This window comes from Porites lutea, chromosome 9 (assembly GCF_958299795.1).
Source record: "Porites lutea chromosome 9, jaPorLute2.1, whole genome shotgun sequence".
Classification (NCBI taxonomy): domain Eukaryota; kingdom Metazoa; phylum Cnidaria; class Anthozoa; order Scleractinia; family Poritidae; genus Porites; species Porites lutea.
Genome location: NC_133209.1, coordinates 5,272,281 through 5,395,845, shown reverse-complemented (window position 1 = coordinate 5,395,845; position 123,565 = coordinate 5,272,281). Strand labels below are relative to the sequence as shown.

The window sequence follows — 123,565 nt, the reverse complement described above, 5'->3', positions numbered from 1 at the left end:
TATTTACAGAGGTAAAGATGATTATGTTGCTTGGTTTTATCCGTCATCATTGTTCGATATTGCACCTGTCTAAAAACCTCTTTTTTGCAATACTTCAATTTTCCTGTCAAGTTGAAACTTCACAAAGTTTAATGTGATTCATTCATCCCTCGCGTTGGTTTCTAATTTCAAAGGACGGAGAGAAATTCGTGATCAAATGTGGCTAAACATTCTTTTTTTAATGTTCAGCTGATGGCATTTCTTTTTCTATTAATTGTTGTTAGAATCCAGCCCAAATTTGATGTTGAAATTTTTTCATCGGCATGATTCAGCAATACATTACTACCTAGAGATAAGTCTCTCAGTCCCGTAATCCCGATTGACGGTTTATCGGCTTTTCGTGATTCCGAACATGAATTTAATTCAAAATCCTTCGGAAGCCATGTGAAAGATGAAGGGAAAGTGGCGCATCTCATGAAATCGAAATAAAAGGAGTTTACTTTTCTCACCGGATATGGGTTCATTGTGGAAACATTTCCCGAACTTCCGTATCCCATTCATAATGACAATCCCGAATGCCACTCCCAGGTTCCTCTATAATCCAGGAACTCTGTCTTGAAATATTCTATAAATCCGAAATCCCCATTCTATCTTGATCCTAAGAAGAGAGAACGATTGTAGTGCCGCCCTCTTCGATGAAACAATCATCACGCCACCAAACTATCTCGCCACCAACGAAATCGCCGTCAACCAACTCGCCACCTAGAAGTCCAATCGCCACCAAGAAAGAACTTCGCATTAATCGAACCTGGGATTGCTTACCTTAAATTTGGGATGTTTACTTCTTCGCCAAACGTTTTTGAGTTGGTTGGAGGCGAGTCGACTTCTTGGTGGCAACTACTTTGGTGGCGGGATTGTTTGGTGGAGATGACCGGTTACCGTGTGAAACAACTGTCGAAGGGTACAAGTTTCAATAAGTTTAATTGTTCCGCAAAAAGATAAGAATAACAGTAAAAACAATAAAATTGTATTGGCCATGTAAGAAATCTTTTATTGACGATTTTTTTTAGTCAAGATCGCTAAATATTGGTAGTTTCGCTTTTATGAAACGAGAGACGAACACAAGCCAAAGGAATCCTAAGGGTCAGTCATAATTTAAGTTGGGGAGGGGGGGGTGGAGGAGAAATTGTTTTTTATCCCGAATTATTTCCAGACCCCTACTCAATAGCACCCATGTTTTTTAGGTGCCCCGCCTTCAATCATGTTAAAAGATTTAAGGGCCCCCCTTTCTTACATAATACCCAAATGGTAATAACAAATAACATTTTCTTTACTTTACCGTTCTTACTCACTGTCACTTCCGAATGTGCCAACTACATAACCGTCATCTGAGAGTGATTCGTCATCTTGCTGGTCAGCATAGGACATGGAGTCTGCCGTTTCCAACTGTTTCTCTTTTATAGAATTAAGCTCATTATTTCGCAGTACATGGCAGCTGATGGTTTTTATTTTGTCACTTTTTTTACCATACTTGCCAAGTCCATGGGCAGTTAGGGCTTGGCGCACGCTACTGGTGTACACGAGCGTAACACCGTGCCTTATGCACGATTCGCGCACAAGAAAAGGCACGGTTTTTGTGCCAAAGCACGGGAAAAAAACATGCAAAGGCACAGATTAGGCACACTTTAGGCACAGTTAAGGCACGTTTTAAATATTGCTAAGGCACATTTTAGGCACAGTTTGGGCACAGTTTTGGCACGGTTTAGGCACTGTTTAGGCACAAATATTCAACGCTGGGCACTTTTTTGAAAATCTTTGTAACCCGACTTGCAAAAAAGAACAAACTTGGTACGAATTACAAAAATAATTCAGATCAAACACGATACAGTTAGAAGTATAGGAAGTGTAAGTTTTGAGCCGCGCCGAAAGTCTGAAAAAGTATTCTTCGACAGTCCATGTTTACACACGCGATGTATGCGGTCTGAACCTTTTCAATTGCCATGCAATTTTTATAGACTCGCTTTCTTTCGTTTCTAAAAGAAATCGTGAAAGAAAGTCGAAGCCATAATAACAAAAACAAAGCTAAAGAAGTAAGGCACAAAAAGAGCCAATAAAAGTCGTAGAAAAATAATACTTTTTGCGATCGCGGTAAAATTGGCCTGAATTTGCATAACAACATGAAAAGTACAAAGTGGTAATTTGAAACCTTCATGCCAACGCGTGTTGTTTTTTTAATACAAAATGCGGCTGCTTTTTAAAAAGATTTTTCTAGCTAAAAAAAGTAGGATTTACATTTAGTAGTAAAATAATTCAAGCCGCTTGTTTGTTTTTGTTTTCTGGCTCTGTTAGCAAATTAAGCTTTGATCGTATAACAATCGATGAGACGTGCCATTTATTTTGCTTCAAAACTCATCGGCGTGCAATCAATTTTTTCGTTTTCATTTTATAAGTCATATCACAAGTAAATTCTTTTTTTGAATGCAAATCTGCCCTCCCGAAAAAAACAAATGTTTCGTTCCACCTAAACGCTTCATTAAGAAGGGGAGAAGAAACCTACTTGGAAATTTTTTAACATCGATGAAATTAGCATATCAACAATGTAATTGACCTGAGCACATACTTTAAATACGCTAACCTGTTTAAGATTCCATTTTCCTGTTTGTCGGGGCTTCCCCTGCTGTCTCTAACCGTATTCTGAGTCATGTTATTTCTTATTAGGGGATAAAAAGGTCGTCAGACCGTGTTTCTAGACTTTGTAAACCTCAAAACTGACATAATTGCCGTGCGCCCTTCGTTCGCTGTGGAGCTCGATAGGCTGGACACGATTTTCCGAGTGACTCAATATTTTGGCACAACTTGTGCACAGATTAGGCACAGTTTGGGCACAACTTAGGCACGGCTTAGGCACGTTTTTCAAAACTAAAATGCACACTTTATGCACATCTTAGGCACATTTTAGGCACAAAATCTTTATGCCAAAGCACACTCTAGAATCCGATTTTCGGTCCAACGCACGGTTTACGAATTTTCACGTTAAAAAAATGCTGTCTAACCTTACATATTTGATCTTAGCGTAAAAATGGGTTTCCCGAAGTCTTAACAGTTAGTCTATAAGGAAGGTTTAACTTATGAGCATTCCAAAAATTATTATTTCTTCTCTTAACAACAACAGAAAGTCAATGAAAACCAATCTTTTAAATTGACGTTCGCGCTGCACAGAGATCGCATGTAGACAGAACATCTTTGTGAAAACGCCCTAAACTTTGTTGTTTTGGCATTATGTTCAGTAATTTTTAATACAGTTAGTACTCATAAGTCACTGACCTCTTCGGAGAAATTTTTCCAAAGTACCATTAACAGAAACAGAGAAATCCCACAATATGCGTGGTTAGACTGTAAATGTTACGCGAGCTGTTAAAAAATGGTCCCATTTTGAGCAATACTTTTAATTTTATTTTGGTCTTACAGCCAGAAAAAAAATATTCAATGAAAAGCTGTTTATAAACTTTAACTTCTTGCCAAATATCGATGCGATCTGAGTTTTAATAAGTTCATAAGAGCCAAACGATGTGAGATTCTTAGCCGTGTACACCAGTAGCGTGCGCCAAGCCTTAGATACATATTTCTCAAGTTCTTTGACAGTTAGTAGCCTGAATTTCATCCGATTACTTCGAGTCGTTGTTACTCCCTCATTAAACGTCTGAATCGACCGGCCGTTAATGCCGTCCAGTGACGTCACTACTCCTTGACGTTTGCTTTTAATTCATGCAAAAAGTAAAACACGATTTTCAAGTGGACAACCGAGAAATATCGTTTGGAAATGTCTGCATCATACAGAACTGCTTTATTTTTTTCGATTGTAATTTATGTTTAACGTTCAAACTATCAACTGCATGCAGTACAACTCTAAACCGGTTATACTAAATTCACTGTAAATTCTATAATCAAATTCGGTCACAATCACGCAAATGAAATAGACACACACACGGAACACTTAGTTCAAAAACACAATGATTTGCTTTAATTAACGAAGAAAAAAAAAACAAGAAGACAAGAAAGAAAAGCTAACAGAATCATTACACTTGACGGTAAAAATAGCAAGAAGGTTGAATTATAACATTGATCCCAGAAAACTTCGCGTAAAATCACCGGCCGCCGAAACCACAAAGCGGCTAAATGAAAAGCTACCGACCCTCCGCAATGACTCTTCATTCGCAGTTCAATTTAGCATTTCAGTTTCGAAGACAAGGGCAATTTTGCTGTTTAATATAAAGATTAAGCTTATCTAAATGTTTGAACTATCTAAACAAAAGAATGCCGGGGATGCGATCCGCTGAATATCAAGCGACAATCCCGCAAAAATGTTTCATAATTATACATAATTATGCGAATGTTTAGACAATAACTACCCGGTTTTCGGGTAGCGAGTGACGTCACTGGACGGCATTAACGGCCGGTCGATTCAGACGTTGTTGAGAGGAGAAAACGACTCGAAGCAATCGGATGAATTTCAGGCTAGACAGTTAGTTGTTGCAATGTTCCTTTTATAGACATGTCTAGCCAGTCATACTCATTGTATGTTTTTAGGTCTCGTTTGCTTTTGTCGGTTTGCCTCTGTGTAGACCTGATGGATTGTTTGAGTCTCAGTGTTGTCAGGTGCTCCAGATATGAACGCACGTATTTTTCATCAACAACGAACTTTGTTGCATATTCTTTAAAGGCATCTGTATCATTGAGGGTTATTTCTGATGAATTAAATAAGCGTTTCAACTGAGCCCTTGGCTGCCAGTCATCAGGATCTCTGCGGCTACCATCATCATTTCTCACTGGCGTACAAAACACGCTCTTATAGTGTGGAGGGTTCTTGGGGTGGGATAGTGAGATTACATAACATGACTTTATGCATGTAATCATTTGTTAAAATGAAATTGTGTCAGTGTTACACAATAATGGATGTTGTGTTGATGCACCTACTATTTGAGCATTAAATCCCGCTTTTTGTCAAAATGCTGATTAAATTGTTTTAGTACTACACAATATAGGACTTTGTGTAAAACTGAATCAAAATCAGGTCCTTTAATACTCAAGCATCATGCTGCTCAGTGAGGATGCTACTTAAAAGAAACTTGAAGACCCCCCCAAGGTCATCTTTTGGCATTTTAAGCCCCCCCCCCCCCCCCATATTCCATCCAAAACAAATTGAAGGCCCCCCAATTTCTCCTCCACCCGCACCCCTCTCCTCCAACTTAAATTATGACTGGTCCCTAAGCAGCCGGGGTTAACGATTCACACGATTTCTAACACGTGTCTTGTGCGCGGCAAAATATAATTTTAGTAGATTCACAGTACTTGTTGATCCGTAAGCAATGTAATCATAACTATAACAAAATTCTCAAATCTGATTGGCCATCAACTGCCCTGATTTCAACCTTAATAGGACAGTTAAATAGGACAGTACGCGCCATCACGCGCAGGCTTAAATGATTTTTTCTCTGCTTGCAAAAAAAATCTCGGAATTTCTTGTGTTTTGATTTAAAAAGAGCCTAATATATCCCAAATTTTGTTAAAGTTATGATTAATTGATAACAGGACTGAGTGGAGTCCAATTCGGTCTGTAATCATACTCGGGATTAAACAAATCGGACTCCAGCTACGCGGTCGTCCGATTTTGTTACTCACTCGTATAATTACAGACTGAATTGGACTCCACTCAGTCCTGTTACCATTACAAATTAGCCAATCCCCCTAAAGTGTCTTCTAATGTGCGCGACATACTATTAAAGTTGGGTGCCAATCCTGGTTGGTTAGAAATCAGGCGAGCGCGAAAACAGATCGGTGGGCGCGCGCGAAAACAGATTGGTGGGCGCGCGAGAAAACAGATTGGTGGGTGCGCGCGGTAGGTGCGCAGGATAGGCGACCAAGATCTGTGCGAGTGAGGAAGATTTCCAGGATTATAATTTTTCTCCTCGACAACAAAGAGACTTAAGGATAACTTTATTAGTATAACCGTGCTAAGTAAGTGAAAACAAAATAACACAAAACAAAAATTAAACAGTTAGCATCTTAGATAATCGTGTTGGAAAATGGGTCCTGAGTATTTAACCCAAACTGGCCACTCCTCCCTGCTAGTCCGGCCACTTATCATATACTGATAATAATTTATTTTTTAGTGCAGAAACAGTTTGAGAAACGCGCCATTAACTCCTGTCACATTTGATAGCCTCACTATGAACTTTGTTAGTAAATGAACCTTAACCTGAAATGCACTTTACATATCTGCTGAGCTCTATGGTCAATTCAGAAAAAGGCGTCAAAATGTTTTCCATTTACAAAGTAAACAACAGCTTTCTGCCGAGGAATAAACAAGAGTTGAGGGAAGCCGAAATTTATCAAAACTTGTATTTCTGTAATTTGCGGGTCTATAACACTTTCATTCTCGTTGATGTTTAGTGTTTCGAACCCCACACCATAAAATTTAAGCAATATCACACCATCTACAGCCACTTTGAACAAAAGAAAAAGTTTAAACAGAAAATTATAAAACTGTCAAGAAAATGTTTATTAGTACAGGTGGGAAACGATTTCTAAGCGGCCTCCAGACTGGCTCAAAAAGGAAAGACGTGGACCACAGTGTTGTTATTTTGGTTACTTCGTTTTAAAAATCTTAATATCAGACTGTTGTTTTGACTGGTTGACATTGAGCCTTTTTTACTCTGAAAGCGATGAGTTTTCTTTACGGAGTCAAGATTGTAATTGTTAATCTATTTATCGCCGTCCTGATAAGAAGTATTGTTGCGTCGCCGGCTTCGAGGATGCTAATGAGAAGCACAGAAGACGAAGGAGCATTAAGCAGGAAAAAGGGTGGAAAAGGAGAAAAACTTCCACCTTGGGCCGAGGCACACGGACATGGTAATCAATTTCATTATATTTTTCTTAATGATAGTCTTCAATTTTTTAGATACACATTAACTTAAAGGCTGACTTGGCTATAAAAACTACCCGGCTAAAAAGATAAACCTTTTTGGGTAAACGTCACTAAAGCTGGAACGGACAAGGGGCAGGGTGGTTTTTGCTTGAAATCGAGATTGTGAAGGTGCATGGCACTCATGTTCTAAATTATGCGTTTCATCTTGTCAAGGCCGAAAACGATTCCACCAAGTTTCTGCGAGGTACTGACTTCGTGTACTTTTAATATTGAAATTTGACTAATTGCTAATAATAGCTCAAGCAGGATTACCCACTACATTGAAGACATAACTGGCTTTTGTCCGAGTCGTTTCTGCTGGCGAATCGGATTAACAACCTTGGGCTCAGTTGTCACGATGCCGGGCATCTGAGGGACGGGGAGCATTTTGGCCTGTGCAGTACTCCCTGGAACAAAAATTTAGTTCATTTGGTTATACTAAAGCCAAGTTGTTTTCGATGGGTTTGTCACTTGGTTGGCGGACAAGCCTGTCCTTTAGGGTCCAAAAAAAGCCAGAGCCACGCCCAGATTTTTTTTTTTTCTGGGGTTAATGCTAATTTTTTCCTAATTCCGCCCTTACATGGGAGTCCCAGGAGATAGACTGTGTACTACCTACTAGAGAAACAGCAAGAGACAACGGGGTAGAGTGCAATACCTTTCAAATCTGGGCAAACTTGAACCCCTGTCATATCAAGAACACATAAACTTGACTGTAGGCAGAAATCGTATCTCTTTTAAGAGAAACACGAAGGAAATGGAACGGGAAAAGCTAGAGTTGTTCATTGCTTTTTTAACCCTGGTGAGTTGCTGTCAGGTACGGCAGACATAATCGAATCCTTGGTTTATGGGTTTATGGGCAGTACTTATTTTTCTCCAAACATAAGCTGACGAGTTACAAAAATGTCGATTCTCAATATTGAAAAAACAAAAAATAACACACATCCCAAGGGGTCTGATATCAAAATTATTTTTTTCTCATCCTATCTTCATGTTTACATAATCCATTTCCAAAATGAAGATTTTTGACTCAATATCACTTTGAAAGTGAGGGTTTTTGCAACTGAAAAAAACAAAACAAAACAAAACAAAAAGAAGGTCAGCTGCCCCTATTAAGTCGTAGTTACCAGGAGAACTCGATTAAAGCTTAAGGGGCTATAAGTCACATTGCCCAGGTGACTAAAGACGAATGCATGGGTTAACTACTAAAAATTAAATTTGTCCACCCATTCAAGCTGTCCTCCAGCCCCTCCCACATTTAAATTTTACTTATCAGATTATGAGCATGGCCTAGTTTGTGTAACCTGGGTAAGGCAAACAACAGTTGTTCACACACACTGTTGTAATATTCTAAACGTTATTAAACTACTGGAACAGTTAAAACTATCTTTTGAATAGCTTTTTATTGGGTTCAAAGATGGCAATATTCAGTGACTTCCAAGCTCTGGATTAATCAGTCTGTAAGAATTGTCCTTTGAACAAGTCAGTCCAAGTTTATTATACAATTTCACGGGCTTCAGTAATATGTCAAAAAACGACATGGCGTTTTTCCTAGGGTATCCAAACACCAAAAAGTGAGCTGGCGCACCCGAGTGTTTTTACTGGCTTTTATCTATGAGCAAAAGTGCCATGTGGGCTCTTGCTTTAAGGTGAATGGAAATCAGATTTTTTTGAGCGTGCTATCTAACGTTTTTTTATTGATCAATATATCTTTGGGAAATTCCAAGTTGGAATTCATAAAACTCTAAGGCAATTAGTATCCTATATTCAACTTCCCTTTCACTTCGTCTTCCTCTTCTTCTTCGTTTTTTGTTCACAAATAGACAAGCTTGAGGGAGACATAAAATTGTCCCCGAACGTAGCAGCGCTTGTCGCCGAGGGCGTAAGAAGAACAAAAAGGCCACACACGACAAGGGGTGCTGTAAATAACAAGATCTACTTGTGGAGCAATGGTCAAGTGCCTTACGAGATTGATTCGGTGTTTGGTAAGTGTTGTATATAAGGCTCTTAAACTTAGCCCAAGGAGCCACCTTTACTCGAACTTTCGTACTTTTTGTAAGGTAATAACAATGTATTAGTACTATCTGGCGAAAGTAACGCCACGAAGCGCGGCGTCAAGGAGGCCTTTGCCGTCAAACAAAGACACCCATCTCTGAAGAGGAAAGAGGGACTGGGTCTCCCGGCCAATTACAATCCTCTCCTGGGAATACGTAACAACCTTTCATTTTGTAACCTGACATTTAACATCGCTGAAGAAGTTCCAGCGATTCAAACGAAATATTCGATTTTGTCTTAAATTTTGCTCTGAGTCTGAAATTTGTAATCTAAATGTCGTCGAGATGGCAAATAAGAAAAAACCTTTTTGGTAATCGTGTTAATAGATTGAGCCTAGAAATTATGTCATATTGAACGGTTCCAAGTGAAAGAAGTGTACGGTCAAAATTTTCAGCCTAAAATGGATTTAGATATTTTATTTACTTAAGATCAGATGCTTTCAAGATGAAAAATACCTGCAAAAACTTTTCCTAGATTCTTACCCCAGCGACAGAAAAGCAATATTGGACGCCATTCATGAGATGGAGTTGATATCCTGCGTTCGTTTTACGCCAAGGACAAACCAACAGTATTACCTGCGATTCATCAGGACCTCGGGGTAAGTGGAAATTTATGGCTTGCTTTTAAGATGTTTGATGTTTCGTTAAGATTGAAGAGTGACGCCGGAAGCTCGGATTCCCCATTACTATAAAATATCGAATATGCAAATAACCAAATACCGACATACTGTGTTAGAGTATGGTCTCCTTTAGCTTGAGAAAACGGAAGAAATTCACGACACTACCACTGGTTTCTGTGAAATAACGTCTGAAGAACGACTGCGGAAATTCCATAATGATGACGCGTCACTACCCAGATCTTGGCAATGCTTCTGATCAGGATAATCACACAACACATGTGGGAGCTGTTGGTTTGAATTATTCCAGTCTCTTTGATATGGAAGTCCTCTCCCCGAGCGTAAACAAAGTTGATTGCACATGCCCGTGATGGATAATCTTTGCTGGTAATGATATAAAGACGCTAATAAGGCTGTAGTGGGTTACCTTCAGCGGATCAAGACGAGACGAAGTTAATGCACAAAGAGGTAGTAAACAGTGCACCATATACTATTACCACCATAGATCTGTAATAATAGATTAACCTTATTCAGACCGAGGGAGGAGTTGAGCCTTCACTTCACTAAAAAGTTGAATAACTTTTGAAGCCTTCAAACTATGAACGGCCACATTAAGCAATGTTTCCAAATGATTTCTGAGAAACGAGCGCACAAATTCCATACTGATGACGCGTCACTACCCAGATCTGGGTAGTGCTTCTGATTGGTCGTGCTGCGTGGGAACTTTGATTCAACCAATCAGAAGCACTACCCAGACCTAGGTAGTGACGTGTCATCAGTATGGAATCTCTGCGCTCGTTTCTCAGACGTCATTTGGCGGGGAAAACAGTGTTAGCGTCACCAAATGTCGGCTGTTTTCTCAGGTTACCAAAAATTTATCTGGGAACATTTGAAAATCGTCGTGACGTTTCGTCGACATTGACGCTACCATAGAGTTTTTCAAAATTTGCATTTTTCCTATTTAAAAACGTTTTGTTCCTATTTTTACTTATTGAATTATACATCAATAATTGAGTATTATTTACAGAAGCCCCCCCCCCCCCCGGTCACAGGAGCAAAAAAACAGTCTGTAAGGTTAATATATAACTCTCTGTGTTGTACTCTGGCTAGATGTTGGTCTTATGTTGGTCAAGCACAAATCTCAGGAGGTCAGTCAGTCAGTATAGGACATGGATGTGGTTCAATTCCAACTGTCTCACATGAATTAATGCACGCTTTGGGGTTCTTTCACACGAGCTCCCGTTATGATAGAGATTCCTATGTTATTGTCAGGCAAGATAATATCATTCAAGGTAAGGGTTTTGATGGAAGAAGATAGACCATTAAAGGCAAGCATTTAGCGCGCTTTTCAGCTGATTACGGAAAGAAGTGTGTGTTTGTTTATATTTGTATTAATGCACTCTCTTATCTTCTGTTGCTCTTAAGGATATGAAGCCAACTTTCAGAAATACACTCACGCTCAGATAGACCGACTGGAAGCCCCGTATGATATGAGGTCACTAATGCACCTACCTCAGAATGCCTTTAGTAAGAATGGCTTTTCCACATTGGAAGCACGTGCAGGAAGTCATGTGGTGTTAGGATCGAAGTCAGGCCTGTCGGAGGTTGATAAAGCACAGCTCAATCTGCTTTACGGTTGCACAGGATATCCAAGTGGGTAACGGTGGGACGTTTTATAGGTTTGCCTAACATAGTGATATTATGAGATGGGAGAACTGTTTAAAACACCCCAAATCATGTTTTGTTTGTTTGGTTGTTTTTTTTTTAGATACTAGATAGTAGGATACTCTCAAACCTCAAAAACACCACAGCTAACTTCGAGGGGGGTGGGGGGGAGCAGTTTGATGAGAGAGTTGCCGTCGTAGACAAGTTAAAACAGAGGGTGTCCACTAGGAAAATATGTGACCTAGCGTTTTGAAGAGGTGGCCATTTGGTCCGACTGTGCATTTAAGGCCATTTAGTTACTGTAATAAGAATATGTGGGTTGAGATTGCTGTTGGTTGACTTTTCTGCCCAAAGAGCTTTTTTAATTATTATTTCGAGTACTCCACAATTCCCCTCTCTTCAAAAACGAACATTTGTCTTCAAAATCCGATCTCGAAAAATCCCCAGTTAGTTTGGGAAATAATTAAATAGTTTCTCGCACTTTTAGTTGCCCGAGATTTTTTTGAACGATGTTTGTATTGGACGTCAACTTCCGCTGTGCTTTAGAAAGAAACTGCTTGAAAAACTAAGCCTCAACTTTTACCGCACTAAATCGTTTCTATTTCTGACCAGGTTGCTTCAAAGCCTTTGGTATGGAATCTTTTCACATCCCGGATTCCCAAATTACCGCCAGCTCGTTTCAACAGTACTTTGAGCCATCTCGGGGCAGGTTACATATGACAGTAAGCGCCTCGGGGAATGGTGCGTGGTGTGCCAAGCAAAACTACCAGCTCGGAGAATGGCTACAGGTTAGATGACATACAAAAAAATCGAACTCTTCAGTGATCCAGAAGGGGCGAGAAAAATAGATAAAGTTTTACCCTTTTACGGACAGGGTTACGTTGACCCTAGCTAGCCATCGCCAACTTGGTTTAGATTATTATGCCTTGTTACATGTGACTGTAAGTATTAGCAATGCGAGTAAACATATCGATGTAAACGAGCTGCAGATGAAACGAATGATAAATCCACAGGCTGGCATGATAACAATAAATTGACCCGAGCGTTGTGTTGCGCGGAGCAGCTCAACAGAACAGAAAGAGTACTTGATCCTGAAGACCACCAAATGGAAATTAATGGCTTTAATACAATTTTCCTTTCTGCTCAATCCGGCTTGTGTTTTTTTTTTCTTTCAATATTTTCAAAGGTGGATCTGGGAGGTCTGAAAAAGGTAACAGGATTTGGCACGCAAGGCAACATGGACTGGCTTAGAGATTCTTGGGTAACGAACCTTGAGGTTATGAGTAGTCGTGATTCTGTAAACTGGTATAAAGAATTTAACGGAAAGGTAAATAATACAGCTACTTATTACCTGGCGTGTTTTCCCGTTACCATGTGCGAGAATTTTAATGTGTAGATATGTGGCGGGAAAACTAGTCACGTGATCTAAGAGCTGATTTTTGTTTGAGAACTAAGGTGCCTTGTAGTCGGGGAGCCGATCGAGTGTAGAGGATCGAATTTTTATGAAGAATCGATGGCGATGAAACCTTTCAAGTGTGTAAAGAGTATGGAATTTTAAAATGTGAACATGTGGAGAGATTTGCTTCTAGAAGAGTGAAGAATTAATCAATTCCCAAAATCGAACTTGCAAGACTAAATCACATATAGTCATCAACTGTGACACAATTCATTTTTTGACACATCTTTATATTTTAGATCGATGTTTCATGCACGAAAATGTCAAAAAAGCTGCCAATCATGAACCTGTTGGTCTCTAATGCTTAATTAAGGAGCCTCGGTTAGAGAATATATGCAGTTTTAGGTTAATTATGTGGCACACACGAAATGCTTCAGTAGAGTGACAAAGAAGACCGGAAATCAATTTCATCAGGGAGGACTATTAATCATAAATTTTTTTGGTGATTAGTGCGGGCATAGCATCAAAACTTGAAAAAAATGGCGCAATTCTTTCACTTTTTCACCCATGTCCATCCTTGCTATCCCATATCCGTTTCAACAGAGAACAGGAAACAGTTTCAGTGCGTAAAATATAGTCTTAATTAAAGAAACTGACCATTGTATTTAGAATTTAATTGACGCGAAGACACGTTTTATCTTTTTTAAAAGATAGCAAACAGCTTAACATGGCCCCTTTATAAAAACAACCCCTGAGCCGACATGCATACGTATATGCTTGAGAAGTCCGTGACAATTTGGACCCACTAGAAAGCCTCACAATATTTTTCTCCGTACTTTTTCTTGTATTACAATGACCAATGTTTGTTTGCTGTATGTTTATCGCTTTTAGATGGTCAGTGCAAACTTTGATGCCAACTCAGCTCAGTATAACGAGGCACCGGCCCCTTTCATCGCTCGATACGTTCGGTTTATACCGAAACACTGGTACAATGACATTTGTATGAGAGTTGAGATCTACGGCTGCGACTGTAAGTTACATTTTAACTGATTACAAAGCAAATTTGTAACTTCGTAGATTTAACACATACTTTATCTGTAAGAGAATCCGGATTCTGGAAAAAGGGGAATTTTTGTTTGTGGAATCCAGAATCTAAGGATATCTTGAATTACCTTACATGGAGCGATTTCTTTGAAAGCACATTACTAATGAACAAGGGAGGTGTTACACATCCAATTTTAGTCGCAATAAGTCTCTGCTTTAAAACCTTGGGAGGGCTGTCAGTCTAGTTATAATTACTATCTGTAAGAACCCCTAAAACTCTCTCAAGCTTTTAGCACAGGGCGTTTTCCATTTGTCAGAACTGAACGGCCAGGCCATTCCCGTCGTAATGCGAATTTCACTATTAATAAAAGCTATCCAACCAGATCAGTCAAATCCTAAATAGCATGCACAAAGGAAATCGTTTTTCTTCAAAAACTCTTGGAAAAAGCCTATTTCATTTTCAAAATGACCGGTCCGGCGCCAGATCTGACTTCTTGAAAGCTCCCTCAATTATGAATAATAATATGAACAAACGTTGCCACGCGGCATTTACACATGAAACGATGATTGCCATATTTTCAGAACGCCTTTAGAAATAATCCCTTGGTGATAGGTTATTGCTCTTTTCTTGTAGCTTAATCCGCGCTCGCCGGATGTTCACCATCTCCAGGACATCAATAAAATACTGTTCTGATGAATTAACTGTAGCATAGAAGGGGTGTTTATATGTCACCAATGACTAATTTGGACGAGAAGAGAATTACAATTGACCCTCTTCACAACAGCCGCCTTGGAGACAGACGGAAGTGACCGTTGTGGTGAGGTTTAAACAAGAGTCAATGTATGGACTTTCTGCCAAAAAAAAGGTGGCCGTTGTAGAGAGGTGACCGGTAGTAGAAGTGCGACTGTAGCCCTTTTCTAATCGACGAATCTATTTTTATCAATATTATTTTTTTCGAGCCTTTTAATCTTTGGACTTGTTCTCACTGAAGAGTGGGAGCTGTTAATTAAAGGGTTGATACCATTACCAAAGTAATATAGTGGGTAAGGAGTCAACCCATTTTACGGTGGAAACATGTTAACGCAAGGTGCAGTGTGGGATCCAGGGGCACCGTCCCCCCCTAATTTTTTTGTGACCAGGCCCCCTTATCTCAGGGTCTGGAAGACCGCCCTCCCCCCCCCCCCACCTTATCTGAAGGCCTGGATCCGCCACTGAGGTGCACTACAAGGGGATCTATTCTATGCCCAGGACTGGCCTAATGTAGCTGAGATTTTGTGATGTCTCTGGGGCTACGTTCGCACGGCAACGGGGTGAATTTTCGACCGGCTGAAAAATTTGACCGGACGCTTTATTAACAAGGGACAGTTCAATACTTTCGCTCTGTTCACGCGGAAGTTTGAACGGCTAGGCGTCTAAATTTTCACACAGTTAAGGTGGTCGTCCGTGTGAACTGGACGCCTAAACGCGCCTAAAGTCTAGTACCGTGTGAACGTGGCCTCATACGCGACTAAAACCAACTGTGGGATAGCGTGACAACCGCCCTGGAAATTACCAAGGTCAGCAGTCTTAATACCAGGCCTTAACGCTAACCTAACGTAATTTTGAAAAATCACAGATGGCTGTGAAGAAGGGTTGTTTCTCCTGCGTTTTAATTCAAAATAAAGGGCAACACGAGGTGTGGTAGAAAAAGTACAATAAAAAGCTGAAACATGAAGCCAAATATCCTTTACAAGGCACTCTTTATTTTTCACAGTTATTACTTTTTAGATCTCCGCAGAAAAATACATGTGTACCTCGACTGAGGAAACCTATTTCTTTGACATACACACTGAGATGCTTTAGCACACTACAATATGAAGAGAACTTCACGTTCAAAGAACAATTTACTCATTCCAGGAATGACTTTTGGAACATTTGCACCAAGAAAAGACAGTTTAGATCTGTTTTAAAAAGCCGGAAACGCTTTTGTAAGGACAATCCGTAGCCTGCGTAGCAAGCGTTTCCAATCGAGTTATTGCGCGAAAGTTAGAGCTCTCGTTTCAACTATCCCGACGAACTCGCGCAGAAACGCTTGCTACGCATGCAAGACAATTCGAGACCTGAGTGTGTGAGGAATTCTAGGTAAACTAGATTTCATTTCTGGATATTGTCCTCAAACAAATGAAGAGCTATCGAATAGTAAGGAAAACAACCAAAGATAACGTTGACCAAAGTACGGAAAATACAGCCCTTCCTAACCCACGAAGAAATGAAGAAGATAAAACTATAACCGGCGTTACAACCAAAAATATAAAAGTAAGTTTCTGCCAGTTTCTGTTAGTTGGCAGGTCTCCGGCTTTTTTCCTGGATAAGGGTTTCTTTTCCGAAGAAAATGTTGCAATCGAGTTTAAAGCTTCCAATAAATAGAGCAGAAATACTCATACAGTCGCTAGAATGTGTAACAATTCTAGAAAAGTGACATTTTCGTTTTGTTGACTTACTAAAATAGATATACAAAATTGGAAAAAACGACTCTAAAACAGAGGATTCATTCTTTGGTGTCAGACACAAACTGTTCACATTCGACCTAATTGATTATGCACGCCTTTGACCAGACATTCGTTAACTGCCATAATGCTCCCTGACTTTGTTAAGAAGTGCATCACACATGGTCTTGGCGTCTCCTAGCAACATTGAAGTGTTTTCGTTGTAGAACACAGGGTTATCCACGTCCGCGTAACCTGTGCCCAGCGTACGCTTCATCACGATCACCTGTCAATCAAACAGAATCTCACTTAGATTTACAGAGGGCCCCAGCACACGACTACCGTTTACACATACACCCCGTTGTTACGGCCTTGTTTCTATGGTTTGACATTCCCTGACCAATGACAACCTTCGGAGTCTCGCAAATTTAACAGTGGAAAGCAAGCGGGGAAAACAACAATCTAGCAAACGGTAAGATTTCTATTAAAATTCGTTAGTAGTGAAAAGGTGCGATAAGTCTCTCCAGTTAGACTAGCCTAATTTTACCATGGTGTCCCCATACCACAATAACCAGGATTCATGTCGGTTCTACTTTGTTATTCAAATTTAGTAATCCCATTGAAGTCTGAGGAAACTTGAAAATAGCCCTAATTTGCACAAGGAAACAACATCGTGTTGTATTCTGTTAGTTGTAGTAAAACAATGCCAGATTGCAATCCACTTGTCATCAAACAGTTCATTAAGGCTTTGGCAACGTACCACTATACCGCAACCAACCCAAAAAATTTTCATGGGCTGACTAAAGTTCCACTGCACTTTCCACCCCAAGGAGTCTGGGTACCATCTTCCCCACGAAGACTCTTGGGATCGTTTTAGTAATCATCATGACTCATGAAAGGCCGAAGATTTCCATTGACTATTTTCCAATTCCCCATAATACACTCTGTTTGCCCCCCAAATTTTGCATAAACCATTGTTTTTAAATGCTCCTGGGAAAATGCAATACTCCCAGGAGCATTTAAAAACAATGGTTTATGCAAAATTTGGGGGGCAAACAGAGTGTATTATGGGGAATTGGAAAATAGAGAATAGCCACCATTATCCAATCAACACGCGTTAATAACAGCGTGTGAGGCCAAAGTGGCTGAATATCGGCAAAATTCTTTTACTCTGTCGTTTAAGACGCAAAAATGTTAAATAACAAAAATACATAGTAGCCTTGCCTGTTTTGCCTTCCAAACTTCGAGGACAGGCATGCCCGCGATCACAGAAGTAGGATCGTCTTGGGCTGCGGAGTTCACTGTGTCGTTAGCACCAATCACCAACGCGAGATCAGTTTCCGGGAAGTCATCGTTGATTTCATCCATTTCAAGCACAATATCATAAGGTACTCCTGCTTCGGCTGCAACAATGTACAAAATTCAACAAAACAGTCAGTATTTACCTCTGGAATAAAATAAACTGATTGCTAGTAAGAAATTCAGGGCCATAATGCCCGTAAATTCGCGAACACATATAAGAAGTGCATTATCTTTGAAACTTAGCCAAACTATAGTTTCCATGCAGTCATTGTTTTCAAAACCACAAAGGACAAACGTTTATAGCTTAAAGGGCCAATTAAGTATATAAGCAACCCGAGAGAAAAGAAGCTTTGAGCAATACACATTTTCAGTGTGCCATAAACTCACCAAGCAAGACGTTTAGCTGTCCCGGCATACGTCCTGCAACGGGATGGATCCCGAATCGCACGTTAAGTCCCTTATCCTTCAGGGTCTGGACCATATCAGCAATTGCATACTGTGCTTTAGCAACAGCCAGTCCATAACCAGGTGTGATGATGACATTCTTGGAACCGGTGATCATATCCACGGCGCCATCTGCGGTGACTTCCGTGTGAGTTCTTACGACCTTCTCTTTAGTGCCCTTGGCATCTTTGGGTGCTATAACAAACAAACCAAAGTACAGCGTCTCGAAAAAAAAATATGTCGCTCCCGAAACTTCTAGTTCAAGCAAAAGAGATGAAATTTAAAAAGGCAACAACGCAGAGTGCAAAGAAAGTCAGTTTACAGGTTGCCATTCGGGCAAGCTTTAATTGCTTTAATAAAAGCTGTCCAAAATAATTCTTATGGATAAAACTGGCGCGAAACTACTTATTTTTGTGTAGAAGTAATAAACAGTAAACGACAATTAAGGGGAAAACTTGTTCACGTGGTACAAATTCACGTTTTCCGTTTGGCGTAAACGTGAATCTTAATCTCTCTATTAGAGTGACGTTAAAGGCGAACGGCAAACGTCAGATTCAAGTTGAGAATTTCTCAAATAGAAAAAGTGCAGCTTCTAAGTTAGGGCTAAAATAATGAACTGTAGAGCGCAAATTAAGGGAAAACTCGGTCACGTGGTGCAAATATACGTTTGCCGTAAAAGTGACTCTAAATCTCTCTAATACTTCTAAGCTACCGTTTGTACATTAATACACAGTATCAGAGTCACGCGCAGATTACAGGAACGAGTTTGTGACGTAATATTGGAAGGCGACAAAAGATAAACGACATTTTTTATTGCATTCACAGGACAACCACGATGTCACAGGAACTTACCAGAATAACGAGATTTCTTGTTCTTCGAACTCAATTAGCATCACTGAACCTCGCGCGTCACAAACACAAACAATTAGTGACATCACGATCGCAGAAATATCGCAGTTCATGACCTCGCAACCCATGTAATTATTTTAGCAAGAATGTTTTCTTCACTCTCAAATTTAGTGTGGGGCGCAGGAGAGGAACTGCCAGATGAAACCAACAACGAACACGTGCCTTTTGATGACTCAAAGATCATAGAAGATGACTGGGTTTTGGTTGAAGAAATCTTAAATGATCGTCGCCAAGAGGAAGGAAGCAGTTTACAAGACGAACGCGCTTCCTCGTTGCAAGCCTTGTTTGAGGAAAACAAACCAGAACCAGACGTTAGCGGAAGTAGAAACGAGAAAGATTCTAGCCAAGACCGATCTTCGCAAAATGAGAATTTGGACTCGAATGTGCCTTCACTTGGCAATTTGTTCGCGGATAAGCCATCAGACGATAGCGAGAAGTCATCGCTTGAAATTCTCTTCGCGCAAGGTCAACCCAACGAAGGCGAAAAAAAAGACGACTCCGACTGTTCAATGAAAACGGACGAAAGCGAATTCGGCCAAAAATCGTCGCTGCAATTCCTCTTCGATGAGTCGTTGCACGAGCAAGGCTCTAGTGTTGGACACAACTCCACGTCGGTATTTACACTCAAGCCGCTGCCCGATCCGCCGGTAGTTTTGGCGCCAAACGCTGGTCAATCAAGTAGCTTGTATAAGTCCTACAGCGCCGACTCTTACCGGCTACAACCGGAAACTTTTGAGCCCACAGTGCTGAGACAACGTCACGTGTCCAGAGCTTCCAAGCGATCGGGAGAAGGCGCAAGCGCAATGGTGGGTCACGTGGTGCTTCAGAAAAAGACCAAGCAACCATCCGAGGGAACATCAGGGGTGGGGAGGGGAGAGGAAACGAGGAGACGTACAAGGAAAGCGAACAGCGTAGCCTGTGGACAAAACGAGAACACTCACGGAAAGAGACGTAAAAGAACGGCGGATAAATCCAGTGGAAAAGGAGGACGGAGAAATTGCTGAGTGGATACAAAGATGAAAAAGATCGGCCTTTAAAAGTGATGCAGTTAAAGAGAGTGTATTTATTTTACAAAAAAACTATGTCAAAAAGGTTTTTCCAGTCTTCAGTTTTCATTGAAATTTAAATTCTACTTCAACAAGAAGTATTCTTGTATAATTTCCCTTCTAAATAAACAATTCAAAATAAAAAAAGCTACTGCTAATTTCAGATTGGTTGCGTTAAGGTATGTTGGTGCAATATTCCGCGCCATTTGTCTCAGGTCGGCATTTTGAGGCGAACTTGTATCAGACACAATGGTTACCTATTACAGGTCGAAATATACTCTAATCGGAAAACGTTACTTAGGTTCGCCAATTCGTGGCAGAGTAACCGCAACAGTGCGTGGCGCCAATTAAGCGGGCCCGTAACGGTCCCTCTCCGATGAGAGATTGACCACAACCCCGGGGAATACGTCCCCTACTCTTTAGGAACAGTTTATGGGTTCTTTAACGTCCCACAGAATTGATATGTGCTAAGGTCGTGAGACGGGGCCAACGGTTTTTCGTCCTTGTCAAAGAAGACTAGAAAGTCTAACCGTTTGCAGATGTCTTTGTTGTTGGTCCGGCCGGGGTTTGAACCAACGGCCTCCCGATCGGCAGACCGGCGCTTATCCAATTAAACCAACCGGGCGGTGGTTCACAAGCTCTAAGAGACGATAGACGCCCTTGCAACACACTCTCCTCAGTTTTTTCCTCAGTAACAAAACTAATTTTAATAATAAGGATAACGCAATTACCGGTGATTCAGTAGTTTTCATTGTGGCCCTTAACCCTTTTTAAACCCTCAGATCAAAATTTGAATTCTCTTTTGTTGCCCCTATTTATTTTTTTTCTACAGAAGAAGAGGGGAGAAGTTGATAAAATATCAAGCAAATTTATCTTGTGTGATCATGTCCGTAATTCTCATGACCACTGTTTTACAAGGCATTGATATTACAAAGAGAAATTTGATGCTGATCACTCTTAGGGCTTAAAGGGTTAAGGGAAGAATCCTATCATACCAGAGGCAAACGAGTTGTCTTTTTACAACCTTGACCGAGGAACTGAACTCGGGGCTACCACGAACAACAAAAAAAGTTGGGGGTCTGAATGGGATGAGAACCCTGGGTGGAGTAAGTTGAAATCCAGCGTTATTTTTATTTTATTTATTTCTTTTGCAGCTTTGGTCTGCGCTATCCAGAGGCCGAAAGCCGGCTTCTGCCCCTAAATTCATGTACGCTGAGATAACGAAGACACAATGATCAACCTATCTCCCAGGTTCCCAGGTTAATTACGTCATCGTCAGGAAAGTAGTTGACGATGACGTGGTGGAAAGAGAAGAAGCCTGGGAAGAAGGCTGCCGTAACGAACCGTAAAGACAACAAATATCACTGAATAAAAGGACCTGCGATACCTTTAAGTTCTATGGAATTGTTCCAGTTCGTTCAATTTTATCATGCATTGACTTTTTACGATTTAAAATTGCACTTCAAATTAATCACTTGAGATCCATTCCTTTTACTGCAGACAGAAGAGGAATGACACAAAATTAAAGTGCGTTTGCGGCTGTCGCACATAACAAATACAGTTATTGACTTACCAGTAGATAACGTGCCGTATCCACCAAACAGGACATTGGCCAGGGACCGATTCATAGCCTTGCACATGATGTAAGACAGAATGCCTCCAGAGAAGCCAACAAGAGCTCCCACAATAGTGAGCAAATCGTTATTCAACATGAATCCCTCTGCACAGAGAGCCCAACCACTGTAACTGTTAAGAACAGTGATAACCACAGGCATGTCAGCTCCACCGATCGACGCTGTCATGTGAACACCCATGATGGAAGACAAAGCGGCCGTGGTACCTGCAAACCACAACAGCAGTTTTTATTCGTGGCTGTAGAATCCTCATTGCACACACGCATAAACGTAAAACTTTCTATTATTCCTGTGGAAAACTTTCGCTTCCCGAGAATCTTAATGTTTCTCTCATCGGGGCCCACTTCATTGCATTTCGTTAACTCGTTAAATAGCACTATTTTTCAGGCAATCACTACCCGTCGCGCGTGTCTGGTGACTCTCATGCTCCACGTCCGCTTCGACCTCGCCTGAGGCATGCGAAAAAATAGCGCCTATTCTGTGGGCTGTTATAGCACTATAAAAACATAGACAGTATAATCACAGAGTTGTAGCCAACAATCGCGGGTAATAGCACACTCTTACCCTCTGATGTCATAGCTTTTGTCCTGCGGCTTGCTCAAAGATTTTGGCGGGGTACCATTGCTAAATGTCACGTGTTCAAGGAGTAGCCAATGAGACCACGCGCCATTGGGGACTAATTTCAAAAGCACATAGCACGTGCATAACACGTGAATATTATTCAGCAAGACTAAGAACAGCACTGGGAAAGCCTCCTACACAAAGGGTTCCGGCGGAAGCTAGGCTAAAAAAAGTGTCTATGCGATGGAATACAGCGTCCTTTCTTATTGATATGAACGCGCCAGTGCTTACCCAACATTGGTATCCCTACTGCGGCACTGTCAGACGCCATGAACCAGCCCATCGCTCCAACATTGGCCAATGCCATGCCAATATTCAGCTGGTTCTTCATCGGTAGATTCAGCGCCTTGGAGTCCAGCAAGCCATGGAGCTTTCCAAACGCCACCAGAGACCCTGTAAAGGTCACTCCACCGATAAAGGTGCCGAGGAAGATTGCAGCTTTATGGACGTTTCCAGCGGGATCCTCAGGAAAAAGGTCCACATCGGCGAGGTACTTAGCGATGGCAGTGAGTACAGCAGCTAGACCGACAAAGCTATGGAAGGCTGCTACCAGCTGAGGCAGGTCACTGACAGCGATGCGACTGGAGATGATGGCCCCAATGGTGCCTCCCACCCCCATCATGGCTGCCATCTGCGTCAGGACATCGTGAGATGGTGCCAGCGCCCCGATAGTGGCCGTCATGCCGGTACCGATGCCGATGATTCCTACAACATAAAAATTGCATTGTAAACTGACTGAGACACGAAGATAATGTGAAATGCGGAAATGCAAATTTCAATGAAGATGTGGTCACGGCGATTGTATAAATCGTAGTCTAAGAAATTTCAAATTAGCCCAGGGCTTAAAAGGGGATTTGCACCCATGGGCTTCCGAGTTAGCGCTGCAGCGCTCTACCAATTGAGCTATGAAGACCATATATTGGGAGCAGGCCAATTTGTTGTGAATAACTCGTGAAAAGAATGACGCATGGAATGGAAATGATGTGAACTGCAGAGATACAAATTTAAATGAAGATATAACCACGGCAGAACTTTATAATCGCTTAAAGAGGATAAATTCATTACTTCTTTTCTTTAAACTTTGAGGCAATGATTGACTCATGGTTCATACAGAATTTTTTGGGAAAAAATCAAGGACTTTTCAAGGACTAAAATAATTTTTTCAAGAACTTCTTTTGCCTGTAATTTGACATAGAATGACAAAGTAAAGACGTTTCAAATTCGTAGGCGGAGGGGGGTTTGCTAATTGCAATACCTTCCCGATTGCAAGACCTTCCTCCAGGAAGGCACGGTTCCTAAGGTACTTTACAAAGCTTTTACTTCCTGAACTGTAGAACAAGGAGCATGCATCATTAGGTTTTATGCTATGTTTTTGTGGTGGCTTGCCTTAAAGCCCAAAAGCTGTCCGCGCATTCTCTATTCTGAGAGTCAAACTAAAGCCCAGATTTCATTTCGCGTTTTTCGGATTGAAAAAAAAAAACAATATATATATTCGCTTACCGAGAGCATTCCCTTGCCTGCTGGATGTTTGGGTTGAGAGTCCAGCTAGTGCTCCAACACAGCAAAGCGAGGAGGCAAGATAAGCCATCTGATCAATATCTGGATATCCAGCCATCTTAGCGGCGGCATAACCACCAAGAACAGCTGCCCCAGGGATGGCATACAGGTACGTGTACTCAGGGGGGTCCCCTGGAACAAAAACATTGTCATCACTACATCTCGTTGTTATTCACTACAATTTAGAATTTACACTATTTGCATGGTGTTTTCTTCCCTTTGGCAGGTCTAACTAACGTTCGAACAACGTTTATAACCGTTTGAAGAAAAGCTCTTTCCTCAAAAAACAGCGAGGGCGCACATTTAAAGTTTCAGCCAAAAGTGTGGGCGCAATATTAAGTTTTAAACATCTTAGCTTTTTGCTACTAGGCTGAGTAGCAGGTGGGACCGTGTGGCGTTTTGGATTTTCTGTATTACATTTTGTGTTCTTTAAATGCTATTATTTGATATTTCGTTTAATTCTCTGAATACCAGTTAGCACATTGCGGGTGCTGAAATTGCCTAAACCTGCGTAACTCACAAATCAAAGCTTCAACATCCACCTGCCGGCAGCCCCTCGGACATTTGAGTTTTTGGAAAATTACATTTAGTGTTCAAATTCCCCCCTCTCCAGGCCAAAAGACCGCTCAATCATCTTGGAAAAGCAAAGGTGTCAAGTACCCAGGGGTAAACTAGGGGGATGATGAAACTTCGATTTGACCTATAAAATTAACACCAGTGCGACAGAGTGACTACCGTCACAGGGCTTTCCATAACCACCGACGACCGACAAAATACGTCGGCTGCCGGGTTATTCTTTTCCCCCTAAATTGGAAGCTGGAAATAAAGTATTAAATTAATGAATGATTCCGTCTTAAAAATTAAGATTGAATTTGCTGGACCTACACAGACTTTTTGCTTCAGATTTAAAATATTTTAAAAAGTTTGGGACTTACAGAGCATTTCTTGTCCAAACTGATCGAAAATACATTATCTTTTGTACTCAATTTAGCGCCCTGGGCCGGGTTGTTCGAAGCTGGCTTAAGATAACCCAGGGTTAGTGCGAAATTTGAACTCAGATATGAGGGCTTAAAAATCAAATTCAGTTTAATTCTCTTCGCCTACAATTTGATGATTGGATACTCTAAAAAGAACAGAGAAAATTATTCGAGAGTGCTTTTGATGAAAAGAAAAAGAAACCCGGGTTAAAATTTAACCCCGGGTTAGCACTAACCGGCGTTCAAACAACTGGGCCCTGAACGCTGGAAATTGCACTTTAGGGCATTGAAATTTTCTACATTTTCTAGGGGTGCACGCCCCAAGACCCCTCTCGAAGAAGGGGACCAAAAGCCTGTTTTGGTGCATTCGGTAACTTTTTTCAAACCTGCTGGCTACTAGCCGAGTTTCATCTAATTATTTCGAGTCGTTATTACTCCCTCAGTAATGGTTGCTGAGAGGAGAAAACAACTCGAAGCAATCAGAGGAAATTCAGGCTAGCTGGCCACTTCAATTTCTATTGAAACTCCTGACTGTAAAAAAAAAAGAACTTAGGATACCAAGGTACTGTAAATTACCTGGTCTTCTAAACATATCCAACATTCTTTTCGTTATGATAAATCCACCGGTGATGTTGATAGACGAAACAAGAGTCGCTAGGGCAGCTAAAGAGGTGGCAGTGTCATTAGGGAGCATCCCTCCTCCCATCAACACCAACCCCCCTGCGGCAGTGATGCCAGATATGGCATTTGTTACAGACATGAGTGGTGAATGAAGGGCAGGGGTCACACCCCACACAACCTTGTATCCAATCACACCAGCTAAAGAGAAGGTGGTTACCATGGTAGCAAAGGCAGGATTTGGTGACACAATTCCCAGGCCAAGCAGAGAGCCTAAACCACCTGGAATGGAAACACAAGACTTAATAAATATCAAGCAAATTCCTCGTGTGATCATGTCTGTAATTCTCATGACCACTCTGTTTTACAAAGCATTGATATTACAAGGAGAAATTTGATGCTGATCACTCTCAGAGCTTAAAGGGTTAACAGTTGTGATGACCATGAGTCAGTATTGTGTTGGACTGCACTTTGAAACCCTTTTGGGAGGTGAATTTAGACTCTGTTACTGGAGCAACCCAGTAATAACCTATAAGGAGCCATAGCATCTCCAAAAGAGCCTCATGGTGCAACTTGACACTACACTGGCAACGTCTCATCTGCAATTTTGGACAATCCTGAAATCAGTAGTTTGCAGTCAAAGGAGTGAAACACTCCTACGCCACTTGATCCTACTGACCAGGGTCCCATGGGGCCACACTCCTGGTACCTGTATTTAGAAGTCAAGGACCCTCTTCAGAATCCTGACAGTTCCCAACAGCCTAGTTTTGTGTAGGAGTCCAATTACGCTGTTAGGAATAGCCAGGATTCTGAGGAAGGTGCTTGACTTCTATTATTGTTATTACTATTAGGTTAAAAAACAAGATTCGAACCATTATAATTTTCTGGGAAACTGCCCACCAACCCCTCCCCTACGCCAACATTTTGCCCTAAGCGAGAAGTAAGTGTTAATGTTAGCTTAGGGGAGGGGTAGGCGGGCCGATTGCCAGAAATATATAATGATCCCAAGATTGCTACCTGTTGTAAGCCCAGTTTCCCAGGCTGCAGCACTGAATGGTGACTGTTCCGGTGGTTTGACAACAGGTCCTGATGGTTTTGAAGGGGGAGGAGGGGGCATTTCAATAGCTGGAGGTGGCCACATCATCTCGCCATCTTGAAGCACAATAGAGCCACGGACAACATCATCCTTTAGGTCAATTACAAACTCTTTCTTGCCCCGCTCACCAAATGACAGCAGGTATTTGGTCAAGTTGTTGGCGTAGAGTGTACTAGACTGAGTTGGGAGACGACTGGGAAGATCGGTGTATCCAATAATCTATCATTTAAAAAAGAAAATGTCTCACTGTCAGAAAGTTAGGTCCCATCTACAGCTGTAGTAAATGGTTAAGGGTTCACATGCCACACCCAAGCTTGTGTGCTCAAGGTTCTCAGTTACATACTATACACCTGTACTGCGGACCAGCATAGAGAAAAGGGAGAGCGAAAAAGAGGGAGAGAGAGTCCTTGCCCATTTTTTATTACATTGCCTTTTTTTGCTTGTTCCCACTGACTCAAAATCTAGAACATGCTGCACCCAGGCCTAAAAATGGCTCATCGGGCACATAATAATAATCTTTATGCATGTTTACATCAGACTTTCTTTTTAAACCCTTACCGCTTCTATGTGAACAGGCATCTTTGCAAGCACTGATGGCTGATTGTGCTACAGTGTTTGTTTTGATTTCATTAAACTGCAGTTGGAATTCATTATTGTGAAACTTTATAAGTTTACAACAATAATTATTCCAAAATGAAGCTTGGTCATTATAATGCAACTCTGAAGTTAACATGCATACAGTACAATAAATGCCTTGGGGAATAAAAGTACCAATCAACTTGAATAACATATCTTACACCAAAGCAAGTTACCAGGAAAATGCAATCAGAAGGTGGGAAAATAAACGGCTAGGAATTTCTTTTGGTTCTATTTTCATTTTTTTCCTCATGAAAGTACATGCAGCCAAGGGTGAAGCTCATAGTGGCCAGGAGGAATTCCTGTCCCCCAGCCCTTCGTAACTGCTCTGAAATTGACTCACATTAACTCCATTGTGATTATACAGTTCTCCAGGCTTGGTGACCTCACAGTTTCCACCAGCCTCGGCCGCCAAGTCCACAATAACTGAACCGGGCTTCATTGATTCCACCATCTCTTTTGTTATCAGCTTTGGAGCCGGTTTTCCTGGAATCAGTGCAGTCGTGATTATGATGTCAACCTCCTTGCACTGCTTGGCAAATAATGCAGCTTCAGCATTTTTGTATTCGTCAGACATTTCCTTAGCATAACCACCAGTGCCTGGTAGACAAAAGCAAACAAAGATTGAAACATTTACAACACTTACTCTACTTCTACAGACCTCTTGTGGTTTCAATTCTCGTCAGCAACCACTAAAGACTTCACATCTTGGGTGATTGCACAAAAACCACTAACCTTCTCCAGACTCTTTTATACCAGTAACTTCCAGAAACTCTCCACCTAATGACTGCACTTGTTCTTTTACAGCTGGCCTTACATCATAGCCACGAACAATAGCTCCCATGTTCCTTGCTGTACCAATGGCTGATAAGCCAGCTACTCCACCACCTGGATTTCAACAAGAAGAAACAACCAGGATTATGACAATGTTAACAGAATGCAGGGGATACTCAGCGCAGATGTGAGGCCCTTTCGCAGTTTGACATTTGCATTCCAAGGACTTTTTAGGTTAGCAATTTTGCAGTGACTTGTCGTGAGTGAAAGACTTGAGGCTAGATTTTTTTTAAGGCTGATAAAAAGTGTAACCAGGGTCACCACATTTACACGTATTTTACAAGTCCAAATTTAATTTAGGTTAAAATTTTTTAACCTCGGTTGATTCTCAATTTCCTTTTTCTCCTAGCCCTTAGTCATGAACAATCAGGGCTAGAAATGATATATACTGGAAAGAATTGAGGATGGCTAAGTATGGAGAAAATTAACATGGATTAAATCTCACAGATCCTTAGCCTGCAGTGCATGCGTATCTTTGTGGGGAGTGGTGGGGGGGGGGGGTGCAGGCAAAAGCTGCTTGTTTGTGTTTGTATTGCTGTAGCCATCATCTTTGATGACAGAGGAAGATTGGGGAAAGTAGAATAGTAACCCTTAGGGTAGGATCTAGGGCGAAAGAAGGAGACTAGGTGGGGGAGACAAAAATATATATTTTCTCTTCTCTTTCCCTGCCCTACCTATAACAAGGATCTTTGCAGGCGGCACTTTTCCTGCACCAGTAATTTGTCCAGTGAAGAATCTTCCAAACAAATTAGCAGCTTCAATGACAGCCTTGTAGCCTGCAATATTGGCCATGGAGCTCAGAGCATCAAACGATTGAGCACGGCTTATCCTTGGAATGCAATCCACCCCAAATGCTGTGATTCTTCTCTTTGCTAACACATCTAACAAGTCTTTATTCTGGGCGGGGTACAGGAAACTGACCAGCTTGCCTCCTTCCTTCATGAGATCAGCCTCGTGAACACCGGAGGCTTGGTTTTTCTGAGGAGGTCGTACCTGCATAGAATGATTAAAAACCATGGTACATGTTCAGTCATATATAATTATCTGCCAAACTTGTACACGTACAACAACTTCATCTTTGTGGCCACTTTTTCTGGCTTACATGTAAGCTTGGCCTATACTGTAAGTCAAACAGCCCCATCATTAACAAAAACAACACCCAAGGTATTACTGAATCTTCTTCACAGTTTAATCTTAGTCTGTTAATACAACCAGTCAAAGGGTGTCTTGAAAACAAAGGCCGCTAAGACTCAGGGGGTCATCCACAAGATTAGCCTTTGCTATTTGGATGATCCCAACTCGCTTTCCATTTTGTTGTCACCATTTTCCTTGTATTTCTTAGTTGTACTGTGTTTAGATGCCTATGTAAATTTAACCTTTATGTCATGTAAAACTGAGCTGAGTTTAATAAAATTTATCAAACTCAGCTTAGACCCCCAAATACCCCTCACTGTATGACTCTCAATTTTATTGATTGGGGTTGGGAAACTGAGTTAATCAACTTTCAGGTCAGTTTGTCCGGTATAATGACTTAAGTGGAACCTGATTAACTCCGTTTCCTAACCCTAATCAATAAAGGTCAGAGTCATTCAGTGGGGGGTCTTTAGGGCGTCTTAGCAGTCTTTGTTTTCAAGACACCCCCAGTGAAATGCCTGAATGTGATACCAGCTGCGAGGAGGGTAAAAGCAGACTCTATAAGCCTATACTACTCCGAATATCCCTACAAATTAACACTAGAGCAGGGTTCAAAGAAAATTGTACAACACTGTTAATGAAACTCATGTTATAATGAAAAATTATGATTCCAACAACAAAATCTTAGTCAGGCTTTTTCATGTTACAAAGTGGGTCTGTTTACTGTTGACCTTAATGGCTGACATTCCTACATCTGCACAAAACATCCCAAAATCACACTTAAAATTAAGGCAAGAGAAGGGTTTTCAGGAAGTCATTAACTAAGTAGGAAGATTTTTTGTTGATGTTGGTGGCTGAATTTCCCACTCTTTACAGTTTGTCTTCTTGCCAGCTGCCAGCTTTTTGCGACAACCGTGCTAAAGAGATGAGTATGGGCTACAACTTAATGAGCATGAATCAATGACACTGTTTGTTTCCACACTCACCTTGAAGACAATATCTGATCCTAAAGCATCTTTTACTGTCTTCACTTCAGCTCCAGCTGCAATGTAGTCAGAATCAAGAAACTTGGCTCCTGCTCCAGCCCCTGCTTCGACAACGACTTTAAATCCTTCTTTCGTCAGCTGCTTAGCAGCTTCAGGGGAAAGGGCAACTCGTCGCTCTCCTTCATGAATTTCTTTTGGAACACCAATTGTAAGCTTATCATATGGCACACCGGTCAATGTCTCTGGTTCAGATTTATCTGTGTTAATTACATCAAAGTACAAGACAAAAAAATATCAGTCATAATGAGTGGATCCAGAAAATATTAACCCGCACCACAGATGAAACTTAACCTCTAGCTAATTCCATCTGTGAGCCAGCCCCAACATCCTTGTTCTAGGTCCACAACTGTGTACCACACATGTTTGACTGGCCAAACAGATTGGGGGGAAATTCAAAATACACCTCTGGTATTTTTTGAGTCTATTGGGAATCCAGAACAAGGATCTTGGTGAAGCTTCACAGAGGTAACAAGCCAGGGTTAAAACCTGTAGATTGCTTTTGCGACATAGGCTAGAAAATACATGTATATACCCACTACTTCAATTCTTCGGACTCATATGGAGTTCTATAACTTATGGAATCCATTAGGAAATCGAGTAATTTTAATTTTCAGTAGACAAAAACCTTGTACCAGAATAATTAAAAACAACATCACATCAAGGGCTATAGATGTAATTAGTTATCTGTATTTTATAACACCAAAGAAAATTTCTTATGAAAGCCCAAGAAAATAAGTGTCAAATTTCACAAAATGACATCTTACACATGAAATTTTCAGAATTTTACCTGTGTTTTCACAATTCTTTTGAAATTTGATGTTTACTTTCTTAGGCTCTGATGACAAATAGTCTTTGGTGTTATTACAGATAACATTATATCTATAGCGCTTGAAGAAAGTAAAAAAAAGAATGCGATATAATTTGTTTAAATTATTCTGGTACACGGATTTTGTCACTGAAAATTAAGATTACTCAATTTCCTGATGGATTCTGTCTTAATATGGCAGACTAAACTGCAAGCCAACACACAAATGCAAATGTAATTGAAAATCAAACATAACTATTTAGCCAGGACAGGGTTGGTTACCTTTAGCCTCATTGGCACAAAATCTTACTGTTCCAGCCAGAAGTTTAGGGTAGAAATGAGGATCCTTAAGACAAAAATTGACAAAAATTAACACACTGCAGTTCTCTAACTGAGAGTTATTCAACACATCATGCAGTATCCTCTATATCAAGGCAACAGAGCAATTCCTGACCATTCTGCTTATGATTAATTGTGTATAGTGTAATATTACTAACAATGAAATAAGGCTGTAACAATCCATCGAAGTATCAATTAATCGCGATATTAACGCTGTGATGGAGATAGGTCAATAGCAAAAATGAAACATTAATAACAATCGCGATAGTGTAGCGAACTATCAATAATTTCGATAGTTTCTGTACTTCTAACATTTTGACTTTTGTGGAAAATAAAGGCACCTGTTTTACCCATCTTTAATTCTTAAGGTCACAATAACAGTAAAAAAGAAACTGAAAACAATCTACCGTCCTACTGCACCTAGAATGTTTTAACGTCTTGAATCTCGAATCGCATAGTACGTGTATTGTATGACTACCACTCTTAGTTATTTCTTAAAGTATAAGGCATTAAGTGAAAACAGATATTCCCGAAAACTATCGCAATACTATTGCAATAGAACCTCCACTATCACCATACTATCGCAATATCCCTATTGCCTATTGCAATGCAATAGTTAACATTTCCCCAATAGTCACCCCTACAATTAAATAAAAAATATCTTTAGAATAACTCACTTAAACTCTTAGTAAATAAGTTGACAGTACCTTGAAAGTGGAACACTTTGGTGAACAAGTGATTCTTCCATAGCTACCTAATACACTCTTGGTTCCTGGAAAACAGTCAAATAATTTTTAGGCATTATTTAGGGGATTCTACAAAAGGCTTCTTGTGTAACTTACCCGTAACAGCCAACCTAATAGGTCATTTGCATGATGACATTATTTAACTACTGCATGTTTGACCATAAACCAATGCTTTCTTGAGCAAATTACAGTTGTTGTATTTACTTAAACCTTGCTGGACTTATCAAAAATGAAAGGAAAAATGAAAACGATTCTTATCAAAGTAGACTAGTAAATTGACACTATCATGGAAACAATTTATGTATGGTAACAGGATCATTGCAGAAATAAGGTGGTGTTTACTGTTCAAATGAACCTCCTCTGCAGTTTTTGCCTTTCACTGTTACACAAAATAACATTTAATCTGGGATGTCAGAGACAAATTTTGTGTAAAAAAATATACCTGGCATGTTTCTGGATAGACTTGAAGAGGTTGTGGTTCTGGTTAGTGCACAACTACAGTGTACCATAACCAGGAAATTTTAAGGCACAAGCTTAAGTATTTGAGGCACTGCCAAAACAAAAAATAATTATGAGGGCACAAGCTGTAGGAGTGGAAACGGCAACCCTGTTTCTTTGAGTGAGCTCTCTTGTTTTACTTAATAAAACCTTCACAGAGACACTTTGCCCAGATTACTTTCACTACCATATATGCATGAATATGCTCTTCCATAAAATTTACGTACCAGCTAACGACTGTCCATGGAATCTTCTGGCCACACTAAGGCCAGCTCTCAGGAACATTTCAGTGCAGGATCTGAGTAGAAGACAAATACAGGTAACACAAGTATTGTGGTAACTTAATGACCGGCACCAAAGCTACAACTGTATATTATTTTCTTTCCGCTCGAGAATGTGTCTTTCCAATCTTAATGCCAAAATCAACGGTCTTCTAATCTATTATTGAAATATAAATGCCTGAACAAACAAAAAGGTCTTGGAAGTAACATTAATGATCACCAAAGATCAGCACTTGCAAAGACATTGTCCTTACTCACTATAACTATTGTCTGAGCCATAATCTGGTACCCTTGTCAGGGATGCAGGTAAGAGCAGGCTACTGGTAGGGAGTAATTTTGAAGGTGCGGTAGAGTAGAAAAGCTGGGTTGATTTATAAAAAGGCTTGCTAAGCTTTTCCTTAGCTACGTCTCTGTATTGTACATGACTGTACAAAAGAAAACAAAATTTGGAGGTGTGTCAGGGGTGGGGAAATAAATCAGATTTCCAACAGGCCAAATAATTAAAAGAAAATGAAAAAAGGTTGACACACAAAAAATCTTCTAGCTTTTTAAATTCATTTTTAAGAAAGGAAGTTGTACATGTTTTCTCCAAATAAGAAAGAAATGTTTACAATATCTATTGTTTTCCAAAATAAAATCTGCAAATGAAATTTACACTGACAATACATGTGCATTCATCTTCTCCAATGTGCAGTTTTAACACAACTCAACATGCACTAAAACATACCTTTGGTCACTATGAAACTGTTAAACAAAGCAACGTGTGTTTTTTTGCAGTTGAGTAATTAAATATATAACAACGCAAAGTATTATCTGCTTTGCCAATAGTTCAATATAAATAGAATAAGTTTTGGAACAATGCTTCAGCCGGAGAAAATGAGTTACAATTAACCCAAAGTGAACCAATTTCTGTTCCACAGACGATTAAACTTACGTGCATCGAGATGATTTCGTGTTTTCTAAAGCGTCTTGGCAATTGCACGTGTTTACAATCCACAACTTAGTACAACATATTTTACACCTCTCCTTGGCTAGCTCAATCATCAGAGCCATACTGGCACGCAATCGGAATATACCACGAAAAGTTGAAAAATAGGTTCCTGCCTATTAACGGTCATACATTAATAAAAATACATGTACAGCAAAAGCTTAACACCAATTTGGCATCTTAAGACGAGGTAGGAGCTGATTTATTGGCATCGCACTTCGCGGAAGTTCTGCATTCATATTCATTCGCGGTCTTTTCCATTCGATTGGGACGTCGCCCGGTTTAAACACATGCACAATTGTCCTATATAGGAAATGATACTTGCTTAGTTATATAATCCAGGAGAAAAAGGACCTTAGCTGTTCTCGATAACCTAACGCTCTTCTAGCGTTAATCGTGCATCGCTTCCTGTTAATTCGACCGAACTAAATTTGCACAAGCCTGCAGGTACAAAAAGGGCGCCATTTTAGAAGAGATATCTTCACTGTCAGAAAAGTTAAACGACAATCGATAAAAGTATTAACACTAAAGAACGATTCCCTACCTTTCTAGCCGTCTTTGAAGACCGCTTGATCCTCCCTAACTCTTGTATTCTCAAGCTCAAACCTTCTGAAAGAACCGACACGGCTGGCTTCGGCCGGGCAGAGAAGCTCGATCCCTCAAAAGGCCAGGTCGAAAAGCCAAGCAACAACAAACGAGCAATGTACAATTTAGCCAATCATAAAGTTACAGATAATTCCCTTGGGTGTAAACCCGCCAAACTTGAATACAGTCGAACCACCCAATAATGTATTGTCTTTTTTTTGTTTTGTTTTTTTGCGGAAAAAAAAAAACAGATGCAAACGAACTGACAAACAATTGGATCAGGCGTATTTTTTTTCCCCGCCAAAAAGCAAAAAAAATCGCCTGATCGCAGGTTAGTGAGGTTCTGACACAAGTTATCAAGTAGTCCAAGGCAAGTTATTTGTAAACCCTGGGTGGTGCAGTAAATTCAGTGAGCAAAGAGAAATGGGAAATTATAGCCTGCTAGCAAGCTCTCCGAAAATTATAAAACCGTCAGCCCAAAAAGTGGTCGCTTACAAAAGGTTGCGGTCGCTTACAGGACAGTCTCTAATAAATAGAGCTATGACTTAAAATATTTTGGTCTTTTGGATTTGTGGTCGCGTATCGGAGGAGGTCGCTTCTCAAGGGGTGGGTGCACGTGGAGGTTGTATGGCTAAATATTCGAAACTGGTTCAACACTTGTCTTAAGGCGGATCTGAACCTTGCCGTCAATCAGAGAATCAAGACAGCTGTCAAGCGGGGATTCACCTTTGATGTAAAAAAGGGAAGTGCTCTGATGCACAAATATGATAATATGCCAATCAAAGAATGTGTCCATATGTCAATCAAAGAATGAAGCCCTGATTTTTTTTTCAGGCTTCTTCTTTCCAATTGCTTAAATTGGAAAATTTACTGCGATGATCATTCTTCACTTTCAGAATGTGTCCATATCTCGGACCAGTAACCTGCGATCATGCCCTCCCTATAGAAGTCTTATCTCGAGAACGTCTGCGTGGGAGGCTATATGTCTTTCCTTCTCTTCTAAAAAAAATAAAACCTGCAATTGCTGATCGCAGGGTTATAGGGCTGTACATTATAAGCTTGAGAAAACAACCATCATTTCCCGACATGTCATTTCCAGGGTGACGTCGCAAAGTGTTTCCCCTGGCTACAACTTCAGCTGCCTGCCAGCAAGCGGTTCCATCTCGAGTGGCAAGCGAAGCCAGCCGCGTAAGAACACGCGAGTGTCGGAAAGTGGCAAGGCCTCTCTATCCCCCTTCCTCGCTCTCGCTTCCTTTCGTGTGCTGCTCGCGCGTGACTTTTCACGTTACAGCGACGATATCTATCCACCAACTGAAGACCTTGTTGCAGGAAACAATATCAGCTGTTACACCCTCTTCCTGTAAGTTTACCTGCTGAGTTCAGTAACAAAAATAGGCGATCACGTTGTTGAGTGTAAAAAATCATCTGAGACTGCAATGAACATCATGATATCAAATCACAGGCAAGAGAGATTCTCCAAAATTAAAAAGTTTTGAGTAAACATTGTGTTCCTGTCGAGGATTGTTGTAAGAAAAGAAACTTCACTCTACTTTCCTTTTTACCAATTGGTTTCTAGTTGTGATCTTGCACTTTCCTAGTCGCCTAGTCCCCTGTAAGGTGTTTTCCCAGTCCCCCTCGGTCAATTCACGTCGGTGACGTACCCGAGGCGAACGGGCAGGAAACGCCTCACATTTTCGCTTGGACCACGTGACCCGAAACGCTTTGGCCGAACGGCAAAATGAGGCTTAGGGACTAGGCAAATCTTCCACTACAGTTGTGGATCGAGTGAAGGGGCCTGGACCTCACTCTCAGTGAAATTGTCGTCTCATTTAGGCTGTTCGGGACGGAAACCCAATATTTTTATCTGTCAAGGCCTAGCTTAGGGTTGTGGGTAAAAAGAAAAACAGACTCTATAAACAAAAACCAAACGCCGTCATACTGTGTTGGAGTATTCAGTATCTCCGTTAGGGGTCAAATATAGCCTCAGCCACGCCGGATCGGTCTCCTATTTTAGGGGTTTAGTTATACATTGTAATAGCCTGCGAACAACTTCTCCGGGGCGCTCTTGCGGAGGGGCGGGATAAAGAAGGAGAGTTTTCAACCACGTCCCTGGAGTTTGAATATCTGCATCGAAGAACTCGATGCGAAATGCTGATTGGCAAAGATGACATTAGTAATGACATCATCACCCCTGGCACATGTTTTTCAATGTTTGCTTACATTCGCGCTGATTGGCGGAAATCTGACAGCTCAGTCGAGGGGGAGCCACAGGGGAATTGGAGGTGGAATTCAAATTCCAGAGACGTAGTAGTTGTATGCTCTCCTTCCTTTTCCTGCCCCGCCGCCACAGAGCCCCGGAGAGCTTGCTCCCAGGCTTAGTTACAATTTTGCAGCAGGCATTCCCGTCCCTTTGATATGGGAGTTCCACCGAGAGGTTCAGAACAGTTTATGGAAGGGTAAAGTGAGAGTGGCACAAAAGACAAATTCATAAAAAAAAATGCTTTATTTATTCCAAACTCATTAGTACAAACTTACTGGCCTTTTTTAAAGGCATTGGCAACGGTAAACACGCCACACTAAATATAGCAAAATGAACAATCTTTAGACTGTAACAAATTTGCGAAAAAAATAGAGGAAATAAGTAATGCTTTCTGGAAAAGCATTAAGGGTTCTTTGTTTAGAGTGATTTTACTTGAACCATGAGACAGATAATAACTACTAGTGCAAAATAGCTACAAGTAAACAAAAAAGACAATGGAATTAGTGCATAAGAGAGCGTAGTATTCTACTACTGTGGGTACCTATTTCACGGGTGAAGTAAAATCACGCTAACACCAATATATGGCCGAGAAATTTCGGTTAGATTTGAAAATTGTGACGGAGAGAGAGATATCGGAAAATATTCCGTTTTCGTAAACTTCTGAATCACATTTACGATTTTTTGGAAAATCATAAAAGTGATAAAAGTATGAAAGCCAAAGGAAACTATAACAGGCTTAACCTGTCATTTTGGATTGAGACAGAGAGCCTTCGTCATGGTCCAAGCGCTGTTCTCAAAAAAGGAAACTTTTGTTTGATTTCCGTCAACAAGAACCCATAAGAGGAAAAATTTACCGACGAAAGCTGATTGCCAATAATTACTCTGAACGAAGACCGATTTGTAATGCAAACCATTCAAGCACGAACTTACTCCCCCTAAAAAAAACGCGTCTATACGGGAAAAAAAATTTTGATTTGTCATGCAAAAATACACTAAAATTAAAAAAATTGACAACAGAGTAACAAGGGAACCAGGGAAGAGGGTAACAGGGTAACAAAGGGACAGGGCAATAAGGTAACAGAGTAACAAGGTAACAGAGTAACAAGCCAAAAGGGTAACGGGGTAACAGATAGCCTGAATTTCATCCGATTACTTCGAGTCGTTATTACTCCCCCGGTAACGTCTGAATCGACCGGCCGTTAATGCCGTCCAGTGACGTCACTCACTACCCGAAAACCGGGTAGTAATTTCGATTGGTTGATTGTCTAAACATTCGCATAATTATCTATAATTATGAAAAATTTTAGGGGGAATGTCACTTGATATTCAGCGGATCGCATCCCTGACATTCTTTCTTGTAGTTCTTAATCTTTATCTTAAACAGGAAAATTGCCCTTGTCTTCGAAACTGAAATGCTAAATTGAACTGCCAATGAAGAATCATTGTGGAGAGTCGGTAGGTTTTTCATTTAGAGCCGCTTTGTGGTTTCGGCGGCCGGTGATTTGTTTTCGCGAAGTTTTCTGAGATCAATTAATGTTATAATTCGACCTTCTTGCTATTTTCACCGTCAAGTGTAATGATTCTGTTAGCTTTTCTTTCTTGTTTCCTTTTTTTTTTCTTCGTTAAGGACCAAATAGCTTCTTTTCAATTAAAGCAAATCATTGTATTTTTGAACTAAGTGTTCCGTGTGTGTTTATTCCATTGCGTGATTGGGACCGAGTTTTATTAAAAAGTACCACGTACCGGTTCAGAGTTGTACCGCATGCAGTTGATAGTTTGAAACGTTAAACATGAATTACGATCGAAAAACAATAAAGCAATTCTGTATTCGGTTTGCCACTTGAAAATCGTGTTTTACTTTTTGCCTGAATTAAAGCAAAGGTCAAGGAGAAGTGACGTCACTGGACGGCATTAACGGCCGGTCGATTCAGACGTTCCTGAGGGAGTAATAACGACTCGAAGTAATCGGATGAAATTCAGGCTAGGTAACAGAGTAACAAGGTACCAAGAAAAAAAAGGGAGGTTTAACTTATGCAAGTAAAGTCAGTACATACATCAGGTGCCTACCCAAGTATGTAGCGCAGTCGACGAAAGGAAGACCCGACGACACGAAAACATAAAAATGACGCAACGACGACATAAGCCTGCTCGCATGAGCAGACAAGCCGAAGTAAGAAAACAGAATCGAACCGTAGTCCGTGGGGTAGCGACTCAAAACGAAGTTGATTACGTTAGTCAGGAAACACTCAACTGCCTGTGAAAGGTCTGTTCTATGCGACACTAAAGTATAGACAATGAAAGTTAACCGAGCCTATATATGTGGTGCATAATCAGAAATGTTCATTACTCAGCAGGAGAGCCTGTGTTGAACTAGGGCTCATAAGACGTGCTGACAAAGATGTTGAAGAGGTGAACACGGGACCAACAGATTTCAAAGCCGAATTCCCAGCGCTCTTCAGCGGAATGGGAAAGCTGAAGACATGAATGCCATGCACACCTCGCCCTGATGCTATTCCTTTCTGTCTCTACAATCCAAGAAAGATCCCCCATCCACTGATTCCAAAGGTAAAAAGTCATTAGAAACAATGCTTCAGCAAGTAGTGATCTCGCCTGTAACAGAGCCAACTGAATGGTGTGCAGGTATCGTCCCTGTCCTTAAACCAAATGGCAGTGTGCGTATCTGTGTTGACCTGACTCACCTTAACAAAGCAGTCCAGCGTGAGATACACCCAATGCCTTCAGTAGATGAGGACCTCGCTAAACTGGGAGACAGTAAGATCTTCTCCAAACTCGACGCCAATAGTGGGTTTTGGCAGATTCCCCTGGAAGACGAATCTAAATTACTCACAACCTTTGTCTCACCATTTGGACGTTTTTGTTTTAACAGACTACCATTTGGTATCAGCTCTGCACCAGAGATCTTCCAACGCACTATGTCCAAGATACTTGAGGGCTTGGAAGGGACACTCTGTCAGATGGATGATGTCCTCATTCACGGGGTTGACGAGTCAGAAAATGATGGACGCGTACGAGCTGTTCTTCACCGCCTGTAAGAAGCTGGGTTGACCCTTAATGACAAATGTGAGTTTTCACGATCTTCAATTCGATTCCTCGCTCACATCATTGATAGCTCTGGACTCCAAGCATACTCACAGAAGACCACTGCTGTGACCCAATTCCCAGTCCCTTCAGATGTCGCCAGGATACAGCGATTCATGGGGATGGTAAACCATCTTGGGAAATTTATTCCCCACGTGGCTGACCTCAGTACGACCCCCTTCGTCAATTATTACGCAAAGACAGTGTTTGGGTTTGGGGTGAACCCCAGCAAAAAGTCTTTGAGCAGATCAAGCAAGCGTTAGTGTCACCGACAGTCCTGGCGCATTACAATACAAACCGCCCAACGATCATTTCAGCAGATGCTTCCAACACAGGACTTGGTGCGGTATTATTTCAAGTTCAGGATGATGGACAGCGCCGTCCAGTGTGTTACGCGTCAAGATCTCTCAGTGACAGAGAGTCGTTATGCCGTAATTGAAAAAGAAGCCCTCGCGACAACGTGGGCTAGTGAGACGTTCTCTGATAACGTGCTCGGCATCCCTTTCACCCTAGAAACAGATCACAAACCGCTTACTTTACTCCTGAATTCATCGGAGCTCTCAAAGATGCCTCCCGCCCCGTACCTTCGTTTCCGCCTATCAAGTTCAATATGTACCAGGAAAACATCAAGTCACCGCAGATACACTCTCACGTGCTCCTGTCGCCCTGCCAGGGCTAGAAGATAAGCTACTTGTTGAAGAAGTAGAGGCCCTCTCAACTCGGACAACTTCCTGTCTCCCTGCCACGCCAAACCGACTACCGCAGATAAGAGATGCACAGAAGACAGACGAAGAATGCTCCCTTTTAAGATCGTATTGCCTTCAAGGATGGCCCCCTTATATGCCTCACCAGCCGTTACTACGCACATATTGGGAAAACAGAAGCCACCTCACGATTGTTGATGACCTTCTCCTATATGATGATCGTATACTAATTCCAAGGACTATGCGACTACAAATCCTCGACTGCATTTATACTGGTCACCTAGGTCTGACTAATTGTAGATCCAGGGCACGCACTTCCGTATGGTGGCCAGGACTCTCCACACAAATCGGTGAGTTGATCACCCGATGCCACACATGTGCCAAGGAACAACCAACGCCCAGAGAACCACTTATGCCCTCGTCCTTCCCAGTGTGGGAGAGGGTTGCAACAGACCTGTATGATTTTCAAGGAAGAAAATACATCATCGTGGTTGACTATTACTCAAGGTGGTTTGACATCAAGGAACTCTCTGATGAGACTTCACATTCAGTCACAAAAGCACTCAAGGAGGTTTTCGCCACACATGGCATTCCAGATGTCATAATGTCAGACAACGGGCCACAGTATGGTACAGAGGCCTTTTAACAGTTTGCAGCAGCATACCATTTCACACATGTTACTAGTTCACCCAAATTCCCCCAGGCGAACGGCGAAGTCGAAAGAGCCGTTCGCACAGCAAAGTCCATGCTGAGAAAAAACGAAGACATCTTCAGTGCCCTCTTGACTTACAGGTCAACTCCTCTACAGAATGGCTACTCAGCCAGTGAACTACTGATGGAACGCCGTCTGCAAACGCAGCTACCAACTCATCCAGCCAACTTGTACCCTAATGTGCAGATAAAAGACCGCCAGTTGGTAGAAGAAAAGGAAAGCTCGTATCGGTTGAACCAACAGCGCAACTTTGACAAGCGTCATAAAGCAAAGGAACTGCCAACACTTGAACCAGGTGACCGAGTTTGGATAAGAGATCAAGTTCGGTATGGCCTGGTGACAGAAAAAACTGAGAAACCCCGATCTTACCTTGTCACTACAGAAAGGGGCACACTCCGAAGAAACCGCTCTGCCTTAGTAGCTGCAGCCAAACCCGCTGAGACCGAACAACACTCAGCTATGCCAGCTGGTGATGTCAACCCTGCCTCGCCAGTACTTGTCACCCCTGTATTGCCAGTGCCCAGCACTCCGCAAAGGCCTCAGACTCTGCAGGTGCCCCCATCACCACAGACAGCTGTGCCAGTAGCTACCCTCGGAACAACACTGGAAGAGTGCGTACCTCCACGAAGTCCAAGCCCTGCAGTCCTGACAACTCGATCAGGAAGAACTGTGAGGCCTCCAGAATGCCTGAATCTTTAGTTGAACATTGAACTGTGTGTGCCTCAGTGATTCACATGAACATTTTGATTTGTTCGTTTGTTGTTCGTTTGTTGTATTTACATAGCTTTCCCTTTAGGGGGGAGAGGGGGGAATGTAGGATTATGCTTGCATTGCATGCTGGGTTTGAGATCGGCCATCTTGAATAAACCTCCTGCTAGCTTGTGTTTACTCGAAGTCTCCTTTCTTCTTCACCTGATACTACAACGAAGACAACAGACAATGACTCGAAGAACAATTTTCGAAGGGAAGAAGTGTTTCCAAGGCCACGAAATTTTGTCCCCGATCTGACGCCATAAGTTATACGTCACCGAAATGCATTGACCGAGAAGGCCAGGGAAGAAGCCGTGCGGGCTAGGCTTGGGGCTAGGAAAACTCAGATCGACCCGAGAGAATTAATGTAGGATACTGAAAGTTCTGGATCCACGGTACAAACGGCTGTGAAGATAAGTTTCTCTTTCAACCAACCACAAGGAGTATCAAAAAGAGATTAAGTCTTTCTGGAACTTTGGAAAATCCGCGAAATTTGTGACAACTAGATCCCGCGAAAACGTCGTAAAACGTTAACTTCGTCAACTTTCTCGGCAGTTTTCTTGTGTTGAATATGTTTCGATCACCAAATAACGTAATATACCGGAGGTATAACATCCAGACCACAACGCAACAGCTAACTAAGCCTTAGTTAGCTGTTGTGTTGTGGTATGGATCATTAAAAAAAAACTTCTTTTCAAGTAAATAATCTAGTTATTCTTCTTTCGTTCTACGTTTCTTCTTTAGTGCGTTGTTTTATAAACTCTATCATTTTTAAGTGTACAGATCAAAAAGAGACATAATATAAAGATTCTTTTCTAATTCACCCTCTGTCGTATCTTGCATTGCCAGCTGTGTCGTTGTTGTATCAGCCGCGGATGGGCTGGTTTTGTTTCAAGAAAAATATTCAAGAAAATATCGTTGTATTTCCGAAATGCATGTTAGATATTTCTACCACTAATAGCCTGTCTACAACTTTGATACACTTGAACTACTGTGAACTACACCATCAGTGATTAGGGAGGTTCAGCTTGGCCGCCGCGCCTGTAGGCTTGAATACATGTTCATGATCAAATCGCACATCACGGAAGAACTGTAATACACTGTATAGAGACCAACGGAAGCGCTAAAGCGTTTCTTAACCAATACTCAATCCATCGACAGTCACTTAAGGTATCTTTAAATAGGAAAGGTAAGTCTACTTCTTTACTCTTCAACTTGGCTAGCTCTATCACATCAATTCAAACCTTAGGAAAAGGCTCGCTGTGATACAGCGAACCATGAAGGACTCAAAGCTGCCAAAGCTGGCTGAAAATGTAGATCGCTGCACGAACCGAACGATTACACAGGGTTTGTCTGCCGAGAAATAAGTTAAAAGGACGTAGACATATTAAATTCTGCAAGCAGAATACTGCAATGCTGATCGTATTACGTGAAAATTAACAGCTGTTTCGCCCTCTTTGGGGCTCGTCAGTATGGCGTAACAACCAGAGATCAGGCTCTGATGAAAAATATCCGCGCACTCTGATTTTAGCCCTGACCTAGAACTCTTAACACTCACAGAATCACGCCATACCACGTTTTTTTGGGGGAGCAAGAACAGAAAATAAAGATCAGGTCTTTATAGTTCCTACGTTCTTCGGCATATTCGTTTGCGGTCCTTTGAAGTCCCTTGTGGTTAATGTTTTTACTTTAAAAGGACGGTCATGTCACGGGTATTTTTGACGATAAGGAAGGTGTGGTATATCTTCCTTCGAGATATTCACACAAATGTTCTCAAAATATAGTTGAAAATCAAGCCAGGTCAACATTCCATTATTCGAAAGTAGATTTCAGATTCATCTCCGCCTTCCTGCATGCGTATTTAAATGAGAAGGAAATTCACACGCCTTAATACGATGTAAATGTCTCCGAATCGATTTTGTCCATGCAAAATACAGAAAAGTTATCGTAAAAAATGTACTGTTCATTACGGAGGGGGGTGAATAGGGGTATGCAAATCCGCCGATACATTATGATTTATTGATTTATTGACCAAATCCGCCGCTAAAATTTTGCCTGAATCCGAAATCCGGGCAAAAATACTTTTATTACCCGCAAAGTCCAAAATCCGGGCCCAAAAAATGGATGAATCTGCAATCCGCTGAAATTGCAGGATCCGGGAATCCGTTAAAATCTCGCTTTGAATCCGAAATCCGGGCAAAAATATTTTCAAAATCAGCCGATCCGTTCACCTATTCACCCCCCTCATTACGAATGCAGATTTGAATTTGTAACAGGCTACGGCATGCCCGGCAACGACTGACGGATTCCAGGGATTTATTCATGGTTTTCACATGACGTTACCAAAATTCAAACTAAGAAACTATCGCTTCTTCTGAGTTTCTACTTTCATGTGATACTAGAGCACCTTAAAACCTTTAAACAAACAAATTTTCGGTTCAAAAGGTTTCTTTGTTTTGCGATACAGGGCGCTTGAATTTCCAGACTTTTGCCTGACGCAGCATTTAGCTGGCGGCCGGGAAAGCTCTTATGTGGGTTAAAAACATTACGGATTTTTAGAGATTTTGCTATCTAAACATTCCTTGTCTTGGAATAAATATTACTTTAATCTTTATGAGTTCCTCATATATTTATCTTCTTTCATTTCCCAGATTCTACACTTTCTGTATTTTTATTTCTGCTTTCTCTCGTGAGTGAAAACCAAGAATTCAACTTTCGAATAATAAGTTCATTAATGGAATATTGGGGGGTACACTTGACTTGGCTAGGCTGTAAAATTAAAAAATGTAAACATTCTATGTCGCAAAAATGATATGCTCATATTTCATATAAATTTATGAACACTAACAATGAAATGTTAACAGGTAACATGTCACGACATTTGGTTTAGTATTTGCAGGGTTGCAGGAATGTCAGGGAAGCTTGCAAAAAAGCCAGGAAGAATTTGTTTCCAGTCAAATACTGTGACGGAAAGGAAATTTCATTTTCAAATAAAGTCAGTTGTCACAGAGTCACGAGGATCACATATAAACGCCTTTCTTCTCCCGAAAACAACTCTATTGACTATAGTCGATCGAATTTTACAATCCAAATAACGTGAAAAACGTAAGGTGATAGAAAAGAAAACAGTAGATTATATGTTCCTAATTTACCTAAAGAAAAATATTCTTCGACTGCAAAAAGGGGAGAAAAAATATATGACTTAACTTATAAAAGCCAAGAATTTTTTTTTTCGTGCAATGTGTCAACGCTGTACAGAATTTTTCTTAGTGGATTGGTCTTGTGTTGTTCCTAGGATGATTTCAAAGAGAAAACAAAAAGCGTAACCTACTGATTTTAATTTGTTTTTAGGTTCAAAAGACTGACCATGACAGCTCTAGCTCCAGTTCGTCTCTCGTGGATCCAATCATCTTTGTCCAGATTTCCTACGTTCCGTTTCTCCCTGCCAAGAGCACATTTAGTTCGTAATAAGACCACAAACTTGTTTTCAACAGATACTTTCAAACCGCTACCAAGAGAAGAAATGCTTACAAAATTTAAGTCAAGAATAAAAGGCCGACCATCCATGGCAGGTTCAACCGGGGAAGGATTCCCAGAATTCCTTGCAGAGCCAAGAGAATCATTCCCCCATGGCGTGCTCATTACCAATCCCCAGCAATCCTCACTTGCTCAGCTGACGGCAAAATGTATGGAATATGTGGAAGAAAATCTCATACAGCATCCCGCTATTTTATTTCGCAATCTCCCAGCCCAAACTGAGGAGGACTTCTCTATCATTGCGCGGGAAATTCCAGGGAAAGCCTTGACTTATTGGGGAGGGGCCTTTTTTCGCCAAAGAATGGACACGAATATAGGAACATACATCTCTAGCAACGATCCAGATGAGATATCGATAGATCCACACAATGAATTGTCATACAGTAGTGTATACCCATCCAAGGTAAGCTATACTAACATTCAAGGCAGTTGAAGTTACCTAAATAATCATCTATCATCTAAATGTACAATACTCGGAAATAATAATTATTAAATAACAAAATAAAAATAATAATAATAATTGTTAACTAGTACTCAGTAATAACCAAAGGTTACGGAGTACGGGCGAAAACGATCGAAGGTCAAAACGCCTTTGCTCAAACGTTGTGATTTGCATAAGTTGCGCTTGATAGATTGTCAAAACGTGCGTGATCAGATTGCGAGTGATGGATAGTTCAAATGCGAGTGATCAAATTGCGTTCTGTGTATTCCATTCATTCTTAGTGGAAGTCCAAACGAAGGTATACATGCGACGCATGCGTAATAACAACCTAGAGATTAGGATTGCGGGCTCCTCTTGTCGCCCGCAATTATGTCTCCACGTAAAAATAGAGAGAAAATAAAACTAAATAATAAAATCTACATCTACATTTGTTTCTTCGGTAAAATGTTTTGCTCTCCATCTCCACCCCAGGTTTTCTTCTTTTGTGTCAAAGAACCCGCTGATGGCTGCGGAGGTGAAACACCGCTGGTCAAAAATAGTGACCTTCTCTCTTCACTGGATCCTGACATAGTGAAGAGATTTGAAGAGAAACAGCTGCGATACGTGTGCTATTTGCCTGATAAATCCAACGCAGAATACATGAACTGGCAGCACTCTTTTTACACTGACAACAGAGAGGTAGACGATATATTTGTATAGGTAATAACATGATTTGTAGTGATATTTGGCATAAATACCACTAGTGATATTTCAAAATTGTTATACGTAATTTCACGAGCCGTCAGGCGAGTGAAATTTGAGACAATCTTGAAATATCACGAGTGGTATTTATGCCAAATATTACGTACAAATCATGCTATTATTTTTTTATACTACTACCTGCAAAAGGTTTGTAATTTTCACATGTAGGTATTTCAAATTAAGTTGAAATACCACTACTCTAAGCCAATCAAATTGCAGAAATTTCCAATGTAGTAGTATAATGTTTTAAATTCCATTTCACGGCCGGACGTACAAGAAATGTATTTTTCTACTCTTATCAGTCTTCTCACGAACAAGGGGGACAATTTGTTAAAGATGTCAACTTTGCTGTTTAGAGCATTAACATGAAGGAAATACTTTAATTCCTATTATGACTAAATGACTGAGGGCTAAACTAAACAGAAGGTAGAATCTTGATTAATAATGCCAAGAATAATTTCGTCTTTTGAGAGAGAGATTCTTGAGTTCACCACCCATCAGGCCCAGTCTAAAAACTCTTTTCAGAACGAAGTGGCTTGCGTGCATTCAGTGAAAAGATGTTCAAAGGTGTGATCCACTGGACAATAGGGGCAGAATGGAGAGTCTTCTTTTTTCATTTGAAACAATAAACTTTTAGTGCGCAGGATATTATGGATAATTTCGCACTGAAACATTGATAGCTTTACCTCTATAGTTACAGGAGTTACCTAAAATGGCCTTGGAAGCGACATGCTGGTTATTGTAACCTGTTTGTTTAACGTTTCTTAGTTTGTAAGCTGTCTTTCACTGTTTGCATTATGTATGAAACTATAATTTGTTTTTTATAAGAATATTATTTATTGTACTGAAGTGTGATGCGAGGAATACTTGAATAAAGTTGAAAAAAATAAGAAGACAACAGAAAGCAGAGTTTGCGATAGCCTCTCTCACGCACCTAAAAGTTCGCGAATGCCCTCAAGGCGCTGCTAATCACTGAAGCGTACTTACATACAGTCCTGAAACTGACTAGATTAGCTATAAGAACCAAATAGAATCCAGAATTCAATCAAATAAATGCAGAATCCACAGTGGTAAAAGAGCCATGTCACGAAATTTATCAAAATTCAAACATTTGTAAATGCTGCCAAATTGAGTGAAACATAAAAATAACTGCTCAAAACATTAGAAGAAGGTTTAAATAACAAAGAAAATACATAAGAAGGCACAGATAGACAAACTTTGAAGAAGATTAAATCGGATTGGAATTGTGGTTTTTGAAAACTCGTTAGCCTAACAGTTTTTCAAACTTTACGTTTGTTATTTGTAGTGCTGGAAACAATGCTTGGAAGATAAAATCATTTGTTTTACATTTAGCTGTGATTTTGTTAGTTACAAGAAGTTTCTTCAATAACGTTGAGTTCCATAGCGAACAAGGGTCACTCGTTATTGAAAATATTGAAAAAATGAATAGCCGTCACGCGGCCTCTTTAATTTTCATTTCCTTTTTATAAATGTCTCATAGGTTGTGGAAACCCTAGCGAAAGAGCAAGGCAGGAATTTCACCTGGGACCCAAGCGGTGATTTGTACATATGGCAAAACAGGCCTGCCTTTATATATCACCCAGTCACTAGAAAGAAAACTTGGTTCAATCAAGCTACGACACACCATTGTTCCTATTACCGGCTAGGCCAAGGGGGAGACAAGATCCCAGATAATAAATGTCGAGGCCACTCGTTTTATGGTGATGGAAGCGATATCGAGCCCGCAGTAATACAGCACTTACTCGCCACTGCCTGGTCATGCGCAGTAGGGTTCAAGTGGAGAAAGGGAGACCTCTTGGTGCTCGACAACTTGTCTGTACTGCATGGAAGGCTTGGATTTGAAGGGGACAGAAAGATTTTGCTCTATATGACCAAGTGATAGAATATATATTTGGAAGCCCAATGCGAGATTAATATGCCACTTCCGAGTTCCAAAAACCCTCACTTTGAAAATGAGGCTAGGTGCACAACCTTTCTTGTGGAAATGAGTTTTATTTGCATGAGAGTGAAAAATGATTTCCATATCAAAGGCTGAGCACCTACCCTCATTTTGAAACAGAGGCCCATGGGAACTCGGAAATGACCTATTATATTCTTCACCTTACATCGACGAAACGTGCTTTATAGCGTGCAAGCAAGCTCTGCACTTAAGAAAAGATTGACGTGAAGATTCAGTTATCTACCCTAAAAGAAATTGCTCTGTCTGCTCAGAGAACGGCTGAATAAGAAAGTCAGACTACCAAAAAAGAGTCTTTTTTGTTATTTGGCTCCTTTCAACAATCAAACGATTAAAACATTGAAATTTTGTTCAAAGTTCAACAATTTAAAAAGGAGTCTGAACGCTTTGGTTTTTTCTTTCGTTTCTTTGTTTGTCATCGACCAATCATCATGTAAGGAGAGATTTTCCATGAATTCTCTATTTGCCTCGAATTTCGTATATAGCTTTCAAATATTCGCGTTGACGTTGTTCTTAGTAATTCATACAGAATTTGCATAAAGAAGTTTTAGCTCCGGAAAAGGGCTCGTGCCATTTTTATTATCCTTTGTTTCATTTGCTATGTGTTCGCTAGGTAATAATCATAGAAAAGCCAACAGAGTGTTCCTCAACAAACAAAGCTAATTGCTCGTTCTCTTTTATACACATTTTACGTCAATGTTGACTCTTGAAAGAATACTTAATTTCTTAATAATGGTTTATTTGACTTAAGTCTATTTTTCGTGATTTTACTACCGGACGACATTTATTCATAGTAACGCCTATCGTGCATGCACATCTCCTTTTAATTGCGATTTAGTTCTATTTATTTGCGAAAATATATTTCATTAAGTTGTTAGTTAAAGAGAGGTGATAACCGAATTTTGAATATGAAAGGTTTTGCGGTCTTGCAATTTTAAAAATAGATCGGTTTTTGTTTAAGGTGAAAACTTCCAATTAGTCTGCACTTTTCCTGTTTAAACAGCCGATAGCTGAACTTGCAATTTAATTCATTTGCATATCATTAATTAATCCCCAGGGATGATACTGTTACAATTCAGATGGAACGTGAATAGTAGTGATATTTGGCATAAATACCACCAGTGATATTTCAAAATTGTTATTCGTAATTTCACGAGCCGTTAGGCGAGTGAAATTTGGGACAATTTTGAAATATCACGAATGGTATTTATGCCAAATATCACGAACAAATCATGCTATTATTTGTTTATACTACTACCCACAAAAGGTTTGTAATTTTCAGTTGTAGGTATTTCAAATTAAGCTGAAATACCACTGCTCTAAGCCAATCAAATTGCAGAAATTTCTCATGTAGTAGTATAAAATATATAACAACGCAACGTATTAACTGTTTTCCCAATAATTAAATATAAATAGAAAAAGTCTTAGCCGGAGAAAAGAAGTTACAATTAACCCAATGTGAACCAATTTCTGTTCCGCGGACGATTAAACTTGCGTGCAACGAGATGATCAATCATCAGAGCCATACTGGCACGCAATCGGAATATACCACAAAAAGTTTAAAAACAGGTTACTGCCTATTAACGGCCATAGATTAATAAAAATACATGTACAGCAAAAGCTTAACACCAATTTGGCTTGTTAAGACGAGATAGAAGCTGATTTATTGGCATCGCAATGCGCGGAAGTTCCGCATTCAAATTCGCGGTCCGGTCCATTCGATTGGGACGTCGCCCGGTTTAAACACATTCACGATTTTGCTATATAAGAAATGATACTTGCTTAGTTATATAATCTAGGAGAAAAAGGACCGCAGCTGTTATCGATAACATAACCCTCTTCTAGCGTTAATCATATGTCGCTTCCTGTTAATTCGATCGAACTAAATTTGCAAAAGCCGGCAGGTACAAAAGGTCACAAAAGGACGCCATTTTAGAAGAGTTATCTTCACTGTCTGAAAGGTCAAACGACAATCGATATAAGTATTAACACTGGAGAAATAATTCCCTATCTTTCTAGCCGTCTTTGCAGACCGCTTGATCCTCCCTAACTCTTGTACTCGAGCCAAAACCTTGGAAAGAACGAACGTGGCCAGCTGCGGCCGGGCAAAGAATCTCGATCCCTCAAAAGGCCAGGTCGCAAAGGAAAGCAACAACAAATTTTTTACATTATGCTTTTGCTTCCCTAGTAAAATGCTCCACCTTAATGCTCCATTTTTCCCACTAAAATGCTCGGTCTCCCCAAAAAAGTCACTAAAATGCTCAGATAATGCTCATTATACGAACGGTTTTTTAAATTAATTTCAAAGTTTACACTAACAAAAACGTGCAAGTGTTGCAAGTAACAACGACAACGTCACAAGTTCATAAATACAGCCAAAAAAACAGCTATATTAGGTTTTTTTGTGAATTTTAGTCTTCATTTTGTTTAAAAAAGCAGGAGCTCATGGGGCATGGGTTCCTGAAAAAAGTTAATTTCTATTTTATTTTCTCGGAAAAATTAATTTTCCGAGGAAAATGCCACTAAAATGCTCGAATAATGCTGAATGCTTTTGCCTCACTAAAATGCTCGAAAAAATGCTAGCATAATGCACAAAAGCCTAACAACAAACGTGCAGTGATCCGAGATCAGGTGGATCATGGTAGATCAAATGAACCGGTTCCTTTGATCTGCAGATTATAACCACTTTTATTTTGCTTAATATAAATGGCTTACCATGATCCGTGTGATCTCGAATCACTGATCCTGATCACCCGGGTGTAAACCCGCCAAACTTGAATACAGTCAAAGTGGTTGGTACTAACCTGCGATCAGGCGACTTTTTTTTGATTGGGAAAAAAAAAAGATACAGACGAATTGACAAGCAATTGTATCAGGCGTATTTTTTTACCCGCCAAAGGAAAAAAAAATCTCCTGATCGCAGGTTAGTGAGGTTCTGAGACATATACTTCTTTTAAGTTATCAATTGCAAGTTGTCCAAGGAAAGTTGTTTGTATACCCTGGGTGGTGTAGTAAATTCAGTGAACAAAGAGAACAAAGTGAGGTCGCTTACAATGAAGGTCGCGGTGGCTTACAGGCGAGTCTTTAATAAATAGAGCTATGACTTAAAATATTTGGTCTTTTGGATCTGTGGTCGCGTATCGGAGGAGGTCGCTTTCAGGAGGTGGGCGCACCTGTGAGCGCACATGGAGGTTGTCAACCTCGTTCCCAGGTTCTCCGTAGGGACGGGTAGGAGAGAACCCTGGGAACGAGGTTGGGAGGTTGTATGGCTAAATATTCAAAATCGGCTCCTGTCAAAACTGGTTCAACACTCGTCTCAAGTCAATTAAGGCGGATGTAAACTTTGCTGTAAATCAGAGAATCAAGACAGCTATCAAGGGGGGATTCACCACTGATGTAAAGCGCTCCATTTCGAGTGGCAAGCGAAGCCAGCAGCGACAGAACACGCGGCGTCGGAAAGTGGCAAGGCCTTTCTATCTTCTTTCTTTCTTTCTTTCTTTCTTTCTTCCTCACTCTCTCTTCCTTTCGGGTGCCGCTCGCGTGTGACTTATATATATCCACCAACTGAAGACCTTGTTTGCAGGATACAATATGAGCTGTAACACCCTTTTGCTGTAAGTTTACTTGCTGAGTTCAGTAAAAAATAGGCGGTCACGTTGTTGAATGTAAAAAAATCATCTGAGACTGCAATGAGCATTATATTAAATCACAGGCAAGAGAGCCTGTCTAGTAAACATTGCGTTCCTGTCGAGGATTGTTGTAAGAATGAAACTTCACTTTACTTTGCTGTTTAGCAATTGGTTTCCATTTGTGATCTTGCACTTGTCTAGTCGCCTGGTCTGAGCCTGGTCCCTGTACGGCGTTTTCCCAGGCCCTCTCGGTCAATTCACGTCGGTGACGTATCCGAGGCGAACGGACAGGAAACGCGTCCTATTTTCGCTTGGACCACGTGACCCAAAACGCTTTGGCCACGCGGCAAAATGAGGCTTAGGGACTAGGCAAATCTTCCAAATCTTCTTTTTCAACGTTTGTTTACATTCGCGCGCTGATTGGCGAAAATCTGACAGCTCGGTCGACGGGGAGCCACAGGGGAATTGGAGGTGGAATTAAAATTCCAGAGACGTAATTTCATGCTCTCATTCCTTTTCCTGCCCCGCCGCCACAGAGCCCCGGAGAGCTTGCTCCCAGGCTTACAGTTATAATTTTGCAACAGGCATCCCCGTCCTTTTCGGATATGGGAGTTTCACCGAGAGGTTCAGAACAGTTTATTGATGGGTGAAGTGAGACTGGCACAAAAGACAAATTCATAAAAAAAATGCTTTCTTTATTCCAAACTCATTATTGTATCATCTAGGTACAAACTTATTGGCCTTTTGTAAAGGCATTTGCCACGGTAAACACGCCACACTAAATATAGCAAAATGAACGATCTGTAGACTGTAACAAATTTCGCGAAAAATTATAGGGAATGAAGGATGCTTTCTGGAAAAGCATTAAGCGTTCTTTGTTTAGTTTAGAGTGATTTTACTTGACCCATGAAACAGACAATACTACAAGTGCAAAATAGCTACAAGTCAACAAAAGAAGACAATGGAATTAGTGCATAATGGAGCGTAGTATTCTACTACTGTACCTATTTCACGGGTTAAGTAAAATAACTCTAACACACTCGTTCACTCACGGTTTAACTTACCATGCCCTAGCAAATTTTAAGAATCTTTCTGTCGGTTTGTTTCATTGTGTGTTCGCCCGTTACTTTGATTGACTTTTAGTCTGATTCGAAGCCCGGTTAATGATTTAACTGCCATTTACTTATCAATCTGAGTTCGGTAAATTCAACACCAAAATGGTTATTCCAACGAATTACAGTACTCAGATCTTGGCTAGTCCCTAGGCCTCATTATTCCGCGCGGCCAATGCGTTCCGGGTCACGTGGTCCGAGCGAGTTATACGCCCCCGAAATGCATTGACCGAAAAGGCCAGGGAAGACGTCGTACGCGGGCTAGGCAAACTCAGATCGACCAATTAATATAGAATACTGAAAGTTCTGGAACCACGGTACAACGGCCGTAAAGATTAGTTTCTCTTTCACCCAGCCATAAGGAGTATCAAAAATAGATTTAGTATTTCTGGATGTTTCGAAAATCCAGGAAATTTGTGAGAACTAGATCCCGCTAAAACGTCACTTCAGATCTTAATACATAACTTTGTCAACTTTCTTGACAGTTTTCTAGTGTTGAATATGTTTCGATCACCAAATAGCGTAATATACAAGGTTAAGAACAAAAACTGAATAACATCCATACCACAACATAACAGCTAACTAAGGATAATTTCCGCAGCATAAAAAAACCTTTTCAGGTAAATAATCTAGTTGTACTTCTGTCGTTTTACGTTACTCCTTTGGTGCGTTGTTTTATAAACTGTATTATTTTTAAGTGTACAGATCATAAAGAGACATAATATAAAGATTCTTTTCTAATTCACCCTCTGCCGTATCTTGCCAGCTGTAGAAGATCACCTAAAAACGAAACAACGTTTAAAATCGAATATAAGTGGCTGTACACGGCTATCTGTTTTATTTTACTTTTTGTAATATTGCCAATTTCATTTCCTTATGCATTATGTAGAACTACGCGAGCGAGAAATTACTTGTAATCAACAAAATTACAGCTTCTTGTCAAAGAAATATGTCTCGCAAGCATTATATCAAACGTTACAAACAACAAAAATGACCTTTGAAAAACTGTTAGGCTAAGATGCTTTCAAAAACCTATAACTGCGTCCCGTTTTAATCTTCTTGAAGTTTGTCCATCCATGCCTCCTTTTTGTAATTGCTGTGTTATTTATACTTTCTTCTTATGTTTTGAGCAGTTATTTTTATTTGTCACTCAATTCACAACACAGCTCCTTTAGAAGACATGGTAAATGTCTCAGTGAAGGAAAAAAATAAATAGGACTGAAGAGTTAATACCGTTTTGGAAGGCTCTGTTAGCAGGAACCCATTCTCCGAGAATCGACCGCGGACGTCTTTGGCCACCAACCATACAAAACAAGCTGGAGACTGGGCTTGAACGGACACTCTAAATTCTGTTTTGGATAACTGGGCAACTTTGGAAATCTAGAAAAACAGATCTCACGGTCATGCATGTGAAAGTCTTCACGTAACTAACAAAGACTTGTATAAAAATAAAGGTAGAATTAGCTTTCAGAGAATTTTAACCTTTAACTGAGGATCTTGTAAGCCGATAGCGTCTGATAGACTGGAAGGGAAGAATACGTTGGCTGGCCCGAGGTCTTCCTCGGTGCTGAAGTCTACTGGAGTCATGGTGAACACACAGTGTCTTGGGCTTTCACACCCGCTTGATTTTACAAAAATCTTCAAGTCATCAGCAAAAACAAGTTTCTGAAATAGAAACAGCAGCACACATAAAAAGGCATTGAAACGTAGTGAACAAATTTGCCACTAACTGAATTGGAATTAAGCCAATGACATGGTTGCGTAAATAAACAACAATATCAACTAACGCCTGGCGAATCGCGTGGCATAGATAACATTCGGTCAGGTTGTCATGGGGCGTACCCGTACTAACCTGTGCCTGGCTCTCGGTCAATGCAGGCGGGCGAAAAAGCTAGCGAGCGTAAAACGGCGGGAAGAGAGAAGGTGAGTTCCTGTAAGCATCTTTTCAAATACCTCAGTCCACCCACTACCTTGCCAACTTCCAGAAAAACTGTTTCTCGTGTCAAAATGTCAAATGTCAAAGTGCCAAACTCTGGGGTGTAGAAGGGATTCACACGCTCACCATGTTTGTATGACTCTGCACGCTCGAAGCCAAGCGATTAATTTAAGTGTTGACATAAACTGTCAAAATTGACCAATCACAGGACATACCAACAGCTGGTATACCGCAATGAAGTATTGACAACAATGCTTACATGCTCCACATCACCGTCTCTCCCCAGCCCCGACGCGGTTTTAGCGCAACTTTTCTAGATTCGCCTTCCCTGCGATCTTAGAGCCTGGAACAAGCTATGCTTATACGGACTTTGTTGTTTGCTAACGAGGATACGTGAGAATACGTGAACAGTCCGTAGAGAGCTTTAGATTTAAGGACGAGAACGAGTACGAGTACGAGATTTAACTTAAAGTTTTTGTGGGTGTGCTAAAAAACAGACAGCCCGGAAAGCTTCAATTTACATTTTTTCACCAAAAAAGTTAGTACGGTTATTTATACTGAAGGAGGTCAAGCCCTCTCCCGATAGCAAAATGATAAAACTTCTTACGTTTGACAACTTGTTCCCGCCACTACGACATACTCGCTAAAACTCGTAGTAAAATGACGACGGCTGTCACGTTTCCCGACAAAATGACGCTGGTTCACGCATGAACAATACTTAGTATTGAGAAAAATCTCGTAGTCGTAGTCCTTCTCCTCTCAGAATCTAAAGCTCTCTACTAGTGAGTTAGAGACATATAACACAGGCTAAATAACAACTCGTTGTTCTGTTCACTTAGTTAATTAGGGACCTTAAGCAAGGACGACGTCGACGGCAGTGAAAACGTCGGTAAAAAATGAATTTGCGTTCAGCTCAAACTTAATCACGTCTATTTGGACCCGCTCAATATGTCAAACGCAGGCGACTTTTCCTGGGGTTGGATTCTTAAGAATTTTATTCAGGTTCAAAAAGAGGAAGGAAAATTCGTCGTCGTATATATCTCCACGTCCTCCATAAAACGTCAAATTCGGAGGTTTCACGTCGTAGTCGTGCAGTGGACGTCAAAGAAATGTATTAAAAAGCGTGATGCACGTGCAGAGCTGTTGTTTTGATCATTGTTTTTTTGAAGTCGTCGTTGTGGTCGTCGTCGTGGTTTCTTAAGCTCCCTATTGGCTACTCACAGAGGACTGTCGATCAATGTTAAAAGTGACGTTCTTTGTAGACAACGGTTTGAACGAAGACCAGGCCCAAGCCTTAAGAGACACCACACCCTGGGTGATTGGCTGAAAAAAATAAATAATAATAAAGACCATAGTGAAGTTTCTTGGCTCTCTTTCATAAGTAGGTGCACATAATTTACTTTAGTCCATTGCATACAAGTCATTATAATGAGACACGAAGAGAAGGAAAGGGGAGGACTGTAGTGGGGTATGGCATACGAGCTAGTCCACCCTATTTATTTCAGTCAAGATCATTTGAGGAGGGGGGTGGGGGGGGGGGGGCGCTTAGTAGAGACGGGTGGCTTATTTAATTCAGAAAAGAGGATGGTTTCAGTTCTCCATAAAGACCTAGAACACAAAGTGGACAAGCTCAAGTGCAAGAAGGTTGGAGGTCTTGGAGCCGAGGATCAGAATCAAATCCGAACTACAAGTTGGTAAAAAACCGTCCCAGATCAGTCCACACAAAATTTAACAGTCGTGATTGATTAATACAGTCTATCATTTATTAGTGAAAAATAGTTAGGGGAGGGGAGGGAGGGGCTTATTAACTTTCTTCCCCTGAAAAGGGGGGGAAGGATATTTGAGAGGGGGAGCTTAACAGAGGATTTCCGGTAGCTTATAATGTAGAAAAAAAAAACCAGAAAGAAACAGAAATTGTCAGAAAACGTAACATATAAACTGCTAATTATGATAAAAGACTGCACTTTAATTTATACCCAAGTAACAAGTGGGCGATCAGGATCAAATTCCCTGATCTTATTCTTAATAAATTTCCTACAACGTTTTTTTCAAGTAAGTCAGGCTTAGGTCTTTAGTTCTTAGATCGTAGGGTAAGTTATTCCGTAAATAAGGAATTTTATTAAAAAAATTCCCCTTAAACAATTAGGTTTTTACTGAATTTAATCTAAGTTTATAACTTGAAAAGGACCTTACGAGCCGACCATTTGACTTTTGAGGCGGGATAAGGGTGATTTCAGAAAAAAAAAATTCCTACACTGAAAAAAAAAATCTTTCAAGGCGTAAATGCTGGAAAGAAATCTTACACCATTGTATGTCAGGGAAAAATTATTTCACCAGAGGTTTGGGAAAAATAAAATTACCCAAAGCAAATACCCAAACCCACCTCGAAAGTCAAATGGTCGACCCCTTAGTCTTTTAGTCTCATCGTGCGGGATGGAAGAACCCGTTACCTTCATTAGGTCGGACACAACGTAAAGTTTAAATTTCCCGCTTTCCACGTAAGATGAAGCTATCACGGGAGCATAGAAATCCTTCGCGAAATAATGCAGCATCTGCAAAGTAAGTAAGTAAGTAAGTAAGTAAGTAAGTAAGTAAACACTTTATTCAGTGAGGCTAACACTAAATAGCTAAAAGCTAATAAACCTGTGGCCCTCGAATTAATTAATTCATTAATCAATCAATTAAAAAATACCAGTCTCTAAAAACTAAAACCATATTGATATGTAAAACTCTAAAAAAAATTTACATAAATGGAGCTAAATATGAAAATGGTTTAAGCTAATCTGTTCTTTAAAAACTGAATTCCGTAAACTCTTCTTAAAAGCAGGAAGAGAATCCTTATGTCTAATTTCTACGGGCAAATTATCCCAAAGTTTAGTAGTCTCACGTATATAGAAATAAATGACAACATAAAGAAACGGGTGTTCATTTTTTATTACAGTCCGTAAATAACGGCGGAGTTTTTATGTTTATTAAACTTCATGGTGAAAAGGTTGTTCTCAATTTCACAAGGGGTTTGGCCTAATCTCCGGGTCTTCTAATACTCGAAAGTCCTCAATCTTGTCTGCATGCGTCAAGTTAATATACAAACAGATATTACCCCTGTTTTCCCCTCTTTCATACCATGAAGAGACGTGAACAAGACTGAAATAAGTTATTTGTTTACCTTCCAACGGCCTCCATACTCCAATGAAGACCAAGTGGGAGCTTGCCAAATGCTATTCAACCTGATAAAAACAATTAACACATGAATTTAAAAGAGGTTCCTTTAAAGTCAATCGAAACTCGTAGCACACGGCGGTTTTTTACAATATTGACCCCTTCGGAGTAAAGGTGAGACTTTTTCGTAAGTTTTTTCTCTTATTCTCCTACCGATGGTCGGCTCAAATGAGGTTATTGGGAGCATAAAAATCGAGCCATAAATCATGGCCATGGCCAAATTGCCGACGATAATAAAGGGAAATATCGGCAATAGTTAAAGGCACGCTAGAACACACATCATCATCATCATCATCACCATCATCATCATCATCATCGTCACTCCTTTCTGTCTTGCTCCGTACAACGGACACCTTCTGGCAACGGTTGGGTAGACCGTGCTGATCACATTGCAGTGAAACTGGAAATATTGACTGAACATCAGGTTTAAGCGACCGAATTTGCGTTTACCATGGTTGTTCACTATTTACCAAAAGGTCTGGAAAATTCGGTTGGAAAGTAAATGAGTCGTTCCAGCGGAACATTTCTGGGTGCAACGGAACATCTGAAAAGGTACTCCTGTTGTTCCAAGCGGAAATTCGTGTACCACTCGTGTATCATAAGTTAAAAACTATCTTTGATACCTGTTTCAGACTTTCGCGGTTGTTTTTCGGTAATGGAACTGATCTGTACATATGGTAAAAGCGATTCCGGCACGAAATATATCGGTCCTGAATTTTGCGTACCATTTGCCCAAACCGTGAACCGACCGGTTTGCCCTTGTCAATATATGGTAAACAACTCATGTCTACTTGGAGTGGAAAGCGCGTGCTTATTCACCATTCCATTCTCTGGTTTCTCACAGGGTTGTGCACCAACGTGTCGTTGTTGTATCAGCCGCATGGGCTGGTTTTGTTTCGAGAAAAATATTCAAGAAAATATCGTTGTATTTCGAAATGCTTGCTAGATATTTCTTCCACTAATAGCCTGTCTACAACTTTGTTACACTTGAACTAGCCAGGATGTAGAAGGCACTAGTGTAATAACTGGACCCAAGTGTAATAAAGGTCCCATCTGTAATAACATTTGGACCCAAGCGTAATAAAAGTCCCATCCGTAATAACATTTTGAACCCAAGCGTAATAAAGGTCCTATCTGTAATAACATTTGGACCTAAGTGTAATAAAGGCCGAATTTGTAAAAGTTATCTTTACACTCAAACCAGTGATATATCAAAAAGTTAAAAATCACGTGACCTGCGGAAACCAACTCCTACCATTTCATTTTATTTTCATGGCTTTCATGCCACTTTCAAACTGAATTTTACACCTAATAGTTTGGCGAGTAGTATTAGCTAAACGGCACTGGCCATTACCACTTAACCAAAGAAATTCTTATGTTATCTTTATTCGTTCAATCATCGATTTAAGGAAATTCTCAATTTTTTAAATCCATATAAGTTTTATTAAGCAACAGCATATGCTTGATTTCACTAATGTATAAGAAAAAATTTTAAATTTAAGGTGCTCCTTTTCAGTACAAGTACTGACAGTCATGAAATCCTATCAATAAAATTCAGCCGCGAGGGTGAAATACTGAAAATGACAAGAAGACAGAGGGCAAAAAATAATAACAAATTCCACTGGGTTTAAAACTGTTTAGCCTGAAATTTTATATAAGTGAACGTGAATGACATATTTATTTGTTCTGGAGCGATGAATTTGTTGAAGAGCAAGTTTCATAGCCAGTTATAAATTTGTCAACACGTGAGCCGAGAGCCATTGCTAGATTCGGTGGTATTTTTTCCCGTTCATGTTTTTCTCGTTCTGTTTGGTCACATGAGCCCTGATGTCAGCCTTGTAAGTTAAACGCTGTTGTCAGCATGTCTCATATTATCTCAGCTGGGACCAAAGGTCAACATATTAGACCTTCATGACCTTACACTTGGGTCCAAATGTTATTACAGATAGGACCTTTATTACAATTGGGTTCAAAATGTCATTACGGATGGGACTTTTATTACGCTTGGGTCCAAATGTTATCACAGATGGGACCTTTATTACACTTGGGTCCAGTTATTACACTTGTGCCTTCAACAACAGGTTCCGCTTGGCCGCCGCGCCTGTAGGCTTGAATACATGTACCGGATTAAATCGCACACACGCCGCCAGAACTGTAATTTACACTGTATAGAGACAGACGGCCGCGCTAAAGCGTGTCTTAACCAATACTCGATCCATCGACAGTCACTTTTGGTATCTTTAAATAGGAAAGGTAGGTCTACTTCTTTACTTTTCAACTTGGTTAGCTCTACCACATTACTTCAAACGTTAGAAATACAACGATACAACGAACCATACCGTAGGACTCAAAGCTGGCTAAAATGTAGATCGCGCTGCACGAACCGAACGCCTTTACACAGGGTTTGTCTGCCGAGAAATGAGTCAAAAGGACGGTCACATCATGAGTATTTTTGACGGTAAGGAAGGTGTGGTATATCTTCCTTCGAGAAATTCTCACAAATGTTCTCAAATACAGTGGAAATCCGCATTTTGTGTTACGTTGTTGTTCAATTTTATCCTTCGTTTAAATTTTATTTTCTTTTGTTTTTGGGTATGGTAATGTATGGTAATGATTTTGAAACAAAAGAAAATAAAATTTAAACCAAATTAAGGATAAATTGAACAACAACAATAACATTCTATGTCGCACAAATGATATGCTCATATTTCATATAAATTCATGCACACTAACAAAGAAATGCAAAACGTCACAACATGTCACGACATTTGGTTAAGAATGACAAATAACTGTTTGCAGGGTTGAAGGAATGCAAGGGAAAATTTGCAAAAAGTCAGGGAGAATTTATTTCCAGTCATATACTGTGACAGATAGAAAATTTCATTTTCCAGTAAAGTCAGTTGTCATAGAGTCACGAGGATCACACATAAACACCTTTCTTCTCCCGAAAAGAACTCTATAGTCGATCGAATTTTACAATCCAAATACCGTGAAAAACATAAAGGGATAGAAAGTGATAGAAATGAAAAGAATACAGTAGGTAATATGCTCTTGAAGAGGAATATTCTAGGCGAGGTGCACAAAAACTTGGTGATCACAGCTGTAACAAAATAGATCAAATTCTAGCCCCCCCGCAGACGTATGAATTGGTGACGAACGAACCCCAAAGGACGTCCGCGGGGAGGCTATCGTGCATCGTGCCTGCACGATAATCCTGCATAAGAAGCCTGAAATCCATTGATGGTGCATAGATAGTGCCTTCAAGATGCCTTTACCGAGCTTTAACTGTTTTTTCATCGAGCCTTTTTCAAACAATCCGTCGATATATCATCTGAGAAAAAAAATTATGGTGTTGAATACAGAAAGAATCTGAAGAATGAATGACGATAAACTGGGATACTTAGGCTTGTATTAAAGAGAGTTGAATTTACGAGTACGTTTTGTTCTAAATGTGTTATCATGGCTCTCTCTTCTTGCTTAACCCTTTAAACCCTAAGATCAAAATTTGAATTCTCATTTGTTGTCCCTATTTACTACCTACACAAGTAGTGGTGAGAAGTTGATAATATATCAAGCAAATTCATCATGTGTGATCAGGTCTGTAATTCTCATGACCACTCTGTTTTACAAAGCATTGATATTACAAGGAGAAATTTGATGCTGATCACTCTTAGGGCTTAAAGGGTTGAATGGGTAAATGGTACCTCAAGGACAAAGGCACGATGCACGAAATGACAAAGAACGATAATCGAGCTTCTATGCACGGTTATGTATTGTGCATTGGCAATCTGACTAGTGCATTAAAAATTATGTTCTAACGCTTAAAAGGTGTTACTTATTTGATAACCATGATAATTCATAGATAAATTTTAAGCTTGGAGAAACTCTGGTCAATACAGTTTCATTGTAGATTTAAGTGAGCTCGAAACTTTATAATTGTTCCTGAAAAGTAGGGCACAATAGCGTCTTTTAACTGCAGTACATTTCGTTGACAACGAATTTATTTCTTTAAATCAAAGCTTTATGCAGAAAATACGTATTCGCTATAATGAACATTGATTGCACAGCAACTGTGCAGAAAATTAAGTTTCTATACGCGCAGTTTAGAGGAACTGTAACAGTAAAGGTAGCATTAGACCATTTTTTACAAATACGAAAAGAGGTGAAAATATATGTATATGAAAAGCTAAGAATTTTTTTTGTTCTCGTGCCATGTGTCAATCCTGTACAGGATTTCTCTCGGAGGACTGATCTTGTGTTGCTCCTGGGATGAATTTAAAGATAAAACAAAAACGTAACCTATTTAATGATTTTAGTTTGTTTTTAGGTTCAAAAGACTGACCATGACGGCTCCAGCTCCAGTTCGTCTCTTATGGAACCGCGTATCTTTCTACAGATTTCCTACGTTCCCTTTCTCCCTGCCACGATCACATTTACTTCATAATAAGACCAGAAACTTGTTTTCAACAAGAGCAAGTCCAACAACAACAGATACTTTCACACCGCTACCAAGAGAAGAAATGCTTACAAAATTTAAGTCAAGAATAAAAGACCGACCATCCATGGCAGGTTCAACCGGGGAAGGATTCCCAGAATTCCTTGCAGAGCCAAGAGAATCATTCCCGCATGGCGTGCTCGTTACCAATTCCCAGCAATCCTCACTCGCTCAGCTGACTGCAAAATGTATGGAATATGTGGAAGAAAATCTTACACACCATCCTGCTATTTTATTTCGCAATCTCCCGGCCCACACCGAGGAGGACTTCTCTATCATTGCTCGGGAAATTCCAGGAAAAGTCTTAACGTATGAGGGAGGGGCTTCTCTTCGCCAAAGAATTGACGAGAATATAGGAACATACACCTCTAACAACGATCCAGATGAGATATCGATAGATCCGCACAATGAAATGTCATACAACAATGTATACCCATCCAAGGTAAGCTATGTTAAAATTCAGAGCAGTTTTAAATTAATACCGTTAACGAACGTTTCAGCTTTTCATATGTCGATTGCCGGAAACTATGAGAGCAATAGTAAGGCCTAATCACTCTAGATTGTTAGAAGGGAAGGCGTTATTCCGGCCAATTAAGGTGTGTGCCGGGAATGCTCTTAATTCATGACTCTGTTTAAGGGATCGGTGGAATAAAACTGATATTTGAAAGAACTGGAAAATAAATGGCCTGGGGAAATAGCCGACATTTCCCTTACTTTTTTTGGTTGAAGCAAATTTCCCTCGCGGAACGCCCAATTAATCACTCAATCAATTTATTTAGGTCAATACGTGGGATGAGGTTGCCCTGATCATCCAAGCCGGGAGCTCATCAGTGGCGAGTCTGGACCTTCAGATAGGGGGAATAAGGGGGGGGGGGGGAGGCTCCCCTGGATTCGCCACTGCTCATGTATGAAACGTATGACAATTAAAATACTAAGTTTATAATAATACAATCTCTATCCCAAGGTTTTCTTTTTTTGTGTCAAAGAACCCGCTGATGGCTGCGGAGGTGAAACACCGCTGGTTAAAAATAGCGACCTTCTTTCGTCACTGGACCCTGACAAAGTGAGAAGATTTGAAGAGAAACAGCTGCGGTACGTAAGATATTTGCCTGATAAATCCAACGCAGAATACATGAACTGGCAGCACGTCTATGACACAGACAACAGAGAGGTAGGTGGATTTTAATAAATTCGGATAGAAGAAACGTAAGATTCGCGAGTGGAAGCTAGTGGATGTATTTTCCCAAATGCCAATCGCTGAAGCTTAGTTACATACAGTCCTAGCCCCAGTTGTTTATATGGTGGACTGGGTAAAATCTCTATCCACTGGATAGCCCCATTGTTTTCTCCAACACTTATCCGCTGGATAGTGACTTATCTTGTGGATAGCGCTATCCAGCAACGTTTGAAAAACTGGAACTGAATTAGCTATAAGAACCAAACGGAGAAAAGAAGTCGTTTACGTCACGTTGCCATGGTAGCAAGATTTTTGGATGACAACAAACCGAAAATTCACTTAAAAAGTAAATTCGCACTGTTTCAAACTTCATCGATCTTACTCAGTTTCATTTAATTTGTCAAACGTTGGCGAAATGTTCTGGTTTTAATTCAAAAGGACCGTATCTGAGTTTAGGAAAAGAAAAAGAAACATTTTGTGTTGCGTTCACCTACTCCGTTAAGCGGGCGTGAGAAATTAGTAGGTTTCATGTCCCAGTCGTGTAACGACGGCTAAGAAACGTACAAAAAAAGCGTGATGTACGTGCAAAGTTGTTGTTTTGCTAATCTAAACCTATCGGGGTTTTTTTTGCCGTTCTCGTTACTGTCGCCGTCCTCGTTGCTTAATCTCGGCCCTTTTGTTGTCATCCAGAAATTTGGCTATCATGGTAACTTGACGTCAAACTTCTCCTCTCTATAGAATTCTTTCACAAGAATCCAGAATTCAATCAGAGAGATGTGGAATCCACAGTATTAATGTTCAGTTCCTTCTTATCGCTGTCAAATAGGTTGTGGAAACCCTAGCAAAAGAGCAAGGCAGGAATTTCACCTGGGACCCTAGCGGTGATTTGTACCTATGGCAAAACAGGCCTGCCTTTATACATCACCCAGTCACTAGAAAGAAAACTTGGTTCAATCAAGCTACGACACACCATGGTTCCTATTACCGTCTACTGCCGGGAGGAGACAAGATCCAAGAAAATCAATATCCATCCCACACATTTTACGGCGATGGAAGCGATATCGAGCCCGCAGTAATACAGCACTTACTCGCCACTGCCTGGTCATGCGCAGTAGGGTTCAAGTGGAGAAAGGGAGACCTCTTGGTGCTCGACAACTTGGCCGTACAACACGGGAGGCTTGGATTTGAAGGGGACAGAAAGCTTTTGGTCTATATGACAAACTGACAGAATATACATTTGGAAGTCCAATACGAGATTAATTATATCCTTACATCGACAAAACATGCTTTGTAGCGTGCAAGCAAGCTCTGCACTTAGGAAACGATTGGCGCGAAGATTCAGTATTCTACCGTTAAGAAATCGCTTTGTCTGCTCAGAGAACGGTTGAATAAGAAACTCAGACCGCAATATTTTTACTAGTACATTAATTAACAATAATTCAGTAGAATCCAGATTTCTCGAAATCTAAGCAGGTCTTCAACAATTTTTCGATTTGGTGAGGACATAAACCCGACCAGTACAAGGGGCGAGGCAGAACAGCTGTCGGAAATACTTTATGTTGACTTTTAAATAAGTTTAAACATTGCACTGTAATCGTTGATTACAAAATGATAGCCTTTGGTATTCTCCACTCTAGAAACTACGAGGAGAATAGGTACACGCTTTCGGCGCAACGAATTCTGGGATTGTTTCGGTGATAAGCGTTACTTATGATTGGTTAATAACTGCCTTGAGTATCATCGAGCGATCATAACTAGAAATACGTGAATCGCACAGCTCCGCGAGGCAAAGGCTAACGGCCAGAAGTAGGAAGAAAGGGAAGGAAGTCAATAGGGAAAAGAAAATATATGAAAAAACAAACAAACAAACAAATAAGTAAGCAAAACAACAACAACAACAACAACAAAAAGAAGAAAAGAAGAGCTAATTAATTTAGTATAGAACCCGCACGTCCAGTCGGGGGCGACTTTTCTTTACCACTATACTAATGAGGATGATTATATAAGGGGGAAGAAAAGTGTTTAATTTAACGCCTTTTCCATGGATTTTCCGCCGGTAAACGCCGTTTAAGCTGATCGAACCGTATTAAAAACGAATTCAAAGATATATTTTAGGAAAATAACCGGGCTTTCGATAATTCCAACTAACTTCCCTCTCCCAAGGGGGTTTAAAAAATCGACATTCCACTGTAAACGCTAGGAAGAATAGGCAAAAGCTCTGGGCGTAGTGATTTCAGTTTTGGTGGACAAGCGTTAGTTATGATTAGTCGCTGGTATTCAAGCAACAATCATTAACCAATTATAAGCAAGGCTTGTCCACCAAAACTATCCCAGAAATCGTTGCGCCAAAAGCTGCTACCCATTCCCATTATTCTTGGTTTGCAACCACGTGACAAGGGCGCCATGTTGATGGTCAATAGAATAAAATTATTTTTCGAGGAAGTTACATAAACATGGGTTTTAGTTCCCAGAGGAGAGAAATGCTTCTGTTATTGAAAAGCAACATGTCCGCCGTGAGGTCTCCTGCAAACCAGCAATAGTTTCTGGAATAGACAAATGATATTTACGATAAAACTTTAACTCTTACTGCCAATAAATTGTTCCCATTGTTCTTCCTTCGCCCTGTGAAGAGCAAAGAGTAATAAAACTATCAGAATAACCTGATGTGGTACCAAGAGTGATGGGCGAGTGATATGAAAAGAGAAAAGATTTTAAAATTTACCATCACTAGTTCGCTCTGTAAACGTCGATAATGTTCAGTTTCCACCTTCATACATTGGGCTTGAGTTACCTAACAGACGAAATACACAATACTTTCATAAAATATTTCCATCAATGAAAAGAAACAAAAATTCTTTGCTGCTTTTATAACGGGCTTAAAGTGACGTTTACACTTTAAACTTTAATGGCAGATAGAGATGAATGACACTTAAAGGAACATTTAAAGTTTACCGTTTTTCCGCCGTTCGCATGTCTCACGATTTAAACAAGCCCTTGCACACTTCACGATCTTCAGCTCACAAAAGGAATAATAGCTACAAGCTCAGAGCCTCCTTCGAAGGCAACTATTTTTTTAACAGTTACACCGAGAACTCCCCGTTCTCTCCCCATTCTCCCACTCGTTGTCTCGGAGGAGCCTAGGTACAAGCTTTCAGCACAACGATTCCTGGGATTCGTTGCGATTTGTTGATGGTATACAAAAGACAGCCATCAATAATTTATAACTAACCCTTGTCCACAACAACAATCCCAGAAATGCTTGCGCCGAAACCATTTATGTACATTTTTCCTGTAATGTATGGAGTGATCAATTCAGGCTACTAAATGTTCATTGTATAAACTGTATTCACCGAGTGGCCGAGTAAGCAATGTCTTCAGTTTCTCTTGGGAGTTAAAATGGCCCCAAGAGAAACTGAAAACAATACTTACGCAAAAGTTTGGGGTGACAAATAAAGAGCATTATGGTATGTTATGGTATTTTCTGGAGTGGTCAATTGCAACGCGGTGGTCTCGGGCTCGTTTTGGTATCCTTCTCGGTACCCATGTAATTAGCCAATAGACCTTATTCACGATACCCGCCATTATTGCACGCGCTTTAGGATTGATGGGATAAAAGCAATGTCTTGTGGTATTTCAGGGGGCAAACGAGGGATGAAATTTGCCAACAAGAGTAACCGCAGTCAAGTTTGTTTAATAGAGAGCTCTAGATTTGAGGACGAGTACGAGTACGAGATTTAACTTCAAGTTTTTGCGCGCGTTCTTACAAAAGACACCCCGGCAAGCTTCAATTTACTTTTTTTCACCAAAAAAGTTAGTAAGATTATTTATACTGAAGGAGGTCAAGCCCTCTCCCGATAGCAAACTGATAAAAATTCTTACATTTGTTAACTTGTTCCCGCCACTACGACATTCGCTAAAACTCGTAGTAGAATGACGACGGCTATCACGTTTTCCCGCCAAAACGACGCTGGTTCACGCATGAGCAATACTCAGTATTGACAAAATCTCGTACTCGTAGTCGTTCTCGTCTCAGAATCTAAAGCTCTCTATTGTCTCAAAACGAGACGACGATTTTAGTCAAATAAAATGACAAGTTTTAACCGCATTATTGCTTGCTAGGAGAACATCGACAGTAGCTACCGCTTAAAGAAGGGAACATGATCTCTTCCACCCACAATTTGGTATTATAGTGTACGAGATAGAAAGTTCTTCATTTTCTGTTGTCGGGTGATTTTATCACCTGTTTGCTCTCCTGAGAAAACACGTAACATTGCTTATATCCAATCAGTTCTTAGGCGAGTGCAAAGACGGCGGGTATCATGAATCAGGTCCAGGGCGTCCATTGGTTTGCCTCCTCAGGCGTTCTTAGGGCTTCGTCAAGTGCTCCTTCTGCGTAGTAGGCTAAACTCAACCGGCTGGTCCTTGAGCTGTACCCGCAGTAACGGTAATCAGTCAGTAGTTCGTTACGGTTAAGTACAGATTATTAGTTATTACAATAGACATTTATTCATAATTTGCAAAAACCTGAGTGAGATAAAGAGTGTCCTTGAATTTCTTCAGAGGATCAGAAGAGTTAGGAAGTTTAAAGTGCTTTCTTGCTTGGTACAACATCTCTTCATTACCTTCGTTACGAAAGAACAAAAAATTATTTAAAACCGTGAACTCTCAAAATCTTTCATTCAAGACCAACATTTTCCCCTCTTTTTTCCATGCATCTCCATTGTCCTTTCTTTTTCACGATGCTGTTCCCCTTTAAATTTAGCTTCTCAGAAAATCCTTTATCAAAGATATAAGTTTTACCGACCAGAGCAATCAAAAGAAAAATGTCTATTCCCAGGTTGAAATTCCAAGAAACAAACGACCAAATTAGGTTTCTGGGAAACTACCCACCTACCCTCCCTTAAGCTAACATTAACACTTACTTCTCACTTAAGGCAAAATGTTAGCTTAGGGGAGGGGTAGGTGGGCAGTTTCCCAGAGACCTAAATTGATCCGAAACAATCAGTGCCTGTGAATGATCGTCCTCTGGGATTTCTAAGTTTGAAACCGCCCTGTACGGCATTATACACAGTACCACAGGAAAGTACTACTCAGTAGCTTTCATTTGAATCAGTGGGGTTGTAACCTTACAGCCTACTTTGTTTACCAAATACAATGTTGTAGCAACCAAGCAAGCTTAAAGGTCTTGCACTAGCTGCTAGCACACAGTTGCCATGTTGGTTTCCATAACTTTAAGTCGTAGTTACTAAAACATGAAACGACCTAAAACCACCTAAAACCACCTAAAACCATCTACAACCACCTAATTAATTAAAAACATAATCGCGGCAAGGTACCTTGTAAAAGTTACCATTAAATTTTACGAACCGTTTAAGTGATGTTGCCGATGGTCCATAAAGGCACTGTTATAGGTCCAGTCCCCTGGCACAGACACGGCGGCAAGGGTTTCAAAAGATGGATACGACTGGAAACCATACTCGGATGCAAAGCGTGGCTTGGGGTAACCACTCACATCCCAACAATCCATATTATAGTTGTAGAAGTGTACTGAAAATAATAATAATAATAATAATAAAACGTGAGCAAACGTTTATGATTTTAGGGTGGTCTACATCCTCAAGCGAGTCAAGAAGCAGATACAAACAAGCATTCAGAATTCACCCAATAAACCCACTCCGACGAATTTACCCAAGTTCAGAGCAAAAAAAATCTGCGTTTTGCGTCTACGTCCTCCATGAAACGTGAAACTAGGAAATTTCACATTGAAATTGAAATTGTGCAGTGACAGTAATGTTATGTACTGCAAAGTGTGCTGCACGTGCAAAGTTGTTTTGCTTATGAAACCTACTGTTTTTTTAACGTTCTCGTTACCATCATGGGCGTTAATGCCTAAGTTCCCTATTTACCAATTTTTACCGGTAGAGGAGATCAGGCCATTTGTCAAGTGGTCGAGAAGTTGAAACGGAAAATGTCACACTATCGCCCCAAAAAGTGGCTTCGTTCCACAACGTCAGGTGGCCGTTTAGCAGAGGTTCCAACCATGGTGCATTGAATGTAATGGCTTACCATTCACAGTGGAACCCCGCCTTACGGCCACCTCGGTAATACGAGTCCCCTCGTTACTGTGTATTTCACTTACCATCTCCCCAGTATGGGCTCCCCGGGTCTTTTGCCACCCACCCCTCCCTTTCCGTGTCAACTCCGTTGGAAGGAGATGATGATAGAAAAGGCCGACTTGTATCTTCTTCCTCCAGCGTCTCTCGGATAATGTCTATATAGAGCTAAACAATAAATGGCACAAAACGTATTAGAATTTTATGAAGGGAAAACAAAAGAAATTACTACATAAAAGAAGGATACTAATTCCCATAAATTTTTCCGAACTTTTCTACTGAATCTCTTCAAGAAACGATAACCATTGGAGAATTTGAATCAAACAAAACACTAAATTCACCATCACACTTCTATCACTGCGCATAAGCTCATATCGACATTCCCGCAGCCATACCAGTATACATGATGTTTGTCACATGAACCTAGTTTAGTGGTCTTAGCTTCCAGGAGTATGCTGTACTTCTGTGGTAGAGTATCTCTCTGGACCAGAAACCGGAAGTTCATAGGCTCGACTTCTGTTGATAGTACTGGGATCTGTTCTTCCGCGCCGCCTGTGTCACTGACCGAAAAAAAATCTTTCTCATGTATTCACCGGGCTTAAAATTCACCATCACATTTCTATCAACAGAAAAGGGGCTTTTCTGATATTCACATACTTCGAGGTCAGGTAGAAAAACTAGTGTGTGCGCATATATCAGATAAAACGCTTCTTCTCTTGTTAGCTAAAGCCGATTCGGCGATGTCACAGGAAAGACAATGCCAAAACGTGGGCTGGAATATCATGAATGAATCTACATTAATTCTTATACGCACGATTTCATAACGGAATAGGAATTAATTCTTTTAGTGAAATCCAACTAGCGGTCTATTATCAAAGCTGCGTTCTGATTGGCTGAGCCACTACTAGGCTATATATTATAGCCCACTAGTAGCGCAAAGCTTCGGCTTTTTGGCGGCAAAAAAAGGATTTAAGTCTAGCTTTAACCAGCTAAAGTTGTTTTGTTTCGATATTTTTGACCAACGAGTTGGATTTTACCAAAACAATTGTTCCTCTCGCCCTCATGGGCTATTGACTCAGAGCCCATTCGGGCTCGAGGAATAATTGTTAAATATCCGCGACGCTTTGACGGTCATTGAAGCTTTTCGACCAACATAACAGTTTTTGTTCTCTACGGAGCGTTTACACACGACATCACGGCGACAAAATTTGTGTCCCAAAACAATGAAACGGCGACCGTGTTCTTATACTTAATGAATGGCACTGAGGTTTCTATCAAAACACTGCCAGCCTCGTTTGCAATCAAAGGCTAGGTTCCTTAGCGTACAACTATAAATCAGCCCACGTTACGATAAGAACTTACTTTCACGTAATCATTGACATATCTAGAAAAATTTGAAGTCGTGCCGAACCTGCAAAAATATATTTAAAACGAGAGCAATGATTAGTTTCTACATAGTTAGTAGAGGAAACTGGTTATGAAAGGTGGCAAACATCACAAAAAAAAGAAAGAAAAAACCAATGGTACTACAGTTTATGTTGGAAGCTTCCAGACGGTGTACATTCCTTTGTTTTTTTTTTTCACAAATTGTGACGGAATAAAGTAAGGCGACGTTTTTATTCCTGAGCAAGATCAAAATGTTAGGAATGCTACTGAACGTTGTGCACCGTCAAATCTACAAAAACATATTAAAAAGACGTTTGACGGGCTTTATGACCATTCCACTCTTTTGGTTTCTAAGACCACTCTTGAATGACTTTACTAACTTTACCAATAATCTACCAAGAGAAAGCGACCGAGTGCTACTACATGTAAACCTCACCAGTCGTCAGCCAGTGCAGCCTCGTTTTCATTGTTTCCACTCCACACTATGAGTGATGGGTGATAATGTAAGCGCCTAACCTGCGAAAAGACATAACTTTAAAGTTGACGCCCGTATATACTGTATTTGTAAAATCCAACTAGTGGTCTATTATCAATGCTGCGTTCTGATTGGTTGAGCTACTACTAGGCTATATGTTATAGCCTACTAGTAGCGAAAAATGCGCGCTTTTTGGCGGCAAAAAAGGATTAAAGTCTAGCTTTAACTAGCTTAAATTTTTTTATTCTCGATATTTTTGACCAACTAGTTGGATTTTACTAAATTGACTCAGAGGCCATTCGTGCTCAAGGAATAATTATTGAGTATTTTTCCTGCAAAGTTGGGAAAACCTCACCACAACATTTTGAGGAGAATTTGCCTGTTTGCTACAATACTCCAGTAGTTTTGCTCAAAATGGATCAGAATGATCAGACAATCAGAATGGATCGAAAGCAGTGAATTCCTCACCTGGTATCGCACTTCTTCTTTTACTGAGTTTAAGAATTCCGTGTCTGTGGGATACAGGGCACAAGCAAACATAAACTCTTCCCACACAAGTAACCTGAAAGCAATCAGTGACTTAGTGGAAAAATATTAGGGGAGGGGTGGGTAGAAAGTTCTTCAGAAATATCTTGTACCGATGCAAATGCTCTATGGAAACAAAAACCTGACCTCAACGAATAACAGAGAGGGAGTCACACACTCTTCACTCTATTTACAAATTACAGTCAATGCTCAAAAAAAAAAGATAAAAATAAATTTCCGTTATTTACCTTCGGCAGTATTTATAGCACTAATGCTAGTACAAATACCTGAAACAAATAATTTAAATCAAACATAATGGGGAAACAAATACCAACTGGCGGGAGGCAGACCAGTTGGCTATTTGCATTTACAAGCGTGGCCAAGGATTTGAACTCCGGACCACCGAGAACAAATCCAGCTAGCGGTCAGGCCCGGGTTGCTCGAAGCATGGTTAGTGCTAACCAGCGTTAAATACCATGGAAACCTATACATTTTGATACCTCTTAACCAACGGTCAGCGCTAACCAGGCTTCGAGCAACCGGCCCCAGGGCGAGACTTGAACGCGGGGACCGAATTGCAAGACCAGCACTCTAACCTCGTCAATTTTTCTCGCGCCCTCTCCTAACTGAACGCCTGAAACAAGCTGCGCACGGCCACACTACCTCCCTCCAAATAAGCCCCCCCCTTCAAATTAGCGCCCCACCCCCCTTGAGGCCAAAAATCAAGAGCTGTGGAAACGAGGAAAAACTCATTATAACCTACCCTAGTTCATCCGCTATGCTGTAGAACTCTTCGTGTTGATAAATTCCTCCTCCCCAGTTTCTCACGACATTCATGTTGACGTCAACTGCGGACTGGAGAAGATTCCTCAGAACTGAGCTTGTTACACGGTCTTCAAAGGCATCTGTGAAGAAGACGCAAAAATTGGTTTTAATGAGGCCTAGGCCAAACGTCAAACCAAACTTAACTAAGTTCATGTAAAGTTCGAAGTCTGACTCAGTTAAGTTTCTGTGAATGAGTTTGGATCGTCCAACAAGTTCTATCGTTTGCTTCAGAAGAATAGAACGTCTCAAGATCGTAGCCTGCGTGGCAGGCGCAAAAAGGGGAGGGGGAGGGTGGAGGGAGAAATCAATCCCCCTCCCCTTTTTCTCTTCCTCCCTATCCCCTACCCCCTACCCCTTTCGACGCCTGCTACGCAGGCTACAAGATCGTGCCCGGGACAAACGTCGATCTTTACAAGCGACAACCTAAAATTTGTATGATAATGTATATTTAGCTACCGGTTGGGGAGAAGGGTTATTACTGATCTGATTCAGTTGGTTGGTTCGACGCGTCATATAAGTTCTACGTCTGACCCAACAGACGGTCTTAACTTAATTTAGGTCGACCCAAATTAGAGTTTGGTTCGTCTCATGAAAAGTTCGACGTTTAGCCGAGGCCAACGTAAGATGATAAGTCGGCAAACACCCAAATGCTGACAATTCGAGCGTTAGCTTGTCAAGCAAATTCAAGAGGAGAAACCCACGTGATCATGTGAGAAGTGCTGGTATCCAACTGCCGTCTGGGGAAATATATCTGTAAATTTCATTTTTTTAAGCAACAACGGCGCCGAGCGCTACGAAAACGTCACTTAAAATGTGAATTCGCTCTGCTTTAAACTTAATCGCGCATATTCCATCTCGTTCAATTCCTCACATGTTGGCAAATTTGTCTAGATTTGAATTCTAAAAGAGTGAATCGAAGTTCAGGAAAAGAAAAAGAAAGTTTTTGTCTTGTGTTCACGTACTCCACAGAGAAATGTACAAAAAATCATCATGCACGTGCAGAGTGGTTGTTTCTTGCCTATCTGACCGATTGCTCTTTTGACATTCTCGTTGCCGTCGCCTTCGTCTTCCTATTGTCAATAAAGCCTCATGCAAACGGACGCAACATCGTTGGATGTTACATGTTGGGAGTTGTTGCATCCGTTTGGACACCATTACAACACGGACGCAACAACACGCAACATTGTTGGCGCCACAATGTTGGGAGTTGTTGTGTCCGTTTGCACGAAGCTAAAGCGGCAGTCAAGATCATGTTATACCTGCTGAGATCCAATTGGCTCCTTTGAGAAATATCGGTAAATCGTTAATTTCAAAGTGAAATCCTAGACCTGAAAAATAAATAACAGCAATTTAGAAAACGTATTTAAGGTCTCGAGAGCTTTGATAACTGACGAAAAGATCTTAGCCTCCGGCAGAAAATTACAGCGATTGCAAATTTGCTTGGAAGTTGTTCTAAATGTTTGTACATTTTTCTCCAAAACCTCACTGTCTATAAGAAAGAAACTTTGCTCCTTTTTCTTTCTAGCGGCATTTTTTCTACCCGGTAAAATCTTGAATGTTCCAGAGATGCACTTTTAAGCACCTCATGAAAGACAGTTACCAGTGTGTTTCAAATTAGCCTTTTTCTTAATAAAATAGTCAAATTTTTCAAATTCAGTAAATTGGAACAGGTTTGCAAACTGAAAAAAGGCAGTTCTTATGATTATTTATGTTAACCAGCAGGTCAGATCTCTATCCTCTGTAAAATTATAATGAAAGGAAGGGAAATATTTTAAGTTACAATAATTCTTATTCCTATCATAATTTTATTTTAATTACCATTACATCTAAGGAAAACGAAAAAGGAATGGACGGAGAGTTGGAACGCACATAATTTTATACAATTCTGAAGCTATTTAACTGTTAACTGTTAACTTTTGTAATTATCAATGGCGTCTCAATATAGTAATTTTCTCTTTTTAAGATATCGGAAAGCAATCCGTGAAGTACAAAGGGACCCAACATTGTTCTTTGTTACATGCTACGTCCGTCTGCACACCCTGTTGCATGTTGTTGGGTGATGTTGGGAGTTGTTGCGCAAAGTTTGAAACCGGTCAAACTGCAAACGGACGCAACTCTATACCGACATCATCACACAATGCTCACCTGGAGCTCCCTGTATCGATTCCTGCACAAGCTTTACTTTCCTAAAGCCAATTTGACGACTTAAACTTGATTGCAGTTCACCAGTGCTGTCCATGAAGAGAACCTGCAATCGATTGTAAGGATTGTAGAATTGTAAGTAATGTAGAAAATAATCGGACACTTCGAAAGGTATCATATTACTCTTTTTTACTAAATTAAAGTGCAGGTATAGGTAATGTATCCCGTAGGTTTGACCGGCACTCCAGCGTTCCATTCGCTATGCGTATCTTAGGCTGGGGCGGAGAAGGGTTAGAGAAGTTACTTCTGGCAAGAAGACAGAAATGTGCGTAGTCCTCTTTCTGTAAGTCTAAGGTGTGCAGCTATTAAGGGAGGAAATCATCGGTGTAGAAGAGTTAACTTTTCTGTAGGCTTGCATATCAAGTTTGCTGGGGGAGAGTTTGAAGTAGCCTGCGTAGCAAGCGCTTCCGTGAAAGTTCGCTAAAGACAGTTAAAACTACAAACCAGAGCAAAAAAGGAAAGAAAGGGGAGGAGGAGCAGGGGAGAAAATGAACTTTCCTTTTCTCCCTTTCCCCTCCCCCCACTCTTTCCCTTTTTCGCTCCAGTTCAAGCTTTCTCACGAACTCGCGCGGAAACGCTTGCTACAAAGGCAAAGTTTTTTTATTGCTGAATTAACCATAAAGCTTTAACTCTACAATAAACTAACATTCCAAAAAAGGAAAAAGCAGTTCTTGAGTTCTTTCAGGCTACATTTTTATAGCCTACATATTCAAACATCACAGCATGACAGAAGCTTTTGACGTGAAGGAGCAAAAAAATGCAACAAGAGAGAGAAGAGCAAATATTGGTCAGCACAAAAATAATGCAGACTGCAGACTCGCTGCGGACTATTGTTTTTAGGGTTAGGAAACAATGGGACTATTGTTGTCTCGTTCCCATTTGCATGCTAAAAAAAAAGGGTCTGCAGCAGTCTGCTTTTTGACCTGACCAAAGAGCAAATGGTTTGTTTTGTCCTACTGGGATTCACTAAGTCGGGTGATTCAACTGTTTATCTTGCATGGCGAGTGTGTCTTCATCACCGTTAAATGTAATTAGCGCCAAAAGGAATGTGACACTTGGCCGTGTTGTTCAAAGCTGGGTTAAGATAACCAAGGAATAGTGTAAAATTTGAATTCCAAATATGGAAGCATAAAATAAACAACTAAATCAATTGAAATCAATTGAACGGTTTCCAAACAAATACATAACTGAAAAAAATTGGTTGGTTGAGCAACATAGCTCCTCAGACTACGGGTTTTTTTACCTTGAGAGCATACAGATTTGGTTTGCCATAACCATTGGGCCACCATGGTTTTATCTCGTCTTTCTCTGTAAATGTAATAACTGGCAAAGAAACTTTCTGTAGCCCCTGTGACAGCTTAATGGGAACTTTCTGAGACTGAGATGTCTGAGGGAGGCTAAGGTAAATACTGCCTGTGATACCATCGCAAGTAGCATCCATAAACACAGCCACTGATAATTGCCAGGTGACATTAACTAAGCCGAATGGAAAGGAAAAAAAAAGTAAAAAGAATTTTAAAAAACGTAAATTAAGTAATTTTCAGTACTCAACTGTTAAACATTTAGATAAAAAGAACCAAAACTATAGAAATCCAAGTTTGCAAATAATAGTTTGAGTATAGAGAAATCTTTTTCTGGAGCAAAAAATGTGATGGTTTGGATTGCAGTGGGTAGTAAAGGACAAGATTTAGCACTCAATTATGCACTCTTTTGCCTGTATTTCTGGTTGAATGGCTTCCATTTGAGCATGCCTGGGAACAATTCTTGTGCCAAAAAAAGTGTGCTTCTATGTCATCTTTTAGTTTAACACTGGTGACATCAAAAGTTGTACAAGGATAATGATTCTTTTCATGGTTTCCAGCACCTGGCAAGTTTCGCGTGGTTCAGGTGTGAATGGGTTAACCATGTCACTCCTGGAATAAATTAAACGCATCTGCCCTCTGTATCTCTAGCTGAAATCCTGTCATGTTAACATTCAAACGAATTCTCTTCCTACAGCACCACTTTCATGTGGTCCTATACGTACTTGCTTTTTAGCATTTTTCAAAATGAAATTTGGAAATTTTACCAAATTATGACTCACCACTTCTGGAAATAAAAGGGTTACAGGTAAAGAGTGTCCTCACCACTGTGTGATTATCATTTATGAGGGTTTTTAAAAAATTCTGTTGCAGCTACATAGACATGACTAAAAATTATTTGTATTTCCTTCGTGAATCATTAATATCTTCAAAGGGCTCTCTGGCCAGTGTCCACTACAACACAATAGATTACAATGAAGGAACCTTTCGTTGGTGTAACTGTAATTTCTCTTATGACAGCAGAGTTGTAAGCTTGTAAGGACACATTCCTCCTGTAGATGACAAACAAAGAATAAATAATTTTCTAAGGTAATGAACCAGGGATCTTAGACTTTTTCACAATGTTTAAGATTTTTTGTGACAGTGCCCTTCAGGACTACAGCCATGCATACATGCCACCTCCCCTGCATTATCCGGGATTCTCCTGGATACAGCATTGATCTCCCGCTCTCCTGTACCAATCATCAAATCTCCCCCAAAAAAATGGACTTTTGAGTTTTTCTGTGCTTTAGTTTGAAACTTAGCCCTTTTTTTCTCAAAATTTGAATTTTGTTTTTTCATTGTAAGATTTCTGGGGCATTTTGCATGTAACTTGTCACTGACAAAGATTATTTCATCATTACAATGATGAAAGCGAATTTTGATAGTATCTACTTCATGTAAGACTTCATAATGACCTAAATCATAGGTCAATTTGTGAGCGGGGATGCATTGACATTTGGGGGGGGAGGGGGTTAGTGCAAAAAAGAGAGTCTCCAGATTTTAGATTTCCGGAGGTTGGCATCAGCTCCGTCCACACAGAGCCTTATACAATGTAGATGGATAAAATGATATAGATGATGTGAGGGATTAAAGCCACAACTGACGTGTTCTCAAATGAGAGAGGCCCCATTAAACTTTAGCCTACATACAACCATACCCTCCCCCTCCCCAACAAGAAAACAGAAGGGAGGGAGGTAGGGTACACTAGGCTAAGTTGAACTGTTACGTTGCTTGTTAAAGATTGTGTGACTTACCAGATCCCTTGTGTGACGAATGCTGGTCCCCAGTCCTACAAAAGAGAAGAAATTGACTACCATTAACTTGCCTCTTGACAACATTTCCCATCTATTTGCACAAGTAAAGAATGTCTTTTACAGCCTGACTTTTATATTTGCGATTTATCTTTGATTTACTTGGTTTCTATTTAGTTTCCATTCAGATGAGTGGCTTACCCAGCTGAAAGAACATTGCTCTTTCCTGATGAAATTACCATGACACTCCCCATGTTGTTCTGGGACAGGACAAGCCGGAGGCACTCGATATGGTGACTTGCTTGCTTGCTCTTTGGCGTAAGTAATGGCAGATGTGAAGCACACCTCAATTACATTCAAACCGGTCTTGAGAGTTCCCTTGACACTGAAGATATACCTGTGAAACATGTTTGTTGATTCACCCACTTTGATGCCATTCACCAGAATTGTAGCAACTGTGTCTAGCCCTTCAAAAACTAGGAGAATCTCTCTCTTGGAAATCACATCTTCAGACACTATGAGAAATAATTACAATTAACTCAGGAGTCATTGCACATCATAAGAAGGTTAACAGTAATATAATCATCTGGATATATATCACTTTTAGCCTTCTTATGCGAGACTAAACTGCAGCAGGAGTAGCTCAGTCAGTAGAGCTCTTAACTTCAGAGCAGGAGGGTTATGGGTTTGATTCCAAGGGCTGGACCAATACTCAGGGTCTTCAAATAACTGAGGAGTGAAGGTACTCCTTACACTGCGAGCAACAAGACCTTCGCATGGCTCAGATGACCACATAAAATGGTGGTCCTGTCTCCAGTTAGAGAAGTAAAAATAGTGTCCCCAATTAGTACTTTCTTAATACATTTACCCTCAAATAAAGTGTGCGTGGTTTTTTTAGTAATATGCAAGGGGTTGAAATCCTACTTGGCTGCTTCACCTCATTACAATACAAGCAGTGAACAACATTGGTTCATAAATACACATCAAGGGTTTTACAAACCAAGCAGTATATCCCCGTTAAACACTTTCCTCCCCCACCCCACCCATTCTGTCTCTAAGGGCATGGTTTCTCATAAATGCAATAACTACTCTGGAATCAAAGATGTCTTCAGGTCTTTAGCAGGTCATCATCAGTCAACACTTTGCTTTGCATGAAGCATAGTTAATAGCATGGAATGGTTATGAAGGCCATTAGACTTCTCTGTTATACGCTGTATGTTATGGTTTTTCAGGTGCATGACTTGCAATAGCATTCCTATCATTTTGATATTAATGACCAATAAAAATGTTATATTGATTTATTCCAACACAATTTTTGAACAAAAAGCAAAGGATTGTGCACTGTCAGGAAGCTTCCACCATAAACTGCAGCACTGTGGTTTTTATCTTTGATGATAGCCACCTTTCATAACCAGTCTCATCTAAAAGACCTTATCACAGTTTTGGAAGCCATCTTGAAGAATAGGCAACTGCTTGAGAAATTGCAGTGTCTATGTGAGAATGTAATGTTGAATAATTTCTGTAAAATGTCCATTCTGAAAAAAATATGAATTGTAAACTAAAGATTCACTCCTAACGATTCTACTGAAAAAATCTGAGGGCATTACATGCAGCTACATGTGCTAGAACCACTGTTTAAAATTTTCTATACATTTGCCAGTAAAAATTTTTCTTCCTGCCGATTAAAATTTCCTGGGAGAAATTGCAGACAAATATGTGGAAAATCTAAAGCAAGCGTCTGGCGAAACGAAATTTAAGCACAGTTACAGCCCCTAAAATTTGTTGGTAGCATCCTTTGCTGTGTAGCTTTAGTTTAAAAATCATATTTTTTTCAGAACGACAATTTTACGGAAATTATTTGACATTAGATTCTCATACAACACTGTAATTTCTAACGCAGTTGCCTACTCGTCAAGATGGCTTCCAAAACTGCGACAAGGTCTATAACTATGCAAAACAAGAGATTTTGTCAAACCATGCAATAAGTTCAATCACCAGCCTTTGCACCTAGATGAGTGACCTTAGTGAGGCTCTCTTAAGGGGGGGCAGTTACATACAGTAAAAACCCGCAACTAAGAACCTAAAAATAAGAACCTGTTAGCCTAAAAGTGGTCATTTATACCCCCTATAAACAAGAACCTATTTAGCCTAAGAAATTTAAAACAGGTTCTTATTTTCTAAAATCCTACTATTACATTACAGCTGCATTGCAAGAATCATATTTGAAGCAAAAAAAGCAGATTGCCATTGTTGTAAAAATGTTTTTTAAGGAAAAATGAGTGCAAGATATGTAGACTTACAAAGCATACTAAGCAATATGTAGATCAGCACACCATTATGCATTAAATATTATATATTCTATTCTATTCTATATTCTTAAATGTTTTTTTTTGGGGGGGGGGGTGAGGGGTGGGGTGGGGCTGAAAAAAATAAAAGTATAGGCTAATGACCAACTTGTTTGCAGCTGTGTTTTAACTGTTTTTTTCTCCAGGATTAAGAACCCATTTTAAGAACCTAAATAGCCTAAAATTCTGTTAAGTACCATTTATATAAGAACCTGTTTAGGCTAACTCCTAAAAATGTAGGTTCTTAGTTGCGGGTTTTTACTGTATATATGTCCCTAGTCTGAATTCCAAAACCTGTCGTTCCATGTTTTGAGGAGGAAGTCATGTCGCCGTCAGTGTTTTACTTTTGTATTTGCGCTTTTCTCTGCCGCAGTCACAATTTCAACCTACCGTAAAATTCCGAAAATATGCCCCGGGGCTTATATTTTTCAAAGGCCCTTTTTGAGGGGCTTATTTTTGGAGGGGCTTACCTACAGAGGGAAATTTGCGTTTCAAAATTGATTGGGCTAGCCTTATAGTTGGAAGTAAATTTAAGGTTTTTGCTTTGTTTTACTTTGTATTTGAGGGTAATTTTCGAAGTACAAGCCCCCGGAGGGCTTATATTTGGAGGGTCGATTTAACGGAGGGCTTTTTGCCTTACCGGTTTGGGGGGCTTATATTTGGAGGGGCTTATAGATGGAGGCGCTTATTTTCGCAATTTTATGGTATCTTTGTGTTGTTTGTCAGCATTTCTGCTGTCCTATGTCACTGTTTCAAGGTCATGTTGCTGGTTGGAATTTTTCCCAACACAGGACCTCCTTAAAGGGACTGGTTCACGATAATGCGCATGCACGCAGTTTTTCTCTTCAGAATAAATTTGTTGGGTCAACACTAAATTCGAAATCGCCATTACCGGTACAATCTTTGAAAATCCTTCGTTTTATTCGGACATCCGTCGCTTTGGCTGGTCTAGTTATACTTCGTTTGTGGTGATTAACGTGTGGTTGTGTGGTTTGACTGGTTACGTTTTAAGAAGACGCAAAAAATAATGTTTTGATCATGAGGTTCAAAAGAGCATCGTGGCCGTCCGGCAACAGGACGTTCTCAAGAGTCTTTGGAGATAGAGAAGTTTAGCCTATCGATCTGGTATGGTTCAAGGAGTAGTGTGTGGCCTACGAAAAGAATACAGGACACTTGGAAAGTGGTTAAAGGCATGATTTCGTTCAACTTTGATTTGATTTTTGACTCCGACCTGTAGTTATACCACAACAGGCCGCGCGATCTTCACCGATCTGGTACACTTGAAATGTTCCTTGTATCTTTGCTTTACCATCGTATATGTCTAAGACTTGATGTTTTTAAAATAAATTATTGCCTGAATATTCTGTTTATAATCTAGTTTCTTTATGTGTGCTACTCGATAACATTTGTTTTGTGGAACACTGACCCGATGCAATGGGAATGAATTTGTTCATTTGCTGATAAGCAATTGAAATTTATGCTCAGTTAAGGATAATCTTTATACTCATATGTTGTGTGCTTTTGTCACCGGTCAAGCGCTATTTGTAGGTATTTGCGGGTTTATATAAGGCGAACTGAGAGAACAGTAATAAGATGTTTGTTTACAAATTTTGTTTGCCGATCGGTGACCGCTTTGTTAGCGTGGATACGACCTCGTAAAAATACACGTTGGTAAATGTTTGTTTCAAAGCAGGACAGGGCTGTAAATTTTATTCTTATCGGCTGCAACATATATCTGAGGAGTAGCAAAGAATAAACTTGAATTATGGGGATAAATAAAATCAAACCAAATGCCCGGAAATACTCTCGCGTCGCGAACAATTAATTTGAATTTTGTAAATTTACTTGCATGCATTTAACTCGCTTCCGATTGGTTGAAAAACAATCAGCTACTGTCAGAACTCACACATGCGCATTATCGTGAACCAGTCCTTTTAATGTTCCAAGAGTTGGGGAAGGGTGGTAGTCACAGGTAGAATTGTACCCTAGCTGCATTAGGTTGCTTTTTTGTCCCATTAAATGGGTCATGGATGTGAAACATCGGCGATTCCTTAACCCAAGGATAAGTTTTCCATATCACCCGCTGAAAATGTCATGTTTTGGCTCACACAACTGAGAATACGAAATTTGATCAACAATAGGTGGTTTTCATGCAATCTCGGGAGACACAAATAACAATGGTGAAATGAACAAATGCTGGTGGACAAACAAAACGAGCTAATGAGCAATCTTTTGTTTACCGTCCACCAGCATGGCGGCGATGACGTAACGTGAAAACCACCTATCATTGTCAAAAAACAATCTAAGTGTCAGTTAAAGCGATTAAAATAAATTTAAAGAGCACTGCACCAAAACAATGAACAATGGCCAACGAATTATCTAACCTTCCAAAGATTTAGTGTATGTCCAGTTATCATAAGCTATCCATCTATAATTGACATCGTTAAACCGGAAATAAGGATCCATAATGGTTCCATTGCGGTACAGGGCTGTATGTACATTTCCGGGAACTTCTCCAGCCACGGATATGCTTTTATTTCCATTTCGAACAATCCATGTACCTGCTAGATTGATTTCTATTGCGGCAGAACATATAAGATGAAGATAACTAAATGCGAAAACTAAAATGAAGATCAAATGTCTCATCGCCATCTTGGAAAGTCGAAAGATGATCTCATGTTTACCTCATGAGCCTGTAACCAAAACGATCAGCGGCATAAACAAAATGGCGGCAAATTTCCTTGCTGTTGGTGCAGAGTCTTGAACTCGAAAAATGGCGCCTAAGAAGGAGAAGAAGAAGTGCATTCAGCTTTGTAATGCCCGTCAGATAATCTCTAGCTTCTACGCCAAACTATTTACGTTGCTAAGCTTCATTCGTAAAGTAAAAAAGGAAAGCGGCGAACAACTCATTCAAGATGGCGACCCCGCGGATTACAAGTTTCTTCTTAAATCAACCCTCGTGGCCGTTCCGCGAGATCTGTCGAAAGCCCCGCCATTCAAGCCGAGCAACACGCACTGGTTTACGTTGAAGGAGATAACAAACCGTGTGATAGAGGATGTTTGCCGTTCAAACAAGAGCAATGTTCTCGCTCTCGGCTTTGAGCCCCTCAGAGGGAACGGAAGAAGTGGAACAGTGGCTGGGACTATTGGAATACAGAACAGCTATCCAAATACGATCGTCAGCTACATAAGAACATCCAAAGCGTGGCTGCTGCTTCATAAGCGCGTAGGAGATGATTTGATGATTCATCTGCTACAGAACGTAGCCATGTTTGTAAAGTCCACTTCAAAGTGTTATTTCCAGGTGGCAGGGTTTCCCATAAGCCGTATGTCTCCCTTCACAGAAAAGGGCGTCGATGCACCAGATAAACTCGGCAGCATCAAGCGCAAGAAACAAAAACCTACCGATGAAGGAGAAAAAGCAAGTCTCTCGATGAGGAAATTGCGGAGAGGGGGAAAAAGGATGAGAAGATCTCGCCAAAATTTCGCCAAAGAAAAAGATCACGAAGCGTCGACTTCAGACATTGCTGTTTCTGCTTTTTGCGAAAACACACTTAGGCAAGAACATATTTGTGATGAAGCTGCAAAAAACACAAGCACCTCTCCAGTGACTGCAGCCCAACTCAAACAGCCTAAATCCCGCAAGAGAAGGGCAAGCGACAACTTAAGCGATAACCAAGAACCAACCTCGAAGAAAGCAAAAACGTCTTTAAGCGTTGAAGATTCGCCCTTGTTATTCCCAACAGAGCCCCAAGGAAAATCTCGAAATCTTCCTGTCAGTGATCATACGGTGAGATCTTACTCTACTTCAGATCGTGATAACGTGACTGAGCAACGTGGGAAAAATTCAAATTTCCTTAGTCCAATGAAAGATTGTTGCGAAGATTCCGAGAGGAAGAGAGCAAATCAGAGCGCTGAAATTTCGGTGAGTTCAACAGAGGATGGATTAACAACAGGAAGTGATACTGAAGTTTCACCTTTACTGTTTCCAGAAGAAACTAGTGAAAAATCCACGGAAGAACCAACCTGTAGCACCAGTGTCAGATTGTCGTCAAATGATGATGTAGCCATAGCTTTGTTTCAAGATGACGCTGAGACTGTTGTCCAATGCGTTGATAGTGGCCGAGTTGGAGATGACTTGTGCAGAAGCGACAATAAAGGGATGAAAGCCACGCCGGTGGAAATGAAAGAGGTGCGAAAAAGAAAGAAGCCCGTCTCTGCTGCTGGGGCAAAAGAAGTGGAGAAAACAAATTTAAGGAAAAGGAAGAAACCTTGGAAGTGTCTGTTGAAACTTTTACCACAGCCGGAGCAAGGAAAATCCCCGAGAAAGAAAACATCGGCAACCACGTTTAAAGGTGAAGGCAAACCAGGAAAAATTAACAAAAAAGAATCAAAGAAATTGAGTAAAAGCCAATCAACATCGAAGACGCATCAAGGGATCGGTATGAATGACCTTTACTTGCCACGCACAAGGATATTTTATGCCTCAAATTTCTCACAGAAACTTTCCAAGAAACATGTTATGGAGGCAACGCCCGTCAGTATGAACGGAGCTCGTAAGCTTGTTCATCGCATCTTTCTGGACGGAAGCTGTGTTGGAAATGGTAAAAGTGATGTCCAAAATGCCAAGAACGTAACAGGAACCTCGAGTAACCAAAAGCAAACACCAACTAAGAACGAAAAAGTTACAAAGTGTGTTCAAAATGCCAAGAACGCGTCAGGAGTTTTGAGCAACCATAAACAAACACCAAGCAAGAAAAAGAAGCCATTCCGTCTGCCAAAGAGACTAAAGAGAATAGTCCCCATCTTTTTGACGTTCCTGGCCAGACATCGAAAGTGTCCTTTCCAGGTTCTGTTGAAATATCATTGCACATTCACTGAGAGGAGAGCACGAGTGATAAAGAGTGGCAAGAAGAAAGGACGCCTCTTCAGCACTCCTAAGACGACGATGTGGAGCAAACGTCGTTTGAAAAGACATGGCTCGAAGGGTGTTAAACGCCCGCCTGGTAAGAAGAAAATCAAAGTTGATGTGTTGGTTTATCGACATGTTGTCAGCAACTACACAAGGCATGATCAGGTAAGACAGTCTTGGATATCTGGATTCTATGCCGTGGATTCTTGATACCAGGTACTGGATTTCGGATTCCAAGTCATTAGTGGGATTCCGGACTCCTTGAGCTGTATTCCGGATTCCAAAGCCAAGGATTCCGGATCCAACGAGCAAAAAGATCTCGGATTCCGAATTCCACACGCAAAAATTTCTCGCATTCCGGACCCGATTTTTCTACTTGGGGCCAAATCCTTATTCTCCCATACCGCAAGAAAGAAAGAAGCCCCCAATCCCAATAAGGCTCTGTTGCTTGATTTTTCTGCATCGCCAACATTGCCCAATGCGTGTCCTTGCTGCTAATTAACCACCAACAAAAAGTTTGATTTATGCCGCAGGTTATTCGTTTTCTGGAGTGTGTCTGTCACAAGGTCGTTCCAAAGGAGCTGTGGGGATGTCCACACAATAAGAGAACGTTTCTTCGTAATTTAGCGAAGTTTCTTCGACTTCATCGCGGTGAAAAATTTTCTCTGGGCCAGATGATGGAGGGCATCAAGGTTTCAAAGTGTGAGTGGCTCAAGATGAAAGCAGCGGACAAACGCAAATTTGTTCCACTGTCTGATTCACGAAAGCAACAGCAGCTTCTCTCGCAGTTTATCTGGTGGTTTGTCACGCAGTATCTTATGCCCTTAATCAAAAGCTTTTTTTACATCACAGAGAGCGGAACCAACCGCCAAAGAATTTTCTATTACAGAAAACCAGTATGGAGGACGATCCAGCAGTTTGGTATAAACATGTTATGCGGCGAATTCTTTAAGCCATTGAAGACGAAAGAAGCCGAAAGGCTACTCAGCAGCAAATCATCTTTGGGTTTTTCTCCGCTAAGATTTATACCCAAGAGCTCAACAGTACGTCCCATTACCAACATGAAACACTGCCCGTCAATCAAGGAACTAACCAACGCCCAGAAACAGCAGTCTATCAACAGAAAACTTCAGAATTTGTTTGAAGTGCTGAAATTCGAGAAGGAGCGGAATGCGAAGACCCTGGGAGCCACCTTGTTCGGCAATGACGATCTTTACCGAGTTCTGAAGCCGTTTGCCGAGCGTGTACGCAAGTGTTTGCACGGAAAACCGCTGTTCTTTGTTCACGTGGACGTGAAACATTGCTACGAGTCCATCCCACATCAAAAATTGTTTGATATCATGAAGGGAATGTTTGAGGAGGAGGAGTATTTAATTCGACGCTTTGCGTTGTTACGAATGTCTTCGGGCAAGGTTTTCAGGCAAGTTTTGCGTCAAATGTTACGGTCCAGTTTGATTTATGGGAAAATATTAAAAGGAACTTCTCTGATGGAATTTGCACCTTTTTTGATTTTCCAGGGAATTTTACAAACACGTTAGCAACGTAGATGACTGCCGTTCGTTTCCAGATTTCTTCCAGTCCTTGATAACCGCGTGGAAACTGAAGCGAAACGTAGCAGTGGATCAAGTATGGTACTTAACGGAAGACCGCGACAAACTGATTAACTTGCTAAAGGAGCATGTCTTTAACAACATCGTGAGAATTGGAAACAACTATTATCAACAAATAAAGGGTACGTATTCGCTGAAGATTTACTATTTCTATACGATTTGTTTCTTTGTTTTGGTCGCCCAAGTCGTAAGGTTGAACGTTCCTTCGCACTTCGTTCTGTACGAATAGGATGATATTTTTCCAAGCTGGCACCCCTTATAATGATTCCTTTAATCTTTTTCATCGCGTTGTAGACTTTGCGCTTTTCACCTGCTTGTTACCAGTTCCATGTTTCCCGCGCGTGGCACTGTGTTTAATGTTTTCCCGCGCTTAGCAATGGTTGCAATGTTTCCCGCACTTTGCAATGGCAGTGGCTGTAATGTTTCCCGCGCTTGGTAACAGCTGTACGTTTTTCTCATTTGGCAATGATTGAATGTTTTTCCACGTTTGGCATTGGGAGTATCTCTTTCCACGTTTGGCAATGGGTGTAATTTTTTCCGCCCTTGGCAAGAGGTGTATGATTGTGTTTTTATGCTTGGCCGTGTTTGGAAATTGGTGCAATTTTTCCCGTTAGTTAATGTTTTCCCACCCTTGGCGATGACTGTGCGTGTTTCTCGCGCTTGGCAGTCGATTCATGTATTTTCCCGCTCTCGGCAATGGGTGAATATTTCTCCGCACTTGGCCCTACGCGTATGTCTCCCCAGCTATCATTTAAGTCTTTTAACGATCGGCCACACAGCTGGAACCCTAGTGTTGATGCCCGCTGTTAGCCCATTCGCACTGCAGTGCTGTACGCCGAGTTTATAAAAATTTCTAGATTATCCGACCTACATCCACTGAGATGAATGTGATGCCTTATACCTTGTAACTGGTTGTTTCCATGAACCAATTCGTGCTTTTTCAAAAACATTCTAAATAAAACCTTCCCTGTTCGCAATCCCAATTTGTTGCTTAAGATGGCGGCCAAAACTAAACAAAGTTTAATCCTCACACAATAACTAAACACACCCAGTGGAGAACGCTATCCATCTTATTAACGACTAGGGCCTGGATCTGATTGATCAACTATCAATTAGAAGTTTAAAAACTAAAACCCACATCGAACGGCTAACTTACGTAGTAACTTAAATACCCTGTAGTCACACTCTCACTTCCAAACTGATTTTTTTGTTTTCTACTTTACTAAGAGATATGTCGCTTGGCATGTTTGCCGACAGTGCGCTCATTTAACCCCCCCCCCCCCCCTCCACCTCCCCCCGCTCGCTGTCGCTCTCTCTTTCTCCCCCTCCCCCTCTCTCTCCATTAGTGCTCCATCTTACGGGTATTTAAAGCTACATGGAAAGGGAAGGAGTCGAAAGATCGATTTATGGTCACACCTGAGAATGGAACTCGGGACGTCCCGCACAGAAGGTCGCCCACTAACCATCTGTCTTAATCCTTAAACGCACGTTTTATCTCCCTTCGTTAGGGATAGCGCAAGGGTCCATCTTGTCCACAATGCTTTGCGGCTATTTCTACAGTGACATGGAGAAGACTCACCTCTCAGAGATTTCCCAGGATCCCGACTCCCTCTTACTTAGATGGGTGGACGACTTTCTATTCATCACTCCACACCAGATCCTGGCCTCCAAGTTCTTAAATGTCATGCATAACGGAATACCTGAGTATGGCTGCTTTATAAATCGTGAGAAAACGCTGACCAACTTTGACGCAGTCACCGACGATGGAGAGCAAGTGAAGAACGTTTGCGCGAGCACAAGATTTCCATGGTGTGGTTATCTTTTTGATACAGTCACTCTCGAAGTTCGTTGCGATTTGTCGCGATATACGGGTGAGTCACGCGGTTAATGTACTTTTCTCGTGGCTACAGTTCTTTTGGCGTATAGGTGGTTTTCCACAGTCGCGTAATTTTGACATGCGTAAGGACCATAGTTACGAGAGGAGACTGGTTATGAAAGCCGGCAAACATCAAACCTGAAAACAGCGGTGCTGAAGTTTATACTGGAAGTTTTCTGACCGTGCACAATCCTTTGATTTTTGTTCAAAAATTGTGACTGAATAAATTAATGCGATGTTTCTATTGGTCAGTAAGTTCAAAGTGATAGGAATGCTATTAAACGCTGTACACGGTCAGGTCCAAAAAGGCTAACAAAAAACATATAACAAAGAAGTCTGTCGGGCCTCATAACCATTGTACTTTATTTACTATTTAAGGACGAAAACTTTAACTGGTTTTACGTGCGTAAATAAATTAGGGACGATGTGTGAAACGCGGGAAAAAATGATTGACATATGCTGTGTCGGAAGGGGCGTGAAATATCACTCACTGTCCTACTGGCCAATTATCATGACGTCACCGGTATAATTTTCGACCGGTGAATTTCGCGACAAACAGGTATAAAAAGTGCTTCAAAATGGCAAAACCAAACATTAAAAAAAATTAAGGACATTTAGAAAGTCTACTCGGGTAGGCGGGTGCCCCTTCTACCCTGGACAACTTTTCTTCATATAAACGGGACCTAAGACAACTAAGTAAACGCCCGTGCGGCTTCTAGTTCTTTGTTGGAGATGCTCACTGTTTCTTTGGCATCCATATAGGACTCCCTTTAAGGGACACTTTGTCAGTGGCCTTGGACGCGCATCCTGGTCAAGCCCTACGCTGGAAGCTCCGCTACTCAGTGCGCCCGAAGTGCCATCCATTACTTTTGGACAACAATCTGAACTCGCGCTGGACCGTCCTGTTGAATGTGTACCAGTTGTTTCTTCTAACAGCATATAAGTTTCACACCTATGCTAAAGAGCTGCCAAAGGGCGAGTGTTCTTTATTTAGCTTAATAGTAGTGATGATGATGATGATGATTATAGTAATAGCAATTCCTTTTTATACCCTTAGCAGTATTCGTAGCGCAAAGGCTAGTGGGGCCGAGCCCAGTCATATCCGGGTGGATAAAATGCCGAACCCCTCGAATACGCGTCAAACGCTCCATTATCCGCCAAAGTACTTTCCGTCCAACCCTCGACTGACTGGTAAATTCTAACATAAGCTGCACGCTCTCCATTAAATTTTTCCTCGTGAAAGAGTTCCAACCTTCGAAATGACCCATGTTGGCCCGATATATAGATGATATTTGATAGCTGCGCGGAGGTAAGAATTCTCTCTTCCAGTGCTGACAAATATTTGACGCGTGAACGTAAGCTATTAAATATTTTTCAACACGATAAGAGAAACTTCGAATAAAGTTCATTGTATGAACACCAAACAAATATCAAACCATTTCAATTTCAAATGTTTTTGGCTCCGAAAGTGCGATTTATTATGCTACCATGGCAACGGTAATATTTTCACGCGTGAAGATATTACACAGATTAAGAGTCACGTTAACCACGGCAAACGTGAATTTGTACCACGTGACTAAGTTTCGCCTTTTGTTGTGCTTTACTTTTCATTGCTTCTACCCCGTTAAAATTAGTACCTTCACGTTATTTTTGTCTATAACAACTGTTTTGGACTGTTAGCTGCACGTTTTCTATTTTGAGAAATTGCCAACTTGAATCTGATGTTTACCGTTTGCTTAAACGCGCTCTCAATCACTCTATTTACAGTCACGTTAACGGCAAACGGCAAACGTGAAATTGTACCACTTGACCAAGTTTTCCCTTAATTTGTGCTTTACCGAGCATTACTTCTACCCCAAAATTAGTAGCTTCACGTTATTTTCGTCTATAACAACTGTTTTGGACTGAGCTGCACGTTTTCGATTTTGAGAAATTCTTAACTTCAATCTGACGTTTGCCGTAAACGTCACTCTAATTCTCTTTATTATGTTTTCGCGCGAAAGCTCACCTGGTTTTTCATTTGTGTTTAAATAATAAGCTCACTAACCGGAACTCTTGATCTCTGGGTAAACATTCGTTAATTGGCATCGTACCAGTTGCCTCAATTACAATCTTTCCCAAAGGTTTTAGAACTTACACAAGCAGCAGATTAGTCAACCCAAAAACTTTCCTTTAGATGGTGTCGTTGATGGAAGGAGTTCCTTACCAGATAGTATTCCTTTCTTAGGCCGATTCTTCTTAAGACAACTGGAGCTAACACCTTAGTTTGGCTTGACAAATGAGTAAGAAATGGGAAAACAAGAAGTAACTAACAGGCTTTGAATTCCCGGTGGGGGGAACTCCCTATGATGGCCTATACGGGGAGGCTCCGCCCGAAAGGGGTACCTTTTTCAGTCTTCAGGTTTATGAAAGGGTACCGTAGGGATTTCACAAGTTGAAGTATATGAAAGGGGAGGGAAATTTGTTATTTGGGTCTGTGAGGAGGCCGAAAAGGGCTAACAGATGAATTTTATGGCTTTAAAAAGTCGAGAAAGCGTTCTATTTTTGTGAAGTTAAAAGGGATGCATAGTTCTAAACAAGGTATGTGAAAGGGAACCATTTGTCGATAGAAGGTATACGGGAATTGTACCTTTTTCGTGAAAAATGGTTTATAAAAGGGTAAGGGGCTGGACCTCGGGGCAGAGCCTCCCCGTATAAACAGTTGTTGAATACCCACCGGGTAACTAACTGGCTTTGAATGTCCCTTCGGTGGGGCAGATAAAACTAATCTTCTGTTTATGTTACACAACTGGACTAGACAAATCACATCAGGGTAATAGCTTAATGTTTTGGTTTAACAAAGGGGGCTGATCAAAGACATAATTATTATCGATAATGCTCTTAAAGGTAACCACCTGCATGGATCCCATCATGTTCCCATGGTTACTAAATTTACAATGTGAAATAAACAAGCAAACATGGCGCAATCGCAAGTGCGTCTAAAATTAGAAGAAAGACAAAAATGGCAAGAATTTCACTTCTCACCAAAAATTATAAACAACTAACAGAATTCAAAATGTATTTCACGTTTATTGCTCAGCTGCAAGTGGTATCAGACTGCAAAATGGAATTGTCCGGAAAAAATTAAAAGCACTTTTATCTATTTTGTTTTTTTTTTAATTCTACTTTGCTGTAAGCCCAATATAGTAAGCGAAACGTGCGTAGTTAACGCTGTGAAAAACGTTTTCATTTTTTCTCGTACTACGTCGGCCATCTTTAAATATTACACATTTGTCGATTTCAAGCTAACCTGTAATCAAAAACAAGCAAACATGGCGCAATCTCAAGTGCGTCTAAAATTAGAAGAAAGACAAAAATGGCAAGAATTTCACTTCTCACCAAAAATTATAAACAATTAACAGAATTCAAAATGTATTTCACGTTTATTGCTCAGCTGCAAGTGGTATCAGACTGCAAAATAGAATTGCTTTGGGGAAGCCTGCGCACAGCAGATGTATTTCCGGTCGTCGCTTCTCTCCCTCCAAAAAATACTGGAGAGAGCGACGACTGGAAATACGTCTGCTGTTCGCAGGCTAAAAGCTGGATCGAAGCAGACCAATTTCGATATATTTAAATTCATACGTGGCTCCTAGGATTGGGGGAATAAAGCAAAGAAATGTGTTATTCATTGCTGAGCCTCAAGATGACTTCATTTTATGCCTCGGGGCCTCGAAGCTAAAAACATACTTTAAAATACATCAAAATTGATTCGTCCCTCAAAACAGTCCCATAGTGCACTTCGAGACAACAACGACCCTTTCTCTCCGCAACCAGTCAAAATAGAGCGTTTTCGCATATCGTCAAGGCTGCCATCTTGGTGTCCCAAAACAGTGAAACGGCGGCCATGTTAATGTCCCAAACCGATCCTGTGCGAGTTGAAAACTTTTCTTAAGTAAACGCTTTTTTTGTCCAATAAATTTGCGTAGATGCTGACCACGTGAGTGAAAACGTTCTATCGCCAATAATAAACAGATATAAGTTCCACTTTATGAGGCCTGCTATTAAATAATTCCCCGGTGGATCAATAGAGCTTTTGTGTAATGTTTAGTACCGAACTGGAGTGTTTATCACGTTTAAAGCATAAGTTGTAGCCTGGCAGCTGGGCAATTATATAAACTGGAAACAGTGAGCTTCTTAAAGTTAACTTTTCCGTTAATCTGGTTGTTCGCCTTAAAATCCCTAGGTTTGGGATTATTTTGGCTAAGAAATTAAAAGGAGAACCGAAACTTTTTTCAATCAGACATTGAGATGATCATAAAGCATCTTTTTCTTCTCTAGTCATTCGTGAATTGTTGGACGTTTACGAGCTTTTTCTTACTAACTACTGGCGAATCGCCTGCACTTTCTTGCAAGACAATTTTTCATTACATAAATTTCCTTTAAATGACTTTTCGCTCTCTTTTCATTTTTTATGTATTTTTAAATGAAGGTACATCAAACCAATATCCAAAAGCGTCTTTCCTTTTGAAAATTGTCAACACCATAATGCACCAATATTGTCCGGAAAAAATTAAAAGCACTTTTATCTATTTTTTTTTTTTTAATTCTACTTTGCTGTAAGCCCAATATAGTAAGCGAAACGTGCGTAGTTAACGCTGTGAAAAACGTTTTCATTTTTTCTAGTACTAGGGCGGCCATCTTTAAATATTACGCATTTGTCGATTTCAAGCTAACCTGTAATCAAAACTGATTTTTTTTCCATTTATTTTACGAAACAAGCTGTTAATTCATTATGGTTCAGTTTACATGTTCATAGCCTGTTGCTGGACATTTGTTGACATAGATATTATATCCGCAAATAGCCAGACCAGGTGTAAGTCGTTTGTTAACGCATTGTCCATGAAAGAAAAAGCTTTTATTGAATGTTACGCTTTCAAATGCAAGCGATGCCGTGTTTGTTTTTCAAAAAACTTAATGGTTTCTCATTGTTTTGGCCCAGCAACACATATCCTTTCTATTCTTGTATCGGCCGAAGCTTTTTTTCGGATAATGAGGATATCAAATGCTTGTTTTGCTAATTTATACTGCAAATTTAGAATACTTACTTTCTTAAAGCATAATTCCGGTTGTCTCGGATTTTTTCCATTTTCCATGGGTCTAAATGAAGTAAAAATGAACTGTCAAAATCCTTCTTTTGTAGGGAAAATGTTTCAAACGGAAAAATTTATGTTTTTCAATAGGAGCCGAGTGTCATTTACTGGAATTATTTTTGGGAAAAAAAGGGTGTGGGGTTTTAACAGGTGTTGCCTAAAACTGTGTTTTTTTTTTATTAAAGCAATTTCAATTTATATTATGGGCCTCAGCTCTGCCCCGTGACTTACTATTGTGATTTGTTATTGTGAGTTTTATTTTTGGAATTCTGGATAGTGAAGTGAAAAGCGAACGCGGATTTGAAACATATCCTGATATGATAAAGAACGTTAAGCATCAAGTGATAGTAACCAAAATACGGATTTCTTGCCAGTTATACCCGGTTCAAACGTTGCATTTTACATGTGCCTAATATGAGGAATAAAATATTGTTCATTCTCACTCTCATTCATTTTCATGCATATGCATTAGATTCGGCACATCTGAAATGCAAACTTTGAACCGGGCCTAGCTACTACCCATTGAAACCGAGCGTTACAAGAGACTGTGCTCCTTTCGTCCTTGTTAAGAGACTGTGCTCCTTTCGTCCTTGTTAAGAGACTGTGCTCCTTTCGTGAGTCATCCGAAATCGGTGTAGCCTGTATAACAGATGTTACTTTTTCGCGTTTTTGAGGCAAGCGAAGGCAATCACCAAGCGAGCGAGGAGCGCCAGACACGCGCGATGGGAAGAGCTCCTTCCCCTTCCCGCGCGTCTGTTATGCAGGCTAAAATCGGTGATTTTTTTCATCAATTGTGGAAATGTTATCACTCTTCTTTTTCTCGTCTAAGGGGTATCTCCTCTGAGAGCCTTTATTCGGTAAACAATAATTTCATGAATATGTCCTCCAAGCCAATATCTTTACATCTCTTGACCATGAACGGTGAAAAAATTCTCATTAATCTAAGGGCCTCTTCTATTGAAAATATTCTGAATTGTTATAAATTTGAACTTCAGCATTCGTTAATACGAGTTACTCAGAAGCCGTACATATCCTTTTAGTTTTCTGTGTTTTTGCTTCTTTTCAAATGTACCAAGAGGGCGGGCAACTTTCAGCACGCCCTAAATAGTCTGTGCCAGACGGGCGAGTAGCAAAAAGGCGAACGAACGAAAAACGACGGGACGAGAGAGAGGGGGAGAGCCTGTAAGCATCTTTTTAAATACTTCAGTCCGCCCACTTCCAGAAAACCGTTTGCCGTATCAAAATCTCAAATGTGCGTGTAGGAGGATTTCATTCGCTCGCCGTGCTTGTTAGACTCTGCGCTTGCGAAGCCAAGTGATTGACGTAAGTGTTTACTTAAACTGTCAAAATTGATTAATCATAGGGTGTACCAGAAGCTGGTATACCGGAATGAAGTATTGAAAACAATGCTTACAGGCCCCACTTCCACGTCTCCACCCAGCCCCCGTGCGACTTTGGCACAACTTTTCTCGATCCGTTTTTCGTACAATCTTTGAGCCTGGAACAGGCTACGCCTTTAATATATGTTGATGCTCATCCCCACGTTAAACTCGCTACATTTGCCAACGTGGCCGCCCTTAAGTTCTAACGATCTTGCGTAAAAATAGACGACTGTGAGAGTACAGTTGTATTCAGGCGATTGTGGTCGCCCCAATCCGGTCCGGATTGCCCCGCATCGTATCAGAGGTGTTTCCATACAATCATCTTGATTGCCTCGACTCATCTTGAAACGAATCGGTGCTGACGTCATTTAAGAAGATCCGTACGATTAATTGGGACAATGCAGAAAATTGCCCCAAAAATCTAGGAGGTCAAGACGATGCCGGGGCGATTAAATGGAAGCCAGGCTTTCAAAAGCCCGCTTACAATGAGTACAGCATAACAAACAGTACCGCTGCTGAAATTACCGACAGGACCACGGAAAAATACTTTACTGCAATAGTCACACAAATAACAGAACTTTATGACTTCATATTTGAAGTTCACAGTGAGAATCGAACATGTTAATAAAGTTTTTCTTTTCTTTGTCTTTTTTAGGGCGCCAGCCGAAGGATAACCCTTCATTCTTTTGCGGTTTACTGGTTGATGTTGCACAGTACTTCCATTCGACAAGTTTGCGTAAGTCTCGACAGCTATCCCCTGATAACGCCGCATTTTCGTTGGACGAATATGAGGTCACCTGGCTGTGTTTTCACGCCTTTCGCACATGCTTGCAGAGAAAGCAGTCCAGGTATAGGGAACTCTTGAGGTTTCTCAAAATGGGATTGTCGCGTCTTTGGAGAGGCAACCAAGAACTGAAGAATGTCACAGCCATCTCGGAACACGCAGTATTTAAAAACATTCGTTGATTTCTGCCATTCTGTGTAGCGGCTCGATAGACTTCATTAGAGCGACGTTTGGTTGGGCTTTACTTGTCTCATCCGCTGGGCACAGAAATTGAAAGTTCCGGGAACGAACGGGATGTCGTGCGTCCAGACTCCGGTCGGAACAAGTGGTCAAATGGCGTTATTTGGGTTTCTTGACGCGTATCTAGACTTCTTTTAGTTCCCATATAAAATATGTGAATGATGACTAGGTTACAGGTTTACAGGAAACAGGGTTTAGCTTATATTCCAGGCTTCATTTGTTCAAAAGCTGGATAGCGCTATCCAGTGGATAAATCTTAGGGAAACCAATTGCGCTATCCCGGGGATAAAGATTTATCCGGTGGATAGCGCTACCCGCCTTTTAAACAACTGGGGCCAGGTTCTTTTTTCGGCCGACCGAGGCCAAACAAAAAATATTGCAAACATTTAGAAACGTACCACAAAGTTTTCATTTTCACAAAGAGAAGTTTGACGCTTTGACAGCAGATTGATAACTTGCTGATTTTCCTGGAAAGTTTCATAAGAGGTTGCCAATTGAAGTGCCGTTAAAGCAGGAAAATGTCAAGTTTTTAACACCATTTTTCAAAGAAATCTCCAATTCTCTGTTTGATTTGTAGAGTAAAGAAGTCGTTGATCTTATTTTAAAGAGATAAAAATATGTTCACTCTCATATGCTATCCCTTTGCATCATTTTCATTGGCGTCATCTTACTGCACCCAAATTTTTCCGCATGGCTAGCCTGCAAAACAGTCGGGTTTTTTCTCAAAATCAGTAAAGAAATCGGTAGAGCTTGGCGTAAGAGTCTTACGCGCGCGAAACGCGCGAGCCTTACACGCCCTGCACGCTCATCCCAAACCCAGTCTCGCTAAGTCTCGCTGTCCGTTTTCAGCCTCGTTCCAGGCCTTTTGCTTGACTGCTCGCGCGTACTTGAATACGCAAAATACGGACTGTTTTGGTTGTGAAGACAAAGACGGCGGACATTTTACTCGTTCCAAGAGTAAGAACTAGGCGAAATAAAAGCTAAAAACGTGGCAAGAACAGCAAGAAGACAACTCGAAGGGCGACATGTGCTATTTGGAGAATATTTTCGGAGCTGGACAACCCTAAACGTGCACTATCGAAGGTGAACTTAACATCGATGGAGGTAAGCATGTTTTAGCTATGTTTTGTTAAACTAGGAATTATTTTGAATGAATAATAAAACAATTACTGAATTCGGCTTTCGTATCGCATGAAGAATTATGGAGATCTCGGAGGGTGTTATCCGCCTCGGCCTACGGCCCCGACGGATAACACCCTCCTCGATCTTCACATTCTTCATAAGATACTAAGCCTCATTCATTAATTGCTAAATAATTGAATGGGGAAGATTTATCCTTCAAATCTTAACTGTTTGTTTGGGTGGAAGTACTATGTTCAGGCCAGTAGCCTGTTTAAATTTACATACAAATGCGTTTTAAAAAATTACAATCCGTCCTAACAAAGCTTGTAAATATCGACGATACCTTGTTCAAGACCTTAGGACAAACATTTCGACTCCGTTGGTATACCTTATACACTGTAGCTATAGATTAGGGGAATATCCTCTCCTGGCCCTACTACTACTACTACTACTTGCAAGATCGGGAGATACCTGTTTTGTGAAGACACATGTGTTCTACGCATTACCAAAAGGCAAACCTCAGAGGCGGATCCAGAAAATTCAGAAAGGGGTGGCCGGGACAATTGCCAGCTATACAGATACTTTTATTTTTCTGAGAATTCTATAAAAAAAATACAAAATTTCAAAGAAAAAAGGTGGTCGCGGCCGCCTCGGATTTGTGGTCAACCAACATTTTTTTGGGCCATTAAGAATAAAGAGTAGAAAGGCTTATTGCTTTGGCTCTTTTTTATCGTAGAATCACACCTTTTAGCCGGAAAAATCTGAGGATTATAATTAATATTTATCCTCTTAATTTTCGCCATTGTTTTAAATGTGACAAATTCAGCCTTTCTTCGTGCGGAAAAGAGCTGCTAATTTTGTCTTTGACGCTTTGTAAGCCTCCAGAGTTATTACTATGATAACTATAAAACACAGCTGTAAACGTGGTCTTTGGAGTGTTAAAATTACATTATATTCACACTGGTTTGTCGCACTAAAACTCCTTTTGAAGGCTCGTTCGCAGAGAATAGAACAAGGACTACTCAACAATACGTTCCAACTGGAATTTTGTGGCTTTTGTAGTATGCTGTACATGTGTATATCTATATATTATGTATTGTACTGGACATTTGAAAATTATGACTGAGCCAGAGAGTGCATGTACTGATCAGCTTCAAGAAAGTATTGACTGATGTTGAATAGATCACCTGGATTCTTTAACGTAGCTGTTACATTGCAATTTTTGCCTCAATAACTTAAAAGCCATTTCTTGAGCACTCATTCTTCTAATACTTTAATAACGGTTGCTATATAAGCCACTAACATGCATTGTTGAGGCTTTCATTCATTGATCGTCTCTATATCTAGAAATGTATTTGGCAAGGTCATTCATTTTTACTTAACACCATGCCAAAAGAGAAAAATTGCACACAGCTGGTATTACATCAGTACATGTACCCAGAAAGTTGACAGTGTAAGCTAAATCTTTCCTCTTTTGAGAGCCCCCCTCAAGAATGCAGTCAGCTACACAAATCCTTCCGTTTGGGATATATTAAGGGGAATTTTTGGTATTTTTATTCTGTTGTTCGTTTCAGCCAGTTGGATTTCACCGTTACAAAAACATGATCATAACAGTATCATTGCGTCGGCCTTGTAGCCCACCCACATATATAGATATATAAAATGAAAGACTGGCTGTTTTTTTTTTTCTCGGAGAAATCACATACAGTTTTGAAACGCGTCAACAACGCCTCTATGTGAAAAAGAAGGTATTTCACAGCCACTTAATAATTTCTTATATTGATTCAGAATTATTTCGATCTCTCTTTCTTCTAAAAATAGCATCCGCTGGTTTACGAAAACAATTAAAAAAGAAACTGCCCCCACAGCAAAGTATAAAAAAGTGTGAGAAATGATTCTTTTTTGGCATGTAAATCGTTCGAGATATAATGTAAACAAATGCCAGGTTTTACAGGTGCTTGGGAAACAGTTTCTGTCTAAATTTCTGTCTTAACTGGATCTTTCTGTCAAATGGAATTCAGATCTGCCAGACGAAAGCATTAACTGATGTTGTATTGGCAGACTGGAACCTTCAAAGTCTGTCATTATCACGCGTGTTCGATGCGCTTTAATACTCATTGTAGCCAATATTCCTTCAGCGGCGTTCACTTCTTCTAAAAACCAAATTTTACTTTTTTCCCTTTGGCTGTAGTTGCTTCAAGTTGATGTAATTTTTAGATTGAAATAGGCTAAAAAAAAATCGACAGTCGAACCTCGACAAAATAAGCCCGTTTATAACGACCACCCGAGGGAAAATTAGCCTGCGTAGCCAGCGTTTCCAATCGATTTATTGCGCGAAAGTTTGAGCGGGAGCTCTCGTCCCAACTTTCTCGACGAACTCGCGAGGAAACGCCCGATACGCAGGCTAAGGGAAATTCTTCGCCCCGGGCTTAGCAAAATGCCTAGAATAGCGGATATGCACCCTCGTTGAAACGAACGATTAGGCACTTCGTTTTAATAATCGGGGTTTCACCATAACAGGAACTGTCCTTCAAGGAAACTCATAATTTTGCCAGAATAAAAGCGGAGGGGGATCTAGAGAAGGGGTCCCCTCCCCCTCCCAACACCACCCAACCTTCTTATCCTAAAGTCTGGATGAGCGGGCGTCCCGACTTACTTCACGATCTTAATTGGCCTCTGGTTAGCGGGAATGGCCGGCATGCCGTGAAGAAGAGAACGGCGTAAAAAAGTAATCGAAGCAAGAGAAAAACACGCTCTCCCTGCTCTCCGTTTCCTTCTCTTTTTCTCATCATTTCTATTTTTTCCCTTTTCTATCCTTCTTTCTTTTTCTGTTTTTTTTTTTTGTTTTGTTTTGTTTTGCTTTTCTCCACTTTCTGTTTCACCTACTCCCCACTTCATGCCTGAACGCCTAAAACAGGCCATATCAATTGTTTTAATCAGAAAGAGTAATCCAATCTTAATCTCGTTATCTTCCGATAATCCCCTTAGCTACACTGATATGTTTTAGCTTTACCTTTTCAGAATTTTACTAGTATCCAATTTAGTTGCATATTAGGAAGAATTAATTAATCCGGGAATGGTATGCAAAAATTAAGGTATCTGCTCAGTGGTGATAGTGTCAAATGGATTATCGAGAGGAAGAACACACTTTAGACTCTTTTAATGGCTTACGCCTTCTTCTTTTCTTTTTTCTTTTTTTTTGTTTTTGTTTTGTTTTTAAGAAAGGAATGAGCATAAGAAGCCATTGTTCCTCTATTCTACTTACCAATAGGGATTTCTCGGGGAATTCCGCAGAACTGAAAGGTTATTTAAGAATATATATTAGTGACACAAACTTGTCCTTCTTCTTAACTGGATTTTATTTTAAGTAACACTCAAAATAGCTGATGAAAGCAGTAAGTGTGTTAGAATTAAGGTTCGCCTTGACCTTTATGTGGGATGTGAAAAGAGCTAATCCATTTAATTAAATAATACAAAGAGACCAGCTAGACCAGAGAGAAACATTTCTTTGACGTTGTCTCGGTATGACTCCAGTTTTTTATGTGCTTTAAGTAGTTTATCCAAATATGTTTCTTCCTTGCGTACTACCGCCTTATCTAAGGGCTATCCACTTTTCTACGCTGCGACAACTTGGGTATGATGAAACAATCTTTCTTGTGTTTATATCAATAAAATACTCTGAGTATTTGGCATGTCACCGAATTTAAATTCTAATGGCCATCTTACGATTCCTACAAATGATACGTCAGTTACATTGATAAAATGTTACAATAACTACTCTCCTAACTCTCGGAAATGACTACCTGTATTTTCGAATCCCTCATAATACATTCTGTTCCTCTCCCCTCTCTGTTTTCTTAAGCTGTTCACTGTTTTTAGAACTGAAAGAGCATTTAATAATTTCGAATGACGGTCAAACTACATTTCGCCCCATGTAAGTAGCGGATCTGTTTTCCGGAATCCGGGAAAATTTGTTTGTGGAATCCTGAATCACATCGGTTGTGGAACCGGGAATACAGCTCAAGGAATACGGAATCTTACTAACGATTGGAATCCAGCATCCAAGCTCCACTGCCAAAGGCTGGAATCCATGCAGTACCTGATGAGGCTAGGCTCTTGACACCCGCTTAGTGTCAATAGATTAAGTTATCAGTTTCACCGCCTCACTTAAATCGGTCTCTTTTTAATTTTTAAAACTTCCATTCAATATTACTAAAGTTTAAAATCTAAGTTTTAGCAGCTGAGGGTGCAGACGAGTATCAGAAGTTGGCTTCTCATGGCTTACTCCCTGTTCGTGATACGCCGGTTATTTAAATTTTGTATGCGACCTCTTGAAATTAAAATAATATTATAGATTACTAGCAACTTCGTTCGCGTGTAATTAAGATGGTTACCGCATTGGCTTCCACGCAAGTGAGTTCGCCTTCTCGTAGGCCGTACATGAAAATACTAAATAGGTTTCGTTCATTATATGTTGGTCCAGTAAGTTTTGTGGCGTGCATTTAGTTACGTAATATGTAGGAGATACAGCAGGTATGAGCGACTATTCCGCAGAAGTCGATATATGTTAAATGCATCACATTGACAATTAAGTTATTCAAACCAACTACAGTCAGTTTTTATAAATTTAAAAAAGGCATTTGATGTCTACGGACATTCGATCGCCATTTGAGGGATCGACTGTTCAAGCTACAAAGCTAATATTATCCCCCTAAACTCGTAAATGCTAGGAGACGATCTGAAGTTTGACGGTGATTATAATTAGTTCAAGAGCGCTACCTAGGAATGGAAGACATGCTGTTGGAATCATCTTGTATTGTCCTTCCATTTTTTTTAATTCCATGTATTCTGTTACTATGTATTAACTGTGTCAGTTGTTGCCTTAGGGTAACCATGTTACTACGTTGCCCGTAATAGTCCCACTCCCCTGTAAAAGACAGATTTTCACGGAGATCACCGTCTCTTTGGTCGATTCGGAGTTTTCCAGCAGCAGTGTGGGTTCATTTCAATGTGTTGCGAGTGATGAGGGTCCCTCCCAGATTCCCTACCAAGCGTTCCTGGATTTAATTGATGGATGCCCGGAGGGGCTTCATCTAGCTAAAGTGGCTAATACAATAGAGTTTTCAGAGAAAATGTGCTGTTCTTTAGACACTTTAAAAACCTTATAATGAATTTAAAAGCGAAAAAAGGGAACTTTGCTTGTGAATTAAATGTTTATTTTATCGGCAAAAGTCTTTATTGCTCTCCCGATTAAGTGCCAGAGGCAATCTTTCTTTCAGGAAGTCCAAGGTAAAGTACAGTTCCTATTAACTTTTCAATTAATTCAAACCTTATCTTTGTTCTGTCACGTTTTTCTCACATTTGTTTTGACGATCGCGCGTTTTAGATCCATTTAAAAGAAACCATAAATGGTTTAATAACCACACCCCTGGGGCATGACTCAATAGAAATAAATACGTGCTTCACAGCAAATACACATGGCCATGCACCTGTGGTAACAGTTTAAGGGAGGCAGATATATTTCCTGAAAAATAAGAGCGAGACTGAGTGTCCTAAATTGCAGGCCGACAGTCTGAAGAGCGCATGCGTGTATGCCAAGCTTTCGTGAGAGAATGGGGGGCTTTGGAAAATCCAAAATTTGGATCTTATTACGATTTGTGTCAACAACCGAAACGACAAATCCGTAAAAAGACTTTTAAGCATATCATCAGTACAGATGGAACCTGGCAAACGTCTCGTTTTTTACATGAAGAACGCCTGTTAATTGTATATGATCTCGGATCGGTACCGAGGGAATTCGAAATGCAAGGATAGTAAATTCTAAAAATCAGTTTTTCAGTGATGAAATCCACTCGCAGTATGGGTTTTTTGAAAAGTATTTTCGATTCGGAGTAGGGATTGGAGTTTTGCTCAAGAGGTGCATAAACGCGCCAGTAAAAGCTGGCGTCAAGTTGTGAGGTAAAAACTTGGGCCTGGGCGGGAAAACTTTGACTGGGACTCTGCGACATGTGTAACGTATTCTACAGACTACTATCAACGTCTTACTTTAGAAAGCTGGTTTACTAACTTAGAACAAACTCCACTAAATCGTAGCCAAAAGTTACCAGCACCGTACAAACGACTTATTGACGAGATCAAGCAAAACAAACTACGAGAGAACGACTGGAGAACTGACAATTTGACTAACAATAGACGACTGTTTAACTGTGACAATAGACGGATCGAAACGCATCATTACTGATTACGAGCCTTCATAGCCAATAACATCACGGCTTAACTGACAGACGACCAATAACATCGCGATGTAATTGACCAATCAGATCAATAACCAAAGTATAATACCATTAACTGACGTGATACAACTCACTTTGACTCTGAAGATGACTACCGCACAGGTTGTCGAAACGTCAGTCACTGTCAACAACAACAGTCCTTTTCAGGACTACGTTCACCCGGACGATCAAACTCAACCTACTTTTGAAAACTTTATTCATTTATCCACCCTGAAAGGACGAGCGTAACTTCGTTCTCAGGGCTTTCTCTGTTGCTTCAAGACGAGAGAGAGAACTCTGGGAACGAGCTGTTGCTCAATTGAGTTGCCGCTCTGACATTGGTCAATTCGGTTTTTAGTTTTAGATGTGCGCGTTGTCTTTACTTGTGTCCCCTCGTCGTTACTTGCCTGATCCTTATTGAAAATTAAATGTGCGTAGGTCATCACAGGCAACATGAGCGGCGTCTTAATGCAAGTTTCCAGCTTGCTTTAAATTAACCATCATGGCAATTAGCTAAGTTTTACGATTTTGTTTGTCTTCCTGTTTTCTTTAATGCCGCGAAAAAAGTGTACCTAAAGGCGATGATGACCTGCTGTTTAAATGCTAATAGTAGAGTCATGACGGGATCGTTTTAAGTTCAAACTCTGAAAAAGAAGGTAACGATACTTTATCAGTACTTCATTTTCAAAGCACTATCGTCATTCTCTATTTTCCAATTGCCCATAATACACTCTGTTTGCCCCCCAAATTCTGCATAAACCATTGTTTTTAAATGCTCCTGGGAGTATTGCATTTTCCCAAGAGCATTTTAAGACAATAAGTTATGCAAAATTTGGGGGGCAAACAGAGGGTATTATGGGCAATTGGAAAATAGTCAATTCGGGTCGTCATATTTCTGTGTTCCGCAACAAAACGTGATATGTCTTAGAATGAGTATTGTTTCATTTGATTTTTTAATAACCTATTTGAACACCACGTTGTTTCACTTTCTCACAATTGTAAATGCGTAATCGCTCTTCCAAAATCAAAACAGTTTAAGGCACTCTCTATTCCCGGTCAAGCCCGAATTTTTTTAGGTTCTTTATCAACCACTTAAGTTGTTCATTCTAAAGCGACGAAGTTTATGTCCCCTTTATTAAGACACTCTGTTGACCTATGTATCACCTCCAGTAACAAAAGAGAAAATGGATTGTGCCTCTCCAGACGTGGATGCATGGTACATGATTCTCAATAAAGATTTCAAGAAAGAAACGTGCTGAAATGACGTCATTCCCTTGGATGTGACGCCAATGCGTCCGGCTAAGTACCCAATTATGACTTATTTGCACAAATTTTTCTATTTTCAGCATTTCGAGAAAATTTAAGGCGAAGAGTGTTTTCTATGAAAATTTTAAACCCAAAGCTGTACGCTGCTCTAACGGCCTCTTCTCTATTATACTATTTTGTGATCACACGTAAGAACCCGTTGAAATATTTTTCAGCAACATAGATTGTAAGATCATAACTTTTCACAGTTTGTGAGCACACGTGAACGCTATACATTTCAGCGTACTTTGAGCGTTTTTAAGCCCTTTTTTGGCATTTTTTTCAAAAAAAAATTGTGATTTAACCACTTAAAATTACCAAGGGAATCGAAATATGGTCAACAACCTTGTGTCTGCCTGTCTAAGTTCTCTGACAGCTGCGGATATAGGAGGGTACAGGGGGGGCTCACTTTTGATGAGCCAGTCCCCCTTCCTTCTCACCCTCATCTCACATGAAGAGCTGGATCTATTGCTTTGCTAGTCTCGGAGAGAAAGAGCCTTCGCACAGTTGGAACGAAAGCATAATTAAATAACAGAACAACATATCGATGTTTGAGAATGGATTTCTGGATTCCTTTTTCTATTTTGAAAGGCCCTGCTAAGTAAATACAGGATAGATCGAGAGGGATAACCAACTTGTTCACTCCAGCATAAGTTTACGAATGATAAATTACTTTTGCAGCTTGTATTTAATTGATGCCCAGGGGAATACTCACCATAATGGCCTACTCACAGGGACTCTCCGCCCTCAATAGGGTTCCCTTTTCAGGCCCTCAGGTATAAAGAAAAGTTACTGAGGATTTTACCAGTCAAAACGCATGAAAGGATAGGGAAATCTGTCATTTCGGTAGTAAAAATGCCCCAAAGCCCCACCGCCAAAATTTTTTCCGAACTCGCATAGGTGCCCGAGAAGGTACTGTTAGAATTCTTGGTGGCTGCCGCCCGGTTCTCAGAATCCTGACCCTATTTCAGACGCAAAAATGTCATTTTTCACACCCGTTTTCAGAACTGGTCTCTAAGAAATTATGTCATCATTACTTAGGTTTAGAACAACAACAACAAAAAAGATTTCTTAACTGAAATCCATTTGGAATTCGCATATTTCTTTTTCTTTCTTCCTCTTTCGGAATTGAAACGATAAACAAACCCTTACGTAGTTCTCTCGAAAACCATACCCGATTCCAGATCAAAATAGAGCCTATACCCGTTTTCACGCCAAAACGGCTCCAAAACCATGCCCTTTTGGGCGTCAAATACTGATATATGGCTTATATAAGAGAGTGTACCCTCCTCCCTGCCCCGCCGGGCAATATTGAGCTTGCTTGCAGGCAGGAATCAAGCTGAGTGAACAAGAATTTCCGTTCAACTGCGGTCTCTAAATGCAATCAGAGTCATCCCCAGTCTGGCCCAGCTGATACGATGTATGGCTTGTACATGTCGTGAGATCTCGGCTGTGTTGAGGAAATAACTCATTACGGGTTGTGTAATTTGCTTTTCCTAGTGTATCGCTGTCGAACTCAAACTTATATTTAACGGGTGGTGATCGCTTTATCCATATTTGTAGCTTTCGGGTAATTTTTCCTAAGGAAATAGGGTATTTCGTTTATTTTATCTCATTTTCTTTCATTTGTTTTTTGGATCTTTTTACAATAACATTTATTGTTCCTTCCAACTTTTGATTAACTCGTTTTTTACTCTTTTGGTGCTAAGAAAAAACATTACATTGGACTGGGCAAGTTACCAACTATCGCCCAATCATTTTATCGCTACTCCGTTTGTATGTTTTACCAAGGGGAGAGAAATAAAAGGATCTGAGAATCATGATCATTTATCTGGACCGTCTTCAGTAGTATTTTTTATCCAGATTGACTTCAGTTTGGATTGAATGCTGAAGCTAGGCGGACAGCAAAGTTGCTACTTTGTTTCTAAACAACAGAGAAATTTCTCGGTCGTTATGAGTGGAAAGTGTTTACCCTCGAAACGGGAAATTGCCTTCTCTACGGCATATTGACTTACCAAGCTGATATTCAAAGAAATTTGCATATGAACATATATAACAGAATATAAAAACAAAGCAAGCAAGTAATACTCATTAAGAAAACTGCGCGATGGCTTTTTTTCCATGTATTTTTGAGATTTAGATGTGAACAGGTGCTTGAAATGAAAATGCGTCAGCCGTTTAAATGACGAAGCCAGTGGTCTACCGAAATCGAAATAAACTATAATAGTAGATCGAATTGACAAGTAGAAATTTTTTTAAGTTAGTGAAACAAAGGAAAGGCAAATTATGCCCTTCTTGTTTATCAAGACGGTCATTTCATGCGGATTCAACAACACTGATAACTTTTTTTAGAAATCAATCTCTGGGGAGCCACCCCCGCTCTATTGATTTTCGCGTTTAACGCGTTTCACTTTGGATTAACTCATCGTTTCTTTAATTCAGTCTTCTGCTCATATGTTTTTTTTTACAAAACATATTAAAAGATGCTGAATAATGATGTAGATTAATAAATCATGCAGGCATCGAGTTTACTTAAAGAAAATGTGGCAATAAGAAATTAAGCTAATATATATTTTTTAGTGTTTTCTTTTTTTTCGCTTAATCCTACATCATCGCACCGTATGTTTTGTTGGCCGCTGTAGATTAGTGCTTGACTTTACATAATTAATCTGTGCAGTTTAGACGGGTTGCATCGGGGTATGACGCAGGGTAAGAAAACGAAAGAGTAGGAAATAATTTAGGCTGTTTCGCTAAATGATCGTGACTTTAGTAGCAGAAGCCAAATTGAGTCGTGCTTACGTAATCGACTTTCGAAACCGCAAGAACTTTAGCGGGTTCTACACGGTTAACGGCGAAAAATGGATTCGTAACGTTTCTCAAACGTTGTAGCTCCATTCCTTTCACTTTTTTAAAGACCTCTCGACGTGGAAATCTTGTGCGAAAGTGCCAACTGGTATCCGGCTGTTTCAGTTATGTTCAATCTGTCTGAATGTAATAAGTAAGGCCTTTCAATCCCATCTGCTTACGTTATTCATCTCCGTTAAAGTGCTTAGCTGTTAAAAATAGCCGCTATCTAATATATACCGTAGTCTCTTACTTAGTTTCTCGATTATAAGCCTGCTGGCCTGTCAAAAATCAATTAGAATGATTAAAATGGCGAAGAACGGGTCTTTTTTTGTGTGTGCAGTCTTGAATGCTCTATCATGGTAGAACTGTATTTATGTTTCAACTCTAGAAACGAAATACGGAAGGACTTTAACGTTTAAATCTTTGTTAAACGTGTTTGTGAATTTTGATATCGGCTGTCGATCATACTCACTGGCTGACTTGACTGACACTTACTTGGTGAACCAAATATTTGTTGAACACGTGACTAGCGCCGAGTTCAGCATAAATAAAGCTTTTAACTATTAAGTCGGTGAATTGAAAAGACAAATACTTAATTAAAGAGGAAATATTAAAAATCGGGGGCTGATGAATTGTTTATCTGAGAATTTTGGGGTCAGGACACAGCGGAAAGAGAAGACTGCGATATGAAAGCCCTCGGTTCAATATCCGGGACTCTTCGTTCCCAGCGTCCGTGTCGCCCGTGGTTTGCCGAATGTGCGGGCGTGGTTCTGGTTGGTTGTTGCGATAAAAGCGAAGTGGAGCGCCATAAACGCGTAGAAAAACCGGATAAAAACGTTCATGGCGAAGTCGTGAAACACTTTAACACATGTTTATTGGTTAGAAACAGCGCCGAGAGTCAGATCGCAACTATTGGGCTTCTCGCTGTGTGATATAACTGTAGAGGACTGTGAAAGTTCACACGAAAAGGCCAGGCGCTTGCGAGAGAAAGTTGAATTTTCGAACTCTCATATATCAACATGGGTTGCACGCTCAGTGCCGAGGACAAGGCTGCTGTAGAAAGGAGCAAGATGATCGACAAAAACCTTCGAGCGGACGGTGAAAGAGCAGCGAGAGAAGTTAAATTGCTTCTTCTTGGTAAGTGAAACCTTAAATTCGTAAGCCATGGAAGCGCGAATCGACATGAAATATCTAAGGCATCGATCGATCTGTCCGACGGTCGATTCAAATATGTAAAGGAAACCGTTGTGTTTGATGTTTTTACACGATCAATCGTTTACTTTAGTCCTTGTAACCCCTAACTATGTAGTATACAGAAAAGGAAACCTTACAAGATCTTTTTTTTTTTTTTTGACGTGGTTATTTCCCCTGTCGCTTTGCTATACTGTCGTAAAACACCGCACAATTTACGCTGCTTGTGAGCGATCTTCAGTGCCCTTAGCAACATTTGGCCAGAGGTTTATTTATAACTCAGCGCATACAATCGAATGCAACGAAACTGGTTTGTTCTTTATACCTTTGTGGCCGCGATATGCTGTGCTCTAACATCCTTAGTCTAGATTCTAGGACTTTCCGCACTGGCCTAATCCGCCATTAGATATTGTAAACGAACATTAGCTGCGAAATGAATAAATTTGCCATCAAACCTAAAGCCAATTTTACGCTTATCTTGAACACGTCTGTGAGTTTCGTGCAAGGATCTGCTTTACAGCTGTGTTAGGTGAAAATTTCAATTCTTGTAAGTTGTAGTAAAAATCAGGAATGTAAACGAAAACCCTTCGAGTGATCATATGACGAAACGCACGCGAGAATGTTGTCGAACGAAGCAAGCGAAACTGAAAATGGTCGGTAACATGCCTTCTAATCGTGAAGCAGTTCTTATCCCATTTAACTTGGCTATTTCGTGGAATTTCGTTCCTCATATTAAGGTTAATTTTTCGCCGACCCTCAACCGTAATAATTCTGTGCAATATTGGCGCGTGTGAATTAAAATCGAATAAGCAGAATAAGTTAAATCAGATCAGAAAATACTGGTTATGGAAGTTGTGCGATTCTACAGTGAAAGGAAGCCAGAGGCGAAACATTTTCTGCTGAGCTTAAACGCTTCTTACAACACTTCTGTGAACAATTTCCTTCTATTCTTTTATTTTGTTTCAGCGCTAAATCGTAGTTGTGACGGCCAATATATATTCGACTGGATTGTCCCCTTCTCTGCCTCTATTTCGTTGTCGTTATGAAACGTCGTATTATCCATTTTTGTTTAGGCCACTCACTGTTGATGGCAATTTTCTAACTTTCGTACGTGAAGAGAATTGACTGAAGAGATGGGCTTATCTGATTACTGTACCCATTGGGTCGTCTCCATGGTTAGATTTTTGTTTCCATAAACAGGTGCTGAATGCTCTCTAAAAGTTCTTAGGTAATCACCATTTGCTATCTGCCTCTTTTTAAATGAACTTGTATGATTTCCTTCTCTGTTTGTAGTATATATTTTAAGACTGATTAGCTTATTTCTATGTGGGGTTGATTTTGTCTCGATAACTTTTCCTATCTGAATGTCGCATTAAGAAAAGTGATGCGTTGAAATTACTAAAGGCCATAAATCTATGATTTGTTTGTTGTGGTTCTGTCTGTTACGTTGTTGTTGATGGTTCCATCCAGCTGATACATGTAGACTAACAGTAGTTAGCAAAGCACATAGTATTCATTCTTTTTGCTTTGTATGTCCTTTGGATAGCTGGAACTCTTCAACCCTTCAAAAAACTGACACCCTGAGATACCTTTTTTAACCCTCTTTTAGCTTTTAACACTGTGATTTATTTATCAGGCATGCATAGTGGTTAAAACAGAATAGCAAACTTTATATTTGTTGATACTTTTTGTGGTTTGTTGCTGTCATGTGTGAATTCTTGATAACCTGACCTCACTGCCATACAGGTTTGCTAGTCGAGGACAACACTCACAATATAATGGATGTATAGTCTTATTGTACTATATTTATCTGGGACATTGGGGCTGTAACTGGCTTAAAATCTGTGTTCCCAATCAGTTTATTTGTGGTTCTATTTGTTCATTGTATCTATCTTTTTGTTTTTTGCTTTAATGTAAATTGACCACAATACTGGCAATATTGAATGTGGGCTAAATGAGTTTCATTTCTGAGTTTTCCATGACAGTCACATATTGGCTGATCTTTAATTAAAGTCATTTTATAAAAAGAACTGAATGTAGTAGGGGATGATGAAGTAGGTACATTTATGGTTATGGCAAGTAAGGGTTCATATATCACAAGTTTATCATTATCGTAATGTTACATTGTAACCTAACCATCTTGTGATTAACTTGTGTTGAATGAAAATTAATTTGTAGTGACATGCTCAGGGTTAAGAGATTGTTTTGAAACATATCCTTTAAATCCATCATCAAATTTAGAAAAAAATGGCCAACATGGTACAATCAAAGCTCTTCTTGCGACCACTCTCGTAAGCGACCACCTTGGCGAACCCCGTTTGAACTGTGACTTAAACTTTGTAATGAAAAGCTCTCATAAGCAACCGCTCCTGTAAGCGACCACAACCACATTTGGAATTACCCAACTGGACTTTTCCTTTAATAATAATAATGATATTGATAGTGATAATACTAATAATAATATTGTTTGTAAGCGACCACTCAGACCTAATAAAACAGGAACTGTTAGTTTATTGAATGGCTTCAAATTCTTCTGATGTAGATCAACTCCTTCTTGCAATAATATTTAGATTTGCTGATGTTTTGGTCTAAAAAATTGGGCGTAAAGTTTTTCTGTGTCTATATCAGGTATAGAGACACTCATTAATTTCTTTTGTTTTTTTTTCTGAAGCTCTCGTAAGTGACCACTAGTCGTTGTTTTAGCATGTCGTCGCTAACGACAGCTCATTCTCTTAAGCAACCAGCTCTAGTCAAGACCACTTTTTCGAATTTCTGAGGTGGTCACTTTAGTAAAATAAATGTTGGTGAACTTCACTGTTGTTTGTAAAGCTTGTGGCACAAATGCTAGCAAGATTTGTTTCCATTTTTTGTCATTGGTAGAAACTATGGAATTGCTTGATGTGTCCCACAGTGTAAGATAAATGTTGCTGGAAATCAGTGTTCATGCTTGTATTAAAGGGACTTTGTCATGGCTGTGCAGTTCATTTTGTTAACAATGCCATTGACGTGTCCTTCTTCGCTGTGTAACTTGAAAAATTACTTGTGAATGACAAAATCACAGCTTCGTAACAAACAGATTCAGAAATGAATTATTTCATATACTTCACATCAAACAGATACGTCTCCCAATCATTATATCAAATTTTACAAACAATAATGAAGGATGATGATCATCCTTCATTTAATTCTTCACTCGGCAGTTGACATGTATGATTTTAACATATTCAAAACTTCAGTTGAAATAAACTTGAAAAACTGTTAGGCCATTGAGTTTTCAAAAACCACAAAATAAAAATTATTTCAAACCATTTTAATCTTCTTCAAGTTTTTCCATCAGTCCTTTCTTTCGGATTTGCTGTGTTGTTCATTTCTCGATTAAATTTTGTGAGTGGTTATTTTTACAGTTTCACTCAATTTGGTGGTAGTTACCATTGCTTCAATTTTGATAAATTTCGTGACACTCTTTGGTGACTAGAAAATCTTTGTTTTTGCAGGGAAATCTTATGCAGGGCCCCCTTGATTTCACAGGTTCAGAACACTGGGTTCCCCTCAACTTTTTCAGAGCACAGCCTTGTTAACATAAATGTTAGTGCTGAAAAAAAAAATTGAGAATTCCTCCTCGCCATCTGTGTTAAAATTAATGAAGGTCATTATTAGTGGATAGACTCAAAAGGTGATAACATCTATTACCAAACTTATGTTGGTTGTTAACTAACCAGCAATTACTTATGGCTGTCAGACATGAAGTGTACAGTATCTGTATGTGAATTACTAAAAAAAACCCTTTTTGCGTCTTTGCACTTACGAGGAGATAAATTCTTTGCTTGTCAATGTCAAAAGCAATGTTTTTTTATCTCTCAAGGTGTAAATGAATCACATCATTTATTTTGCATCATGCAATGAACAACATTAAGTCATTTTAAAACAATCTATCAAGAGTCATGTTTTTGTCTAAATGCTTTTATAATGTATACTTTTTTGTAGGTTTTATGTCATATGTCTTGTCTTCTTCATTTTTTTATTGTCAATCTCCTTTTTTTAAAACTTTCTATCATTTTAAAACAATCTATCAAGAGTCATGTTTTTGTCTAAATGCTTTTATAATGTATAATTTTTTGTAGGTTTTTTGTCATATATCTTGTCTTTTACATTTTTTTATTGTCAGTCTCCTTTTTTTAAACTTTCTCTTCAATCATGCCAGTGCCATGTTATTATAACAACCTGTTTTCCGGTTGAATTGTGTAAGGTACATAATTTTGATAGATTTCTTTAAATCTGTTGTAATGGCAATTTTTTTTTGCTTCCATGGTTTTTAGAAGGTTTGTCTATTCATCCTCTTTTCGTCTATGAGCACTTACCATTTGAACAAAATTTTGGTGAAAAACTTCCATCAAATGCTACTGGTATTTTTTTGGCACCGAAAACAGGAACAGGATTGAGTTGTACCATTTACAAAATACTAGTAAATTTTTCGCTTTCTCTTGACATGAAGCCTGGCACTAGTAATCCAGACAAATGGTACAGAAAAATAACCAACCCTTTGTCTTTGACTTTTTTCGAAAAAGCTGTTCAATATAATACTTATAATACTGGCCATGTATTCTTGTTGGCGTAATAATAATAATAATAATAATAATAATAAGAGTCTTTATTCATAGTTGGGTAGTCACAACATACGTGTGGCTTTACATACATGACAATGCAATCTATTTGATGGCGTCAGACATTCTGAAAGCGTTCTGTTTTAGCAGCAGGTAAAATATAATCATGTCCTGTGTTTCGCAAAAATCTCTTGTTTCTTAGCGTGTAATAGTTGGTAAAGGGGATGGGAAGGAGTATCGGTGATAATGTTCCATAGCTTACAGTCGCGATTTCTGATAACTTCAGCTATTGCATACAGGTTGTTGGTGTATCCGAATCTAAATGCTCGCTTAAAAAACTTGTCAATGCGATCAAGGTATTTACCTTGATATGCCGCTCCCCAAATCTCAATTCCGTACAAAAACAGGGACATAATTAAAAGATCAAATAATTTTGTCAGTTGTTCTTTAGGGTAACTTGTCAGTTGTTCTTTAGGGCATGTTGCCTTCGTAAGAGGGGAGAATACAACTTTGATGGTGTCAGGTTGAAAGATATTTTTTAATAAAGTGAAGAAATGTAATAATTTGCTTTAAGATATTAAGAGCTGGTTGATTGAGACATTCTTAAAATGCGAGATGGTTAGGTGATAGGGAAGCCAGGAAATAGGAAAAAATTTAATGTTCAATTACGAATCTCTGGAGTTTGATCTTTCTGTTGTAAAACGTTATTAAAGTAGATGAATGAACCCACAGTTACTTGTTAATGTTGTTGTTGTTGTTGCTCTTGCACATGGTGCTGGTAAAAGGAAAATAATAATAATTTATTATTGTTGCTGTTCTTTCTCCATAGGTGCTGGAGAATCTGGAAAGAGCACCATAGTAAAGCAAATGAAGTGAGATTACATTGTTTGCTTTTATTCATGACAACCACAACAGTTAAATGTACAAGAAGATGAATTTACATGTATTTTCCCCAAATAAATAAGTTACATTATACTACTATTATACATGTAACATTGTTTACAGTGAAATCTGTGTTTAATGGATGCCGCCCCGTATTGAGTGAAGGAATGGCTCAGTTTGTTTCAAAACCTCTCTTCCCATATTTTCTTTCAGTAACCTTGCCTCTCACTGTAAGCTCCTTTTCATGGGACCCCTTTATGTCGCAGCTCTTTTGTTGTAGGGCTAGGTTCCATTTTGCCTTTTTCCATTTGTTTCTTCCTGAAACCAATCCTGTGAGGCCTTGTTACAGTTGCACAGCACCTGTTTCTGATAAAACCAACCTAAGCTGAGACTGTCAGTGTAGCTGCTGATTGATCTCATCTTGGAAGTCATCTGGTGTCCCCTCAGTGCCCAGTCAACATGTGACATCACTATCTCTCCAAAAGAGAGACAGCTTGGGATCAAAATCAGTCAAACACTCTTGCACTCACAGCAGAGCACTTGGTTATCCACATGTTTGCATCCGAGAAATTTAAGTTATGACAAGAGGGTCCATCTGTATGAACTCTGTGCGGTCATGTTTGTTGAAAGATATGTAGTGTCACTAGCTAAGCTTGGAGTCCAATGCATGTACAATCTGCGTTCAACTTGATGTTGGACTTCCATGTTATGGTCAATTGACAGCTGTCAAAGTAGGTATCTGCTTACAAGTGTCACATGACTATATTGTGGGCTCAGATGTATAACTCGTTAAGTTGATAGTTTATTTAGTTGTCGCGTGACTAGTCATTGGTTTTTAATTGAACACAGACTCAGGTCCCATTTTTTTCAGGAGGAATTCAGTTTGCTTCTTACCTATTGTCAAAGTTGAATTTCTGCAGAAAGATTCAACAAGAGCTTTGCTTTTGGCCTTGGCTAAATCTATATATTTCCATGAAAAGTAAATAGAGTATGGAATTTGCCATAACATTGGTTATGTTTCTGCTCATTTGTAGTCCCTTGTAGAACTTGATGCATTATTTTACTTTATAGAATTATTCATGAACATGGTTATACTCAAGAAGAGTGTGCACAGTACAAACAAGTTGTATATAGCAACACGATACAGTCAATGATTGCCATAATCAGGGCATTAGGAACTTTGAAGATTGAATTTGGTCACATGGATAGAGCAGTAAGTATACTATTATTTTCCTTGGAATCACAGATCATTTTGATTGTCAACCCCTAGCAGTTAAATTTGTGTAGTATACAGCTGCACGGTAAAAATATCACTTAAAACAATAAATCTGTCTATTCTACAATTGATAACAAGGCAACACATGAATTGAGGGTGAGTGTTCAAAAATGGCCCTTTTGGCCAGTGATTCCATTGTGATATTTACCTTTGTCACTTAAACACAAGGTAATGTAGAACGAGTTTCTAAAAGGTTATCAGAACTCTTGCGGCAGATAGTTTTTCTCACAATATAAATTTCCACTTATGAACAAGATATTGCAATATTACAAGACAATAAAAAAGAGCAACATCAACAAGGTTGTGAAATCACTGTCTTCAGTAGACATTGCTCAAGCTCTGCATTTTAGCCCTTTGAAGGCGACTTGTTATGGAAGCAAATGAAAAAAGCAAACTGTCCCCGCTTTGCGTGCTTCTCATCTATTTGAAGTTTCAGGCAAGACATGGCAAATAAATGCGTGCGCACTTGAGGTGTGTTTACACTTGGTTCTGGGGCACTGGTGCCTGAGTACAATACTCGCTGTTCACTAATGTGAACACACCTTTTTTTAAGTGCCCGCGCTAGAATTCGGGCATGGTTCTGGTGCCTGAGTACAATGTTGAGACCTTGTACTCAGGCACTAAAGTAGGTACCGGGTCCCTGTTTGCATGTGTTTTCAGTTGGTTCCAAGGAGTTTTACCCACAGTCAACTTCTTCGCTCCTTTTGCAAAAACGGCGTCTGCTGACGAAGCAAAGAGGACGAAAGACAACTTGGGTACCCAGAGTGTGGACAAAGCACCATTTTGTACTGTGCCCGGGAACTAGTGCACTGACACTAAATGTGAACGCACCCTTATTTGTCATTTGTCAGCTGTAGAGTCTTGTAGAGGGCCCACAGAGTTTATTGTTTCTTGTATTCTATGTTCATGGCCCTTGTATCACGATTGTATGGTATCGTGGGAAAATGCATTGTGCGGCCGTGCCATGCAGGCTTTCTTCCAGCAATCCTTGCAGTTGTTTGTTGGCTTCTTTTCATTTCATGTATGTCGTTTTCAGGATGATGCACGGGAGCTGTTTGCACTAGCAGGAAGTATGGAGGATGTAAAGTTCACCCCTGAGCTTGTGTCGATAATGAAGAGATTATGGAATGATTCTGGAGTACAAAACTGCTTTTCAAGATCAAGAGAGTTTCAGCTAAATGATTCTGCTGCATAGTATGTAAACAGTTGTTGTTTGAAATGTGGGGTCCCTGAAAATATCCATGCCCATCATATATGCAGAGTCTTTGAAAATTCTGTTGGGGGGGGGGGGGGGGGGTCTTGCATGTAAGAGCCAAAGTTTTGAAAGGAATTTATTAACCTTAATTGGAAAAAAGTTCTAGAAGGTTTGTTGAATTGGGGGGTCAACAAAAATATCCCACCAAAGGGGAGAACAGTTATTTTCTGGACCAACAGAATAAGGCACTTGTAATTCAGTAAATCTTCTGAATGTGCAATATCCACCACTAGGGTATTGTAGCATGTCTCATGTTTGGCAATGTAATTCAAGGTTGTTGTAACAATAGGCATTGTTTGCGAGTAGTCTCATTATCGTGTGTGAACTTAAGCGACATGCATCTGACTAATTACACAGTTGGTGTAACACTTCTTGGTAGATAATAACCCTAAAAAGACTTGATTTCTTCTTAACTAAACAGTTGTGCTCGAGGTAAAAATTTAAGGAAGTCCAATGCTACACCTGTATCTGTTTAAGCCCCAATATCCACATACAAATTCTTCAAACTGATCTCCATACATTCCTAATTCTCTTGCGAGCACCCTTCACCCAGGTTATAATATAAACATAATCTCTTGGGGTATACATGTTCATGTACATGGCACAGCTGTAGTTAAGCACTGAGTTTCATCGTTAAAAATGTACATTTAACTAATACTATTGAAATGGAAGTAAGCATATAATTTAGAAAGCTGACAGAATGTCAGTATTTAGTGGACCAGTCCAATCAAAATTAACAGATTAAATTCTTTTTCCTTACACTTCCAGTTACTTGAATGCACTGGATAGATTAGGATCACCAGAATACATACCAACAGAGCAAGATGTTCTTAGAACAAGAGTCAAAACAACGGGGATTGTTGAGACTCATTTTACATTCAAAGATCTCCACTTCAAGTAAGTCATCTGCTTAGTAACTTTAAGCATAGCCCTTTGAATCCCAAAAACGATTATAACTGTGCTGCTGTATCTATTTCTCTTCTTTAATATTTACCCAAGTCAGTAAGACAGGTTCCAACAATGTTACTCTAACCCTTTAACTCTAAAAGAGGTACCCTGTAATAGACCTGCCATGAACATGTCTATTTTGAAAAAAAAGTATTGATCTTTTCAATGTTTAAAGCCTTTGTTACAGGCTTTTTGAGAAATGACCCCCCCCCCCCCCACCCCCCAGGAAATTGACTTCCAAGATGTCAATGTTAGGGTTTCCTATTTACAGTTAAAAAAAAAACAAGGAATGCATATTTCTGGCTTTTCCTTGATAATATTATAACTGATAAAGAAGAGACTAAACCGAATTCATGCTCAGATAGCTAAGTGGCTCTTGAATACCCAGACTATGGTCGCAAATTTCTGGAGATATTTTTCACTTCTATTGGACAAAAAGGGCTTAATTTTTGGTTGTGTTCAGTTTTGTAGCAAATTTGCAATTAGCCTTTTGATGAACCTGTTTTATGTTTTGCCTGTTTTTTTTTTTATGTTTCGCAAAACAAGATATAAATGTAAACATGGCCACTTTGAGCAGTCTTGTAATTTAAAATTCACGTTTTAATTCCCTCTGATGTTTAATTTTTTTTGACCAAAAGTTCTTGATAATATTGTACACCAATGTAACACTAACTGTTCATGGTTACAAATATCCTGTGGACTGTTTCAGCAGACTATTTTTTATAAGGAATAGTAATAATGAGGAAAGAAATTCTGAAAAGGTAGGACGAATTTTAATAACTTGTTTTTTTGTTGATGTTGCAGAATGTTTGATGTTGGAGGGCAGAGATCTGAAAGAAAGAAATGGATTCACTGTTTTGAAGGTGTGACTGCCATCATCTTCTGCGTTGCTCTCAGTGCATATGACTTAGTACTGGCAGAAGATGAAGAAATGGTAAGATACAGAGTCGTGTTAAAGGCCACAAAATGTTGTCCTAAAGTGGCCTCAGAAACTGTGTTGCTGTGAGCCCAAGAGTCAGAGACACAGTAAGGAGGCTTTAGTTGTGGAATGGCAGTGTTTTTGGTGGGATTTAGTCTCATCATTGCTTTGTTAAAATGTGGTAGGAATAGAGGGCTTCCGCCTATGTATTGATGGATTATAAACAGGCAAAATTGGGCACAGGCGAACAAGTGCATTTAGAAAATTATAATATTATAGGGATACTGTTTGTAGTGCGTATGAAATTTGAACAGGGAAAATCCTTAGCAGCTGCTGGGAGATTTCTTTTGATTGCACTTCTTTGCAGATAAAAACTGCATCTAGCACATGCTGTCACAGAATTTTTTTCGTTACCTTCCTTCCATTTCAAGATTAACTGGGGTTTTGGCAGCCATTGTTAGTGATGTCTTAATTGTACTAAATGATGCCCCTTTGTTGTTTTACAGAACCGAATGATGGAGAGTATGAAGCTGTTTGACTCCATCTGTAACAACAAATGGTTCACAGATACATCGATAATCCTTTTCCTGAACAAGAAGGATCTTTTTGCAGAAAAAATCACCAAGTCACCTTTGACCATCTGCTTCCCTGAATACACAGGTAAACTGAGACTTCAGGACAAAGGAAAATAATTGTTAAGATAAGGGAAAGATAAGGGAAGGGGAAAAGGGAAGATAATCTTTAAAAAAAGACAAAAAAATATTCATTGTGTATAATTATGCCTTTAAAGCGTCAAATTTGGAATTTCTCTGTTTTTGTCATGGAAAGCTTATTTACCCTTTACGTCCGAATGGTGACCGACAGCAATATTCTCCTAAAATTTTCAGTACATAGTCAGGTAGAAAGGTGATAAGAATTGAGGAAATGATCACTTAAGTAAATATGCTTTGATCTTTTAACAAATTCTCTCAAGCAATTTTTCAAGAAATGTATGGAGGCTAGTCTGGAGAATTTGTATGTGGATCTTGGGGCTTGAAGGGTTAATGCTTTGACAATATTTGTGATGTTAGGCTCAAACACATATGAGGAAGCTGCTGCCTACATCCAACTTCAGTTTGAGAACCTTAACAAGAGAAAGGACACAAAGGAGATATACACCCACTTCACATGTGCCACAGACACCAACAATATACAGTTTGTGTTTGATGCCGTCACGGATGTCATCATCAAGAACAACCTTAAAGACTGTGGACTCTTCTAAACTGCATTGGACCTTATTGGGGTATGTGAGATTGGTGTTACAGTCACACGAGACTATGTTATCTGCACTTAACAAAATTAATAGAGGATATTACACTGCAGAGATACAAAGTTTCTCTTCAAGTCCTGAAAATGTGCGAATGAGTGAAATATTTTGGAACATGTGAAGATAAATTTTGTATCTGCAAGCGGCCATGTAATGTATTATTTATTATAAACATTATTGAAATGCAGAACCAGTTTACTTAATTTTTCTGTTGTTGCGAAAGTTGCGATGTATTATCTGGCCATAGCAATAGTGATCTTTACACATGTGAAGATAACATGTTAGTTTCACGTGAAGATGTCATGTTTTTGCCCAAAAGGTCACCTGGTATTTCATTGGCGTTTATATAATAGAAGAAATTAATAGACAACAATATACTGATCCTTACAGACCATAAATTACGTCAAAATGTTTAAAACTAAGGGCCTGTTTACATGGAAGTGGGGACCCCAGGTAGGTGAGGTAACCCACCTGTCCTTATAATCTCTCATTTCAATGTGATCACGTTTACATGATAGGTGTTACCTCACCTACCTGGGGTCCCCCGCCTCCATGTAAACAGGCCCTAAGGAAACAAATGGACGGAGAGTGTGTTCACCGCAAAATTTGAGACATTTTGACATCATCACTGGCTTTTAAGAGAAGTATCGTATATTTACAGAGAAAAATTCCTAATCAAATTTTGCAACCCACCCAGATCCCTTTTTTATTCAGCTGCAAAACTTTTCCATAAATTGGAGGAACGTGGTAGCCTTGATTACAATTCATTTCCCTTGTTCGTTGTTGCCTACTGTATTTGTTTTTTTCTTTGAGTAAAATTTGTGAGTGCCATTTCTGGCAAAGTTTCTTGGAAAATTATACACAAACTGAAAGTAAGAGGAAATCAAAATACGCGATCATCGCAGTCTCCATTGTCTTTACTCTCATAGCCCATAGGTCTAAATCATCAAGTCTGTAAGAAATCACTCAGTTACCATGCAACCCTGATAAAACGAAGTACCAAGGGACTGGCTAATTTTGTTCGCTGTAACTAGGTTTTGTTATATCGAGGTTCTTTTCCATATACGTATTTTACTATTACTGGGATAAACAAAAGCGTTCGTTTTACCGAGGACTTCATTATAATAATTTTATAGAGGGTTCCACTTATATTGTTAAGAGGAGGCTGTTGACAAACTCCAGGGTGATTGGTAGTGTGGTGAAACCGTGTTGTTAGTTTCTTTTATCTAACTTTGCCAACAAAGTGAAGCACGTAGGAAGAGTTATCAGATATCAAAACATGTTGTGGTGCGTGCATGAATTCCTTACAGTGGTTTTGGGTTGTTAATGAGGTTGAGGAAATAAACCTAGAATAATAGGCGTTTACAATATTACAATAGTCACTCCAAACTTTATAGCACTGACCTTACGTTGAAGTAACCTTTCGTGAAAGCCTTTTCAGTATTTAGGAAGCTTTAGCAACGACGACAGCGGCAGTAACGAGAACGTCAAAAAAGCAATGGGTTTATTAAGCAAAACAACAACTTTGCACGTGCATCACGCTTTTTTTACATTCCATTGCACTCCTTGCCCGACTATGACGAAAACAAGTGTCGACGACGATTTTTTCTTTCTCTCTCTAAATTTGAGTGCGGTCCCCAAGAAATCAACTCCGGGGAAATTTCAGGGAATTGGAATAAACGCCGTCTTCGTCGACTATGCTAAAGCTCCCTAATCAGAACAGTCTGTCACCGGACAGCGGCTGATTAGAATTTGCGCAACATGTCTGACCGTCAGTCATGATGACCTGATAGATAAATTACCATTTTGAAGAGGAAGACTTAATATTTGTGTTATTCAATTTTCTTTCAGGTCTGACAGAGTATTTGTTTGTACAAAAGATGTGCCGAAGACTAGTTTTGTGTACAGACCTTGACAGATGTTTTTATAAGAATATTCAGTAAAAATTATCTCTGCCCTTAGTAGACGCGTCCTGCTTCAGCCATCAAAGAAATATCGTACACACACGAAGATCAACCACAATAATTCAGGCAGACGTGGAGACAGTGTACCAGCTACGAATTATGCATTCAAAGAGTTTCAGCCTTGTAAAAAGAAATGCCAAATCTATTAAAACTAATTTAATGTCCAAATTTAATATCTTGAGGGAAAGTAGCCCCCAAGGCGGACTTAATTTGGGCTTCGTCATGCATTCCCTCTCCTCCCCCCCCCCACACCCGTCCACTTCCGCCCGCGTGACTTTGCCCAAAGATTGTCCGCGTGGGAGGCCATAGGGGAGGTAGACAAATTACGTGGTGCATTGTTTTGTATGTTAGTTAAGCTTGTAATTACTAATGATATTATGCATTAAGTCATAAGTGTGGCTTGATTATTGTTGACCAAATGATGTTCATGATCTGTGACGTAATAAACCCCTTTTATGGAGAAACGTAAATTCAGAGTATCTAACGCATAAACTTGTGAAGAAATTTTCATTAAATCTGGGAAAGTTAGGGCTCACCTGTGGTGGAGAGCGGTGGTTTTTATTTTCAGGACGGAAAATAACCTCAAAGAGCCTTTCTTAGCGATATTCAAGTGTCTTACTGCGAGAAGAGGTGATGCTTGATTACTTGACGCCACATTTTAGTCGTCCAGGAATGTCACGCAACTTAGTGTTGCGTGACGACCCTAAACG

General features: G+C 40.0%; 7 protein-coding genes across 8 annotated transcripts in view; 5 read left to right on the top strand and 2 right to left on the bottom strand.

The window, feature by feature from the left end:
- Positions 1-6,681: 6,681 nt before the first annotated feature.
- LOC140949232 (zinc metalloproteinase nas-15-like) lies at positions 6,682-14,487 on the top strand. Its single transcript, XM_073398459.1, has 9 exons — positions 6,682-6,888; positions 8,764-8,931; positions 9,470-9,593; positions 10,722-10,903; positions 11,037-11,264; positions 11,889-12,064; positions 12,463-12,603; positions 13,564-13,702; positions 14,351-14,487. The coding sequence occupies exons 1-9, from the start codon at positions 6,702-6,704 to the stop codon at positions 14,353-14,355; spliced, it is 1,350 nt and encodes a 449-aa protein (XP_073254560.1). The 5' UTR covers positions 6,682-6,701; the 3' UTR covers positions 14,356-14,487.
- Positions 14,488-15,439: 952 nt separating this feature from the next.
- LOC140948630 (NAD(P) transhydrogenase, mitochondrial-like) lies at positions 15,440-50,573 on the bottom strand. 2 transcript variants are annotated; one of them, XM_073397896.1, is made up of 16 exons: positions 50,515-50,573; positions 32,652-32,724; positions 31,888-31,952; positions 31,124-31,187; positions 29,977-30,233; positions 28,531-28,849; positions 27,758-27,910; positions 27,366-27,622; positions 26,308-26,605; positions 25,249-25,572; positions 23,639-23,827; positions 22,370-22,843; positions 21,457-21,723; positions 17,872-18,123; positions 17,407-17,585; positions 15,440-16,468 (listed from the first exon to the last, which is right to left on the bottom strand). In XM_073397896.1, exons 2-16 carry the CDS (start codon positions 32,707-32,709, stop codon positions 16,319-16,321), a joined length of 3,306 nt encoding a protein of 1,101 aa, XP_073253997.1. In that variant the 5' UTR covers positions 32,710-32,724; positions 50,515-50,573; the 3' UTR covers positions 15,440-16,318. The 2 variants fall into 2 exon arrangements, with proteins under 2 accessions (XP_073253997.1, XP_073253996.1); XM_073397895.1 differs by lacking the exon at positions 50,515-50,573 and adding an exon at positions 34,238-34,353 and having other exon boundaries at positions 32,652-32,722.
- Positions 45,217-48,513, top strand: LOC140948633 (dapdiamide synthesis protein DdaC-like). The gene is made up of 3 exons (XM_073397899.1): positions 45,217-45,743; positions 46,254-46,460; positions 48,025-48,513. Exons 1-3 carry the CDS (start codon positions 45,327-45,329, stop codon positions 48,421-48,423), a joined length of 1,023 nt encoding a protein of 340 aa, XP_073254000.1. The 5' UTR covers positions 45,217-45,326; the 3' UTR covers positions 48,424-48,513.
- Positions 50,574-52,804: 2,231 nt separating the features above from the next.
- Positions 52,805-79,203, bottom strand: LOC140948631 (beta-mannosidase-like). The gene is made up of 21 exons (XM_073397897.1): positions 78,891-79,203; positions 78,693-78,727; positions 77,881-77,948; positions 76,839-77,071; positions 75,539-75,641; positions 74,653-74,721; positions 73,332-73,473; positions 72,512-72,605; positions 72,005-72,084; positions 71,545-71,593; positions 70,209-70,350; positions 69,437-69,616; positions 68,594-68,691; positions 66,792-66,860; positions 66,657-66,691; positions 58,345-58,405; positions 57,629-57,730; positions 56,400-56,501; positions 54,725-54,907; positions 54,476-54,622; positions 52,805-54,022 (listed from the first exon to the last, which is right to left on the bottom strand). Exons 1-21 carry the CDS (start codon positions 79,095-79,097, stop codon positions 53,936-53,938), a joined length of 2,286 nt encoding a protein of 761 aa, XP_073253998.1. The 5' UTR covers positions 79,098-79,203; the 3' UTR covers positions 52,805-53,935.
- On the top strand, positions 62,576-65,414 carry LOC140948632 (dapdiamide synthesis protein DdaC-like). The gene is made up of 3 exons (XM_073397898.1): positions 62,576-63,334; positions 63,857-64,063; positions 64,896-65,414. The coding sequence occupies exons 1-3, from the start codon at positions 62,741-62,743 to the stop codon at positions 65,292-65,294; spliced, it is 1,200 nt and encodes a 399-aa protein (XP_073253999.1). The 5' UTR covers positions 62,576-62,740; the 3' UTR covers positions 65,295-65,414.
- Positions 79,204-83,807: 4,604 nt separating the features above from the next.
- On the top strand, positions 83,808-97,095 carry LOC140948178 (telomerase reverse transcriptase-like). Its single transcript, XM_073397400.1, has 6 exons — positions 83,808-86,111; positions 86,480-87,366; positions 87,464-87,678; positions 89,065-89,427; positions 90,195-90,407; positions 96,599-97,095. The coding sequence occupies exons 1-6, from the start codon at positions 83,808-83,810 to the stop codon at positions 96,907-96,909; spliced, it is 4,293 nt and encodes a 1,430-aa protein (XP_073253501.1). The 3' UTR covers positions 96,910-97,095.
- A 12,163-nt stretch (positions 97,096-109,258) lies between these two features.
- The window catches only part of LOC140949250 (guanine nucleotide-binding protein G(i) subunit alpha), a 14,478-nt gene continuing 171 nt past the window's right edge, over positions 109,259-123,565 (top strand). The window contains exons 1-9 of the mRNA XM_073398476.1: positions 109,259-109,650; positions 115,135-115,177; positions 116,259-116,400; positions 117,500-117,657; positions 118,487-118,615; positions 119,471-119,600; positions 120,092-120,245; positions 120,656-120,867; positions 122,743-123,565. The exon at positions 122,743-123,565 is cut by the window's right edge and continues 171 nt beyond it. Of these exons, the coding sequence (XP_073254577.1) occupies positions 109,533-109,650; positions 115,135-115,177; positions 116,259-116,400; positions 117,500-117,657; positions 118,487-118,615; positions 119,471-119,600; positions 120,092-120,245; positions 120,656-120,846 (1,065 nt within the window). The 5' untranslated portion in view covers positions 109,259-109,532 and the 3' untranslated portion in view covers positions 120,847-120,867; positions 122,743-123,565. The remainder of the gene's footprint in view (positions 109,651-115,134; positions 115,178-116,258; positions 116,401-117,499; positions 117,658-118,486; positions 118,616-119,470; positions 119,601-120,091; positions 120,246-120,655; positions 120,868-122,742) is intronic.

Excerpts from the sequence above, each read along its gene's own strand:
- LOC140949232 (XM_073398459.1), top strand. The coding sequence starts at position 6,702 with ATGAGTTTTCTTTACGGAGTCAAGATTGTAATTGTTAATCTATTTATC. Across the intron at positions 6,889-8,763 it reads GGCCGAGGCACACGGACATG|ACAAGCTTGAGGGAGACATA; the intron begins GTAATCAATTTC and ends GTTCACAAATAG. Across the intron at positions 10,904-11,036 it reads GCAAGATAATATCATTCAAG|GATATGAAGCCAACTTTCAG; the intron begins GTAAGGGTTTTG and ends GTTGCTCTTAAG.
- LOC140948630 (XM_073397896.1), bottom strand. The coding sequence starts at position 32,709 with ATGTTCCTGAGAGCTGGCCTTAGTGTGGCCAGAAGATTCCATGGACAG. Across the intron at positions 28,850-29,976 it reads GATCAGATATTGTCTTCAAG|GTACGACCTCCTCAGAAAAA; the intron begins GTGAGTGTGGAA and ends CATTCTATGCAG. Across the intron at positions 26,606-27,365 it reads ATAATCACAATGGAGTTAAT|ATTATTGGATACACCGATCT; the intron begins GTGAGTCAATTT and ends TTTAAATGATAG.
- LOC140948633 (XM_073397899.1), top strand. The coding sequence starts at position 45,327 with ATGCTTACAAAATTTAAGTCAAGAATAAAAGGCCGACCATCCATGGCA. Across the intron at positions 45,744-46,253 it reads GTAGTGTATACCCATCCAAG|GTTTTCTTCTTTTGTGTCAA; the intron begins GTAAGCTATACT and ends TCTCCACCCCAG. Across the intron at positions 46,461-48,024 it reads TTTACACTGACAACAGAGAG|GTTGTGGAAACCCTAGCGAA; the intron begins GTAGACGATATA and ends AATGTCTCATAG.
- LOC140948632 (XM_073397898.1), top strand. The coding sequence starts at position 62,741 with ATGACGGCTCCAGCTCCAGTTCGTCTCTTATGGAACCGCGTATCTTTC. Across the intron at positions 63,335-63,856 it reads ACAATGTATACCCATCCAAG|GTTTTCTTTTTTTGTGTCAA; the intron begins GTAAGCTATGTT and ends CTCTATCCCAAG. Across the intron at positions 64,064-64,895 it reads ATGACACAGACAACAGAGAG|GTTGTGGAAACCCTAGCAAA; the intron begins GTAGGTGGATTT and ends GCTGTCAAATAG.
- LOC140948631 (XM_073397897.1), bottom strand. The coding sequence starts at position 79,097 with ATGTTTCACAGGTATATCTTCAGTGTCAAGGGAACTCTCAAGACCGGT. Across the intron at positions 71,594-72,004 it reads GCTGCACTGGCTGACGACTG|GTTCGGCACGACTTCAAATT; the intron begins GTGAGGTTTACA and ends ATATTTTTGCAG. Across the intron at positions 70,351-71,544 it reads ATGTCAATGATTACGTGAAA|CTCTATATAGACATTATCCG; the intron begins GTAAGTTCTTAT and ends TTTATTGTTTAG.
- LOC140948178 (XM_073397400.1), top strand. The coding sequence starts at position 83,808 with ATGGCGCCTAAGAAGGAGAAGAAGAAGTGCATTCAGCTTTGTAATGCC. Across the intron at positions 89,428-90,194 it reads CGATTTGTCGCGATATACGG|GACTCCCTTTAAGGGACACT; the intron begins GTGAGTCACGCG and ends GCATCCATATAG. Across the intron at positions 90,408-96,598 it reads TGCTAAAGAGCTGCCAAAGG|GGCGCCAGCCGAAGGATAAC; the intron begins GCGAGTGTTCTT and ends TGTCTTTTTTAG.